General features: G+C 55.3%; 5 protein-coding genes and 1 long non-coding RNA gene across 25 annotated transcripts in view; 2 read left to right on the forward strand and 4 right to left on the reverse strand.

Annotated features, from left to right (window-relative positions):
• Positions 1 to 8,829: 8,829 nt before the first annotated feature.
• On the forward strand, positions 8,830 to 30,263 carry RAB3A (RAB3A, member RAS oncogene family). Of its 3 annotated transcripts, XM_073323676.2 has the most exons (6): positions 8,887 to 8,941; positions 9,465 to 9,588; positions 20,232 to 20,459; positions 24,381 to 24,499; positions 26,849 to 26,973; positions 28,544 to 30,263. In XM_073323676.2, exons 3-6 carry the CDS (start codon positions 20,232 to 20,234, stop codon positions 28,732 to 28,734), a joined length of 663 nt encoding a protein of 220 aa, XP_073179777.1. In that variant the 5' UTR covers positions 8,887 to 8,941; positions 9,465 to 9,588; the 3' UTR covers positions 28,735 to 30,263. The 3 variants fall into 3 exon arrangements, with proteins under 3 accessions (XP_073179776.1, XP_073179777.1, XP_073179778.1); XM_073323675.2 differs by lacking the exon at positions 9,465 to 9,588 and having other exon boundaries at positions 8,830 to 8,941; XM_073323677.2 differs by lacking the exons at positions 8,887 to 8,941; positions 9,465 to 9,588 and adding an exon at positions 13,030 to 13,097.
• A 461-nt stretch (positions 30,264 to 30,724) lies between these two features.
• Positions 30,725 to 34,637, reverse strand: MPV17L2 (MPV17 mitochondrial inner membrane protein like 2). 2 transcript variants are annotated; one of them, XM_073323678.1, is made up of 6 exons: positions 34,571 to 34,637; positions 33,451 to 33,685; positions 32,480 to 32,650; positions 31,665 to 31,741; positions 31,453 to 31,581; positions 30,725 to 31,316 (listed from the first exon to the last, which is right to left on the reverse strand). In XM_073323678.1, the coding sequence occupies exons 2-6, from the start codon at positions 33,635 to 33,637 to the stop codon at positions 31,236 to 31,238; spliced, it is 645 nt and encodes a 214-aa protein (XP_073179779.1). In that variant the 5' UTR covers positions 33,638 to 33,685; positions 34,571 to 34,637; the 3' UTR covers positions 30,725 to 31,235. The 2 variants fall into 2 exon arrangements, with proteins under 2 accessions (XP_073179779.1, XP_073179780.1); XM_073323679.2 differs by having other exon boundaries at positions 34,531 to 34,579.
• A 2,381-nt stretch (positions 34,638 to 37,018) lies between these two features.
• Positions 37,019 to 47,645, reverse strand: IFI30 (IFI30 lysosomal thiol reductase). Of its 4 annotated transcripts, XM_073324595.2 has the most exons (9): positions 47,565 to 47,645; positions 46,634 to 46,773; positions 45,472 to 45,606; positions 42,506 to 42,688; positions 42,208 to 42,282; positions 41,289 to 41,384; positions 40,535 to 40,687; positions 38,619 to 38,687; positions 37,019 to 38,209 (listed from the first exon to the last, which is right to left on the reverse strand). In XM_073324595.2, exons 2-9 carry the CDS (start codon positions 46,703 to 46,705, stop codon positions 38,156 to 38,158), a joined length of 837 nt encoding a protein of 278 aa, XP_073180696.1. In that variant the 5' UTR covers positions 46,706 to 46,773; positions 47,565 to 47,645; the 3' UTR covers positions 37,019 to 38,155. The 4 variants fall into 4 exon arrangements, with proteins under 4 accessions (XP_073180696.1, XP_073180697.1, XP_073180693.1 ...); XM_073324596.2 differs by lacking the exon at positions 46,634 to 46,773 and having other exon boundaries at positions 47,565 to 47,635; XM_073324592.2 differs by lacking the exon at positions 47,565 to 47,645 and having other exon boundaries at positions 46,634 to 46,813.
• Positions 47,646 to 47,719: 74 nt separating this feature from the next.
• On the reverse strand, positions 47,720 to 86,122 carry PIK3R2 (phosphoinositide-3-kinase regulatory subunit 2). 5 transcript variants are annotated; one of them, XM_073324589.2, is made up of 17 exons: positions 86,037 to 86,122; positions 76,540 to 76,755; positions 69,201 to 69,942; positions 62,313 to 62,405; positions 61,559 to 61,621; positions 60,230 to 60,361; positions 59,850 to 60,051; positions 58,990 to 59,075; positions 58,428 to 58,533; positions 58,078 to 58,176; positions 56,631 to 56,811; positions 55,636 to 55,761; positions 55,005 to 55,147; positions 54,519 to 54,695; positions 54,090 to 54,161; positions 53,176 to 53,346; positions 47,720 to 52,546 (listed from the first exon to the last, which is right to left on the reverse strand). In XM_073324589.2, exons 3-17 carry the CDS (start codon positions 69,538 to 69,540, stop codon positions 52,354 to 52,356), a joined length of 2,184 nt encoding a protein of 727 aa, XP_073180690.2. In that variant the 5' UTR covers positions 69,541 to 69,942; positions 76,540 to 76,755; positions 86,037 to 86,122; the 3' UTR covers positions 47,720 to 52,353. The 5 variants fall into 5 exon arrangements, with proteins under 5 accessions (XP_073180690.2, XP_073180689.2, XP_073180688.2 ...); XM_073324588.2 differs by lacking the exon at positions 76,540 to 76,755 and adding an exon at positions 82,456 to 82,527; XM_073324587.2 differs by lacking the exon at positions 76,540 to 76,755.
• Positions 86,123 to 88,017: 1,895 nt separating this feature from the next.
• LOC140903144 (uncharacterized) lies at positions 88,018 to 93,766 on the forward strand. The gene is made up of 3 exons (XR_012156162.2): positions 88,018 to 88,441; positions 91,239 to 91,362; positions 93,264 to 93,766. It is a non-coding gene; the product is annotated as an uncharacterized LOC140903144 (long non-coding RNA).
• A 4,116-nt stretch (positions 93,767 to 97,882) lies between these two features.
• Positions 97,883 to 137,788, reverse strand: part of MAST3 (microtubule associated serine/threonine kinase 3) — a 69,492-nt gene continuing 29,586 nt past the window's right edge. For 3 of the 10 annotated variants that reach the window (XM_073324482.2, XM_073324476.2, XM_073324481.2), the window contains 26 exons: positions 128,605 to 128,693; positions 127,879 to 127,951; positions 127,035 to 127,055; positions 123,829 to 123,907; positions 122,461 to 122,618; positions 119,874 to 119,949; positions 118,518 to 118,727; positions 118,314 to 118,436; positions 117,283 to 117,415; positions 115,202 to 115,269; positions 114,545 to 114,630; positions 113,613 to 113,821; positions 112,552 to 112,690; positions 112,131 to 112,263; positions 111,749 to 111,914; positions 110,204 to 110,305; positions 108,988 to 109,110; positions 107,571 to 107,680; positions 106,700 to 106,854; positions 105,765 to 105,997; positions 104,638 to 104,838; positions 103,817 to 104,043; positions 103,478 to 103,600; positions 101,504 to 101,640; positions 100,563 to 100,744; positions 97,883 to 99,813 (listed from right to left, as the gene is read on the reverse strand). In XM_073324482.2, the coding sequence (XP_073180583.1) occupies positions 98,585 to 99,813; positions 100,563 to 100,744; positions 101,504 to 101,640; positions 103,478 to 103,600; positions 103,817 to 104,043; positions 104,638 to 104,838; positions 105,765 to 105,997; positions 106,700 to 106,854; positions 107,571 to 107,680; positions 108,988 to 109,110; positions 110,204 to 110,305; positions 111,749 to 111,914; positions 112,131 to 112,263; positions 112,552 to 112,690; positions 113,613 to 113,821; positions 114,545 to 114,630; positions 115,202 to 115,269; positions 117,283 to 117,415; positions 118,314 to 118,436; positions 118,518 to 118,727; positions 119,874 to 119,949; positions 122,461 to 122,618; positions 123,829 to 123,907; positions 127,035 to 127,055; positions 127,879 to 127,951; positions 128,605 to 128,693 (4,585 nt within the window). In that variant the 3' untranslated portion in view covers positions 97,883 to 98,584. Of the gene's footprint in view, positions 99,814 to 100,562; positions 100,745 to 101,503; positions 101,641 to 103,477; positions 103,601 to 103,816; positions 104,044 to 104,637; positions 104,839 to 105,764; positions 105,998 to 106,699; positions 106,855 to 107,570; positions 107,681 to 108,987; positions 109,111 to 110,203; positions 110,306 to 111,748; positions 111,915 to 112,130; positions 112,264 to 112,551; positions 112,691 to 113,612; positions 113,822 to 114,544; positions 114,631 to 115,201; positions 115,270 to 117,282; positions 117,416 to 118,313; positions 118,437 to 118,517; positions 118,728 to 119,873; positions 119,950 to 121,212; positions 121,370 to 122,460; positions 122,619 to 123,828; positions 123,908 to 127,034; positions 127,056 to 127,878; positions 127,952 to 128,604; positions 128,694 to 137,788 lie in introns of those variants that run through there. The other 7 variants (XM_073324477.2, XM_073324480.2, XM_073324479.2 and 4 more) reach the window with 6 other exon arrangements.

Genomic DNA, 137,788 nt, shown 5'->3' on the forward strand with positions numbered 1-137,788 from the left:
TTCCAGCTTGTTGCTTTTAGTCCCGTCCCTGGGCCGCTGCTCCCTTGTCACAGTATAACCCCCCCATGCCCAGGCACGTTCCTCACCTAGTGCTATTCATAAAGCTGCTGCCCAAGAGGCGCCAGCCCGGGGCCCACTGTGCGACTGAACTAGCACTGGCAAACGCACTCAGTGACAGCCCCTGCCCGACACGGCCTAGCCTCCTCCCCCTCTGCATCCCCCCTGCCCGACACGGCCTAGCCTCCTCCCCCCTCTGCATCCCCCCTGCCCGACACGGCCTAGCCTCCTCCCCCTCTGCATCCCCCCTGCCCCACACGGCCTAGCCTCCTCCCCCCTCTGCATCCCCCCTGCCCGACACGGCCTAGCCTCCTCCCCCTCTGCATCCCCCCTGCCCCACACGGCCTAGCCTCCTCCCCCCTCTGCATCCCCCCTGCCCGACACGGCCTAGCCTCCTCCCCCTCTGCATCCCCCCTGCCCCACACGGCCTAGCCTCCTCCCCCCTCTGCATCCCCCCTGCCCGACACGGCCTAGCCTCCTCCCCCTCTGCATCCCCCCTGCCCGACACGGCCTAGCCTCCTCCCCCTCTGCATCCCCCCTGCCCGACACGGCCTAGCCTCCTCCCCCTCTGCATCCCCCCTGCCCGACACGGCCTAGCCTCCTCCCCCTCTGCATCCCCCCTGCCCGACACGGCCTAGCCTCCTCCCCCTCTGCATCCCCCCTGCCCGACACGGCCTAGCCTCCTCCCCCCTCTGCATCCCCCCTGCCCGACACGGCCTAGCCTCCTCCCCCTCTGCATCCCCCCTGCCCGACACGGCCTAGCCTCCTCCCCCTCTGCATCCCCCCTGCCCGACACGGCCTAGCCTCCTCCCCCTCTGCATCCCCCCTGCCCGACACGGCCTAGCCTCCTCCCCCTCTGCATCCCCCCTGCCCCACACGGCCTAGCCTCCTCCCCCTCTGCATCCCCCCTGCCCCACACGGCCTAGCCTCCTCCCCCTCTGCATCCCCCCTGCCCCACACGGCCTAGCCTCCTCCCCCTCTGCATCCCCCCTGCCCGACACGGCCTAGCCTCCTCCCCCTCTGCATCCCCCCTGCCCCACACGGCCTAGCCTCCTCCCCCTCTGCATCCCCCCTGCCCCACACGGCCTAGCCTCCTCCCCCCTCTGCATCCCCCCTGCCCGACAGGGCCTAGCCTCCTCCCCCCTCTCCTCTTACTCAAAAGCAGGACTTACTTATTTACCAGACTTCAGCCCTCTGCTCCTCCCGCCTCTGCGTCATTCTAGCTGTGTGCCTCCGAATCCCCCTCAGATTTCCCAGCCACTGTGCGGCCGAGGAGCCCAGAACCGAATGCAGGGGTCAAGGTCTGGGCATCCCTGGACCTGCCTAGAGAGGGCACCGGATGCCCTCCGGATCTGGGTATGGAGCATCTCTGCAGACAGAATTCACAAACCCGTGGTTCTGTATTCTTACATATGGCAATAGCACCTGGGGGCCCCCCAACAGCACCACTGTGCTAGGTGAGGCAGAGACCCAGGCCGGGCCAGGGGCAGTACCACCGCACATATGACTGAGGCCCTGCCTGAGGGAACTCGCAAGCTGGGATTGTGACAAGGTGCAAATGGGAGGGTGGGAGGAGGCTGCGGCCAGCTCTGCTCCACACCTGCCTGGTCGCTCTCAGACGGTTTATGCATGTTACTCTGTATAGCCCCGCTCCAGCGGTTTGGATTTGGGCAGGGTCTGATGGAGGGCAATTGGGTGGCATCTGGGGCTGGACAGTGAGTTTTCCCCACAGTGGTTGGCTGCCACTGAGAGCTGATCTGTCCCTGGAGTATTTGGCTGTCATGCCACAGCCCAGGGAGAGGGCCCCATGTCCTGAATGCAGGGTGCAGAGCTGGGCTCCCCCTGGGGCCTTGACAAATTTAACTGAAAGAAGCAGCCAGCTATAAACTCAGCTCCTAAAACTAATCTCTGCCCCAGAGCGACCTTAGCCAGCGCTGCCGACTAGCCAAGGGAGCCTGGGGCACCCAGAGTAGCTGTGTCCTTTCCCAGGGGTGACATGGCCAGCCCTGGCCCTGGGAGAATGACAAGCACTGGCTTCAAAGGCTCCTCTCACCCGTTGTCCAGCCAGGTGGCTGAGGAGCCGGGGATGCATGGGCAGGGCCGAGAGAGGAAAGGAACCGGCAGCTCGGGGCCCCCGAACTCCATGGCTTGGCTGGGAGGGAGCAGCGCAGAATGTGCCTGCCGAGTGTATTTTTAGAGGGCTCTGGAGTGCATCATCCCTGACTTCTGGGGGGCTGTTCATCCTCTCCCCGGGCCTCCGGTGACCGGGGAAGCCTGTGCTCTATGCGGATTGATGGGAAACAGGCCCAGGCAGAGGAAGTGCGTTGCATTCCCCAGGGGAGCCTCACAGGGAGAAAGCCAAACGCCCAGCCCAGCTGGGCACGTGCTCCAGCATGCCGCTTCACCATTGGCACTGTCCACCCACCTAGCCATCACTGGCTCCCCTAGCCACACCCAGGCTGCTCCCTGCACCGCACCTTGGCTTGAGTTAGTGCAGACCCAGGGCAGGGCATGGGGGGCAGGCTGTAGCTTTTGCTGGCTGCTGTGAGCTGCAGAGATTCATCCTAGCCACTGCTGCTAGGTGGGTATTTCCTCCCGCGCAGGCTGCCTGCCTGCGATGCCCCCAGTGCTATGGAGGCGAGTGGCCTAGGCCAGACTGGCTCTCCCCTGCCCGTGAGGGTCCGGGCGGTGCTGTGTCAGCAGGGTAAAGGACGCAGGCAATTTGCAAGCTGGGTGCAGCCCCCGACCCACCCAGGAATGGCACCTGCAGCTCTCCCTGGCCCTCTGGGGTCCCCTGAGCGGGTAGGGCCCTGGAGAGGTCCCCAACTCCCTGTAGCACTGAGCTGGGCAGCAGCAGCCACCACCTCCCATTGCAGGGCAGTGGATGGAGCTGAGGCCGGGGGGTGGAGCAGGGCTGAAGTGGGGGGCCGTGGAGTCCAGGGCAGGAGGCAGATTGGGAGCCCCTGGTGCCCTCCCGCCTGCGTGTGGCTGCCGGCTGTGAGACTCCCCTGGGAGGCGCCTGCTCAGCCCCCAGTGCCTTGCTGGGGCTGCCGGGCTCTGACTCTCATGCTGGTCGTGCCCGCAGGGCATCCGACCAGTCACCACGAGGGTCCCTTCTGGCCTTAAGGGCCCGGAACCAGATCGCACAGGGTGGGGCCGGCTACCCCCGGGGGCTGAGCACCCAGAGCAGGAGAAGCCACCTGTCCTTGCCCCCCACCTCCACGATGCTCCCAATAACGGTTCAATGGCACCACCCAGTGGCCAGATGAGTTAGCCAGAAGGACCCTGCAAGGGCTGGGGAGAGGTTTGCTGCCCTGCCTTTGCTGCCAGCCGGCTGGGGGATGGGATGGGGGCTCTCCCAGCCATGCCCGGTAGGTCAGTCACGTCGCCTCCATCACTGCCTCTGCCCAGGGCACGACGGGGCTTGAGGCCCAGGGTCCATCTCCTCCCTGGGGGCTGGGAAGGGGCAAAACATGTCACATACACCGTGCTCACCAGCTTGGGACTCCGCCCACCCCCTCACTCGGGCAGTGACATGTTTCCATCCCACTCGCCCTCCCTGCCCGCTCCCTACGCTCACTTGCCACAGCGTGGGGGAACGCCGTCAGTGTGCCAGACCCCTCACCGCCAACACTGCTGCTCTGAGCCACATTTCACCATCAACGGCAGCGATTAGAGACCAGAAAGGCCCCACCAGGTCTGGGGCAGCCCACGCTTTTGGGGTCTGTGCAGTGCTGTTCCCTACAACCTGCTTTCTGGGCATATTGCTGAGGGCTGCCCAGCCCGTGTTCTTTGGGGATTGTTCTTAGCTCCGGCTGATGCTTCAGCAACTGATGAAATTATCCTTGGATAGATTTGGTAGCTCAGGGCCGCCTTTCTGGTGGGTCGCTGTGACCGGCTGTTGGGCAGGTAAAGTGAGACGGGTTGTGCCCTCAGGGCTGCATGCAGGGGCTTTAACGCCTGAAGCCACTGTGGCTGAAAACAACAGCGCGTGTGCGACTGTGACATATGGTGCTTCCACCTAATCCCCCAAGCCAATCGCCTGAGCCCTTTGGGACAGGGCACTGGCCGGGCCCCAGGGACGCCAGACCTAGTTCCAGGCACTGCTGCTTGTTGGAGTAGGGGTCTCAGTGCTGCTGGGACGTCAGCGTGCAGCCTTCGCGCGAATAATGGCTCAGCGCCTTCCTTGGGCTCAGGTTCGTGTAAATGGAGGTGACTGGGGTTAGGGGCCATAGACCTCCCCAGGCTAGAGAGAGGGTTGGGGGTAGGGCTCCCTGGCTATGGGCAGGGTGGGGATGTGTGGGGCCCCCAGGGGTAGGATTAGGTTGCAGTCAGTGGAGCTCCCCTGGTTAGGGTTGGACCCCATAGAGCTCCCTGGGTTCAAGTTAGGGTTGGGGCTGGTAGAGCTCCCCAAGCTTGGGTGAGAGTTGGGGTGTCTCCCCAAGCCAGGGCGCAGGTGAGGCTTCCGGAGCTAAAGTTAGGGTTGAGGTTAGTAGAGCACCTGGGCCTGCACTTAGGATCGGGGCTGCTGAGACACCCAGGACTAGGGTGTGGGCTGAGTCTGGAAGGCTGCCAGGGCCAGGGTTAGGTGTGGGTCCCATAGGGCTGCCCAGGTTCGGGATAGCGCTGTAGGACTGCACAAGCTGGGGTGCAGGACAGGGCTGGGGAGGTTCCTTAGCTAGGGCAAGGATATGGGCCTGTTGGGCTCCCAGGCTAGCAGTAGGGTCATGGCCCATAGGCCTCCCTGGGGTAGGGTTGAGATTGGGGCTGGTGACTCTGGTTGGGCTCGATTTAGGCTTGGGGCGCTGGGGCTCCCCAGGCTGGGGTTAGGGTTCATCCCTAGCGATCGCTGGGATAATATGGATCAAGGCATCTTGGGCTCGCTGGGCTAGAATTTAATTTTGGGCTTCTAGGGCTTGGCAGCTGGGGTAGGGTTGCCAACTTTCTAATTGCACAAAACCTTCGTTTCAAGACAGAAACCCTGACCTGAGGCCCCGCCCCTGCAACAAGGCCCCGCCCCTTCTCCAAGGCCCCTTCCCTGCTCACGCCATCCCTCCTCCCTCCATCACTCACTCTCCCCCACCCTCACTCACTTTCACTGGGCTGGGGCAGGGGATTGGTATGTGGGAGGGGGTGAGAGCTCCGGCTGGGGGTGTGGGCTCTAGGGTGGATCCAGGGATAAGGGGTTTGGAGAACGAGAGAGGGCTCCGGGCAGGGACAGAGGGTTGGGGTGTGGGGAGGGGGGGTATGCGCTCTGGGCTGGGGGTGTGGGCTATGGATAGGGCCAGAAATGAGGAGTTTAGGGTGCAGGAGTGGGCTCTGGGCTAGGGCAGGGGGTTGGGGGGCAGGACAGACTCCAGCTGGGGGTGTGGGCTCTGGAGTGGGGCTGGGGATGAAGGGTTTGGGGTGCAGGATGGGGCTGGGGCAAGAGGCTGGGGGGGCTGCGGACTCCGGGAGGAAGTTTGGGTGCGGGAGGGGGCTCCGGGCTGGAGCTGGGAGTTGGGATGCAGAAGGGGGTTTGGGGTGCGGGGTCCCAGCAGTGCTTACCACGGCTCCTGGGAAACAGTGACTCCCTCACACCTGCAGGCGCCGCCCCCGCAGCTCCCATTGGTTGTCCTGGCCAATAAAAGCTGTGGAGCCGGCCCTCAGGGCGGGGGCAGTGAGCGGAGCCCCCTGGCTGCCCATGTGCCTAGGGGCCGCAGGGAACTGGCGGCTGCTTCCCGGGAGCCACACGGAGCCAGGGGCCTGCCTTAGCCCTGGGCTCCCACTGCGCCGCCCACCAGACCTTTAACGGCCCGGTTGGCAGCGTCAACCAGAGCCACCAGGCTCCCTTTTCGACCGGGCGCGGCCCCCGAAAACCGGTCATCGACATGGGGCCGGGGCGGCTCGTACCACCGACCCATGGGGGGTGACATGTGGGGCAGGGGAGCGGGCCGGGGTGGCTCGTACCACCGACCCATGGGGGGTGACGTGGGGCAGGGGAGAGGCCCAGGGCGGCTCGTACCACCGACCCATGGGGGGTGACATGTGGGGCAGGGGAGCGGACCGGGGCGACTAGTACTGCCGACCCATGGGCGGTGAAATGTCGGGACCGGGGAGATGGCCTGGAGTGGATCATACCACCGACCCATGGGGGGTGACATGTGGGGCAGGGGAGCAGGCCGGGGCGGCTCGTACCACTGACCCATGGGGGGTGAAATGTCGGGACCGGGGAGCGGGCCGGGGCGGCTCGTACCACTGACTCGGGGGGGGGGTGACATGTTGGGGCCGGGGAGATGGCCTGGAGTGGATTGTACCACCGACCCATGGGGGGTGACATATGGGGCAGGGGAGCGGGCTGGGGCAGCTCGTACCACCGACCCATGGGGGGTGACATGTGGGGCAGGGGAGCAGGCCGGGGCGGCTCGTACCACTGACCCATGGGGGGTGACATGTGGGGCAGGGGAGCAGGCCGGGGCGGCTCGTACCACCGACCCATGGGGGGTGACATGTGGGGCAGGGGAGCAGGCCGGGGCGGCTCGTACCACCGACCCATGGGGGGTGACATGTGGGGCAGGGGAGCAGGCCGGGGCGGCTCGTACCACTGACCCATGGGGGGTGAAATGTCGGGACCGGGGAGCGGGCCGGGGCGGCTCGTACCACCGACTCGGGGGGGTGAAATGTCGGGACCGGGGAGATGGCCTGGAGTGGATCGTACCACTGACCCATGGGGGGTGACATGTGGGGCAGGGGAGCGGGCTGGGGCAGCTCGTACCACCGACCCATGGGGGGTGACATGTGGGGCAGGGGAGCAGGCCGGGGCGGCTCGTACCACCGACCCATGGGGGGTGACATGTGGGGCAGGGGAGATGGCCTGGAGTGGATTGTACCACTGACCCATGGGGGTGACATGTGGGGCAGGGGAGCAGGCCGGGGCGGCTCGTACCACTGACCCATGGGGGGTGAAATGTCGGGACCGGGGAGCGGGCCGGGGCGGCTCGTACCACCGACTCGGGGGGGGTGACATGTTGGGGCCGGGGAGATGGCCTGGAGTGGATTGTACCACCGACCCATGGGGGGTGACATATGGGGCAGGGGAGCGGGCCGGGGCGGCTCGTACCACCGACTCGGGGGGGTGAAATGTCGGGACCGGGGAGATGGCCTGGAGTGGATCGTACCACTGACCCATGGGGGGTGACATGTGGGGCAGGGGAGCGGGCTGGGGCAGCTCGTACCACCGACCCATGGGGGGTGACATGTGGGGCAGGGGAGCAGGCCGGGGCGGCTCGTACCACCGACCCATGGGGGGTGACATGTGGGGCAGGGGAGCAGGCCGGGGCGGCTCGTACCACCGACCCATGGGGGGTGACATGTGGGGCAGGGGAGCAGGCCGGGGCGGCTCGTACCACTGACCCATGGGGGGTGAAATGTCGGGACCGGGGAGCGGGCCGGGGCGGCTCGTACCACCGACTCGGGGGGTGAAATGTCGGGACAGGGGAGATGGCCTGGAGTGGATCGTACCACTGACCCATGGGGGGTGACATGTGGGGCAGGGGAGCGGGCTGGGGCAGCTCGTACCACCGACCCATGGGGGGTGACATGTGGGGCAGGGGAGCAGGCCGGGGCGGCTCGTACCACCGACCCATGGGGGGTGACATGTGGGGCAGGGGAGCAGGCCGGGGCGGCTCGTACCACCGACCCATGGGGGGTGACATGTGGGGCAGGGGAGCAGGCCGGGGCGGCTCGTACCACTGACCCATGGGGGGTGAAATGTCGGGACCGGGGAGCGGGCCGGGGCGGCTCGTACCACCGACTCGGGGGGTGAAATGTCGGGACAGGGGAGATGGCCTGGAGTGGATCGTACCACTGACCCATGGGGGGTGACATGTGGGGCAGGGGAGCGGGCTGGGGCAGCTCGTACCACCGACCCATGGGGGGTGACATGTGGGGCAGGGGAGATGGCCTGGAGTGGATCGTACCACTGACCCATGGGGGTGACATGTGGGGCAGGGGAGCAGGCCGGGGCGGCTCGTACCACCGACTCGGGGGGGGTGACATGTTGGGGCCGGGGAGATGGCCTGGAGTGGATTGTACCACCGACCCATGGGGGGTGACATATGGGGCAGGGGAGCGGGCCGGGGCGGCTCGTACCACCGACTCGGGGGGTGAAATGTCGGGACCGGGGAGATGGCCTGGAGTGGATCGTACCACCGACCCATGGGGGGTGACATGTGGGGCAGGAAACTAGCATGCAGCAGCTCATACCACTAGCTCCTCTGGGGGCAGGTGGGAATTGTGACAGAGGAGGGGGCATATATGGTGGCTTGTACCACTATCCCTACTGGGGGGAAACCTGTTGTGACGGGGGAGATGACGTGTGCGGGCCCTTGTGCAGGATGGTGCCATGTCCTGACAGGGGAGAGGCGGAGATCCAGTTCATACCACTGTTTCCTGTGGGGGTGGCATATATCTTGGTAGTGTTGGCTCGTACCACTGCCCTACGGTGTGGAGGGGTGGCACGTCACGTGCCACTAACAGCCACTGCCTTGAGGGGGCTATGCCACCCCTGAGGGACCAGGCCAGCTGGCCGCCCTAAAGGAGGCTCGAGCTCGAGGCTGTCACTCAAAAGCTCACGAAAGCGTCGAATGGGTGGTGCTTTCATGCTGTCAATCATTAGCGCGAGCCTATCATCGCGCAAGATTGGGTAGAAGCCCGCCTCCTCCGGAGCCTGAGGGAATAGCTCAGAATGGATCGTCTCCGGCCTCCTGACGTCATATTCTCATCTGCATACCGGTCCCCGCCCCTTCGGAATGCTGGCGACGTCAGCCGGGCTCTGCAATTGCCGGGGCCGCGCGCGGTGCTGCTGCATTTGGTGCAAGAGAAGGCTGGGGAGCGCGATCTGGAGGTGAGCGCGCGCCCCCCCCCGGCCGCCCCCCCGGCCCCCTTGGCAGCCCCGCCCGGCCTCCCGCGTGCAGGGCGATAACCTTCATTTGACACCCGGGGGGATGATGATGCAGCGGGCGGGGCTCGTGGCTGCACGGGAGGGGGGGGCAAGCAGGGGGCTCGGTTCCTGCTGAAGGATGGAGGGAGGGGGGCTGTGTGCTTGGGGGGCGCCCCTCGCATGGCAGAGCAATGGGAGGCGGTGTGCACAAACCCCGCTGGGTGATGCATGCACACAGACCTGCTGGCGGGGGTGGGGGGTGCATGGGTCAGCGTTCTGCATCCATGTCCGTCTCTATCCGGCCTGGGGGGGAGAGCAAACGAGCTTCCGCTCCCCCCCCTTTTCCACCTACGCTGCCTGTCTGGCGGGGGGGATTGAGGGGAGCTGGGGTGCACGGGAGCTCCTTGGCCTCCTACCTGGAGTGGGGGTGATGGGGCATTTTAGGGATTTGTATAAAACATATTGAAGGGTCGTTTTTGGACCGAAGGCTGAATCCGTTCCAGTGATTTGCCAGGCTCTGCAAATGTGATTTCTCGGCTGGTAACGTGGGGAAACATGGAGGTTCAGGGGACCAAACAGGGTCACTGAATATTTCTCTCTCTCGGCCCCAGGTGAGACATTTCTCTTGGTTGGTGCCAGGTCAGAAGATTTGGCTGGGCCTCAAGAATAACATAGACGTGATGTTTGCTGTGCATGCAGCCTTTTCTGCCAGTGTTGGGGCGGGGGGGTGCTCACTGATGCAATCCAGAGAAAGCCTGTTAAATAAAAGAACACTGAGCTGGTTAAGGATGTTTTAATATGAATGATTGATAGCAGGGCGGGGACTCTGAGGGCTGAATGGTACAGACAACTGAATAGCTTGAAGCCATCTGCATCCACTCAACCCCTTGGTCTCTGAGTGACGATCATTTATTAACACATCCAACCAAGCATGCAGCTTAGTTGGTTCCTGCTGTACCATGCGGTGGTGTATAAGGTTACTGCTTTGCTCTCCTTTTGATGGGTGTTATAACTAACTTCACATGTGCCTAATGCTGCTCTTAAAACAGAGAGCAAAATGGATGTGGGGGCCTGAGTGATTGTTTGCCTTGGCATCTGTGCACTCAGTGACATTTGCATGGTGAAGGCAAACCAGTGACTGAGATGATCTGCCTACAATGATGGGTGTTTTGTGTTTCTTGGGTGATATTAAAGGATGAAATTTCCAGAAGAACACAGGAGAAGAGCGCCCATTGCTAGGGCAGAAGCTTTTGGTGCAGACATACCACGAACCCTTTTCAGTCCTGCTATCTCTACACTCCTCTCTACAGAGTAAAACTGCTCCCTCCCTCAGAAAAGCCCTAGCTAATGAAAGACACTCATTGCCCAGGTCCTAGGTACAGCCCCGCTTCATTGTTACCCTCTTCCTCACAACATGCCTTGCCTAGGTCAGTGTAATTATCTGACTTTACCAACCCAAATCTGCCTCCACACCAAGCTTTGCTCATTAGCGCAGGGTCACTAGTGTCCGTTACTTTACACCAGGACGCTGTGAGGTTACGAAGAATCTTGCCATAGACTCATGAAAAATAGAGGGCTCGGCCAGGCCAGGACTGGGCTGCCCTGTCCAAAGGCATTGCAGAAATGGAGCCCACCACCAGCCTGATCTGCACGGTCCCTTCTCTTATGTCCCTTACGGTGCGGCTTGGGTCATGTGTCTTAGTTGAGCGTTGGCAGAAGAGAGATGCCTTTACTTGGGTGGCAAACACTAAGTCGTGGGGCAGCAGGGCTAGTGGGGAATCGCCCTCCCTTTTGCTGGAGCGCTAGCTCATTGCTGGGGTCTCCATGTGCCTGTCAGAGGAGGTGTGTGTTCCTCGTTCAATGCAGATGCTTGGAGACAGTATACAGGAAAGCTGCCTGTAGGTATTAAGAGTACTGTAATTAAAATGCACTGGAGGAGTTAGCTCACTAAGTGGCTGGCTTAATGTAGCAATAAAATGTTTCTCTAAATATGAACTTGGTCCACAAGGGCCAAATGACTAATATTATGTTGAGACCCATTATTTGAGTTAAATTGCATATTGTTAAAATGGCCTAAGTGACTTGCTGGATTGTATAGTTCCCATTGGATCTGGATTGCTGGCAGATTAGCCATGTAAACAGGATTTATTCATGGTTTCAGAGTAACAGCCGTGTTAGTCTGTATTCGCAAAAAGAAAAGGAGGACTTGTGGCACCTTAGAGACTAACCAATTTATTTGAGCATAAGCTTTCGTGAGCTACAGCTCACTTCATCGGATGCATACTGTGGATGCATACTTATTAATCGGATACATACTTATTCATACACGTGTTCGGAGGTTTTCTTCTGTTTGGCTTTAGAGAAATGGAGCAGGGCTGATTTCTCAGAGGCTGAAAATTCTCTTGATTTTTTTTTCCCCCCAAACTCTGAATTGTGCAGCTTATTAGGAAATGGCGTTCGGCTCGGTGCACCGTTAAAGCTTCCTGACGGCATGTAATGGCATGACCATAACTGTACTGTCCAGTACGTCCGAGTGCTCCTTATTTGAGGTGCCTTTGGACTGGGGACAGCACTTGTAAAACAAAAACTCTCCTCCTCCTGGCTGTTTGTAAATTCAGTTTGATAAAGGGAAGCAGAAAGTGGCCATGTATTTCTGGGTGAGTTTTGCACTCAAAACTGAAGTTGTTCAACCTTTTGCCTTGTGCATCGTGCGTACACCGCCTTGCGTACACGCTTGCCTCGTGTACTCTGCCTGTCACCTTATTGCTTGAATATTAAGTGATCAGAGACTAAAACAAAGGTACAACAATTTTTCAGGAAGTGCGATTAGAGACTCAGAGTAGGAGTCTGCACAGTAGTGACTATGAATGAGGTTATAAGGTCGCATTTCCCGATATTATTTCACAGAAAGAGAAAAAAGTACTTTGTGGCTCGGGAGTCTCTGTTTCTCCTTTGCAAAGGGTGACCTTAGAACAGGGAAGATGCAGCTCACCCACCTTGCCAGCTTCAATTGGCGGTAAAGGGAGACAGCATACCCGGTGCAAGCAATATCCCACGTACTTAAATCTTGGAGCTAAAAGCTCATGCTACTGTGCACCCTGGTACAACTCAGATCAAGCCGAATCTAGTCTCTGTGCTTTATAAACAGGGCTCGGAAACGTCACCGGAGATTTGAAGCGATTAGCCGGGGCCAGCCTGCAAATCTGAGAAGGTGGGCGTCTGCAGGTTATGTGGGCAACTCCCTGGTGTGAAGCAGTAGCCAACCCCCATTCCCTCCCTGGCTCTGGGATTCTTACCAATGAGCTGCCCCTGGACCATGCTCAGGGCTCTTTCTCAGCTCTGGGTGGTAGGGATCTGATAAATGTCAAGCTGCTGGAAGGGAGAAGGATCTGCCTGTCTGAAGAACCTCCTGCCTATGGCAAGGAGAGGAGGTTTGTGCTGCTTCCCACAGCCATCTTGTTTTGTGCCTTCCCTACTGCAGATGACTGGAGCGCCCAACTTGAAGTTGACATGGTTCTTGAGTTTCCCTGAGGTGCTGAGACTAAATACTTGAAACTAATTTCATGCTGTTGCTGAAAAGAACTCTTTCCTGCAGCAGCAGAGGCAATGGAAAGGTCTGTCTGCAGATTCAGGAAGATGCTCCTGTATCCGTTCGTACTCTGCTCCAAGTTGCAAAGTTTATGGTTATCTTCTTCCCCTTTCCCCCCCAAAAAAGCTACTAAGGGTTACAGAGGGGTCAAGGGGTGGTCCCTGGTGAACCTTCTGAGACGTGGGGGTCTCCAATCAGCCTGTTAAGGCTTGCTGCAGGTTCTCCCTCTTAAGAAGCTCACAGCAGAGGGGAACAGCACCCTCCTAGGCCCTTCTGGCCTTGGAATCTACTGCAGACATCTAGTGTCTCCCTCTGTTGAAAATGGGCCCAGGACTTCCCCAGAATCATTCCCAGTAAATTATTTTAGCAAAACAGCCAATCTTGATCATCTGTTCTCTCCTCCCAGTCCTCCACAGATCTGCTACGGTGAGAGGAGCAGGGGTCCTGAGTGTGTGTGGGGAGCACAGGGGCCTAGGGCTGGGCAGCAGGGCGGGAGCTGTTCAGCCCAGGAGAGCGATTACTCCAGTGAAGGTAACTGTCTCTTGTCCTCCCACTGGGGTCTGGCGATCACATGTTTGAAGCTTAGCCGTGGCGACCACCAATTCTTAATGTCTGAATTTACAAATGGCCTCTCTGCTTCACTTTTGTATTGCAGGGCTTTTTGTCCTCTCTGTTGTGGTGTTTTGGGGGGAGGGATAGCTCAGTGGTTTGAGCATTGGCCTGCTAAACTCAGGATTATGAGTTCAATCCTTGAGGGGGCCATTTAGGGATCTGGGGCAAAAATTGGGGATTCGTCCCGCTTTGAGCAGGGGGTTGGACTAGATACCTCCTGAGGTCCCTTCCCACCCTGAGATTCTATGATTCTGTGACATTTACATTGCAATAGTCCCTCAAGGCCACAGCCAGGTTGGGTCCTGTTGTGGTAGGTGCTATTGCAAACGACAACCCCTGGAGAGTCGAGTTAAGCTTTGCAGTTTGGCTCTGCAGGAAAAAGAGAGAGTGAGACCACGTCTGCACTGGGGGGCGGCAGCCACGTAGCTGTGGCCCATAGCCGCAGAGCGTAGATGCAGAGGGGTAAGGTCTGCAGAGCCTGGTGAAAAGTGCGCACCCAGGAGTGCTGTAGCCATGTCAGCCTACATTTAAAGCGTAGCCCAGGCCTGAGTGTGAGAAGCTCAACTGGGAGGAGTGGTAGATACGCTGGAGGGCAGGGATAGGATACAGAAGGACCTAGACAAATTGGAGGATTGGGCCAAAAGAAATCTGATGAGGTTCAATAAGGATAAGTGCAGAGTCCTGCACTTAGGACGGAAAAACCCAATGCACCGCTACAGACTAGGGACCGAATGGCTAGGCAGCAGTTCTGCGGAAAAGGACCTAGGGGGTGACAGTGGACGAGAAGCTGGATATGAGTCAGCAGTGTGCCCTTGTTGCCAAGAAGGCCAATGGCATTTTGGGATGTATAAGTAGGGGCATAGCGAGCAGATCGAGGGATGTGATCGTTCCCCTCTATTCGACATTGGTGAGGCCTCATCTGGAGTACTGTGTCCAGTTTTGGGCCCCACACTTCAAGAAGGATGTGGATAAATTGGAGAGAGTCCAGCGAAGGGCAACAAAAATGATTAGGGGTCTGGAACACATGACTTATGAGGAGAGGCTGAGGGAACTGGGATTGTTTAGTCTGCAGAAGAGAAGAATGAGGGGGGATTTGATAGCTGCTTTCAACTACCTGAGAGGTGGTTCCAGAGAGGATGGTTCTAGACTATTCTCAGTGGTAGAAGAGGACAGGACAAGGAGTAATGGTCTCAAGTTGCAGTGGGGGAGGTTTAGGTTGGATATTAGGAAAAACGTTTTCACTAGGAGGGTGGTGAAACACTGGAATGCGTTACCTAGGGAGGTGGTAGAATCTCCTTCCTTAGAAGTTTTTAAGGTCAGGCTTGACAAAGCCCTGGCTGGGATGATTTAATTGGGGATTGGTCCTGCTTTGAGCAGGGGGTGGGACTAGATGACCTCCTGAGGTCCCTTCCAACCCTGATATTCTATGATTCTGTGAGGTGTGATGCAGCACACGCTGGCGTACCTGTGCTAACGTTAACTTAGCAAGCATGGCTGAAAATAGCAGTGAAGAAATGGCAGCCCGAGCTTCAGTGTGGGCCAGCTAATGCAAGCGTGTCCCCAGCGTGCATTGCACAGGTCGTGCCGAAGTCCTGCCGCTGCATTGTCATGGCTGTTGTAGCCAGCTGCGCTTGCTAGATTCAAGCTGGCATGGTCGTGCGGACCCGTGCTGCCATCGCACTGCCAGCTGCAGGGCAGACCTACCCTTGGTGGCTTTTCAACGAGAGCTTTGGGGTAATGTTTTCAGAAGCACCTAAGTCCTATTTCTGAAAGTTATTTAGTCCCTTGAGAGTTTAAGTCTCATTGGAAGCGAATGGAATTTAGGCTCCAAGTGCCTAAGTCACTTGAAAATAGGGCCTAGGCTCCTAAGCCACTTGGGCCCTTTTGACAATGTTGCCTTTGGTCTCTCGCTGACAAGTTGTGCTGCGCAGTGCTTGTTGGGGCTGATGATTCACAAGAGTGCCCGTGTTAAAAAATGTTTAACAGCTCTTCATGTTTGATCACAACCGAGTCATCTCAGACCTGGGGGTAGATCTCAGCTTGGAGAATCCGCTCCTTTTGTTACAAAGTGGCACAATAATAGACTTGATGAGCTTCAGTGAATGCCTTTGTTTTTAGGATGTCATAATTTGGGAGCTGCTTATCCAATTCAGGTAAACTGGGGGGGAAATTCTACCTTGGCTCTAACCCTAACCCACTAATATTGGGGCTGGTATGACTTTAGAAAAGGGGGTGTGTAGGAGGCACAGTTGGGTTTATAAGGGAAAAGGTACAGGGAAGGGCAACAAAAATGATCAGGGGGAGGGAACAGCTTCCCTATAAGGAGCGAGTAAAAAGACAGGCTCGTCAGTCTAGGAAAGAGACGACTAAGGGGGAATATGATAGAGGTCTGTAAAGTCCTGAATGGTGTGGAGCAGTGGCTCTCAACCTTTCCAAACAACTGTACCCCTTTCAGGGGTCTGATTTGTCTTGCGTACCCCAAGTGTCACCTCACTTTAAAAACGACTTGCTTACAAAATCAGACATGGAAATACAAAAGTCTCACAGCCCACTGTTACTGAACAGTGGCTGACTTTCTCATTTTTACCATATCGTTATAAAATAGAACAATTGGAATATAAATATTGTACTTACATTTCAGTGCATGGGATATAGAGCAGTATAAGCAAGTCATTTTCAGTATGAAATTTTAGTTTGTACTGACTTCACTAGTGTTTTTCATGCTGCTTGTTGTAAAACAAAGCAAATCTCTAGATGACTAGCTCAGTTCCTGGAGGATAGGTCCATCGGGGGGCTATTAGCCAAGATGGTCAAGGCGCAAACCCATGCTCCGGGTATCCCTAAACCTCTGACTGCCAGACACTGGGACTGGGTGACGGGATGGATCACTTGGTTAATTGCCCTCTTCCACTCATTCCCTCTGACCTGTCTTGTCCCAACCACTGTTAGAGGACACTGGGCTACATGGACAATTGGTCTGACCCAGTGTGGCCGTTCTTATGTTAAAACATCTTACTTTGTTTGCATGGTTTTGGCTGCTGCCAGCACCCAGGCCGGTGGGATGCACGTTAGACCCAGTAGTGGAGGCCTGGCTTTGTAGTGGTTCAGACCGAGTGCAGGAACATCACAGCTGCATGGATCAAAGGCCCGCACTGGCTGGCTGCCTCAAGAAGGAAATTGGAACCTTATCTATTCATGCAAGCTGTTCGCTTCAAGGGTTTCTTTTGAGGAAGCTTATATAATGGGAAAAACACCATGGTGCACTTGGACTGTTACTTCACAGGGAGCATTAATTTCTGGGGGGAAGGAGTTTGTCTCAGGACCTAGTAAATACAGACCTCCTGGATCTATTGCATTCAAAGCTCTTGGGACCTCCCAGAGCAACAGTGTTTGCTGGTGCTGTCTGCCCTGCTATGTCCCTGGAAAATCTAGAGGCACAGACCTGCCCTTAGTTCTCAGGAATTTTGCTCTGGGTTGTCCAGGGCGCTCTCACCCTGCTCCTTCAGCCACATGCCTCTCCACATTCGCGTAGCCTTGTGGGGAAGGCTCTAGACAGAGTCTTGAGATCTGGGCTTGGTTCCTTGCTCTGCCCCAGAGGTCCAGTGTCACTGGGGTAGGGCTGTCACAGGCAGCTGAGAGAGTTCAGGCACCCAGTTCCCATTGAAAACCCAGGAGAGTTGGCCACTGATAATCCTGCCCATAACCCCTCTGGGCACAGTTGCCAACCTGCAAAATGGGGATTGTATTCCCTTTCTCCCGCCATGTGCCTGTCTTGGGCAGGGACGGTCTCTGTGTCTTTGGGCACCACTGGTCTAGGAATAGCGATGCTGATGTTAGACCAATGGTCCATCTAACCCAATATCCGTCTCTCACGGTGGCCAGTACCAGGTGCTTCTGGCAGTTGGAGGTTGAGGGGTACCTGGAGCGTGGGGTTGCATCCCTGACAGTCCTGGCTAACAGCCATTGATGGGCCTGTCCTCCATGAAAGTATCTAACTCTCTAGTCCAGTTCTACTTTTGGCCTTCACAACGTTCCGGGCCATGACCATGGGTGGTTCCATGGCTTGACGGTGTGCCGTGTGAAGCGGTACGTCTGTTTGTTTGTTTTCAACACATGACCCCCTAGCTTGTGTGTGACGGGAACAGATAAATAACGCTTCCGTATTCACTTTCTCCACACCAGTCCTGTTTTCTTTGCTTCAATCATGTTCCCCCCTCAGGCGTCTCTTTTCCAAGCTGGACGGTCCCCGTCTTTTTAATCGCCCATGGAAGCTGTTCCATCCCTAGCAGTTTTTCTTGCCCTTCTCTGTACCTCTTCCCATTCTCATATATTTTTTTGAGATGGGGTGACCAGAACTGCACGCACTGTTCAAGGTGTGGGCGTGCCATGGATTTATAAGTGGCCTTGTGATGTTTTCTGTTTTATGATCTATCCCTTTCCTAATGGTTCCTACCATTCTGTTTGCTTTTTTGGCTGATTTTTCAGATTGAGCGGATGTTTTCAGAGAACTAGCCAGGATGATGCCAAGTTCTCTTCCTTGAGTGGTGACAGCTCATTTAGACCCTATCGTTTTGTATGTACAGTTGGGATCATGTTTTCCAATGTGCATGACTTTGCACTTAGACTGAGTCTCAAGGTGCCATTTTGTTGCCCAGCCACCAGGTCTGTGAGATCCCTCTGTAACTCTTCGCAGTCAGCTTTGGACTTAACGATCTTGAGTAATTTTATATTGTCTGCAAATTGTGCCAGCTCACTGTTCCCTCCCTTTTCCAGATCATTTATGAATATGTTGAACATTGTTGGTCCCCGTACAGATCCTTGGGGGGGCCATTTCCGTTAGAAGCCCCGAGGGGTCCTTGTTTTGGTTGACGCATGTGCTGGGGTAGTTCACAGCTACATTAGCAGTTGAGGAGTTTGTGGCAGAGACCTGAGTTTGCTTTGTGCTGAAGCTGGGTGGACTCTCAGCCGAGGAGTCTGGACTAGAGCTTGCCCTGGGTTAGCCCCTCCACGCTGGGGAGGAAGCAGGACTTGAGGCGCATGCTGAGTGTTGGCTGGTGCCTTGCTCCAGTTCACTCCAGCAGCTGGGAAGGAGGGAGACAAAGGTGGTGATGAGCAGAGGAAGCAGAGGCCCTTGTGCAGGCACGGCTGAGAGCAGCGTTCCAGGGAGGAACTGGCCACACGCGTGTGGCTTCCCCAGGCTGGTAGCCGTAAGGCTCCTGCGAGCTGGGCTCCTGCTCCATCTAGGACTCGGAGCGCAGCTATGGGGGCTGCAGAGAGCCGTCCCACCTCCAGTGTGAGCCACAGGGGCTCCATGCAAAGGGCTGCTGTTTGGGGGCCTGTCTGTCACACCTTCCATTTTCCCAATGGTCTCTTTCCTGCCCCACTGAACCTGGGGAGCAGAGTCGCCTCTTTCCACACCCAGAGGCTGTGCCCAGTGCTACGGACCTGGCATTCTCCACTCGCAGATGCTGCTTGCTGTGTCTCCAGCAGCTGTTCAGACCCTGAATATCCATCGCTTGCCAGCAACAGGCTTCAGAAACGTCATCATGGGTCTGGATCCCTGACGGCTCTGTGGGGCTCGGTCCTGTTTCCACTGGCACAGAACTGCTGCCACACCTGGAACGGACTGGCCCCCGTGCTGCCCATCCCCCCAAGGGCCCCGGCCTGAATGGGCTGTGGGGCTCGAACTCCCCTTAGCAGGGTTGGGGGTGCGGGGAATAGCGGACACCAGCTGCCCATGTCACTGGGTAATCAAAGGGCATCAGTCTTCAGGACTGTCCCCACACGGCACCTCTCATGAGCCCTGGCAGGGGCTGCAAGGATCACAGCAAGGGCAGCCTGAGCCTTTGGCCAAGTCAAAGGGGCGAGGGGGAAACGCAGTATTGTCTAGGCCCCTCGTACCGGCCCTTTGCAGACAAAGTGCAGGAAGGTCTGGGGAGAGCAGGGGCATTGCCTGGGGGGCTGGAGGGGCTGAGCTCTGAGGGGATCGGGAAGGAACTCTGCCTAGTTTGGCCAAGCAGCAGCAGCCCACGGGGTTCGATGGGGCGCTTTGCTGAGGGCAAGGCCAGAGGGACGGAATGAAGATGCAGAGACTCGAGGTGGGTAGCAGGAAGGCTTTAGGCCGTGATGGGGCTCTCCAGGGCGGGATGAGGGGAGCTGTGCCTGGAGTCATACAGCCTTGCTCTGGGTGCTGCCCTGGGGAGCAGGCTGTAGGAGCAGCTTTGTGCTGGCTGGGTGATGGGTTGGGTGGAATGGGCCTCTTCCCCCTTGTTGACTTCCGGGTGTAACGTACCCCGGGTATGTGCCGGGACAGAAAGCCCGGGCCTGTGGTCTGCTGGGCCTCGTGGCTTCCGGCTTGTGAACAGGGCAGGGAGATCCTGTAGAATAGCTAGGTCTGGGAGAGGCTGGATCAGAGAGCCCAGCTGGCTTGGGGCTGGTGTCCTCTGCCGGGTCCAACTTCCTGCATCAGCCGCATTGGTGGGTGGCATGTGCTGTGATCACCCCCAGCTGCCAGTGGGGAAACATGGGGCAGGGCCCAGGCTCAGGCAGGGCTGCGGTCTCAGGGTTATCCTAAAACAGCATGGCAGAGAGGAGCATGTTTAAAATCTGACCAATCCGTTCTGGGTATGCGTAGACCTGGATTCTGTTCCCAGCTCTCTGGTCACTCCGCCCTCGCTGAGAAACCTTGTACCTTCGTTCCAGGGTGCTGGACGCTGCAGTACTCCGTTGCGAATGACACCAGATATGACCCACCGGAAGGGCACCCCCATGAGCCTCCCCCCTCCCCATTGCAGGGCAGAAAGGGTGGGCATATCTGGGTGCCATTTCTGGTGCTTCACGGTGCCCGCCCATGTTACTGCACCCAGAGGGGTGATGGGCTGCGATACTGCATGACGTGGCCTCGCTCTGACCTCCCAGAAGCTGGTGGTGGGGTCTCTCTGGGTCTGAGCGGGGAGCAGCCACCCTGGTGACTCCATGGGGCCGAGCATGCCTGAATCCCCCAGGAAGCACGTACGCCCCCAGCCCAGCTCTGCCGTATGCTTCCCTTTGCAGATGGCTTCCGCTACCGACTCCCGCTATGGCCAGAAGGAATCCTCGGATCAGAACTTCGACTACATGTTCAAGATCCTGATCATCGGGAACAGCAGCGTGGGGAAGACCTCATTCCTGTTCCGGTACGCTGATGACTCCTTCACTCCCGCCTTCGTCAGCACCGTGGGCATCGACTTCAAAGTCAAAACCATCTACAGGAACGACAAGCGCATCAAGCTGCAGATCTGGGTAGGGGCTGTGGTCGCAGCAGGTGCTGGGGGTTGTGGGATGCAGTGAGGGGGGCTCTGTGCTGCTGTATGTCACAGGAGATGTGCACTGAAACCTCCCTGGCCCAGCCAGCTGCTCCAGGGCTGGGGTGATAACCCAGAGTCCTAGCCAGGCCTCAGTCCGGGGAGTCCTGTTCAGCCACCCTCAACTTCCCTGTGGCTTAGACTGGCCCTCCGGCCTTGGCTGCTGCATGGTGTGCCTGGTGTGTTCTCCCCAGGCCGTCAGTGGGCACCATGGGATCGGTGCTTGCTGGGGGAGATGTTCACGAAGTGATAACCAGCCCGGAGTGTTTTCCGAAGGTCGGACATCACATGGGTGATGCCGGTTCTGGTTTCTTTTACGCTCTTTCCCCCCAGGACACAGGTTGCTAACTAACCACTTCCACGAAGTGTGAGCATCCTGCATCTGCTGCTAGCCCCGCGGCGGCCTGGCAGAGTGGCCCTCAGAAGAGGGGTCCTGGTGTGCTGTGTACACCCTGGGACTGTGGTCCGCGTGGGACAGCGGCAGTGAGAAGAGGCTTGGACGGGTGGTGGCTGTGGCCATGCTGTCTCCTAGAACCTGAGCACCCCGCGTAGGCTCAGGGCTGTTCTAAAGCCCAGCTCTACAGCATGGCCTTTCCCAGCTCCTCCACCGAGCCGCTGCAGAGCAAGCCTGGGCTGCCCCTTGCTCTGCACCCAGGCTGTCAGCTCCACCTTGATTCACCTTGGCCCCCTCCACCCCCCCACTCTCACACACACACAGCCTCTGGAAGGAGCCATTAGCCCAAGGCCTTGGCTCCAGAACGCTCAGAGGTGGCCTCACGCTCCGCAGCGCCATGTGCTGACAGGCTCCCTGCCTCCCTGGGCACAAAGCGTCAACACAGAAGCGCCCAGAACAGTCTCAGCAGCAGAGATGAGGGAGTAGCCGGAGTGACAGATTTAGCTGCGGTGGCTTTGCCCTCGTTCCCGTGGGATGTAAATGCAGCTTCGTGGCTCTGAGCTGCCTGCCGCAGCGATGAAAGGCTCTGGGTGGTGGAACCAGAGAAGCGATGAGCCTGGTGACTCTTGGAGAGCGGGGAGGGGTCTCTTGGGCACACGTGCCAGTTCCCAGCCTAATGAAGCCACTGCCTGGGAGTGCAGAGTGGGGGTTAATTTTCAGGAGAGCCGAGTTCGGGGTTCTTTGCTGGGGCTGCGTTCAGCTCCCCCGGTAGCATTGAAGGCAGCAGAACGGTCCCTTGCTGGGAGGGGAGCCCCTGTCTGACACTGAACCGCTTCAGGGCGGCTGTCTGAACATTGGGGCACGCGGGGGGTGTTCCTGCCCCTGCCTGCTGGGCTTTGCCCTGTAAATTTTGTGGCTTCCTGTTTTCTTCCCTGGGCTCCTCTGGTCCGTCTGTCCTCTGTCAGGGTGCGTAGGGAGGGGCTTCTCCAGCCTTGCTTCAGGCTGCTCTTTGCAAACTCGGTGAGCTGGGCTGTTCACGCAGACATGTGGCTAATCGCCAGGCACCCCACTCCCACAGGCTCATCTGAAACGAAGGGCTCCCCCTTCCCATTCAACGGCAGGCGAATGAGAAGCTGGTGTGTCGGGAGTGCCTGGGCCTGCCTCTCCCTACAGGCCTCCCTGAGACAGGACAGTCCCAGCCCCTATTGGCCGCTCTGCAGCTGAGCCCTGCTTGGGTCCTGCTCCTCGGCATTGACATGATCCTGGCAAGGCAGCTGGCATCTGCTGTCAGTGCCTCCCAGCATGCCCTGCAGCCAGGGGTGGCCCAAAGGGAAAGGGTAGATCTGCAGAGAATTTGGAAATTCTTTGATTGGAAGAATCATAAAATAATTCAAATATAAAACCAGAGACATGGCGATTCCAGTGGGATCAGAGCGGAAATCGGGAACCGGTCTCTTGGCCAGGCTGAGACTCTTAGCGAATCCACCCCAAAGTCTCCCCCTTCATCTGCTTGAAACCCAGCCCTGGAGAGAGACGGGTTCCATTAACACACCTCTCCTCTCCTGAGCAGCGATGCCATGGCAGGTCTGCCAGTCCCCGTCTCTGCCTCATGTGCTTCAGCTGGTCCAGGGTTGCCCACTGGGGACGGGGAGCTCCTCCAACCCGAGAGACCCCTGGGTGGGGATGGCAAGTTACTTGGCACAGTAGCGCTGCAGTCGGCCAGCCACTGGGGTGGTTTTGTTATACAGTTAGTTACCTAGTAGTTAGAGTAGGGACTTACCCAGGAGTCCCTGGTTCTGTTCCCAGCCCTGCCACTCACTTGGCTCATGTGGCCTCTCTGACTCTGTTTCCCCATCTGTGAAATGGGCAGGAATCTTTCCCACCCCCACCGAGGAGTCGGGGCTGGTGATTGTCTGAAGTGCTTGGAGCTGCCCACGGGTGTCGCTTTACCGGCTGGTAAACATCTTGCTTCTACTGCCCTCAGTGCTCGGGGTGGATTTCTCCTCTCCATGGCCTGCCCTGCAGCACCTGTTCCGCAGGCCGACAGCCACGGGGGTTTCCAGGCCCTGCACTGCTCCGGAGCACTGGGTTGAACTGTCCAGGCAAATAAGCAGGGGCTTCTGCCAAGCTCCTGGGGCTTGTGGGTCCCAAATAACGGAGCGGAGCGATGACTAAACTCCCTGGATCCTGCCCTCCACCCCCGCCCCTACCAGCACTTGTGGGAGCTCTGGGTCAGATCTTGCTAGGAGGCAAAAAATGCCCAGGTAGGGCCACTCGGGACTCCTGCTGCCAGGAACCAGGGGGCCAAAGCCAGACTGTGAGGTGCTTCCCCACCTCTGCCTGTCCCTGCGGGGAGGTCTGGGGCAGGGCACCCTCCACATGGATCCCCAGGGCAGGGTCTGGCCAAATGTCTAGGGTGGGTGCTGTGGCTCGCAGCCCTGCTCAGACCCCGGGCTTCTTTCCTGGGCCCGGGGCCGGCCGGCTTCTTCCCAAACTGAGCACGCCGCTTTGGCCCTGAGCCAGACTCCTGCAGGTCGGAGCCACTGCGCCGGCTGCACCCCGCTCTGCTCGCCGCAGTGGCTGGAGGGAGTGCAGGAGCCGAAAGCATGTGCATGCAGGGGCGGGGCACTTTGGCAAGAGGCGTGTGCATGCGGGGGGAGCTGTGGCGTCCCGAAGCACACGTGTCTGGGATGCATCAGCAGTGGCTGGAGGCCTGGGGCAGGGTCGGTGGGGGTCCGTGGGGCCATGGAGGAGGTGTCTGCAGGCATCGCTCTGACACTGACCGGGCCCCAGCCCTGCCCTTGGTGCAGCCGCATGCAGGGCTGGGAAGGGAGGGCCTGGGCCCACCAGCTCTGGGTGCGAGAGCTGCCCGCAAGAGGCGGCAAACCACAGCCTGTCCCTGGAGCTGGGCGCACAGTGTGGGACCAAGGCTCCCTTTGGCACGGGGACAGGTTGCCATGGTGAATCGCAGGCAGCTCCACTGCAGGCCTGGCTGAGCCTCCCAGCTGTCCTGGGAAACCCCAGAGACAGGGAGTCGCGGTTCCTCTTCCCCCTGCTCCTTGGCAGGGCTCCCTGGAGGCCCCGTCCCCCTCCCCACCCCCATGGCACACGCAGGGTTGCTTGGGTGTGATCTCACTGCCAGGCTTGGGAGGGGATGTGTGGGAGAGGCGCTCTGCCGTGTCCCGCACTCTCCCAGCCCAGGAGACGCCGAATGGGGAAGGGGGGCGCACTGGCTTGGCCCCGTGCCCTAGATCATTCTGGGTGGGGGTCAGCAGCCCTGGGAGAAAGTTCCAGAGACTTGGCTAAACATTGGATTTTCCTTCTTTAAATCTCAGAGGCAGGATCCGTCTCCTCCCGTCTCGCAGTGCTGGAGCTCCGGGGCCCGGGCGGGGGGTGCACAGAAGTTAGGGTGAGTTCCCACATGCTTCCTGCTGCTCCCAAGTGACCCTGCTCTGGTCTCCCCAGGACACCGCGGGCCAGGAGAGGTACCGGACCATCACCACCGCCTACTACCGGGGGGCCATGGGCTTCATCCTGATGTACGACATCACCAACGAGGAGTCCTTCAACGCTGTGCAGGACTGGTGAGCGGGTGGCTCTGAGGGCACCGGGAAGGGAAAGCAACACTGAGCCTTGGCCAGTGCCAAGACGGGGCCAGCGTCTCGTTAGCAGAGCCAGTGAGGATGGGGGAGAGGGGGAGGGAGCCTCTCCATCGTGCAGAGCCAGCTTCTCACTGCCGTCACTTTAGCCATGCTGGGACCCGGCAACCAGGCCACTCAGCAGATGTCTAACTGCGCTTCTGCCCAGCCCCAGTCCCGAACTGGACTGTGTAGCCGGGACCCCTCCCCCAGGCCATGTCTGCATGCCCACGGACTGTGGTCCCGCTGGGAGCACTCCCTGCGTGTGACTCTCTCTGCCGCCAGCTGGTCACCAGGTGCCCTCTAGGGCCTGCTCCGCTGCAGAGCCGTGCTCCTAAGGGGCTGCTGTCTTCTCGAAGCTTGCCAAGATGTTCCCCCACTTACAGTCTTCCTCTGCTAAGGAAACTCCCCCCACACGCACATTTGGCGCCTGCACCCCCTGCCTCCTCCTAGGGCTGCAGCTTGGACTCTGCACAGCTGCTGCTGGCTGCTTTTCCGCTGCGGCCCCCACCCCATTTGAAGTGGGTGTTTCCTACATCTGGGTAAATACATCTCTGCGGGGTGGAGCTGGCCTGGCCTGCGATGCCCCCAGCTCTTGTCGCCCAGAGACAGGGCAAGGTTTGCTGCCTGGAGCTTCTCCCTCCTCTGTGCACTGCGATTCCTGGCCTCTGCCCAGGTTTGAGGGGACAGGGGCTGCTTGTAATGCAGCCAGCATGGCTCCCCCCACAGGGTGGTCCCCAGCCTTGAGTACTGTGCTGTCAGCAGCCTGGCTAATAACCCGCCCGCGTGGGCTGTCTCTGCACCTGAGCCAAACGAAGTGCAGCCCTTGCAGAAATTCTGGGCCAGGAGCCGCCTCCTCCCCCAGCCCACAGCAGCGAGATGAGTTCAGAGCCCCCAGGAACACTTCTGCAGCAGGCTGGGAGAGCTGCCCTGAGCCAGGTGCCAAGGTGCCCCAAGCAGCCACTGACGGGCCATGTCCGTGGAACTAGTCCAGGCTCCAAGTGCGAGAGCTGGAATCCGGGCTGGAACGTGTCCCGTTGGCACTGAGCCTGGCTGGCTGTTTGGGCCGCCCACTACCTCCCCAATGCAAGACCGAAACAGCCCCCGAGTGCGTTCAGAGAGGGTCCTGTCAGTCTAGCGTGGCCTGGTTCCCACTTCCCCAGGCTCTGCTTTCAGCCCTGGATCACTGGGAATCTCTCAGAAATTCACCCTAGTGCCCTCCCCTCCCCGATGTTGCCCAGACCTGCTGTGTAGCTGGAGAGTCCCACGTACATGCAGAGTTCCTGGCCTTTAACTGAGCCTGTGCTGGGCCCTGCCAGCCCGTTCCGTGCATCTCGCGCTGCTGGTGGTAGGCTGCCTGGCTCTGGCTGTTGGTGACGGCGTCCAGAGCTCTCCCCCTAGGAGGCTGGTTCCCGGATGGGCAGTGACCGAAATCCTTTCCTGGCACTTGGTTCAGAGAACAGGTGGCGTGTTTTCAGCACACTCGCACGCAGCCCCCCAGGCATGCCCCTCATGGCAGTCTCTGCAGAGAAGCTGAAGCCCTGGACACCCCAGCTGGGCACGCTAGGGCTGGGGGCAGGCAAGTCGCAGAGTGGTTTGTGGGAGGAGGGGAGCCCAGCTTGCTCTGTTGCTGTCTATTCTGTGCTAGCCATGGGGTGTCCAGGCTGCTCATCTGGCCCCTGCCCCAGCACTGGGGTTGAGCTTTTCCATCTCTGCTGTCCCCCTCTCCCCACTTCCTCTGCTCCCCTGTTCTCTGTGCACTGACCACCAATGCATCTTGCTACTGGTTTCTCTTCCCATTAGCTCTCTCTTTAGGTCTCTTCCTGCTTTGCTGGTTTCTTCACACTCTGTGGCTGCAGCTGTGGTGGATCTCTGACATGCCCTCTGGCAGTCTGGCTTTGATGGCTTGATTGAAATGGGGTGAAGGCGAAACTTCTCTGCTAAGAGGCTGGGGGGTGAAGGCCTCTTGCCACTGACCCAGAGAACCTGGCTTCAGTCTCTGGCTGGGATCTGGGACTTTTGGCCCAGAGTCTTTAAAAGTATTGATGTGTTGCTATGCTCAGCACTGCAATGCCTAACTGATTTAGGAGCCTAAATTGCATTACCTGTCAATGGGATTTTGGCTCCTAATGTGTGAATCACTTTTGAAAATGAGCTAAAGGCTCCTAAATCAAGTTAGGCATTGCAACGCTGAGCACAGCACCTTTGACAATCTGGGCCTTTGTCTATAACCAGCTGCCCACAGCCCTGCTGTCTGAATATTGTGATTATTTGTTCCCCTATTGCGGCTTTAAGGTCAACCCAGATCAAGACCTATTCCTGGGATAATGCACAGGTGCTACTGGTGGGTAACAAGTGCGACATGGAGGATGAGCGAGTTGTGGCGGCGGAGAGAGGGCGCCAGCTGGCGGAGCACCTGGGTAAGTGCTGGGTGCTGTGCACTGAGCCCCAGCCTAGGTAACGTGCCGACCCTGCAAGGTTCCGGTTGGCGCCGCTCGGGCCCTTTCAGGATTCAGTCTTATGTGAGCATCTGAGAGGGTTCCAGGCATTGCCGAGCTGTTGGGGCTTTGCGCTGCCTTGCACAAGAGCAGGTCAGAAGCACCGTGGGTAAGTCCTGGGCATGGGAAGGTTCTTTGGTCAGTTGAGCACCAGCATTTGCTGCCCCAAAAGGCATCTAGACGTCCTTGTGCTGAGAGATAGCCGTAACGGTGCCCTGCAGGCCTGGGCAGCATCTTTTAGGGGCCTGACAGGTGTGGGGAAGATGGGGGGTGCTGCACAGAGCTGTAACCCTGCAAGGGGACCTGTCTGTGCGAGTGCACACGCGCGTGTGGAGGCGGTGCGGTTGTGTGGCAGGCACAGGGGCTGTAACCCTGAGAGGGGACCTGTGTGTCTGTTTCTTTCCTGTAGAGTAATTTAATTGACTCATTGCACTTGCCATAATCCTGTCATTAAGTAGCAGCATGGCTTGTCTTCTAACAAAACTGTAATTGCCGAGCCAGCGCCAGTGTTTTCGACAACTGTTTCTATTATAATCTGTTATTATCACAACCGTATAAACCCTGCGTTTACTGCTGTAAAGTGGTTGGAAAACCAGTCGGCCTGGGTGGATTGAACAGCAGGTTGAACCCAGTTTAGAACGTGGGGCGAGTTTATGGATTTATAACTAAACCCTTTTCCCTGCAAAGTGTGCCATTAAAATTTAACAGCCCAGAGGAGGAGCTGTAAAACCCTTAAAAATTCAGAGACTTTCCATATTTATCATGCACATGACGAGAACTGTCTATAGCCAGCAGGAGCCTGAGTGGCCCCGGCCATGGACTCTGTCACCTACCTGGACGGGACTTGGGCAATCAATGTTAAGTTACCCCCACCCCACATCTTTAAACGGTCAGTCAAGACCCAACTGCTGATCAAAGAGGCGTGGGTATTTGCTGGGCTTTGTAAGGTGGGGTCCCTTGCATGTGGGTCTCACCTGGCTGCACAGAAAACACTCAGCTCTAGGGATGCTGAGCACTGATACTTGGTTCTAAGCTGGTGGAATCCCAGCCCCGGATCTCGGCTCTTGCCGTCAGAGATGCAAAGCTTGTAAAAATGCCTTCCCCTGACTGACCTAGTTAGCTTGAATCAGCAGCTCCTGTGATGGGGAGCAGGAGTCTGAGCTGAACATCCCGGGCCATTTAACAGAGCCGGGGGGTGACTTCGCTGGCCAGAGCGATGGTCCCCGGCTGCTGACGCTGCCTATGCAGCCCCTGCCTGCTGCTGAGGTTGCCTTGTTATTTTCCATGAACATTTGGGGCCATGTAAAAGTAATTACCTGGGACAGATTAATTTCCAGGGTCTTTAATTATCCCAGCTAAAAATACTTCCCAGGGCTTAGGAATCGTTTGGTAAGGTGCATTGCAGGGGCCCCTGTTGGTGAGCAAAGGCCCTGCCTTGCCCCAAGTCCCTCCCGGCTGCCAGTCTCACACTCTCCCATCTCTCTTTGGGCAGGTTTTGAGTTCTTCGAAGCCAGCGCAAAGGACAATATCAACGTCAAGCAGACATTCGAGCGGCTCGTCGACATTATCTGCGAGAAGATGTCCGAGTCCCTAGACACGGCAGACCCAGCAGTGACTGGTGCGAAACAAGGGCCGCAGCTGACTGACCAGCAAGCACCCCCCCACCAGGACTGTGCCTGTTAGAGACTGCAGGACGGCCCCCTCTGCCCGCGTAGGCCACATCACCCCTCCAAGTAACCAGTGCCCTAGTTACGCTCAGTTGTGCTCCCACTTGAACACCCCAATCACGAGGTCTGGTGGGATGGCCCATAGCGAGGAGTTGTCTGTCCACTCTCACCTGGCAGGATTTGAAAGGGCTCTGGCCACCCTCTCAGAGTCTGCAGGTTCTGTGGGGCGTCACCCTGCCCTCCCCGTGCCCTCCAGTTTTCCAACCTGGGATGGTAGGAGAAACTTTTTTGTTGTTTGCTTTTAACTATTTCCTGATTGTGCCCCCTTGTTTATAGATAATTGTCTATCTTGCTGGAAGGGGGGGAGGGGTTAATTGCAGAATCCTGCATTAACCAGCTGACTCAGCTTGGCCAATGTGTTCCTTACTTCCTTCCTTCCTTCCCAGCTGGATCCCTGCTGCTGGGTGGTGGGAGGAGCCCTGCTCAGGGGACAGCAGCTTAAAGGACTAGAGTCCACCTGGTCCTGAACAAACAGCCCTGCCCCATGGAACCAGAGACCTGCTCCCTTCGCTGTAGTGCTGCTGAGGGGGTGACACACTGGGGTTGCATCGGGGCAGATGTGGATTTTAACCTTGACAATTCAATCACTTCCTAAACGGTGCGTCTAGATCCCAGTAAGGCATTAGTGCAGGTGGTTTGTTCTTCATAGAGATGTGTTCCAGCCCTGTCTTTACACCTCCCCTTAACTTCTCCTTGCTAGCACAGAGGCCTTGGCCGATAACGCTGACTGGCTGAAGAGCCGCTTGACTTTCATTCCTCTGCTGCTCTGTTCTCCCCCACCAAGGATGGCTAGTTCCTGACTATTGTATAAATAGATGCTAATTTATGCTCCTGCTGTCTTCCTCCTTGTACATAAAAACAACCTTCCTGTAAATAGAAGTAGTGAGTGACCATGGTGTGACATGCTGTGCTGTGATTGTGCAGATGTATTTATTTTATCAGTGTGGTATGAACCTGCTTGTGAATATCACTTTTAAATCTATTATTTAAAAACAAAGCTGAGTAAGGGCCAAGGCACTCCTGTACCAAACTAGCCCCAGCCCGGTGGTGGATGACCAATGGAAACCTCATGCTAGAGGAAAAACTTTGATGGTTTGCCTCAAGCAAAGAAACAAGCCACCGAACTGCTGCCCCATTCCATGCTGGGGGTGGGGTTGACACCCCACCTGCCCCAGGATGTCGCACTAGCAGCTGAAGGGTGCTAGTTTGCTACAGGCCTCGCTGTTCCTTGTCTGTTACTATAGTAATGTGTTATTGTAGAGACTGTGAAGCAGTAGATCGAATTCTATCAATGCCCAAACCTGGTGCGTTGCTTCCCTCTATTTATTTTTCTTGGCGAACTCTCTCTATTTCGCAGGTACGCACATCCAGCCTCCTGTTTTTGTGATGTTTACTGTAAAAATGTCAAAAGTGTCAAAGTAAAATTTCCTAAAGATCACTGTATCCAAGAGCTGGTGTGAAGAAATAAATCAATGCTAATCACAAGTCCTTCAGGCTCATTTTCCGCAGCCCCATGGGGTGAGGGTCAGGAGCTAGTCCTAGAGCAGAGGTGCCCGAGCACCATACCACTGCACTAGTTCACCTGTCCTGGAACGTCCTTGCTCTGCGAGGCCTAACGGGGACTAGCCCACTCTAGTCTGTGGCGGGAAGGGACCCCATCTACTCCTTAAGCCTGGACTGGGGGCTCTTCCTACAAAGCTGGATCTGACTGATCCAGGGTCCCTTCTCAAGCCTGAGGCGTCTGATTGCCTTGCTGAGGCCAAGCTTAGATCAGTGTTTTCAGACACTCAACCTGGCTGCAAGGAAGACCAAATATCTGGTTTCTTAATTAACATTCACCAATCCCATGGTTCTAGTTTTAAGTGAGTAGCCTCCCCACCCCCCTTCCCAACGGGTGAGCTTTAAATTCCCACTGTGGGACACAGTTACTGTTTCAAAAGACAAGCTACATAATTAAGGTCTCATTTAATTATTTTTTTAAGTGACATTTTGGTACATCACGGTTTCTAGCAAAATACAGTTTTCAGACACAGTGAGAATAAATTAAGTTGGTTCCAAGTCATGGGATTATTTTAAGGATCTTGGCTCACTTAGGGATGCCTGGCACCTTGGTTTCAGGTGCAAAACAGTAATGTGCAGCACCTGCCCCACTTCCGCAGAAGTCAGTGGAAGAATAAGAAACTTAGTTATATTAGGCAGCCTGTTGACACATGATTCTTCGTTTTAAAAAGTCACTGGGTTTGCGGCTAGCGAGTTAAATGCTAACTCAGAGAGAGACCCCCTCATGTTTCTCTTCCACACCCATCAGGATAGGTCAGCCACATGACAACGGTAGTGATTTGTCTCCAGGAAGCATTTTGTTCACTTGATCAAGCTATTTTTTCTGGTCTGCATGGGAGCCAGCTCCCTCCCCCAGGAACAGATGGAAACAGAGCAGCCATCCTTGCAAACAGCTTGTCAGCCCACAGTTTTCACCCCAGTGCGGTGGGGCTGAGTACTGCTCTTCAGCTCAGCCTCAGCACCGAGTGGCTGCTTGTGCTACAGACGCAAGAGAAGAAATTGACTGAACCATGATTCATTAAATGTTTGTTGGAGCAGCAAAGGCTCCAGCACAAGGGGTTAGTGGCTGGGGAGCTGACAGCAGCCTGCAATGGCCTGTCTGGGTAATACTGACCCTGTGTTTGAGATAGGAAAGGTATGTGTCCCAGCCCAAGGTCAACACGTTCACATATATCACCCGATACTTGGGAGGAAGGAACAGGAAGTTAATCACCTGAGCTGCTGGCCAGATGCACCAGTCTGCCTGGGAAAGAGAATCAAGTATTAAGAAAGGGGAGAAAAGGCTGAGGGGGCAGGGAAGCTATCAGGGATTCGGAGCAGCCTTACCTTGTAAAATTCCCAGAACTTCTCTCTGAGCTCGTCCCAGCTTTCCTCCAGCCTCTGCCCCTCCAGTAACCCCATCCCTGTGCAAGGCACAATTGGTTGCCGGTGAGTGAGCGAGCAGCCCTGGCCCCCTGCTTTACTAGTGTACCTTTGTTCCTGTCCCCTAGTGGTCATCCCGAAAGTTGTAGCAACCGATGAAGTGAGCTGTAGCTCACGAAAGCTCATGCTCAAATAAATTGGTTAGTCTCTAAGGTGCCACAAGTACTCCTTTTCTTTTTGCAAATACAGACTAACACGGCTGTTACTCTGAAACCTGTCATTGAGCCAGGGAGTGTGATCTTTAGTCTCAGCAGGCCAGGGACTTTGCTGGCTCAGCTATATGGGGAGCTTAGTAAGGCAGGGAGAAAAGGCAGTGGCCGTGCTTTCATCTAGTATGGCAGCCACTAACCCATACCTGCTGTGAGCTCTCTGTGTTTATCAGGACAGAACATGCCTCCCAAGGGCTCTGTTCTCCCTCTCAGCTCCATGGGGCAGTACAACCCCCCCATGCCCCAGCAAACGGGAAAACAGGACTGGCTGGAGGAGAGTGAGCTCTCTGAGTCATTGCAAATGCAGCTGCTTAATGCACATGTTGGAATAGAGCCTGGGCACTACACCCACTCCCCAGCCAAGGCAGGGAAACACTTCAGGGGGAAGGAGCAGGCCTGCTTGGTGCAGAAGGGTTTCAATGCTCCCCGACTGATGACTGTTGGAGAGGGCACATGTTTGAATAGTCTATTAGTAACATTTACATGAGAAAGTGATATTAAAAGTTTTACCCAGAAAATACCAGATTCCAAAGGCCGGAGATGCTACTATCTGGTCAATGAAGACTTTCTTCAGGACAATTTTAATTCCTTTTAATCCACTTGCAGGAAATGCTCTGTCTAACCAGAGATACCAGTAATGCACTAACGGGCCCATGCTGCAGCCAATAGCAAACATCCGAACTGCAACAAAATGCCACCTTATTAATAAATACAAATGCCCAGCACAATGCCATCATGCATTATTGACACAGCTCTGTAAGAATATCTGTCCCTTTACAAAAGGTGCATGTACCCTGCCTCACACAAGGACACAGAGACGCATGGAGATGATGGCAGATTTCAGTCTAGAATATTCTGAATGTTGCTTTGACTCCCTGCAAAAATGGCCTTAAAAACAGAATGGTTAAAACCGCAGCAGTTCCCCAAGGGTCGGATGTTGTTGGGAAGTTTGGCCCCAGCAGATGACAGACAGCTGCCACGGTTCACGCACAGAAGGAAGACTGACCTAATAAGCACTAGGCAGAGAGTAGGTATGATCCCCAGATCTACCACTACTAAGCAATGCTGGGGAACTCACCTCATCCTCTCTGGGCCTCGGTGCCCATCTTCCTTTTCTGTCTGGCTGTGACCTCTTCAGGGCAGACATTCTCACTTGCTATGTGTATGCGGCTTTACCCAGCAGAGTGGAGCCCCTTCGCTACCACAATACACATAATAAATAACAGAGTAGACCCCACATGCTGTTTCCAGCCCCCTACTCCCACCCAATGCTGCTGGCAATACAGGCCAAACAGCAGGAGAACTCTCAGGCTGGGCAGAGCCAGGCATGAAGATGCCCCTCATTTCATTTAAATGGATCAGAGGCAGCTGGTGGGTCCTTTCCGGAGGCAGAGGGAGACACTAGAGCCCTGTGAGTGGTATGTGCCCACCCCTCCTGTGGCACAACAGCTGGCTGTCAAACAAGCACACAGCAAACACACCTGTGCGGCCCAGCTCCCGCTTCCGCTCCGGGTCCTTCCTCATTTGCCACGTCTGCTGGACGGTGTCGCCAGTCGCCAGGAGAGCCCCGCAGCTCAGAGTGTTTGTAACCAGGAGCAACCGGCCTCTGAAAAAAGGCTTCCAATACCCCGAGAAGCCAACGAACATCTGTCTGCCACGGGCCAGCATCCTTTGCTCAGCAACAAACCCTCAGCAACCAGGTTGCACCAGCTGTGCCTGCGCCAAAGCGAAACAAAACGTCGGGGTGCTTGGCACTGCGCCAAACCGCTGCCATTGCCCTGGGCAGCCTGGCCTGCTCGTCCCCAGCTCTGTGCCCCACACGCCCACCACGAGTCCCTGCACCCAGCTCCACACGAACCCCGGGGCGGGGGGCTCCCCTGATCTGCCGGGCCCCACCCGTCGCCCGCTCTGCACCCCAGAGCGCCAGCCTGCAGGGCCACACAGGCCTTGGGACGCCCCCTTCAGCCCGAAGTGCGTCTCCCCCTCCTCGCCACAGGCCCTCCCCCCACAAGTGTCCTGTACCCCTCTCCCCACAGCCCCGTGGCCCCCTCCTGCCACAAGTGTCCCGTGCCCCTCCCCCATAGCCCCTCCCCTCACAGCCTCTCCCACAAGTGTCCTGTACCCCTCTCCCCACAGCCCCGTGGCCCCCTCCTGCCTCAAGTGTCCCGTGCCCCTCCCCCAACAGCCCCATGGCCCCTCCCAAGTGTCCTGTACCCCTCTCCCCACAGCCCCCTCCTGCCACAAGTGTCCCGTGCCCCTCCCCCACAGCCCCTCCCCTCACAGCCCCATGCCGCCCCCACGTGTCCTGTACCCCCCGCCCCTCCCCCCGGTGTGTGAAACGTCTCCATTTCCACCAGGTGCGGAGTGCAGCCCGGGCGGGGAGTCGCGGGGCAAAAGGCAGCACCGCGGGGGGGGGGGGGGCGCCGCGGGGGGGGGCGGGTCGCTCAAAGCCGGATCCGGGCGGCTCCCGCGGCCCCGCCTCCGCCTCAGGGCCCTGGACGCCCCCCCGCCCCCGCCCCACCTCAGGGCCCTGGACGCCCCGCCCGCCCCCGCCCCCTGACCCCGGAGGGTCCCGTCTCCTGGGTCGGCTCCGCTCAGCACCTCGCTCCTGCCGGCTCCCGCCGCGCCCCGCGCCCCGTCACGTGACGGCGCTGCGCCTTCCGCTTCCGGGGCCCGGCGGCCGAGGCGGAAGTGCCCTGGGCCCGCGGCCGGTAACCCTAACGGCCCCCCCCGCCCCGCCCCCCCGCTTCCCGCCATTTCCCGCCTGTGGCACCGGCGCCGGAGCAGCCGCCGGGCAGCGCCGAGCACGGGGACGGTACCGGACCTGGCGGCGCAACTGGGCTCTCGGCCGCCCCCCGTCCCGGCTCCTGCCCCCCCCAGGGGCTCTGTGACCCCCCCGTCCCGGCTCCTGCTCCCCCCTCCCGGCTCCTGGCCTCCCCGCTCCCCCAGGAGCTCTGTGACCCCCCGTCCCGGCTCCTGGCCCCCCCAGGGGCTCTGTGACCCCCCCGTCCCGGCTCCTGCTCCCCCCTCCCGGCTCCTGGCCTCCCCGCTCCCCCAGGGGCTCTGTGACCCCCCCTCCCGGCTCCTGCCCCCCCAGGGGCTCTGTGACCCCCCGTCCCGGCTCCTGGCCCCCCCGCTCCCCCAGGGGCTCTGTGACCCCCCCTCCCGGCTCCTGCCCCCCCAGGGGCTCTGTGCTGCCCCCCGCTCCCAGCTCCTGCTCCCCCCTCCCGGCTCCTGGCCCCCCCGCTCCCCCAGGGGCTCTGTGACCCCCCCTCCCGGCTCCTGCCCCCCCAGGGGCTCTGTGACCCCCCGTCCCGGCTCCTGGCCCCCCCGCTCCCCCAGGGGCTCTGTGACCCCCCCTCCCGGCTCCTGCCCCCCCAGGGGCTCTGTGCTGCCCCCCGCTCCCAGCTCCTGCTCCCCCCTCCCGGCTCCTGGCCCCCCCACTCCCCCAGGGGCTCTGTGACCCCCCCTCCCGGCTCCTGCCCCCCCAGGGGCTCTGTGACCTCCCCTCCCGGCTCCTGCACCCCCCCCGCTCCCCCAGGGGCTCTGTGACCCCCCCTCCTGGCTCCTGCCCCCCCCCAGGAGCTCTGTGACTTCCCCTCCCGGCTCCTGCACCCCCCGGGTCCCCCAGGGGCTCTGTGACCCCCCCCGTCCCTGCTCCTGCCCCCCCCAGGGGCTCTGTGACCTCCCCTCCTGGCTCCTGCCCCCCTCTGCTCCCCCAGGGGCTCTGTGACCCCCCCATCCCAGTTCCTGACCCCCCCGGCTCCCCCAGGGGCTCTGTGACCCCCCCACTCCCAGCTCCTGACCCCCCTCGCTCCCCCAGGGGCTCTGTGACCCCCCTGTCCCGGCTCCTGCCCCCCCTCGCTCCCCAAGGAGCTCTGTGACCCCTCCTGGCTCCGCCCCCTCCCCGCCCACTCCCCCTCCACTGCGCTCAGACAGGGGTGCTAGGGGCCCCCAGCCCAGCAGGGCGTGGAGCCTGGGCAGCTGCCGTTGAGCGTTCTGGTGCCCGTGGGCTCACGGCCTGCCCATGCGGCTGGTTGGGTGCACACCAGGCCGTCTGCGAGGGAGTCAGCTTCGCCCCGCCAAGGGCGGTCACAGGACATCACCGCACTGCAGAAGAGATTGCGCTTCTTCCCACCCAAGCAGCCCATCCCGTGGGCCCTGTGCCCACACCCAGCCAGGCAAGGCACCTGACCATGCGGTTCAGCGGGTGCTTTGGAGTCACCAAGAAGTGCTCAGCTTTTCCTTCCAGGCTGTGCCATTTGAGTTGCCCTCTTGTAACCGTTTCCTGGGTTGCCGAGTGCCTTCTCCTCCCGGCCACCCCCTCTGGAACACTTCTCACTTCCCCTCCTGTGGCCCTGGATGGGGAAGCAAGGAGCCAAAGGGGTACCCGTGGGTCCCGCTCAGGAGGTGAAGGACATCCCCTCTGTCCTGGTGATCCTCCCAGCTAAGCTGGGCAGTGCAAGGGCCTCAGCCTGTCAGCAGCTTAACTGCAGTTTGCAAGACCTTGCAAAGAGCCCCGTAGAAGGCCATGGGCCCCTGCTGCCAGGACTGGGCTCAGCAGCTACCACATCAGGGGTTAGGCAAATGCAAGGCTACTGCAGTAAAACCACAGGGAACTCGTGACAACACTTAAATACACTGAGCGTTTCCTGAGCTCAGTCCAGTGGAAGTTCCCCAAGGCACAGAGAAGGCATCTGGCCCCCAGAGCTAGGTCTCTACCCCTCCCCCCAATTTGGTCCAGGCTTCCTACAGCACTGTTTGGCTATGGCACAGAGAAGAGCATCTCCCCAGGGGAGGAGCTTCCAAGAGCCCCTCTTTAGCTGAAAGCTAATGCCCATGTTTGAGATAACCGTGAGCAAGGTGCCATCCCTACCCAGTGGGTGAAGTGAGAGCAGCTGCACCAGAGGGACTGTTACATTTCCCCAGTGTAGACATGGCACCAACATCCCCACACCAGCCTTGCCCCTCACCCCTCCTCCCACCCCACCCCATCCTGGGCTCAGGGCTAGACGCAGGAGAGACCCAAAATGAGAGAGAACTAGGCCAGGCAGTTACTCAGTAGATTCATTTGCAGGAAGGGCATTCCTACTCTGAGTCCCAAAAATCTGCATTTGTGACATCAACACAATTAGAGCAAGTAGAAGGGAATGTACATCAGGCTTGGGAGGGTAAGGCACTGGTCTGTTTGCGTGGAAGGAGGATGGGGCTTAGCGACACAGAACCATTTCCTGGAGGGGCCAGTGGGTAGAGGACATGGAGATGTCGGCATTTGGAGGGGCCGGTGGAGCTAGTTCACATAAGGCATCAGTACGGGCAAAGGGTCAGGTGTCAGGCACCAAATCAGCAAAGCAAATGTAGCGTGTCCCCCAAGATTTGCTGTGCTTAAGGCTTGTCCCCCTCTGGTCACAGCACCCAGCAAGCTGCGCAGCATAAAGCAAGATCTTCAGCCAGTCTTGCTGGTGCCCAAGGCTGGGGCAAAGCAGGGCAGGTGTGGGGCCCCATTCCTGGTTTGGACTGTCTGCTGTGAGAGGCGCAGGTTCCAGCCCAGGGATGGGGCACCTCCTCGGAGAGTGAGCCGGAATGTACCCTCCCTTATGTCATCTCGACAGATCTGGAGAGGGAAGAGCCGAGGGGGTCAGGGAGTTCCCTGATGTGGATAGTTGCTCCTGCGCTTTCAATACGGTGTATTCGACACACACTGGCCGAGATATCTGGAAGCCCTTCCAGGCCCATGCTGCCCAGCTGCTGAGCCAGGCTGCCTACTGGAGTCAGGGTGACAAGATGCCTCTCTCCAGCAGAACCTGCTCTTTTAATCGACTCTCCAGCTGGTGCTGCTCCCTGACCTCTGCAGGGCTCCTGCTGCTGCTCTTCCTGATTAGAAGGCTGGGCTCTCCCTAGCACAGCTCCTGGTGCTAGACACCCTGCGTGAAGAGATGCTTCGAATTCCCATGTCCAAATTCAAACCATCTTGTGCCTTTTCTCCCATCAACCCCCCCTCACAACTGAACTGCCCCCACCTGCAGCAGAGTTTACTGGGCATGAGCCCAGAGCTGACATCATACCAGGCAAAAAGACATCCCCTGCTGCCTCTGGCTGTCTGGTCACCCCAATTGCAAGGCCAGGAGCTGGGGTGCAGGGAGCTGCCCTAGGCTGGGGGTTAATTCAGGCAGAGAGACTGGGTCTTCAGAGGAACTGGGACTCAGCCCCCCCGTCTTTGCAGGCATCTGGCTTTTCACCCTGCAAAGACACAGATCAGTCAGGGACCCTCACGACATTCCAGACACCGGGAGGGGCGTAGAGAGGAAATGGCTGCAGTCGCATTGCTGGAGCACTAAGCCTCGGCCCCTGCCCTTGCCTTGCTCCCCTCCCAGCCGGCCCTGGCCTTTAGCCCCAGCGGGCACCCTGCCAGGGAGGCAGGCAGGCTCGAGCTGCTTGTTCTTTGGGCAGGCAGGACAACAGCTATTCCAGCAGTTCCACCAGTAGAGGGGCGTCCCCGAATCTGGCTAGTGGGCATCCTTTGGGCATGAGCTGGCCAAGGTGCTACTGCAGCTCATTGCCCAGAGCCTGGGGAGCAGGGCGCTGTGAGCGTGGTGCACTGGGAACAGCTGCCCACACAGGGTTTCATGCATTGCCAGGGTCCACTCACCGTGTACATCTCACAAACCATCTTGAACAGAGCACTCTGCGCTCGCTCCTGGAGAGCGTCTGTGTGTTTCTGAGCAGGAGAGAGAGAGGACAAATCGGTGTCAGCAACTGGACAAGCCCATTCCAGGGCTCAGCCTCTGGCTGGAGAAGGCAGGCAGGTGCTCAGTAATTCCTCCAGGAATCTAGACATGCCTTTTGCTAGGGCTGCTGCCTGGAACACGAGCGACAGCTCTGCAGCGCTTTGCTCCGGACGCACAGGACGAGATGGAGTGAGATCGGATGGTGCTACCTGACTGCGTCAGTCGCTACCTGCATGGTGCCCTCAGCATTCACCGGGGTCCCTGTTTGAGCAGCTGCAGAATGGGTGTGTTTCTTGTCAGCACAAAACCAGGGCTTGTGTCTGAGCACAGCGCAGCCTCTTGGGGGCTATGGCTCGGGTACAGAACATGCAGCCCGCCAGGGAAAGTCAGTGTGAAATCCCCTTGCGGCCCAAGGCCCAAATCATTGCACCCATGGGGGACATCGGTCACACCTGGGCCAAGTGGGTACAATGTGTCACCTGAGCAGAGCAGCAGCATCAGGCCCCCACGTGGCCCAGGTGTAAGTGACGCGACGTGGTGTCAGGCAGGGGAGTGCCACGCCTCAAGCAGGACGGGCTCAAGGGGACACAGCAGAACTGCATGCAGGGAGCTCACACCGCACCTGGCTGGAGCCAGTCCCTTGGATTCAGTTTCCTGAGCAGATTCACCCCAAAGCAAGTGGATGTTCATAGAATCATAGAATATCAGGGTTGGAAGGGACCTCAGGAGGTCATCTAGTCCAACCCCCTGCTCAAAGCAGGACCAATCCCCAACTAAATCATCCCAGCCAGGGCTTTGTCAAGCCTGACCTTAAAAATATCTAAGGAAGGAGATTCCAACACCTCCCTAGGTAACGCATTCCAGTGTTTCTCCACCCTCCTAGTGAAAAAGTTTTTCCTAATATCCAGCCTAAACCTTCTCCACTGCAACTTGAGACCATTACTCCTCATTCTGTCATCTGCTACCACTGAGATCCATCCTCTTTGGAATCCCCTTTCAGGTAGTTGAAAGCAGCTATCAAATCCCCCCTCATTCTTCTCTTCCGCAGACTAAACTTCCCTCAGCCTCTCCTCATAAGTCATGTGTTCCAGTCCTCTAATCATTTTTGTTGCCCTCCGCTGGACTCTTTCCAATTTATCCACATCCTTCTTGTAGTGTGGGGCCTAAAACTGGACACAGTACTCCAGATCGAATAGAGGGGAACGATCACATCCCTTGATCTGTTGGCAATGCCCCTATGTTTCCTGCCCCTTTGTCTTCACTGCAGGGCAACCAAGGGCAGCCAGATGAGGCTCATGCAGCGGCAGGGCCTGGCTGCTGAGATAAAGCATTTCCTCAAAAACTCTGCAACAACTTTCACCCTTCGCTTCACCACAAAGACAGGCTCTGTGGGTGCTTCTGAGAGCCGTTCATTCTTCCCAAATCCCACAATGCATTGCACTCAAGTCACCTACCAGAGCTAGATACCAGGTGCATGGGCTCCATAGCATTAACAGGCATGTGCTTTGGGACGCCCCCCCGTATTTCACATGCTAGGTGGCTGGTGCTCCCATGCTGTAACACCTAGCTCTGTGTGGGACTGCAAGAGACTGACCCTCTGGCTACGAGACCCACCGACTGCCCTGCCTCAGTGTTCTCAAGGGCAATAGGCCTGGGTTTTGGAGCTGAAGGTCCCAGGTTCTAGCCCGTGCTTCCCATGCACGTCTATTATCTGCAGCACATGGACGCTGCACTGAACTTCTGGCTCTGGTTGCTGCCCACTGATTCACTGTGTGGCAATGCCCATGGGCCCTGCCAGCATTTCAGCAGGAAGGCCACAAGGCACCATGTCTCCTACCCCATTGACGAGGATCCATGGCACGTAGTTATGGGGTGGGTTGAGGGCATCTGTCAGTTGAGCATTGTGGTGCATCAGCTTGTTCCCCAGATCTCCTGTCACGCAGGCCGTGATCTCAGCCAGCTGGGTAGTTGGGGCATAGACCTGCAGGCACTGCGAGGAGAGGAGTAGTCAGAACCAGTGCAGAGAGCTGGTTACCCAACTCCCCACCACATAGGAAGGCTGAGGCCAGGGGCTCTTATCTGTTCTGAACTCATTAACTCATAGTGCAGGCTGGAAGCACAACGGGCCATGGGACTCAGCCAGTCCCAGGGGCAACCCCCGTGACTGCCTGCATAATGCTAGAGTCTCCAGAGCATGTCCCAGTTCACCTGCCACCTGGGCCTCACTCCTGCAGAGCACCTCTGGAGTGAGGGCAGGTGCCTGGTGGCAGCACGGAGGGGAAAGCGTCCTCGCAGTCCACATGGGATGGCTGAGGCGTGGCAAGAAATGGACATGGCCTTGTCCTTGTCACTAAGCTGCAAATGGCCAAGGCCGGATGTCCCACCAGGCACAGATTGGCAGGAAATGCCAGCCCTTCTGGGCGTTGGGTCAAGACACTTGATTGGACCTGGGCAGGGGAACAAGGGGCAAGTGGAAGGGGGGTTACTGTGGGGTGGGTGCAGAGACCAGCTGGCTGAGGCAGCTCCCCCCAGGACTTGATTGAACCAACGGAGTTTTATAGCTCTGGGCCCGCCCAGCACTGCCAACATACAGCTGCAAGATTCTCGACCACAGAGCCCGCCGATTCCATGCAGAAGATCACAGGGAAAGACTGATCAAAGTCCTTCAGCTGGTACATCAGGCAGGTCTGGAAGAGCAGGGCAAGCCACAGTGTTAGTGCCCTGAGCCCAGCGGGAACATACCCAGGAGCAGAAGCCCTGTCTGAAGAGCCCAGAGAGGCTGTGCCCCGGGGGTTCTCCAGCTGGCAGAGCCTAACATGACCAGCTTCTCCTCCTAGGGAGAGAGGAATGGCTGCAGGGGGAGCCCCACACTTCACTGTCAACTGGGAGAGTCCTATGGAGTCCTTTCCCCAAGGTGGGATGATGCTGAGAGGCCTATAATGAGGCAGCTGAGGGGCAACCCCCCCGAATCCGCTATCTGTGGAAGGCCCCGGGGAAGGTGTTGCTGCTCTCTGATGTTCACCCCGAGATGTCCTGGCTCACCCCCATAGATCACACCTGGGTCTGGCTCCCGATGCCAGCACAGCTGCCTGAGTGGTTCCTGGACTCTGCCCTGTGGGGCCAGGGGCCTCCTTGCTCCTTCCCTTGTGCCAGCAAGGATGTGAAACTCAGCAACTCGAGTGTCACATGGTGACTGTGCTGAGGCCACACGTGGGACAGGGCCTAATTCCACCCCAGGCTAGTCCCATAGCAGAGCCCTTGCGGCTCTCACCATGGGCCCCACCTCCGGGCCAGGGACGAGGGAGCCCTGCCCCCTCCTCCCCCACTCCAAGCACAGCTAGTGAGTCCAAGTCGCCCCTGGCTCAGTGACACAGGGGTGGGGCGGAGTGTGGGGGGTCCCATCACCTAACCAGGAGCCACTGTTTCCTTCCATCCCGCTGTCCTGCACATTCCACCGACAGCACACCCCCCCCCCCTCAATCCTAATGCCATGCCTGGGGCCAGCCCCACCTCAATCATGTTCCCCTTGCACTCTGGTTCGCCATGCTGGCATTCGAACTGCCACTTCCCGCTGACGTTCTTCTCCTGCAAAGGAAACCGAGTCAGAGCCTAAGATAACACTACCCCTCCCCCACACTTCCCCCTCGCCCCATAGCGTGTGCCCCACACGCCCTGCCAGGATCAGGGCAGTGGGGGGAGGGAAGACCAGGCTATGGGGACAGAACAGTCATGCAGTCCCTACCCTTGGCTCAAACTGGGGTGCAGGGCCCTTCCCCCCCCCTCTGCAGCCAGAGACTCTGCCGCTTACCTGGGCATTTCCGTACGGCACCAGTGTGATGTTCATGATGTCACTGAGCATCACCCAGGTGGGGAAGAGCTGGGTGACCAGGAAGCCGCGGCAGGCCGGGCACAGGCTCTCGTAATACAGGCTCAGCGACACAGGGTCGGCTGCCTGGGGGCGGCGGTAGAAGTTGGTGCATTGCTTCTCCACCTGCGGGCAGTGAAAGATACGGGGAGCGGGGATGAGCAGCAGGGTTGGGACCGGCAGAACCAGGACTGGCACAGACCCCATTGCCCCAAAGAGCGAGCTGGGACCCGGCCATCCTGAGCTCTGGTTCCGGCTCGGTCACAGGCAAACCGGGCGTGCACAAGGGAGTCATGAGCCTCTTGGGGCATGTGGAGGAGAAACCTGACCCTGCTGGGAGCCACCAGGGTGCTGCAGCAGCTGCTCTGCTCAACCCGTTTATGCAACAGCCAGCAAGGGGCCTGGGGACAAAGTCCCTTCCCCAGAGGCGCTTGACGGACAGGATGGGGGTGCCACCCGGAGTCGTGTTTAAATAGCAACCAAGTGAGCTGGTGCCGACAGGTGCACGGAGGGTCCCTGTCCTAGGACTGTGCTCTGCCTCCAGCCCAGCTCATTTGTATTTTAGAGGAAACAGCTGGGAGACCTGCCAGCCCTCCCCAAGAATCCAGGCCAGAAGGGAAGTGAAACAGGATGCCGGGGCTTTCAGTGGGGCTTTCTGGGGAGCTGCAGCCGAGCCTGCCACACACCAAACAGCTGCTGGGGCTTTCCAAGGGGATTTTCTCAATCCACTTGGTTCAAACGTGCACTTCAAACGCTTAGCGAAATGAGTCCACACCCCACGGAGGGATTGGGGGGTGGGGGAAACATCCAGGTCCAGAGCACTCAAGGGCTTTTTTCCTTCTGGTTCCGAGTGCACATCCGGGCCCCTAGACTCTCTCCTGCTTCAACGTCCCATCAGACCCAGTTCTGGCTTCTGTTCAATGGGCAGAATCCAACCCAGCAACTGGGGCATTAGCAGACAAGCCTGTAAGCAACACACGCAGCAGAGCCTGGCTCCCGTTGGCAGGCCGGGCCTGCGGGGCCCATGGGGCCAGAGCTCAGGGCTCTGGCTCCCATCGCCAGGCTGGACCTATGGGGACAGACCCTGGGGCTCTGGCTCACGTTGCTAGGCCAGGCCTGTGGGGCCCATGGGGACAGACCCCGGCCAGGGCTCTATCTCCCATCACCAGGCTGCGCCTGTGGGGTCCATGGGGACTAGGTGACCAGATGTCCTGATTTTATAGGCACAGTCCCGATATTCAGAACTTTGTCATATATAGGTGCCTATAACCCCCCACCACTGATTTTTTACACTTGCTGTCTGGTCACCCGAATGGGGACAGACCCCCGGGGCTCAGGCTCCTGTCGCCAGGCCGGGCCCGCGGGGACAGACCCCCGGGGCTCGGGCTCCTGTCGCCAGGCCGGGCCCGCGGGGTGGACTGAAGCTGAGAGTTTGGAGTAGCGCCTGGTCAGGGCTGCCAGTTTCTGAGCCCCGCACTCTGAAGCCCACGCAGTGGTTGTGCAGCTTCAGGCCCCGCTCCCGCTCCGCCATGGGAGGGTTATTAATGGCTGCTGTGCTCAGAGCGGCAGAAAAAGCAGAAGTATCACCAATACCCCCACACAGCTGGATGGGGCGAGGGCAGAGCAGGCTGGGCCGTGGCAAGGGTGCGGGGACGGAGGTCAGGAGCTGCACGGCAGCGCAGCTCTCCCATGGGGATGGCAAATGGACCAGGGCCCCAGCTGGCTCCCTCTTGAGCCAGGGACAGGGGCCAGCTTCCCCCTGCCCTGCAGGCTCTCTCCTGAGCCTGCCCACGTCAGGGAGGCCAGGGGCAGCTCTGAGCCACCAGGCGAGGCGCAGGGTCCGAATGGCGGGGCTCCCCCAGCCTGAGGCTTCTGCCAGCGCTGAAGGCCTGGGCTCGGCTCAGGGGGTGACTAAGGAACAGGGAGGTGTGGGGAGTTAGCCGGAGCTAGGAGGCTGTTCAGCACCATGAAGAGCTCAGGATCCAGGCGCTGCAGCGTGCTGCCCCTTTAGGCCTGGGGCCACGGCCACAGGCAGTCACTGGCACTGGGCACTGCTACCCCTGGATCATAGGGTAAAGAGCAGGAACCAGACGCTTGCTGGGTCCCATGTACAACCCCTGTGGGGGCGGGGGGGGGGGGAGGCACAGCGTTGTCTGCGCTGCTCCCAGTGAGGCACAGGAGATTACAATTAAGAGCTTGGAACCTGGTGCCTAGATATTGGGGTGATGGGCAAATTCTACGCTGGGCAGGCAGGAACTCAGGCTGGGGGAGTGGGGGGTTCTTTCTCCGCCTTGTGCTTATTTTTCCCAGCTCTGCCCCTATCCTGAAGCTCATGGGGATAGGGCTGCTGCTGCTGCAGTGGAGAGCTGAGGGGGGCTAGCCCCTAGAGGCAAACCTCTCTCCCTTCCCCACAGCGCCCGAGGAACGCCTCCTCTTATGGACACATCCACAGCCAGGAGCCCAGGGGCTTGTGGCCTGCGAGTCTGCTCGGGGCAGGCTGGGTGCCTGCTGAGTGGGTTGCAAGGCCCCAGCCCCAGGGGGAAGGAGTCAGCACTGTCTGCCTTTTACCCAGCCTTGCCCCTGCGAAAGCGAGGGGACAAGGGATGGGAAGGGATTTGCTGTGTCTCACAGGGGGCCCGTAGGCAACACTGGTGTTGGAGTATCAGTGAGTACATGTACTCCCCCCGAGTCTCCAGGGGTCTGAGCCGGTTTCTCTGCGGTCAGGGTCACTGAGGGGGAAGCTCAGCTCAGCCTTGTTGTGAAAGGACCAGGCAGGTTCTCCGCTTTCCCAAGACCAGAGAGGAAGCAGCTGCTGCCAAACCCACAGGACAGAGCAGGGCGAGATGCCAGCTCCCCAGCTCCTGCTTGGAGCTCCCCAAGGACAGGCTGCCCTGAGTCGTCCCCCTTACCTGGCAGGCCATGGCAATCTTCCAGGAGCTGCACAAGAGCCTGGGCGGGTAGTTACAGGCTGGCAGGGAGTCCCCACCGCTCACAGCCCAGAGGGCCAGGGCAGCCAGCAGCCAGCGGCTCATGGTGCGATCAGCCTGGAGGGGAGCCAGAGTGAGTAGAGCTGGGGAAGGAGCTGGGACTTTCAACGCTCTCTGGTCCCGCCTTCAGCTGCCTGCCTGCCTGCCCGCCCGCCCAACTCGGCCTGTTCTTCCTCCTCCTGTGCCTGCCCCACCTTCCAGCTCAGCCCCTGCTGACACCCGGAAGAGCAATCACATCTGGGCACCAGAGAGGGGGCAGGGGACAGTGGGACGGAACGAGCCGTGCACTGACCACCTCCTGCACACACCTTTCACTGTATGGGGGTAACACCCCCAAACCCCGGGGAGGGGTCAGGGTGCTAGGTGCTGTACAACCTCCCAAAGGGGCTCACAGTCTACATGCAGGACAAGGGGGAACAGGTGAGGCAGCGGTGGGATGGAGGTGAAGGCAGCAGGCTGGCAGGACAGGACAGTGGCGCTGCGGAGACCGAGAGAGAGGGTCTCCCTCTGTCCCAGGGCAGCATTGCTCGGAGCTGCCTGGCCCCCATTGTGCCTGTTGAAATCAGCAGCAGTCCCCCTGGAACGCACGGAGACCAGGAGGCTCCCAGGGCTGGGCTGGGGCCTGCTCCCTTCCCAGCAGTTCAATGGGGGATTTATTTGCACAGGAGGGTGAATCGGCCTGTAACCCACCCCCTGGGGAAAGGGCCCCTTGCTGCCCCCAGAGCCAAGGCTGCTTCCCAGGTGCCGTGGGGCAGGCAGGCTCAGAGGCAGCTCAGGGAATTAGTGCCCCGGAGGCTCTCAGCCCCCCCTGCTTCACATTGGGGGCAGGCTGGCAGGAGAGGGGTCTGCACAGCCATAGGCTCAACCCCTCCCAATTAGATGAGGGACAAGGGGCTACACATGCACAGCGCCCTCCCCAGCCCTCCCCACTGGCTGCCTGCTCCACCACGTCTGCGCACACACCATTCCTTGGGCCCCAGCAGACACTGAGCGAGCGCCACGCATGGCCTCCTGGCTGCTGGCAGGTCACACCACAGCCCTGCTGCTCCGACTGGCACGCCAGGGCAATGGCCTTGGGCATTACCTGGGGGAGGCCCTTTTGAACTGGTGAGAAGTCGAGAGGCTCAGGATGTTGCCTGGGCAGAACAGCTTGCATTGGCACCCTGGCCACAGGCTCCCTGTGCGACTTGTCCAGCCCCCAGGCGGGCGGGTGGCCAGCAGTTGCTGAGGGAAGAGTGGAAAGCACCATGCAAGCCCTGGGTGCAGGTCTATGCTGGGGTGAACATAGGACACCCTGTGGCATTCCCACGGCCGGTTCCATAGATAAAATGCTACAAGCTACTGTCCCCAATGGCCATGGGGAGACTTCTACACATGACCCCCACGCTGAGCCAACAGCCCCTATCCCCCTGCATTACCCTGAACAGTGCCCGAGGACACCAAGTCCCAGAAGTGCTGGCTACTTCCCATGGCACAAAAATCTGCTGGCCACACTGATGTGAGAGATTTGAGGAACTTCCCTTTTCTAGGGAAAAACAACATATGGCCACTTCCTGCCCTGTCAGGGGGTCAGCTTGTCACAAGCTTGTCTCCCCGGGGTCCACATCTCCCCCTGCTCAGTAGGGAGAGCCTGGGACACCAGCAGCCCCCAGTTAGGGATCCAGGGCCTAATGCGCATGAGATTCAGTGACTTTCTCTTGGACGCGATGGGAAATCCACCCCATCACAAGCTGGCTGGGCAAGAGAGCTTTCCACTGCCATGGGGGCCCAGAGTCACGTCTTACTGGGGTCACATGCTCCCTCCATGGGTCCCCCATGCACTGCAGCCTCCTGTGGGCAGGCCTGGAGCAGCGCAGTTGGACCCTGGTGGGAGGGTCTTTGTCTGGCAATTGACACCTTCTAAACAACTGGACAGGCCTCTCCCTGCCAGAGGCACCTGGAGCCCTGCAGAGGCGGTGGGTGCTGCCTGCCAGAGCGTGAGCGGTGGAGAACTCCCACACGGGGCCCAGTTTTACCTGCTGTTCTCTGCAGCACAGATAACCAGCCGGCTCCTGCTCCAGAGCTCCCCAGCGAGATAATTTAACCCTCTGGGGAAAAGGCAGAAGTCAGACAAAAAACACTCCTGAACTTACAAGAACATTTTAAAAGAATTAACCCCTCCCCTCATCCAGCAGCTTCATTCTTTCAGTTTATTTCTTCCTTTGTTTAAAGTACCGTACAAAAATGATCTGACAGTAACAAATCCTGGGCTTAGGTTAGTAAACGTACACAGAAAGAGCACAGAGAATGTCTTCTGCTAACAGACAGAAGACATGGCGATTAGAGTATTTATTATTGCATATCTCATAAGAGCTAAAACCTCAGGAGTGCTCACCAGCCAAGTTCCTCTCAGACTGAGTGCAAATCCCAGCATGTCAGCCCGCCCCCCAGCAGGCAGGGACCCATGCAAGGAATCAGGCTCTTGTCTGCTCACAACCCAAACGGGCTCTTTCCTCCAATGAAATTAGGCTGCAGGCTTAAAACAAACCACCTCTGACTAATGCAGCCCAGAGCTTCCTGCAGAACAAGCAGAATTTCAGCATCCTGCACAAAGCCACATGGTCCTGAGGCCAAGAGGGGGGTTCTAGACCAGGGCCTCCTTTGCTGTCCTCCCAACCAGGCGGTGACCCCGTGCATTTGGCATGTGTGCTCCTGCCCCGAGCTTCCGCGTGCTGCACAAACTACGATGGATGGAGCCGGGAAGCAGGAGTGGCTCAGGCCCCCCAAAGCAGCTTCCCCCCTCCCCTTGTGACACTGCCCATTCCCCACCCCCACATCTCCTCTGCCCTGATGCCAGGGGGAAGATTTGCACTTTCCCCCCTACCCAGTAACCCTGGCAGCGCAGTCACCAGGCCCATAGTGGATGGAGGAGTGGAGAGAAACAAGAAGGGAACTAGCAAAGGGCCTGGCCAGGAACTGGGCACTTGGTCTCAAATCAAAGCCCCATTTCAAGGATATTAGGTCAATTTCTTCCACCCCCACATGGCAGCCAAGACAAAAGGGGAAGGCTGGCTGGGTGCTATTTCATGTTGGGCAGCCTGGAGTTGTGCAAAGCAGAACGAGCCGACTCTCTGGCTTGCGGCTTTACGTTTGCCAGGTGGGACGAGGACACGCAGAAGATGGGCCTAGAATCACAAGAGGTTCTGGTTCACATCCTGACCGAGGGTGCAGATGAGATCACAGACAGCAGAGCACAACCAAGGCGATCCAAAGATAGTGTTCTCACGGATTAACCCAGAAGACGTAAACAGCAACAGCTAAAGCAAAGCCCAAATCACAACTGGCTTATTCCAAAGGAGTCATGTCATAAAAAAAAGAAAAAGAAAGAAAGAAAGATTCATTCAAGGGCCTTGTTCTTCCACTGGAGGAGGAGAAAAAGCCAAGTTTCTAAGAGCCAAGTCAGGCATCATCAGAGAAAGTCAGCTGGGGAGGCGAGGGGCGGGGGGGAACTCTTCATTGCGTACTGGATTGAGGAGAGCAGAGCCTTCCTTCTGCAACAGGCACAGGATGCAGCCACTGACCACATTTCCATCCTCAGCAGTGTTCTAGCCACTCTGAAAGGGCCGTGCTAGCAGATGCACAGAAGCAAAGCAACCACTGGTCAGAGCATTCACATGGAGCTGGCTCAGCTCCCAGGGAGCAAAGGGGGAATTTCAAATTCCCCTGAGGAGAAGCAGGCTTGGGTCAGGCAGCAACAGACCAGGCCAAGTGGGCAGAGGGCAAGTCTCCCCCAAGGAGCTAGAACCGTCCATGCAGGGAGAGGCGGGTGAGCCCACCAACGAGAGGAGGGTGAGGCTAGAAGCAGAGGGGAGAGGTTTTCCTAATCTCAGCAGGATCCCAACACACAATGCTGGCGGAGTTACCAAGGTGCTTCCAAACACAGGACGGCTGAGGAGCCGGAACACAGCATCCCCAGCCAGCTCCCTAGCTGTGCAATGGATGTAGTGTATGTAACACCTGCCAGCCCGTGTGCCCCAGGGACAGAGCAGCACCTCTACCCCCCGCCCAGGTGCTGTACCCTACCCCAACAATCCCGCTGTCTGGCAGCACAGACAGGCGCCGTGAGCCAAGTCGCCACACTGAGGTGTGGGGAAGGCCAGCGAGGAAGTAAGTGGCTAAGTATTAATACTAATATGTACAATAGAGGGGTCAGTTTTTATGGCTTAATTTCTCAAGGAGCAAGTCAGCTTTTGGGAGAGCAGGTAGGGTTGCCCCAGCTTCTCAGGGGGTCTCGTGTGCTTTGCTGTCTCCTGGCGCAGGGACATGGACTCCAACCAGCCAAAAGCTGGGGGTGATCTTCCTGACCAATCGAGTCACCATCTCCTAGGCCTCTCCCGAGGGAGCTTTACCTCCCTGAGCCTCCCACCTACTGACAGCTGCCACACTGGGCTAAACTCACTGGCTCTGCCCTTCATTGCCCAGAGATCCCCAAATCCAGTCCTCAGTGTCCCCCTGTGCCAAGGGGGTCGAAGGAGCAGCAGCCATCGTGGCTGCTGACCTCAGCCTGAAGCTAACTCCCTTCTTGCCCCACACATGCGGCTCACTTTGGCCAGCACGTGGCTGGACCCAGCCGCGAGTCCTCCAGCCACCTCGCTCCACTGGCTGACACTGGCGGAGTCCAGGGAGCTCAGACAGCCGAGCTCCACCCAGCGAGGAGACGCCAGCACTCGCTCGCTGAGCCCCGAGTCCGTTCCCACCAGTGCCGCAGGGCACGTGGACGGGGGGGAGAAGAGACACCCATGCTCACGCCGCCACGCGTAGGGCCACATCAGCTCCTGCAATTCCCAGTGCCACGAGAGCCCAGGGCAGGCCGCACTGGGCTCCACCCACACCATTTCCAGAGGAGCTAGAGAGGAAACCAGGCCCCAGCAGCAGGACATGAACAGCAGAGCTGATGGTGCAGGGGTGGGAAGGGTGCGGGGAGTAGCGTGGTCGTGGCAACGAAGCGCATCCAAAACTCTTCCCCGCCCCAGCGCGCCCACACACGGCATGCGCACGACGGGACGCACTCCCCGCCCCAGCAGATCTCACACATGCTCCCTACCCTGCCAGCTGAGGTCTCCCCCGCCCACCTCGCACCTAACCATGCCGCGACTGACACAGACCAAGCGTCTGCCTCCAGCTGGGACGGAGCATAAGGCCTTTGGAGACAGACCAAGGGGTGAGGAGCACCTCCCTAGAGCTGGGCAGGCTCAGTGCCAAGGGGAGAGTGCCATGGGATACCAAGCATCACCCCTCAACCCTCCTGGCACTGCCAGCCACGCTGGGGCAGAGGGGCAGGCACTGCAAGGGGCTGGTGCCTACTGAGGCCCGACATGGAGGGAGAGGTACCACATCCCACCCAGGAAGCTTCCCAAACCATTTTGCTCGGTCGAAGAGAACCCCCCGTCTCACCCAGTAGGTAACACTGGCCCCTGCCCCACAGCAGTCAGACCTATGCCCTGCACTGCTGCCTGGCTCAGGCATCATTAGGAAACACACAGCAATTCTCCTGCTCCCTCGTACTAAAACGGACACGATTGGAAATACTACAGAAATCCCCAGCTCCTTCCCCAGGGCTAAGCTCCATGCCCGCTCCCTACAGTACTCAGGATTAGAAGTGCTTCGGAAACAGTTGGCTTTGCATACATAGTTCTACCTCATGCATACACATTGCTCCCTGCTGAAGCCCCGGGCCGGAGGGGCACGGCCGAGTCCACACCTTTCCCTTGCAGGAGGGCCTCTCTTTGCATAGGGCTCGCAGCATCAGACATTCCAGGCACCTCTGACTTCACGTTCTCCCAGGGCCGGGGATGTGCTCGGTCTGTCGCTGCCCAGGGCTTGCATATCATAACAAGGGTTCTGCATACGAATGAGCACTAGCAAGCAGCTGATTATAAAATAACCGTATTCACATGGCTACAGTTCGCTGTGATCAGGGACACTGAGGAGACTTCCCAGAAGCAATGGACAAGCACAGCTGTGCATCCCCCAGGGGCAGCCAAGGGAAGCACTGGTACCAACATGGATTTCACAGCTTAGCTGGCACAACCAAGGCGAAACGGGGGGTTAGTAACAAACTAATCTAATGGGGCCCCCCCAGCAAGCCACACACAGAGGTTACATGGAATGTGCTGCCAACACCTGGCTTCTCCGCCAAGGAGCCAGCGTGCTATGCCCTCGCCAAGCCCTTCAATGATCAAGTGCCCCCTTTTCTAGCTCTCCCTGGGTGAGGCTGGTGCCCCGCAGACCAAAGGCCAGCGCTCACTCCAGTCCACAATATTACTGAAGTGGAGGGAAAGGCGAGAACGCTTTTAGCAACGACCACTCGGGGGTCAGGCAAGAGCGCTACCTGCCCCGTCCCCGCAGGGCTGGTCCCACCAGCGCTCTGGGACAGGGACAGCACCAGAGTTATACGCGAGACGGGGCCGCTGGGCTGGCGACCCCACGGTGCACCCCGGACCTAGGAACCGAGCTGTACAGCGACACACAGTGGGGGAGTGGGAACTGCGAAGGGAGAGACAAAGCCCCACACAGCAATTAGCCTGCGACTGGACTCCTCCTCAGCAAGGCTGAAGTCACGAGCGGCTTTTCCATCCCAAGCCGACGGCCCAGCGTTGCCTCCCCGTCGGCCAGCGTCCAGCTGGGTTTCTACTGCTGAGCGAGCGGGACACCAGGAGCAGGTCACAACATCCCACAGGCTCTGGAGGGGCAGGAGACTCATCTAGACAAGGGCCAGAGCCTGAGGAGGAGCCAGAGACAGCCATTGTGCTCTGCGTCAGTGGCTCATCTGGCAGGTGGCTGGGAGAGGACCGGGTAAGCCAGTGTGACATTCAGGGAGTCATTGTGCTGCACCAGGGACATGTGTTTGTAATGCAGAACCAGGTCCTTCAGGGATGCGTACAGGTTGTAGGGCTCGGCAAAGCCGTAGCCGGTCACCGTCTTGTAGATCACACAGTGCTTGGTGTCTCCATCCACCCTGCCGGGGAAGCAGAAACACACGAGTCACCGGGGCTGCCGTCAGGAGCCGGGGACCCCTCCCACAAGCCATGCAAGACGAGAGAGGCCCACCACTCCCCGCCTCCCAGGGGCGGCCCGCGGGGGACCGGGGGACGAGAGAGGCCCGCCACTCCCCGCCTCCCAGGGGCGGCCCGCGGGGGACGAGAGAGGCCCGCCACTCCCCGCCTCCCAGGGGCGGCCCGCGGGGGACGAGAGAGGCCCGCCACTCCCCGCCTCCCAGGGGCGGCCCGCGGGGGACGAGAGAGGCCCGCCACTCCCCGCCTCCCAGGGGCGGCCCGCGGGGGACGAGAGAGGCCCGCCACTCCCCGCCTCCCAGGGGCGGCCCGCGGGGGACGAGAGACCCCCACGTCCCTGCAGGAATCGACCAGCCTATCTGCGAACTTAGCAGAGAAGCTTCAGCCCTGCATGTCGGGAGCTGAGCCTGCTCCAGGCATCACGCCTGCGCCCAATCAGCCTGTTCTCCCCTGATGGGAGAGCCCAGCAGTCCCTTGCACACCCTGCTTCGGCCGGCCCGCCTTCCCCAGCCGGGCTGGGGCTGGCAGTTGGAGGGAGACCCACGGTGGCCCTGCAGAGGGGGAGGGAACTCACACCACGGAGCAGGCATAGCAGCCCTTCTGACTGCTCTCGCGGATCAGGAAGGTGCCGTCGCGCTTGCCACACAGCATCTCCTCCGCCTGCACACGGTTGATTTTCCCCACGTACCAGGTGCGCTCCTCATGGTGCGGCAGCTCCTCCTCATCGTCCATCATGGAGTACTGGCTGCAAGACAAGCCTGGGGCTGAGCAGACCCTTCCCCCACAGGGTATGCGCCCACTGCTGGGGGAGGCCAGGCCAGTTCCGCTCCCACACGCAGAGCTACGTTGCTATGCAGGAGACCCCAGCCTAGAGCAGTGCCTCCCCAGCTCCAGCACCTTCCCAAATACCCCCCGGGCCTTTGACCCTTCCCCATGGCTCAGTCCCCAGCCCCCTGCTCCACCAGGCACCCGAGGCACCCAGGGAGCTCTCACTGTAACCTGAGGGAGGCTGACAGCGTCAGGGCCTGGTACCAGCTTTGAGCCCGCAGTCCTCGGCCCCTGCAGCCCACAAGCCACCAGCACAGAGGCAACGTCAGTGCCGACAGAAGCCCCTGAAACACAGGCAGCTGCATCTCCCCCATGTCTCAACACCCCGTGAGGAGAAGCTCTACAGCCAGCCTGGTGAGAGCACAGGGCTGGGGACCGGGAGCTCCTGCTCCCAGCCCAGCCCAGCCCAGCCATCGTCGCGCTGCGTGAGTCCCTGCCCCGCTCTGCATCTCAGCTCCCCCCTCCGTAGCACGGGGCTGGGACCCGGCGCCGGGGGCTAGCCGTGTGTGCAGTGCTCTGCACTGCAGTAGCAGAGCGAGGCCTCGAGGGGGAAGCAATGCTCGGGCCACTCCTCCACTCAAAGCCAGGCCAGGCTGGAAGGGCTCTCCGAGCAGCCCGCAGTGCCCCATCGCGCTGGGCGCAGTGGGGAGGGACACTTACTCCTCCGTCTCATTCTTGATGCCCAGCCATTCATTGATTTTCTTCTGCCGGGCCCCCTTCTGCGTCAGCCACCTGGGGGAGGAAGACGAGAACTGAGCGATTTGCAGGGCGGGAGAGGAGCAGCTTTTCATTCCGGCCTCCTTCACAAACTGATCCACCAGGGGGCAGAATCCCCCACGGAATGAGCCAAGCAGGCAGGATTGGGCCCAGCTGCCCCTTGAGCTGAGCCCCACAGGGCACAAGGAGGGCGTACCGGGGCCAGAGCCCCAAACACGGCTGGACGCCCAGCCAGAAGCCAGCCGGGATCAGTGAGCAGCAAGGACAGATCACAACTGGGGCCACAGAAGGGCCCACGGGCTGCTTCTTCCCTCACTCCCAGGCCAGAGCCGGGAGCTGGGGCAGGGGGACGGGGCAGGCCGCGGCACCTACACCAGGTACTGGTCCCGAAGCTTGCGCAGCTGCATCAGGTCCGGCTTGAGGCTGTTCATGCGCTTGTCGATCTCCCGGTTCTCTGAGGCCTGTTTCTTCAGGTCCTGCTCCAGCTTCATCTTGCTGTCATGGATCTCAGTGACGCGGGACTTCAGCTTCTCGGAGTTCATCAGGATCCTGCCGGGGAGGGCACAGGAGTTACGAGCTGGGGAGGGGAACCTGGGCCTGATGCCGGAGCCAAAGGGGAAGGGCTGCCGGGCAGCTGGAGCTGGCTGGTGGAGGGGCAGGGGGGGGAAGGACTGGGAGCAGCTGCAGTGTGGTAGGGCTGCGGGGTGACAGGAAAATCAGGCAAGCAGTTTGCCTTGCAAAGGAACTAGCCCTGCTCCATTCAGGCTCCGCCCATCCCCGAGGCATCTGAGCACCCACAGCTAGGGCGGAGATTGCCCTGGGGCCTGTGCCCCTGGCAGCGCCAGGCTGGGCCCTCACCGCTGCACCTCCTTCTCATTGCCCTCCCGCCGGAAGCGCTCGATGTACTCCTTGCTGCACTTCTCCTGCGTCTGGCACTGCTCCTCGAAGATCTTGATGGTTTCGTTGAAGGCCTCGATCGCTGTCCTTTTCATCTGCAGCTCCTGGGGGGAGGGGGCACTCTGAGTGAGAGCCGAGAATCGGGGCCCAGCCCAGTCCCCTGCCTTCCCAGCAACGCCCCAACTGCACCCCACCCTGGGCTGCCCAGCAATGGTCTGATCCCCAGCCCAGCCCTCCCAGCCACGCCTCAGCCCCCAGCCGGAACCGTCTTCTGAGGTCCTACAGCCTCTCAGCGAGGCGACTCTGCCAATTCCTCCCCCTTCACCAGCAGGCTGGGTATCTGCACCCCAGCGCAGCTCCCCCAGGGCTCTCCAGGGCCCAGATCACCTACAGAGCAGGGCAAGCCAGCCAGAGCTCAGGCCCCACTGGCAGCGAGGAGCCGTGCAAGGTATTACACCCCTGTGCTGGCTGGAGTGCCAGGTAGAACAGCAGTGGAGGACGGGGCGTGCGTGGCCCCAGGGGACCCGCGAGGGAGCCGTGTGGCCCCGGGGGACCCGCGAGGGGAAGGGGGGGGCGCATGGCCCCGGGGTACCTGCGAGGTGCGTGTATACTCCTCGTACAGCAAGTCGTACTCCCGGCTCTTGTCCTGGTATTGCTGGTGATAGACCTTCAGCTGCTCCCCCACGGCCTCCACGCTGTCCTCCTTCACCAGCTGGTCCTGCCACACAGAAGGCCCCAGGGCACGTCAGAGCTTGGCACTGCCCTCCCACCCAACCCCACCAGCTATGCGGGCACCGCTGTACTCTCACTGCAGGACGTGGGGCTGGCCCACCATGCCAGCGCTGCCCAGGAGTGAGAGGGCCATAGGAAGGAGGTGGAGAGAGGCCTGGGGTAGGGCCAGGTTCGGGGGAGCTCCCAGGGCACCAGGAAGGATGAGACAGCAGGGCATTGTGGGGCCCTGTGCCTGCCTGCACCGAGCCCCGCCTCTTCCACCCGTGGACAGGACAGAATTACCTGGCAGCGGGAGGCACCCAGAGGCCCCATGGACAGCCCCGGAATATAGGGTCTGCCCACATATCCCTGCTTGCGCCCCTCAGCAGCCTGGCCCAGCCCCCTGCCCCTCCTGTCGCATGGACCCCACTGACAAGTGTCCCATTCTCCAGGCTGTGCTGTTGCCCAGGGGATGGTTTGGGCAGCCCCAGCTCCTCCACCCTGGCCACGGCCCCTTGGACATCAGCGTCAGGCTGGGGCCGAGTCCCCCATGGCTCAGGGGACGCAGCTGGGTCGGGAGGAGCGTGTCCCAGGACGCCATGCAAACGTGGCTTCCCTTTCCCCTTGCTGGCTCCCTGGCCAATGAGCGTCCCCTGGGCAGCCGGGCCTCGCACGCTCCAGGGAGGTGGGAGGATCTGCTGCCAGCTCCGCCAGGGACCTGGAATCCAGCATTTTCACAAGCCCTTGGCACGGCCACTTGCCATGGCTGGGCCCTATGCTCACATGGACGGCGCTCAGCGTGGGGAGCAGGGCTGGGGCAGCTCCTCCGTATCAGCACCAGCCGCGGGGCTCAGAACCCCCCAGCCCAGGCCTGACCTGCTGGTACTTGGAGATGGGGTACAGCAGCTTGCTGTCCAGCTTGGCGTTGTACTGGGCCAGCGACTCGTGCCGGTAATGGTTAATGAGCTCCACCACGGAGCTGAAGGTCAGGGGCTCCGAGAAGCCGTACTTCCCCTCCCGGTGGAAGATCTTGATCAGCTTGTTGTTGCCACCTTTCCTGCGGGGCGGAAGTGGGAGCAGGGAGCGAGCTCAGCGCCAGGCAGAGACCCACTTGTCACATCCCCAGGGGACCAGCTTGGCAGTGACCTGCCCCCGTGTGACGAAGTGGGACTGTTCTTAATATTTCCTCCGAATATTGTGGGGGTGCCTCAGTTTCCCCTATGCAGTTCTTAAGTATCTAGGTGGTGGGGTAAGGGTGTATGATCATTGCAGAGCCCTAGAGGGCAGGTGTGTGCAGAGGTCTGGACACAGAGAATGGCCAACACCCTGTTTCCTGGCAACTGATGGCCTGGGCCCTTCCCCCCCTGCAAGGTGAAAGCTGAAGGGTTGGAGAACAAAGGAATCAGGTAACCACCTGGCCCAGGAAAGGAACAAAGCCCAGAGGAGGAGGGGCTGGAGGGATTTTCAGTTTTGGGGCTGGCTGGGACATGGAGTGAAGGGCAGACGTGGTTGTCTGGCTCACTGCCCCCCAAAATGGACCCAGCTGAGGGTTCCTGTTCTCTGCACCTACAAGCTCTGTGTTAGACCATGTTCCTGTCATCTAATAAACCTCTGTTTTACTGGCTGGCTGAGAGTCACGTCTGACTGCGAAGTTGGGGTGCAGGACCCTCTGGCTTCCCCAGGAGCCCTGCCTGAGCGGACTCGCTGGGGGAAGCACACGGAGGGGCAGAGGATGCTGAATGCTCTGAGGTCAGACCCAGGGAGGTGGAAGCAGTGTGAGCTGTGTGTCCTGAAGACAGGCTGCTCACAGAAAGGCGATTGCCCCAGAGTCCTGACTGGCTTCATGGGGAGCAGTTCCAGAGCATCGCCCAGGGACTCCGTGACACCCCGTGCTCCGGCCATGGCAACCTTCACACTCACTGTGGGGCTCAGAGCACCCAGCACAAGCCTGGCCGACGGGCATCCCCTCAGTCCAGCATCAGGGAGTGATGGAGGCTGGGCACGGGACAAGGATAAGCCCCCCCACTGCCACCCCTTCTGCAGATGCCACACTCCTCCCCTCCCTCACTGCATCGTTCCCCCTAGCCCCTCACAGACACCCGGGGCAGCGGGGGAGCCTGTCTGGTCTGGAAGCCAGCAGGCTATCAGTGCTCTACAGCTCGGGGGTGCTGCAGCCCTGCCGCCACACTGGGGCTCAGAGCCCTAGTCCTGGGGCAGGGAACCGCCGCAAGCCAGGCACGCACAGTGGGCAGAGCCCGGCCAGTCAGGCGCGTACCTCGGCATACGGCTAGTGGCCCTGCCTAAGGGGCTTGGGCGCCCTTACCTCAGTGTGAGCGTGTACTCCCCCTGGATCTTACTGGAGGCATCGCGGACCAGGAAGGTGCCATCTGGTGTGTCGCGCAGCTTCTCGTTCACCTCCTCCCTGGGGAGGGGACAGGGCACGCGTGGTCACAGCCGCCAGGGCACGACCCACAGAACCCACCCTCGCCCGTGGGGGGCTGGAGTGTAGGGATTAGTCAGTCTCACCCTGCCCGGCCCCAGCCCCACACATCCCCAAACAGGGGGGCCCCACGCCTTTAGCGGCTCCTGAGGGTGTAATGGCTACCCAGGGGGCACGGGGGGTGCTCTCGCTGGCCCACTACCCAGAGGAACACGGTGTGAAGAGCCCGGTACCTGGAAATGTCGCCCCAGTACCACTCCGCCTCCTGCAGGGGCGCGCTGCTCCCATTGGCCAGGCTGGCTCCACCGGGCTTCGGCTTCGAGGGCTTCGGAGGCAGAGCTGCAAGAGAGCCAGGTGAGCACTGGAGCTGGGCTGCGCTCGGGCCCTGCTCCGGCCAGGATTTGCTCGCCACCAGCCCCAGCACCGTGCCACTTGCCCGGCTTGGGCTGCCCTGGCCCAGCTCCAAATGGGCGTCGAACCGCATTGGTGTTGGGGGTGCTGAAGGTGCCACCCCGAGAGCCCTGATGCAGCATCCTCCAGGCAGGACCCACTCCCTTGAGTGCCCCCCCCAACCGCCTCCCCGTGCACGGGAGAGACCATCTCTGCGCCCGTCCCAACTCGGGCCAGTTCAGCGAGTGCCCCGCTCAGTGCCCGTTCTGTGACGGGGGCCGACGGGAACGAACCAAACACACAGCCCTGGCGGAGGCTGAACAGCCTCCTCCTTCCCAAGTCACACAGGAAGTGAGCAGCAGCCCGGAAGGGCCCCAGGGTGCTGCAGCTTGTGGGGCTCAGTACCTGGCGGCACTTGTTCTGGCTCCGAGTCCTTCACCTGCAGAAGTGTTTCCAGGAAGAGTCCTGAGAAATCGGGGCTCAGCTCTGCACTGCAGGGAGACAGGGACTGGAAATCAGCACCCGGGAGAGATGCCAACAGATCCGGGAAGGAGGCATCGCGGCAGGTACTGAGCCAGAGGGGGATGGGGGTTCATTGCCCCAGCACCCCCCCCAGGCTCTAGGGTGCACGCTCAGATGAGCAGTGCAGCATGCTGCATTATCCGGACAGCCTGTAACCCCGGGGTGGGGGGTTGGGGGGATGGGACTTCATTCTACTGTCCCCAACTCACCAAGCTAGCAAGGTGCTCCTTGACAGACAGATGCAGGGTCTGCCCCACTTTCTAGTCCCAACTCTGCCTACAACCTGTGGCCCCAGCTCCCCACTCTAGGGTTGAACAGGTACTCAGCTGCGGGGTGGAGCTGCCAGAGGCCATGGGGAGGCACTGGCTGTTACAGTTGGGCTTTGCGCCCCTTGCTCATACCAGCAGTTTATTTCCGGCGGGGCTAAGTCAGGGTCTCTTTACAGACCACCAGCGAGGGGCCGACCCCATTTGTCTCCCCTTGATGCTGGTGCAGGAGGCAGCGTGATCTGGGTGTGACAGAGTAAGGTCAGGGGCCACTGTCTGCAAAGTGTCACCATGCAGGACGTCGAGTACAGGGCCCTCAGCCACACTCTGGGCTCCTGCACACCCCTAGCTCAGAGACCTGGCCCACGGCAGCGTGAGCTGAGCTGGCAGGCTGGCTCCCGGGGCAGAGCACCACCAGCCATGTCTTGCTCTCACCCATCTGCCCTCTGGTGAGACGCAAACCCCCAGCCCGCGTACCTGGTGCCAGGCAGCCGGAGCAGCAGAGGGCCGAAGATCTCGCCCAGGGCCCGAGGGTGGAGGCCGTTGCTCTCGGCCTGCTGGGACACCTTCCCCAGGTGGTGGAGCAGGAACTGCAAGGTGAGCAGGTTCTGGAGAGGGACCGCAGGAGACTCCAGCGCCAGCAGCAGCTGCTTCCTGCAGCTCTCTGTCTGTGGGATCTCTGGAGAGAAGCAAGAGACACGCTGGAAGGGCAGGGGCCAGGCCTGCCTCACTCCCCAGTGCTCCCAGTGCATACGGGCTGCTCTGTAATCCACCTGCCTCTGTGCACCAGGGTTATCACCAACTGTGCCCTGGAGCCCATCAATGCCCTTCCCCACCCCCTGCAGCACAGCCCTTACCCTGCAGGATGCACAGGATCTCGCCATGCACAGATGTCGGGACCACAGGAGCAGGCAGATCCTGCAGGAAGCCTCGCAGCGCCTCACCCAGGGAATGCACGTCGAATGGCTCCACGTCACCCAGCACCCAATCTGCACAGAGCAAACAGACCCTTCCAGCGAGTGCCGGGGCTCACACACGGCAGCCCCTGGCAGCTCTCTGGCCAGCTCAGCTTTGAAGGATGTATCTGGAGTTTCCCCAGCGTGGAACCTGGGGGCATGAGACACCCCAGAATCCACAACAGTGGCTGCTGCTGGGGCACAGCAAGGGGGTGGCATATGGGCGGGGTCCCTCAAGGCCCAGCACAGGGCAGAGCTGCCAAGGACAGACATGCTCTCTGATTCCCATCCCCAGGGACCTGCGGCATACAGGCCTCGCTGTGACGCAGACTGCAGCAGCCCCGCCCCAGCCCTGACAGGAGCTCTGCAAATCCCACGCGGCCCAGTGCAACTCCACTGGCATGAGCACAAAGGCTCGCTACTCTCCTCTCACACCAGAGGACCCTGGAGCTTGGTTTTGCTCGGCAGGGAGCGGGCGTCGGGCAGGCCAGAGACTCCCTGCCGCAGCTGGTTTAGGGCCTTTGCATTTTTAGACCTCTCCACAAGGAGGAGGATCGGGCAGCCCTGGGGCAACACAGCAGCAGCCACCTCCAGGTGGCTGCACCCCAGTCCGGCGGAGGGCAGGGAACTGTCTCCCTGAAACCAGGACTCCGAGGGCCCAGCCAAGAGGGCAGCCGGCACAGTGAGATCAGCTGCCATGGTAGCTGCACGTGCAGGAAGTGAGCAAACGCAAGTGACATGGCTGAGCTGATCTCTGGCTTATTCGTGGTTTGGGACAGCCTGGAGCTGAGGAAGCAGCATTTAGCCCTTTGCCAGGGGAGCGTGGGAGCATGGCCATCAACACGGAGTTGACTGGGGAGGGGACCGGGCTCACCACACTCAGTGTGTAGCAGGAGATCCAGGAGGAGCTGGCTTGCGACGTCAGCTCCATGCCCCACAACCAAAGAGCAGAACTCGTGTCCACGTTCCCTTGCACAAGACTCCTCCTCCTCCTGCCAAACTGCAGGAAAGTGCAACCGCCTCGGAAGCGACACTTGCTGGCTTCCCTTACGTGCAATGACACCAACACAGCAAGACGGGCCCGTCCTTCACCGGCTGCTGGGGAGTTACCACTTGCCGAGGACAGAAGACAAGCTTGGCCTGCATTTCATTACTGCTGGCACGGTCACGTCCACTAATCTCATCCATCTGACCCAGCTCGCCTCCCCTCCGTACAGAACTGGTTCTTACCGGTCTTCAGCGCTTGTCTCAACTCCGAGCCAGACGTCCTGTATAACATCTCACTGTCTAAGCCTGTGGGAAGTGCAGGACGGTTTATGTTAGCTCTGTGAATAGAGGCAGCCACTTCAGCAGTGCTGATAATCTCTGAGCTGCAGCCACAGCAGTTATTAACCCAAGGGAGCTACAGCCCTGCGGCAGGAACGCTAGCTCCATTCCCTGCCCACCAGCCATGTCCTGATCTGCAGACTCTGACTCACGTCAGCTGAACCGGGGCTAACCAGCCTTGGATCAGGCTGTTTTAACAGACTCCAGAGACAGAGCATTTGCTGTTTCCCCGAGGTGATGGCACAATCCGTTAGGAAACCCAGCCTAAGTCCTGGCCTCCAAACAACTAGCCACCTGCCAGCCTTGGACTAGCACAGGGTTCCTGGGCCAGCGGCCGCCAAGGTGGGCCAAGGGTCACTGCCTGAACTTGCTGCGTATAGCTAGTCCCATGGCGAGTTCATGCTGAGGTGGCACCAGCTGGGCTGACAGGACACAGACTAAACCCATCCTGATAACGAGAACTTGCCAGGCTGCCAGCGTGTCCGGCTTCACGGCTCCCTGCCGCCTGCCAGGCACTCCTGGCCCCGCTTTCCAGCGGCTCAGTGGAGTAGCTGTGCCCGGAGGGAGCCCTGGCAGAGAAGGGGTTAACAATGGATGCTGCCCCTTTGCTACCTCACACGGGGGCTCAGGACACCAGCCCCCTCCCCTCCCCTCTCACCTTTCTTCTCAATGGCTTCCACCAGCCTCAGCAGAAGCGGGGGCGCGACTTCAGGGGGGGTGAACTGCTCCGCCAGGTCCGGGAGGAGCCATGCTGATGGAGACAGCAGGGGAGAGCAGGCAGTTAGAGCCCATGTAGCACCTGACAGCCAGAGGCTGAGGCCACAGGACTGATTCTGACTGCCTGGCTCACTTCCAACCCACCGCACAGGCTTGCTGGGCCCGCAGCCAGGTTGCCTCCCCATTGGGGAGGGGCAGCCCCCACACTCCAGCACACAGGAGCAGGTCAGCAGCTGGCTCGTTCAGCAGGGACTCAGCAAGCCAAGGTACCACAGCCCACCCAGTGCCCTGGGGGCAAGCCCTTGGGTCAGGGAGCTTCTCCTCCTGCCTGTCCAGGACCTGGCGCAACCAGGCACTGATTCTGGCTGGCCTCATGCTAGCAGTGAGCCAAGGGCCTGGGAGGTGCCCCCGCCTGCCGATGGAGGGCTGGGGGAAGGATGGCAGGGAGGGCCCCCAGGGTGGGGCTGGTGCTCAGGGGAGGGCTAAGTTATTTTCCACTTAGGGCAGGCTGACTTGGGGCAGGGGGAGGAGAGAGGGGCCATGTGGAGCCAGAGCTGCTCCAGCCTCTTCCTGGCAGAGAGCAATGCTACAATTCTTTTGCAAGCAGGGATATAATTTCCTGAAGCTCAGGCGTTTAGGAAGCGGTGGCGAGGCACGTACGCACCCCGCGACAGAACCGGACTGGACCAGACACTCAGAGGAACCAGCCCCATTGTGTCGCCGACTAAGCACAGCCCAGGCTGGGTCTGGGTCAGACCCCAGGCCAGCTGATCCTCAGGGTGCGGTTTGCGTCTCTCCCGGTAGCCAGGGCTCACTGGTGGGAAGTTTTAATCTAGCAAAATTATGCAATGGCAGGAGGGAGGGGGACGTACTGGGGAAGGATAAAACCCTCCCCTACTTCACTCCTTAGAGCCACGCGCCCTGCGAGAATTAACCCAGTCCCAGCCAAGGGGGAGAGAAACTCGAACTCCTGCCAGACTGACCCAACCAGGCACAGGAAGGGTTAATGCAGCATCCAAACCTTCCAGGCCCAGATCTAGTGCCTGGCCCTGGCTGCTAAGGGGGGGCTTGGCGGATCTGGGGAGTGGGGGGGAGGAGCTGGCTGCAGGGAGCCAGGCTTAATCCTCAGATCCAGAGAGAATGCCATGTCAGCACATTCCTGCCCTTGATTGCTTGTTAAACATGGAAACTGGCCCTTTGCCTCCTGCAGGCAGGAGCTGCTACTCAGCACTCCCTGCAGAGACCCAGGCCCAGGTCCCCCCTCACCCTTCCCAGAGGCTGGAGGATCAGTCAGGAGACCCCCACCCCCCTGCCCTGACCGCAGATACCAATTGATCATACGACTGCTACACACACACCAAGGCCCTGCTTCAGGCCACGGCAGCACTGTAGGGTTCCAAGACTGTCCCTGCTTCTGCTTAGTGTCTGGACTGTAGCTAACAGGAGCCTGTCTCCACACACATGCTCAGCAGCGAGTCAGGAAACCCTGCTCCAGTGCTATGCTTGGGCACGTTAATCGCGATGTCTGCTGGGTACGCAGAGGGGTCACACCATGCCAATTTGCCAGCTCCCAGAGAACTGATGTCTGGAACCTCCCTCTTCAGTGTGGAAGCAGGCCACAGAGATTACAGGTCTCAGCGTGAAATCCCCAAGCATGCTGGGCCCTGCAGTGGTGCTGGACCGCCCGGCCACATCAGGGATGCAAGCAGAAGGCTGCTGAATTGCAGGCCCTGCAGCTGCGTGGCACAGCCATCCCAGGGCCAAACAGTGCGTTACCGTAGGGCTTCTTCCTTCACATAAGAAAAGGCCCCATGGGCAGGGCTCTGGGAACGAAGCTGGTTACAGATGAAGAACACAGTGACTATTTGGGAACATGCCCATCACAGTCACTGAGTCAGAACCTGGGTGTGTCAGGATGTTTGCCAGACCCGAACACACTTCCACAGGCTCCCAGCCCATCCAGACTATGGGGGCTAGTGCTTGGCTTCACCCAGTCTGTTACTGTTACGAGCTCCATGAACAGCTCTCAGAGCTCTCTGGCTCCTCACTCCTGGACCCGGGAAGCATCAGGGCTAGAAATGGGAGATTTAGACCCATGGGAAAGCTGGATTCTGCAAGATGTAGGGGCTTTAAGGCACTGCCCGCCTTCCCTCAGTGCACCCACATGCTGCTGGCGCCAAACCAGCCTCGGCCCCAGGGCCAGGGTTACTGGCAGTCCCAGACAAGCTATTGTGTTCTGTGCACGAATGCTAAGCCATGCCCATTAGTGTGCCATCCAGACTGCAACCTGGGGCTGCTGCAGAGACTCTCCCAGGGCAAGCCCTGCCCTCAGCTCCTGGCCTGTGAGATGCAGGCAGACCCAGCAACTCACCACATGTGAGAGAGACTCAAGGTTCCTGGCTACAAGCTCTCATGCTCAGGAGCTATGAATGCAGGGTCACAGTAGGGCTCGTCTCTCTGGCCCTCCTGGGCACCCAGGCTCCCTGCATTCAGCTGAAGCAGTCACCAGGTAGGTCCAGAGCTGCAGCGTCACCCCGAGCCCAAGCTACACAAGGCCCCTCCCTCTGGAGTCCTTCCAGGTGGTGGGTCCTGGCTGGCTGAGGACCCGCCTCCTGCGGCCATCAGCATTGCAGCAAGGGCGGAGGGGGCACTCCCACATACAGTCCCTAGCCAGAAACGCTCACTGCCCGCCAGGACATAGCCACACTGAGCCCTGGGCATTCACCTGGGGCAGGGCGGCTGCTTAGAGGATCCTGGGGTGGCCGCCACTTGTCACCTGGTTGCCCATTTCAGACACTGGTCCCTCGCCCCAGACCAGGAACTGCTTGTGACCCTTCATCTGGGCTCCTTGGCTAAGCTTTAAGGCCAGGAGGGGAGAGAGGGGCAGCCCCCAACCATGCCCGCTGTGTTCTCAGGAAAGAGGTCAGCGCAGCTCTCCAGTCGCTCAGTACTGTGTCTCTGCAGGGCTCTTTGTAAGGGGCTAGTTCAGTCCAGGAGGGCACTGCAGTCCTGCCAGCTGCCTACGACAGAACGTGGGACAGGCAGAGACCAAGTGCCCAGGCTGGGTGGCACTAAGTGGGCTCTGGGGTGGTGACCCCAGGGGGGGCTCTGCTCTGCAGCCCCACAACACCTGAACTCCTGCGACACGGACAGGTTACCCTCTGCACTCACAACGAGGATGCTGCCAATGGTGCCACTAGACCCGATACGCAGACTTCAGAGGCGTCTCCACCGTCATGCCCGTGCCGGAATCCTCTCAAGAGTCCAATGTGCCCCGGAGACGTTTGTTGGCACCTGACCGTTTCCAAAGCTGCTGTGAATCTTGCAGGGACCCCACTAATGTTACCGAGCCCACCACTCTGGGGCAGGCCTCAGGAGACAGGATGCAGTGCTCACATTCCAGTCCCTGACGCTCCCAATCCCAGATGTGAGGGTGAGTGAAAAGCAAGAAGGGAGAGTTGCAGTGGAGATCAGGCAACACAAAGGAGCCTTAAAGTGGGTACACACAGCTCCCCAAGGCCATCCCTGCGCAGGGATCTCCCCCAATTGCATGGAGAAGGTGCAGGGGTTCTGCTCCCAGCCCTCAGCATAGGGGGCATAGCCACAGTCTGCTGCATTGCAGCTTTCTCTGCTCCCCTAGGCGCTTATGGGCCGCAGAAAGCAGTGTAACTCAGAGCCCCCTCGGGGCTGCTCTACTGGGGGGGTCAGGCCTTGCACAGCCATAGAATACATGGAGCAAGTGAAAGGCAGGTTAAAGCCCCCATCCCCCACTGAAGTGCAGGGATGGCGTCACTGGGAATCACGCCCAGGGGCTATTAATCTCATCAAATGGCTTAAGAACAGGGCTGCATCACTGAGGGGCCTTCTGGAGGCGCTCTAAGGAGGAATGTGCATCAGGCTGCAGCACGGCTCAGGGCCGGAAGCCATCGGACTCTGGGGAGCTTGGCACAGCCCAGGCCGCTACCGGAGAGAGCCAGACCTAGAGCTGCTGGGGACTGCACAAGGCTCCCAGAGCGACTGGAAGGGCTCCAGAGGGCAACTGCAGAGACTCCCCACGTGGCCGGCCTGGAGTGTGCTGCTTCAGAAAGCAGCAGCCGCCAGCATCTCCAGGCTGGGGAGGGACCACGGCGGCTCACACGGCAGCAGCGGAAACATTCCCGAGGTACCCTTTCCGCACGCGCGCGCCTCACAGACCGCAAACACCGGCTAAGCCACCTCACTCCGGGGGCTGCCGCTCACACCAGATGCAGTGTGACGAAAACAGCCCCCTTATCTCCTTGCTACCACCAAAGCCCCTGTGCCCATGAGCGCCTTTCACCCCCAGTCACTTACCCTCTCCCCACAGGCACGCCTCACACAGGTGCAAGGAGGGGGGCGGGGGTAAGGGGCTTGTCCACCCTGAGCCAGTGGCAGAGCTGGAACAGAGCCCAGGAATCCCGGCTCCGAGCCCCCAGCTCCAGCCCCCCACAGTACAATTACCGAGATGGTTAATGAGCAGACGACGGGGCTCCGCAGTGATGCGACGCGTGCGACAGACCAATCCTACCACGGCCTCTTCCTAAAGACGGATTTCTCACAAGACGTTTGTCTCAATCTCCAACCATTTGCCCCGCCCTGCTGGGCATAAAGTGCCCTCGCAAGTCTGAAATGAGTCTCCCTCTGCAGAGCTGCTCACCAGGGGAGGAGGAGGAGGAGGAGATGAACGGCCCCTTTAGAGTGCATGAGGAATTTCAGAGCTGCTTCCCCGGACCTTCCTTCACCTTCCTGTTTCAACTCAAATACAGCCCCATGCTGAGATGTGGAGAGCAGCCAGAACTCCCTGGATCTGGGCGCACACGCTCTCTTCTGGCTACAGGCTGGGGCCAGCCCGAGGGGACGCGTCAGAGCGCCGGCCGAGTCCTGGTCCTCAAAGGGTCCAGCACTCCCCGGTCTGGAGGCACGGGCCGTATTTCTGGCCCCTTTTCCAGCCAGAATAGGCCAGGAGTTTGGTCCCGTACATTCCACCCCATCGCACAGCCCCAGCCAGCACCCCTGGGCTGACCTGCTCGTCCGGCGCGGAGCGCAAGGGCCATCTGGCCGAGCGCACCTCCGCCAGGCCTGCTGGGGACAGGGAGGCCGCGCTGCCTCACGAGGAGAGCGAGGCCTGCGGGCCAATGAGGCCAGCACACCCGATGTGGAACGAGCCCTGGGTTGGAGGGAAGCCCGTGGACCTGCAGCTTGTGAGCAGGAGTCATCGGGCCACGGATCTTTCTCCTGCCACCCAGAGCCGCACGGCCCCTGCCCACACAGGCGCTGCTGGCAGAACAGAAGCAGCTTCGCGGAACGGGGCAGCACCCAGCGCACGGAAAGGCAGCGCTCCGAGGGTCAGCGGGAACCTGAATTCCTGCTGCAGGGGGTGTTGTCCCCCATGCCCCTTGCTGCGCCCTCTCCCCAACGAGACATGCTCTGCTGCGCCATGGGGGCCCACAGCTGCTCTACTCCTTCCCCCACACCGGATCCCCGCCTTCCCCATCCTCCCCCCCCGCTGGACCCCCCACCTTCCCTGTCCTCCCCCCTCTACACTACCTTCCCCTCCACCTCCCCCCCCACCGGACCCCTGCCTTCCCCGTCCTCCTCCCCCCACGCGGGACCCCCACCTTCCCTGTCCTCCCCCCTCTACACTACCTTCCCCTCCACCTCCCCCCTCACCGGACCCCTGCCTTCCCTGTCGTCCTCCCCCGATACCGCCTTCCCCCCCGCTGGACCCGCACCTTCCCTGTCCTCCCCCCCGACCCCCGACACCACCTCCCCCCCCCCCGCAGGACCTCCATCTACCCCATCCTCCTCCCCCGACACCGCCTTCCCCACCCCCACAGTTGGGGCCTCGCCAGGATTAACAGAAAAACTTCCTTCTGTGCTCTTGGCTAGACACAGAGCAGCATGGTCAGGTCATACAGCCCTGCACGCCCGGGCAGGCACACTGTGCCCACGCCCGGAGTGTGCCATCACAGTCCTCGTGTGCAGGGCCCTCGCACACAGACAGCACCGCATGGGGCAGGACATGCTGCCTAGGGGCTCCAGGGGCTGGCCAACTGCCCTGCACTGGGTGGCTGGGGCACACTGCGGCTGACCAAGTTCAAACGCAGCTGAAAACCACGGGGGGGTGACTCACGACTGGCTGGGCAGCGTACTCAGGACAGCCTGGTCAGAGAGGCTATTTAGCACCTGCACAAGCTCAAGGCCGGGGGCTGGGTGCACACGACGGCTCCTGTGGCTGGCATGGGATGCAGGTGCAGCAGCACTGGGAGGGAGGGTGCTTCAGCAGGATGGAAATCCATCCCAGGACTTGCATCTGACACAGCCCCCCTTGGATGCCTGCATCTCTGGGCCTGTCTGGGATTAGAGGCCATGGGGTGAGGGAAAGAGCTCACATGATACCACCCAGCCTGAGCTGTGAGAGTAAAACCGCAGCTGAGCAACAGCGGCAGGGGGGGCCCAGCCCACACCTCCCCAGAGGTGGGGATTTTATCACGAATGCATCTACACGATCAGCACCTCCAGCAGGCTCCACACAAGCGGATTAACCCTCAGCAGCCCTGGAAGGCGCAGTCTCAATTTGCTAAGGAGGGGCGGGGCAGGGGGTTGAGCACATGAGGGCCTACAGCTGGGACTGGAACCCAGGAGTCCTGGCCCCCTGCCTGCTGCTCTAACCACTAGAGCACCCCACAGCATGTTCCACTCTCAACCTCACTGGAGAGGAGGAGCCTCTGCGGGCCAGGAGGAGGCAGAGAAGCCGTACTTCCTTATACCTTCACCTTAGTGAGACCCTGCTGTGCAGGGTAGGGCTTACCTTGCTCCAGCACCTCCTGCATGCGGGAGGTGCTGGCCCCAGGAGTCGCTGGCAGCGGTCTCTGCACCCTGGGTCTCTGGGAAGGGAGGGAGATTTTCACGGGCCCAATATACTCCACATAGGTGCCAGGGAAATCCCCTTTCTGCTTGGTGCGCTCATTGATGCCTGGGATCCACCCAATCTGGTTGGGCGTCTGCTCGTCTCCATCTTTGAAGCCCAGGGCCTGCAGGGCTCCTTTGCTCACCACCAGGACGTCCCCGGGGAGCAGGTCGATGTCCTCGTCACGCTCTTTGCAGTACTGGTAGAGTGCGCGGTACTGAAAGCCCTCGGTGCTGCCCATCTTCTCTGCTGCACAGGGCAGCTGGTGCCGGGGCCAGCTGCTCGGGACGTGGAGAGGCGGGGAGGGGGCTCAGGCACTGCTCTCGCCCTGCACCATTCTTTGTGGGTTTAACATCTTTGCACGAGCCAGGATGAGCAAAGCCTGGTGAGGACAGCCCCGCCCACGCACGCTGCAGTGCAGCCCCTTTTCCTTAACTTGAAGCCACGATTCAACCAAATGATGGAGCAGAGGGAGAATGCGACGAACATAATCCAGCACTCGTGACTGGGCATGCAGCAAAGAAAGGGGCAGCTCAGGGCTCTGCAGTCCTAGAAGGGGGCAGGTGTGTCAGGGTCCGTAGGGCGAGGGGACAGCGTGTTTCCAGCCAAGCATGGTGTGTGCTCCCGCTTCTCTTCCCAGAACCTGGAAGGGGGAAGAACGAGGGTCTGTTAGGTCACGGCCAAATGCTCCAGAGCATGGCCCTTCCTGTCATGCCCCCAACATCCAAACGGCTCCCGCCATGCTAACCACTTCAGTAAAACAAACTCCAGGCACTAGGCAATCAAGTCAGTCCTTTACTGACACCTGGATCCCAAGCACAGGAACATCAGAGCATGGGACTGACTTGCTCCATAAACTGCAAAAGCATGAGAGAAGCCCCTGCTCACTGCAGGATCACTCTGTTGCCTGGGACTTGCAACCCCAAGGTAACTGCAAGACAAAGAGAACACAGGGCCTTGTTTGCCTGTCTGCAGTTTGCTCTCTTTGATAGCACTTTGTGAAAAGTAATTCATTGTTTTCCTGTTTGCATGATCTTTTACACAGCAACGTTTACAAACAGATAAAGGAGCCCTCCAAGCCACCCAGAACCTGACACCAAATTTCCTTCTTGTGTCAAACGGAATACACGTTTCACAAATGTATGTTTTCCTGTGCACTAAGAAATCTCTGGAGATCACCACCACGAAGGCCTGGCCTACACAGAAAAGTTACATCGACATAGCCACAGCCGTAGCTATGCCAACCTAACCCCCAGTGCAGATGGGGTTGTATCAGCAGAACAATTCTTCCACCGAACACCTGGAAAGGTGGATCATCACCGGTGATGGAAAAACCCCTTTCATCACCGTCGGGCATCACCACGCTAGGGTGCTACACCAGTCCAGCTGCAGGGTCCAGAGCGTAGACGTGGCCTAAGTCTCTGCACCTGTAGTCTACAGGCTCAGCAAATGCCTGGCAGCTGCCACACAGAAGAGGTTCAAAGATTAGGTTGAAGCAAAACCACTTCTGCTGCTGGATACCTAGTGCGAGTGCCTGCGATGTGGGGGAGAGGAGATTTTTCTTGGACAGAGGGAGGTGAGGGGGGAGGGAGTTAGGAAGAAATGAATTGTTAACGCCCTCAACTCTACTCAAATTTGAGAGCCACCAGTTGCCTTTAAGTGATTCAAAAATACAAAGAGCAGAAGAACATGGGGCCTGCCTGACCCAGAAAGCAGCCAAAAGGAACAAACTTTTAACAGCATTTTAATTTGGAGAGAATAGATGTCAATCATTTGAGTCCAATGAGAAACGATGGCATGCCCACACACCCGTACAGCACTTCCAACCAGCTGTGCCCAAGCTTCCCATTTGACTCCGCTTCCCTCGGGGTAAGACGCGGCGTTTCTACAGGACATGCAGCTGAATCAAAACCGATAGTGGCACTAGAATGTCTGCAGCTACCGAGAGCAGTTCAAATCGGAATTCCTCCAGTCTTCAATGTCTTTGGGAATTCCAGATGCCATTCCTATTAGCTACTCAAGCTGCTTTTGAGAGGTCCATGCCAGAAGCCATCTGACACTAGCTCCATCTTCCTCTTGCAGCCACCCCCAGGAGCAGGTCGGGTTATCTGCATGCACACAACCTGGGCAGGGAGGTAAGCTCACGAAAGCTCATGCTCAAATAAATTGGTTAGTCTCTAAGGTGCCACAAGTACTCCTTTTCTTTTTACAGTGCTGTGTAACTCAGGGGTGTTCGTATTGGCCACGTTATTGAGCTACCTAAACAGGAAAGCAACACAACAGATCTAGATAAGCATCCTTCAGCACCCAACTGAAAGACAAAGGGGCAGCTGTTAGCATCAAGGATCCTGCCTCTGACAAGGCTGGTTTTGCCAAAGCTGGAAGCCTGGCACACAGAAGAACCCTAAAGGGTTAAAAGCCCCTCTCAGGCAAGGAAGGGGCCAGGCAACAGCTCCGTGTCCAGTCTGGTGGCTTCAAAATGCTTTGGTTCTAGCTAAGGACCGCTGTGCTTGGCCACCGTATGAACCACGGGCAGTGCTCCCGGTGGGAAGAGAGCTGCAGGGTCTCAGCCAGCGATCGCAGGGGACTGCAGCCCAGGCCCTGGCCAAGCATGGCAGAATTATGGGATCCCACCACAAAGGGGGTGTGCTCCAGGTGGGAGGGGACAGAGGGGCAGCTACCCAGTAAGTGGGATAACCACTTGAGTCCTTGCATCAATACGTTTCCTGGCACAAGCTAAATGAAGCTAGCCGGCACACGTTTAACTAATCTGGCTTTAAGCCGATCGTAAGATGTGTGTTAGAACAAAGCCTGCAGGACCCACATGCTCTCAGGATGCAGAGGGGAGGCAGGAGCAGCCTGGAGCCACCCACCTGCAGCCTGTTGGCATCTGACAGCTGCAAACATTTGCACTGCAGACCAGATATGCTGTGGCAGGGCACATGGGCTGCAGCCAGCAGCGTCCCCACAGCTAAAGCACATTTGGCCCTTTAATCGCCATGCTCCACTAGGTAGCTTTGGCCCCCAGCTACTGTGCTGGGGAAGGGACTAGCCCCCATTTATGGCTGCTGAGGTTTCTGCTTTTTGAATTAGCTAACCTGGAGAGGGAGGACTCCTAGCAGGGCCCATCCCCCCCCCCCCCACCGTAGTGCAGGCTCGCTCTATTCCTAGGGGCCGTCTTGAGCAGTCTGTGTCCCAAGTGACAGGGCTCCCTGCCTTCCCACGGGACATTACTGCATGGCTTCTGTTTCTGCATTACTTCTGGTTTCTGTTCCCTTTGCTGTTGTTCTTAGTTAGCTCCTCCAGCTGCTCACCATCTGCACTGAGTCCAGCTCCTGCCAGGGTTCCAGATTTCACTGGCCCTCCGACCCTGGCGTCGGACAAGTTCTCTTTGCAGGCAGAAGACGCGCACAAGCTTGGAAGCCAGCCACGGAGGGAGTGCAGAATGGCTACGGTGCTGGCCCAGGGCGTTCCGGGCAGGAACCATCTCCACACCCCCTTCACCCAGTGCCCAGCAGAATAGAGCCCTGACCCTGCCTGAACCTCCGGGTGCTACAGGAGCAGTGGAGACTGTGCGAGGTGCGCTCAGATGGCACATCCCCGTCTCTATGGAGTCACGCTGACAGCATTCGGAGCAGCACTTCTGAAGGTCACAGGAACCAGCCCGTTCGACAGCGGGCATCTGATTAGCCCCCAGCACGAACCCAGCTAGCAAAAGCCAGAGCTATTTTTAGGAGTAAACAAACGCTGCTGAGATGGAGGCACGAGGAGGCTCCGTCCCATAATTAGAAATGCATGGATGTTTTAAATTTGCCCTGTGAGAAAGCCATGTGTTTTTGCAGAGCCGCTACTGACCAAGAGAGATGGGTCTGTTTGGGGCTGGCCATTGGCCCCCAGCTGGGCTGGGTTAGTATGCAGGGACACCAAATGAATGATGTGGTAACATCAAAGTGTCTGTCAGTTACCAAGTTCCTGGTGAGAGCAGAAAGCTCATTCTGAACCCACAAGAGTCCCGCTCAGGGTCAGGATTTTGATCCCAGGAGCTCGTCAGACTGATGGGCCCAGTCAGACCTCACTGCGCCAGTCCCACGTCCAGCTCTTACCATTTCCCCTTCAGGGTTCTGTGCTCACTCATGTGGGACTTATCCAGACACCAGCTGCCTCCAGCTTCCCCAAGACAACTCAGCCTCTGCGCCCAACAGAGTATCCAAGTTACTGTCATGCGGCCGCAAGAGCACCCTGGATATCTGGTATCACTGGGGCAGGGGGGTGTTTACAGACACCTTTTTCCAAGCACCACACCCCATTTCCCCTTTGCTCTCAAAAGCAATGAGCTCCACTCCAGCCCCAGAACAGCATTAGCTCTCTGCCCAAATCCAAGCGCTTTCCTGACACAGGCTTTGGGAACCCTGGGAGAAAGAATGACAAACCACTCAGTTACTCACACCCAAAGGCTCCATGTTGGTACACAGACAAGACAGCTGTGTTACGTTCACCAGGACCCAGGACATCTCAAACCCTGAACATCCCCCCTCTGGACTCCGATGCCAGCCCCACTGAAAGCTGCTGGTGCTTTTGTTCTAATCCTGCGGGAACTGGCTTGAAGCCTTGGAGCACCCCTCTGTATGCGTGCAGGTCTCAGGGTGCTTTACAGACTGGGAGTTAACACAGCAGCTCACAGACGAGGACAGCTATAGAGAGGTTAACCAGCTTCCACAGACCCAAGAACAAGTGGGCATGCAGCTCAGAGACCCCATTTCTACCTTCTATAAGGCCCCCCCCACTTTGTATCATCAGACCTGTGGCGGCCAACAGGTTATGAAACAGACAGGGTTCTGACGCACAAGGAGGAGACACGGTGGGTAGGAAACAGCAAGGTGATGGCCATGAAAGACTCTGCAAATAAGGTGAGGGGGAGAATGTCTGTAACCATGAGTTCACTTGTCTGGCAGCGATCTGCACCCTCTTCCCGCTAAGCAAAGTGAAGGCTCCTCTCAGCCAGGAGCTGGGTACCTGCGAGTTCTGTTAGATTCAAAACCTGAACCAGGCTGACAAAGTGCCACCCTCCCCAGCGATAACCCCACTGCATCGCACCAAGTGCAGCTGGGGGAAGGAGACTGCCCCTGTCAAAACCTCCAACTCTCCCCCACATGGGAACCTGGGCGAATTCTTAATGTAGTTGGTGCAGAGCTGAGGCTCTGGGACCCTCGGGTCCTGACGTTCCCTTCCTTAACGTCTGGCCCCGAGACTCTTTCCCGGTCTGCATGGCACAGTCTAGGATTTCATGCCCCCAAAGCTCTGCCCTAGTCTGATGCCCCCAAAGGGGCCGATGATGTTCCATGCAAACCCCAGCCATACCATCGCCCAGGGGCAGGTCCTAGAAGGAGCCGGTTCTTCCCTAGCTGTTGAGTTCTGTGACTACAGGCTCATGATTCACCAGTGGCCAAAAGTCACGCAAAAGACACTCTGCATCTACAGCTGGCCTCACCAACCAGCAGCATCTGTCCCAGGACCCCAAACGAGGCTTCCACCACAGCCAGCCTCATCCTAACTGCAGCTAGGCCAGGTTCATGCCAGAACTGCAAGTTCTTCCTCTGGGATCGTTAGTTCCACCCAAGGGATGCTTGCTGGCACCGCCCATTCCTCTTCCCATTGTGACCCCTCACATGACAACCTGGTAAACCCGAGACACAGGGCCATGGGGTGGCATCCACAGCCCCCCCCGCCCCAGACATGGGGCGACAGGGCAATTCACAACACACTGTTTCATTACAAAGGAGCTTCCTCTTCCAAACGAGGGGGCCTTCCGATTGGTTGAGGCTGGCCCTCTAAGCCAATCAAACCACAGACTGTCACAGGACCGACACCTCTCACTCCAGAGGCGCTCTGGGTTTGCCCTCCTGGGTTTAATTCCCAACAGTGGCTCCTTGGCATGGGCGAAGTGGTAAGACAGCGTGCCCCTGCAGCGGCTGGCTCTCCTAAGGCCTCCTCAGCTCTGGCCTCACGGGCCACCCATTATACCCCATCCCTATGGGCATCTCCCGAGCGCCAAATGGTGGGGGATCCCTTGCTGCCATCAGCCTGGATGCGGGTAGTGACGGAGCCACGCAGACTGGCCTTACTGCAAGGCTCCCCGGTTCGTTTGGATCTGGGCTTGTGACTTTAACCAAGGCGCCAAGTCCTGCCAGAACTTTGGCTCCAAACCTAGGACCTGGGAGACTGTGCATGCAGGTGGTGTGGGAGGGGACAACCCACTGCAGGGAGGCACTTCCTCTGGAATCTCTCTGCTGATTAGGTGCCAGATTCACACCCAGGCCACCGGCACACCACGAAGCAGGCCATTTCCAGGACTGCATTTTAAGCACAGCCGCCCTGTGACACACCAGTGTGTTTCCACCCCGGCAGAAGGGGAAGAGAAGCTCCCTGGGGCGCCGTGGCAGGCAGAGGGAGAGCCCTTGTGAGTCCCCTGGGTGCAGGGTACGGAGCTGCACAGCAGCATTTCAGTGGAGGATACAGCGAACCTTTCCCTCCACTGGTTGACGTGCCTGCAGTCCCTATTCCCCTCTGGCCGGGGAGGCTGTCACACACCCAGAGCAGTTAAACAGCACACACAATATCCAAGTGCAGACTCCCTACCTGCTGCTTGAGGCCTCTGCAGAGTGAAGCCTGCAGTAATCCTGCAACTTTGCTGTCCCTGTGAAACAGCGTGAACAGAAAGCTCCCCTGCACAGGCAGCTTTGTGAGGTGAGCAGCAGGTCGTAATCTGCACAGACTGACCACGAGCTCTTTGGGCAGGACCATCCTGTACTATGTGTCTGAACAGCACCTGGCCCAACGAGGCCCCTATGGGGCTACTGCGATAAAAGTGCACCTTTAAAACACCAGAGTGAAATCCTCCTCTGAGCCCCGGCACTGGGGCGGTGAGGAAACTGCTGTCCAGCCCCACCTGACTCCCACTACAGCAGCATCTGAGCGCCTCACAATCTGCAAGGTATTTATCAGTGTCCTTATCCCCAGTGCTCCGAGCGGCTTTAGTCAAACAGGGAGTCTGGGGCAGAGCAAGGGCTGGAACCCAGGTCTCCCATGTCCTAGGGCATAAGCCCGAACCACGGCACCCTCCTTCCTCTCTGATTGAGGGGGCTACAGCAAACTGTTTAAAATTGCCCCACTTTGCAAGAAATCCTAAGCTATAGGATGGGAGCCACTTTGGAGCGCCACTGAGAACTGCAGAAGCTCTGACCTGTTTTGGATCCCAGAATCTCGATGCCAGAAGAACACGATGAATGTGAGCAAGCCGGTGGTACGGTGGAAGGAAAGGCACATCTCAAACCACAGTGCTGCGGCCCAGGCAAGGGCACCGCGAGTTCACGCTGTCCTGGCATGGCAGCCGCCGAGCGGAACAGAGCTCTCGCTTCCAGAACTCAGCCAGCTCCAGCCAGGAAAATATTACTTCATACTCCACAACATAAAGAAGGAGAGGATTAAATTCAGCTTTCTGCCCCTCGCCCCTCTGAACTCTGCCTGATGTGGGTGGACAGCCAAGAGTCAGCAAAGCGGTGGCAAGTGCCCCAGCAGCAGGGGGTCTGAGCAGCGCCGTGCAGCTGCTGCATGCCAGGAAGGGTGCAAGCTGCCAAGGAATGTGCCAGTTTCTCCTCTGCCGTGGAGGGTAAGTCCCAGCAGAGAACCCTGGAGCAGCATGGAGAACAGGCGCACTGGGGTTAGGGGAACAAAGCACCTACCACATCCCCGGGAATCCCAGCACAAAGCTTTAGGCACAACAAAGCACCTCTATGCTTGAGTCAGGATGGGGGAGGGAGAAACATGCCCCATTGGTTTTCGAAGGGGATGCAAGGAGGCAAACACCAACAGTGGTGCAAGGAGTCTCTCCGGACAGAGGATCCCACAGCTCCATGAGGGTAAGGCGTGGGGGTGCCGTTAACCAGATGACTTACCCTGACATCTTCCCTTCAGCCTGGGTGTCTGCTCTTCCACAGTGGTGCGCTATCTAAGTGCCCCCCCACAACACCCCCACACACACACACACTCGGAGGGAGACCACGTTCTATGCTGCCTCCCCTCCACAGAGCCTCCGACAACAACGCATTCGCTCGAATGCACAAGAGTAAAGCTCAACTGAATTCAGACATGTGCTAAAGCAACCCCCTTACCAGCCTGCTCTCCTGGCTCAGCCAACCCAGCCGTTTGTGCAGCAGGGGCCAGGTAAAGCCTATTCAAAGCAAACAAGCCCACATCTCCGGTGTCTGCACCTGTCCTCTGCAGGGGAAACAGTTGTTCTACATCCCGCCACACATCCAGGAAAGCAGCTTAACTGCGTGCGCGCAGCGGCAACCACAGATCAGGAAACCTTGGCGCCCAATGGAAAGCAGAGGACAGAATCTGTGCTAAGGGATGGGGCTTATGTGCCAAATCCCATAAACAGATATCTGGAGGGTACCAGCAGCTCCAACGCTTGGGAGTGAAGTCCCACAGCAGGGCAGTCAGCCAGGGATAGGGGCCATGCACATGCCTGTCCCAGGGGCATGCCCTCAGCATGGAGGTGGTTTAACATTGCGTAAAGACAGCGATTGTTTTCCCCGGCCCCCAAAAAACCCATAGTCCCTAGAATCCCCCACTGACTTGGAGGTGGAAGCCCGTTCTGAACACATGCACTGACTGCCTCCCTCACCACCAGGCTTCTCCTGGAGAGCACACAAGTAGCCACTCCGTGCCACAGCACAAAGGTCCCAAAGGTGAGGCCCTGCAAAAATTGCATGGGTTTTGGGTTTGTTTTTTTAATTCCTGGCAGTGTCCTGGGTGGACGTTTGAGTTTCATGTCAAGAGACATGCATGGCCAGTGAGCCCCCACCGCACTGCTGTGATTGTCCCATAGCAGGGAGGCTGACATGGGCATCCCCGCTTCTGCTGGGGTGGCTAGTGGGGTGATCCCAACCTGGAGGGGGCGGGCCAGGAAAGGGGCCTGACTCCTTCACAGTGAGCTGCAGCCCAGACTGCCCCTGCTGCTTCCTGTCCCGCCAGAGGGGTGGTGCAGACACCACAGTGATTAAGAGCCCAGCCACCACGGGCCCCAGGAGGCCAGGGGAGACACCGCAGCATCAGCTGTTGAAGAGCTGAGACCAGGATCCTCTGCTCGGAGAGGGTCTATCCCATCCTGCAACCACGACCACCAGGCCAGGGTCTCCTCACGCCCCAATCCCCTCACCTCCAGAATAGCCAGCCCCAAACCCCCAACAGCCGATGGAGCAACTCTGCTCTCCTGGCCGCCACACAGAGTATGGGCTCCCGGACCCGGGTACCAAAGCTCAACTTCCCATCATGCCCCCTCTTCACCAAGCCAGCCTACATACCCCAATCAGGAGCAGGCAAGCAGTCTCCAAAGCCCCAGGGCCCAAAGTCCCCACCCAAACCCCACACAGTGTGGGAGACTATAACACTAGATAAAACAAACATATTTGGATTTTTTTAATTTAAATCAGTTATGTAAACATGTTTCTTTTTAAAAATAAATCTGTTTACTGTTAAATTTGAAACTATGAAAACCTACGTTGAAGCCTAAACTTCCTATAATCTCCTAAAATCTTTTAAACAAAAACCAAGACTGCGCCAATGAGCTCTCTCTCCAGCTCTAAGGAGTTAAAGGGTGCTGCTGCTCTTTTAATTACAGAATTGCAGGAAAACATCTAGCTGTTGAAGTCAGCTCAAGCTAGATATCGTAAATGTGTCTCAATCTTAGAATCACAGAACTGGAAGGGACCTCGAGAGTCCAGTCCCCTGCACTCGTGGTAGCACAAAGTATTCTCTAGACCACTCCTGACAGGTGTTTGTCCAACCTGCTCTTAAAAACCCCCAGCGATGGAGATTCCACCACCTCCTTGGGCAATTTATTCCAGTGCTTAACCACCCTGACAGTTAGGAAGTTTTTCCTAATGTCCAACCTTAACCTCCCTTGCTGCAATTCAACCCCATTGCTTCTTGTCCTATCCTCAGAGGTTAATAAGAAAATTTTTTCTCCCTCCTCCTTTACAATCTTTTATGTACTTGAAAACTGTTATTATGTCCCCTCTCAGTCTTCTCTTTTCCAGACTAAACAAACCATTTTTTTTTCAATCTTCCCTCATAGGTCATGTTTTCTAGACCTTTAATCATTTTTATTGCTCTTCTCTGGACTTTCTCCAGTTTGTCCACATCTTTCCTGAAACGTGGCCCCCCAGAACTGGACACAATACTCCAGTTGAGCCCTTATCAGCGTGGAATAGAGTGGAAGAATTATTACTCATGTCTTGCTTACAACACTCCTGCTAATACATCCCAGAATGATGTTTGCTTTTCTTGCAACAGTGTTACACTGTTGACTCATAAGTAGCTTGTGATCCACTATGATCCCTAGATTGCTCTACCCTGGTACTCCTTCCTAGGCAGTCGTTTCCCATTTTGTATGTGTGCAACTGATTGTTTCTTCCTCAGTGGAGTACTTTGCATTTGTCCCTATTGAATTTCATCCTATTTATTTCAGACCATTTCTCCAGTTTGTCCAGATCATTTTGAATTTTAGTCCTATCCTCCAAAGCACTTGCAACTCTCCCAGCTTGGTATCATCCGCAAACTTTATAAGTGCACTCTCTCTGCCATTATCTAAATCAGCGATGAAGCTATTGAACAGAACCGGACCCAGAATTATGTCACGTGCCGCAGGACACATCTGTTTTATTTTCGGTCACTACAATAGCACGAGCGCTGGTATTTACATCTTCCCTTTGGGAGCACTTCCAGTTTGCTGTGTGGAAAAGCTTTTGCACCTCACTTCCTTTGGGAGTCAGGTTAGCTAGCAAGTGCCCTGAGAGCTGTGTCTTCAGCTGGACTAGTTCCTTCAAAGCTGGGAAACCAACGGGGAGCTGAAGCAGCAGGAGAGCTTGTTCCCCCCTTTATTCCAATCTAGGACTGAAAACTAAGTGGGAGAGTATTCATTCTAAACACTTGATGGTCATGGGGCCACGTTTTCAAAGGTCTTTAGGCACCAAAATCCCACCAGGCACCTAAGCAGACTAACTCCCATCACTCTTGGGACAGGGACCATCTTTTCATTGTGTCTGTACAGCACCTAGAATCAGAGCCCTGATGGGGGCCTACAGGTGTTACTGCAACACAGACAAACAATGACTGTCTTAATGATAACATACCAAACAGTACAGCGCTCCCATCCCCAGGCACTGGTTCAGTACTGACTCACAAGAGCACCACTCACAGACACCATTTCTGGATTTCCCTTGGCTGTCTCCCATCCAAGGTCTCCTATCTAAGTTCCAATCAGGTACAACCCTGCTTAGCTTGAGGCTGGATGAGATCACAGCATGAGGGTGAGGTTCCAGGGAGGCCTCACTGGAAAGAGCCCCTTTATAGGAGAGTTTGAGCAAGATGTGACATGACAGCAGGCAAGGCGAGAACTCTGGGATGGGCACAGCATGAGGGAGGGATTGACCTGAGTGAAAGTGAGAAACATTTACCTGGGGAGTATCTGCACAGTCAGACGGAAGCTGCAATACACTGAATTACTGGCTCTCACCACAGAAAAGAAGTGGGAACTGAAAGGTGAAAGTTGTTTGAGGTTCTCCAGTTTCTTGGCAGGTGACAGTCATGACCCTCCCAGGCATGCTGGGGGGCCTCCTTGGTCCCCCGTGACATGAAATACCCAGGTTCAGGATTAGTGGCCTTTGCAGTGAGTACTCCTTGCCAAGCACCACAAGCGCCTCTTCCTCTGGATGCCTTTGTTGTGTGTGGGCTGCAGTCCCGGCCCGCTGGCTGCTTTCACATAATCTCTCACCAGAGACTACGAGTATCTTCGCTGCAAAGAGTGGTGTGTACTTTGCTCGGGTTAAACTAGCAGTGTAGACCCAGCAACTCAGCTTTTAACTCAGATTAGCTGCTCGAATGAACTCAAGCTGCTAACCCGAGTTAGGAACACACCTTTCATTTGCAATGACGATATACTCATAGACAGAGTTTCCTGAACCTGGCTGCCTCCTCCTGCCAAGAGCATGGACGCAAAGGATCACGAGCGTCCTGTCCATGACTGTTACTCTGTGTGTATGCTAAGGGGAGGCTGCTTCCTGCTTGAACTTCTGCAGTGTTAATGCAGCATTCTGCAGTTGATTTGTTACTGAAGTCGTGGGCATGAAGGGGTATCTGAAATGTTTGGAAAGGAATAAAAAAAAAAGTGCCCCTGCTAGAACTGTCCCATTGCTCAGTTATCCCTTAATTTGGATCCCTGAGTAGCCAGAGTAAATCACCCCCATTTTAGAAGCATCTTCTTTGCATGTTTGGTTTCCTGGAATACCTAATTTCAGAAGTAAAAGGCTAACTGTATTTTGGATATGTCACTCATCACTTACAATTCCAAAGCCAATAAGAAAATCTTTCAAAAGCTTGTAGCCACTCTTTCAGCTGAGGCATTTGTTGGGAATAATGTTATCTGTTCCCTGAAATATTTGGAATTATGCACAAGTTACTGAGCTGAGGGAGCTAGAGTCTAACTCAGAGTTCATTTTTCCTTTCTCAGCTTATCTCCCATTACTCAAATCACATCGGCTTCAAGCAGCAGCCGCTCCAGATCCTCTCTCAGGAACTAAGGGAGCCTCCAATATGATAAATATTTTCCACTGGAAACATGCATCAATTCCTCAACGGAGGCACTGATGCAGCCAGGTCCATTCTTCATTGGATTCCTTTTGATTTGTGGCTTCTCTCACAACCCAGAGTTTTTGGTCCAACAAGAGTTGGCTGAGGGAGGCAGGATTTTTTCCCATTCTAAGAGCAAAGTTGATGAATGTTGTTCCGAGTTCAAAATAAGGGGTTTGGAGTAATTACCCTTAGAAGTACCCAAGATGCAAGTATCTTAAGAAATAAGAGATGGGGACACAGTAACGGCTACTTTGAATTCCGCAGCAGGATCTGAGAGCAAGTCCAACAGGTCAGAGTACAAATAGATAATCGCGAAAGAAACCAAACTATCACCGGACCTTTCCCACATCCTGGAGATATTAGTGACTGCAGCATGGGCTAACACACTACTTTACCCTCCCATGTTAAACTTGGAGGGGGGAGGGAGGGGGAAGAGTAGAAAAATTATTTAGGCTGTATTTACTCAGCTGTCTTCATTCTCTGCTCTTGCAGCGAGAGTCACAGAGTGAAATCCCTGGTGGTTCTGAGAACTGCCCTAAAAATAAAAGAAATAATGCTGTATATATTAACGGGGGAGCAAAGGAGGCCACTGTTCCATTCCTGTCACTAGAAAGGCTGCTTAGCATCCAAAGGAGACAGCGTCAGCATTAAAGGTAAGCAAGCAGCCATATCATTTCAGGGTCCTCACACCTTCTCACTTTGTGGGAGCTCATTTTGGGGCAGTTATAGAAGGGTCTCAGCTAGCCAAATCCCACGCAACTCCACAAGATTTTATTCCCCACCCCAGTGTTAAACATCAGCCTTGGAAGTCAGTGGACACAGAAGAAAGTTCCTCCCAAAGAGAATGAGAGTGTCCCTGCAATCTGATAAATAAAACTGCAAAATATACTATAAACAGGTCAGATTTGCTGCAGGTCTGCCCCTGTCTTTTAGAAGGCAGATATCTATGATGCATAGATTGGGACTTTGTAATGTTACATGGGGAAGAGGACTGCTTGGGTTTAGAGTAAGAGAAATTGCTACATTTCTCATCCCTTTGGATCAATCTTCCAGCTGCAATGAGTTTAAGAAGTGTTCATCAGTAGCCGTCCATATCAAAGCAATAATTCCTTCCACCAACTTCCTGGGTTCAGCTTTCATTTTACAAAATCATTTCAAGTTGGTCCCAGTACTTCTGGGTAGCACACGCAAAATGGCCCAGCTGCTAACACAAACAGATGGGGAGAGAGGCGCCCCTCTCCCAGCCCGGCCATTATTCCCATTTTTAAAAAATGTTAAACTTTCCAAACAGACATGACTGAGAAACCAAGCCAGGCAGTCGTTAATACACAGGAGGCCAGAATACAGCTGACAAGCCAAAGAAAGAGGCTTTCTGCCTGGAGACCCCCCAGAACGAGTGAATTCCTATCATCAGGCTCCAGGTATCTGCCATATGCAAAAAGGATGCCCACAATCCCCATTTATAGGCAGCTGCACTATCATGCCTGACACAAAGGGTTAAAGCCAGCCTCTAAAATGACAACAAAAGTCAGAGAGCTGCAAGCAGCAATCTCCATGTAGACTGCATGCAGAGGCCATTTAGCTCAACTAGGATCCCATCCTCCTCCCCAAACTAGGCCTCTGCAGGCAAATGTCACTGCCTGCTCCACCAACTTTCTCTCCAGAGCCACAATGGACCATGCCAAGTCTCCACCACACTCATTTGCTTGTCTGTTGGATCCCCATGCTCTGTTCAGTGCATTGGACACTAAGCCCCAGCAGGGTTTCTCTCTTTCCAAATCTGCACAGGGCCCAACCCAGTGGGGTCCAGATCCCAGTCGGGGCCTTTGGCACCGCTCACATCACCAACACGCACACCTCTCCTGGGCAGCGCTCCAAGTTCATTTCACAGCCATTTCAAATCCACTTTATGCTAAGGGCCGGCCTGTCCCCAGCCAGAGCCTGGAACAAGGCTTCAGAAACACCCTCCACATGCACTGCCTCTCAGGGCCAGGTTCCTGACTGCCAGGCTCAGTCAAGACCCACTCCATGGTTTCTGAGGAAGTAAAAAGCCAGGCAGATGGAGTCAACATGAGTTTGGGGTTTTACATTCAAAATCCCCCTGTAACCAGTCCAGCCTACCCTGTACCCGCAGCCAACTGACAGCAACGGGGAAGGTCCTGCAGCCCCCTCCTCAGGCAAACTGAGAATGGCCCCCGGAGGGAAGAGCATCATCATCCAAGACATCTTCCTCTGAGCACTGGGGGCTCTTGCACTCCTCTGGGATGGCTGCAACGCATACAGCACCCCCTTGCATCGGGAGCCCCTGCAGACAGCAGTCACTTTACACCCTCCCCCCACTCCAGGAGATGGGTTGGCATAATGCACGCACTATCTCCCTGAAGTGTAGTGGTACAACGTGCCCAGCCGTGATACAATGGACACGGCCTCTCCCCCCACTGTCCCACCCTGAGATGGGAGGTTGCAATGCACAGCTGCCACCTCGAGCTCGCCTTCCCCCACCTCCCCAGGGCGGGAGGGTGCAGTGCACATAGAGCCCCCCCCCAGCTCACCTCCCCCCACCTCCCCAGGGCGGGGGAGTGCAGTGCACATAGAGCCCCCCCCCCAGCTCGCCTCCCCCCACCTCCCCAGGGCGGGGGGGTGCAGTGCGCATAGCCCCCCCCCAGCTCGCCTCCCCCCACCTCCCCAGGGCGGGGGGGTGCAGTGCGCATAGCCCCCCCCAGCTCACCTCCCCCCACCTCCCCAGGGCGGGGGGGTGCAGTGCGCATAGCCCCCCCCAGCTCACCTCCCCCCACCTCCCCAGGGCGGGGGGGTGCAGTGCGCATAGAGGCCCCCCCCAGCTCACCTCCCCAGGGCGGGGGGGTGCAGTGCGCATAGAGGCCCCCCCCAGCTCACCTCCCCAGGGCGGGGGGGTGCAGTGCGCATAGAGGCCCCCCCCAGCTCACCTCCCCAGGGCGGGGGGGTGCAGTGCGCATAGAGGCCCCCCCCAGCTCACCTCCCCCCACCTCCCCAGGGCTGGGGGGTGGAGTGCGCATAGCCCCCCCCCCCAGCTCACCTCCCCAGGGCGGGGGGGGGCGCAGTACACATAGAGCCCCCCCCCCAGCTCGCCTTCCCCCACCTCCCCAGGGCGGGGGGGGGTGCAGTGCACATAGAGCCCCCCCCCCAGCTCGCCTTCCCCCACCTCCCCAGGGCGGGGGGGTGCAGTGCGCATAGCCCCCCCCAGCTCACCTCCCCAGGGCGGGGGGGGTGCAGTGCACATAGAGCCCCCCCAGCTCACCTCCCCCCACCTCCCCAGGGCGGGGGGGTGCAGTGCGCATAGCCCCCCCCAGCTCACCTCCCCCCACCTCCCCAGGGCGGGGGGGTGCAGTGCACATAGCCCCCCCCAGCTCGCCTTCCCCCACCTCCCCAGGGCGGGGGGGATGCAGTGCACATAGCCCCCCCCCCAGCTCACCTCCCCAGGGCGGGGGGGGGCGCAGTACACATAGAGGCCCCCCCCAGCTCACCTCCCCCCACCTCCCCAGGGCGGGGGGGTGCAGTGCGCATAGCCCCCCCCAGCTCACCTCCCCCCACCTCCCCAGGGCGGGGGGGTGCAGTGCACATAGAGCCCCCCCAGCTCACCTCCCCCCACCTCCCCAGGGCGGGGGGGTGCAGTGCGCATAGCCCCCTCCCAGCTCACCTCCCCAGGGCGGGGGGGGTGCGCAGTGCACATAGAGGCCCCCCCCAGCTCGCCTTCCCCCACCTCCCCAGGGCGGGGGGGTGCAGTGCGCATAGCCCCCCCCCCAGCTCACCTCCCCAGGGCGGGGGGGGCGCAGTGCACATAGAGGCCCCCCCCAGCTCACCTCCCCAGGGCGGGGGGGGCGCAGTGCACATAGAGGCCCCCCCCAGCTCACCTCCCCAGGGCGGGGGGGGTGCAGTGCACATAGCCCCCCCCCGCTCGCCTCCCCAGGGCGGGGGGTACAACGCACACAACCCCCCCGCGGCTGGGGGACGTGCCGCCTGCCCAGCCACGCTGCGACCGTCGCACAAACCGGGCCCGAGACCCACCGCTCCGCCGGCGCCAGCCCCGTCCGCCCCGCCGCAGCCCCACGTCCCGCCAGCCTCAGCCCGGCAGCGGCGAGCTCGCCCCGCCCCGCCCCGCCCCGCGCGGCGGAAACAGCCGAGGTGCCGCGGAACGACCCGAGCCCGCTCCCGAAAACCCGCGAGCGAAGGCGGAGACACCCGAAGCGAAAACCCCGCCCCCTTCCCGGAGCCAACGGCGAGTCCCGAGCAGGGGCGGAAACACCCGAGTCCGCCCGCCCCCGCCCCCGCCCCCGCCGTTACGTCACATCCATTTTTTTAAAGTGTCAGCGGGCGGCGGGAGCCGGGTTCGCCTGAACCCCGAAAAGAGCCCGGCGGCGCCGGGGACGGACACCCCGATCTGGGCACAAGCTTCCGGGGGTGAAACCCAGACCGGCGTGTCCGTCTGCGAGCGGCCGCCGCGCTCCCGCCCTTGGCAGGAGGGTGATTCGAGAGAACGGGCGGGGGCGGGGGCGGGGCGGGGTGGGTCCGGGTCCCCCCCCGGGGCAGGGTCCCCCGGGGCAGCGCCCCCCGCCCCCCAGCGACCCCCCCCCAGCGCACCTCCCCTCAGTGACCTCCCACCCCGCTCCTCAGAGTCCCCCGGCCACTCCCCTGTGACCCCCCCCCAGCACCCGCCGCCCCGCCCCGCCCCTCAGAGCCCCCCCGCCGCCCTGTGACCGCCCCCAGCGACCCCCCCCCCAGCGCACCTCCCCTCAGTGACCTCCCACCCCGCTCCTCAGAGTCCCCCGGCCACTCCCCTGTGACCCCCCCCAGCACCCGCCGCCCCGCCCCGCCCCTCAGAGCCCCCCCGCCGCCCTGTGACCGCCCCCAGCGACCCCCCCCCCAGCGCACCTCCCCTCAGTGACCTCCCACCCCGCTCCTCAGAGTCCCCCGGCCACTCCCCTGTGACCCCCCCCCAGCACCCGCCGCCCCGCCCCGCCCCTCAGAGCCCCCCCGCCGCCCTGTGACCGCCCCCAGCGACCCCCCCCCCAGCGCACCTCCCCTCAGTGACCTCCCACCCCGCTCCTCAGAGTCCCCCGGCCACTCCCCTGTGACCCCCCCCCAGCACCCGCCGCCCCGCCCCGCCCCTCAGAGCCCCCCCGCCGCCCTGTGACCGCCCCCAGCGACCCCCCCCCCAGCGCACCTCCCCTCAGTGACCTCCCACCCCGCTCCTCAGAGTCCCCCGGCCACTCCCCTGTGACCCCCCCCCAGCACCCGCCGCCCCGCCCCGCCCCTCAGAGCCCCCCCGCCGCCCTGTGACCGCCCCCAGCGACCCCCCCCCAGCGCACCTCCCCTCAGTGACCTCCCACCCCGCTCCTCAGAGTCCCCCGGCCACTCCCCTGTGACCCCCCCCAGCACCCGCCGCCCCGCCCCGCCCCTCAGAGCCCCCCCGGGCTCCCCTGTGACCCCCCCAGCACCCACCGCCCCGCCCCTCAGGGCTCCCCTGTGACCCCGCCGCCCCGCCCCCCTGTGACCCCCCCAGCGCCCGTCGCCCCGCCCCAGGCTCCCTTGTGACCCCCCCCCGCGCCCGTCGCCCCGACCTGCGTCTCAGAGTCCCCCCGCTCTCCTATGAGGCCCCCAGTGCCTGCCGTCCCACGCCTCAGAGCCCCCCCCGCCCCTCTGTGACCCCCCCCCGCGCCCGTCGCCCCACCCTGCGTCTCAGAGTCCCCCCGCTCTCCTATGAGGCCCCCAGTGCCTGCCGTCCCATGCCTCAGAGCCCCCCCGCGCCCACCGCCCTGTGTCTCAGAGCCCCCCCCAGCTGCACCCCTCAGTGACCCCCCCAGTGCCCACCACCCTGCGCCTCAGGGCCCCCCCATGGCCGATCCCCTCAGTGACCCCCCATAGCCCATCACACCCCTCAGAACCCTCCCTCCTGGCTGCTCCCCTGTGACCCCCCCACCGCCCCCCAGGCCGCTCCCCTCAGTGACCCCCTCAGCATCCGCACCTCCCCTCAGTGACCTCCCACCCCGCTCCTCAGAGTCCCCCAGCCACTCTCCTGTGACCCCCCCAGCACCCATCATGCATCACAGCCCCCCAGCTACTCCCCTCAGTGACCCCACCACCACTCCCCAGCACCTGTCACGCCTCTCAGAGCCCCTTTACCTCCCCAGGATCCTCCACGCCCCTCAGAGCCCCCCCCAGCTGCACCCCTCAGTGACCCCCCCAGCACCCATCATCTCCCTCTGAGACACCCCCCCTGTGCCCACCCTGCCTCTCTGTGATGTTGTTGTCATTGAGGGGCGCCATGGCTGCTCTCCAGCCTGCATCACACCCAGGCATCCAGAGAGCCAACAGGCCTGGGGCAGCTCGATGCTGACAGCTCCTCCTGTCCCCCGCAGGGAGTATGGACACACCAGCACCGAACCCGCACGTGTGGGACCCAAATTGTCATGGTGAGTTTTTTACAATCATGTGTGTTTGGTCTATCAGGTGCTGCCCTGCCCCTATCCCAAACTTACTGAGTAAGGGGGTTTGGTCCCTGCTGCAGGTGCTCTCTCCCCATCTCCTGCCCAGCTACTAATTCAGCCCCACCCATCCCCACTCCAGTTCAGCCCCCACCCCACTCCTCCTGGGGCTCACTCCCCTCCCCCACAGGGCTGCAGTGGCACCCCCCCATTCCTTCCTAGGTGTGTGGGGGAGAAATAGAGGACCCATCTGTGCCCCTTGTTTGCAGGAGGGGAAGGGAAAAGGCTCCTGAGCTGCTAGGCTTTTGGCCCCCCTCCTGCGAGAATGGCTTGGAGTTGATGAGGAGAGAGCGCTGCCTGTGGCAGCTTTAAGAGGTTTTTCTGTCCTAGAAAGCAGGCAAGTTGGACAAGACAGCCAACGAGGGGTCTTAAGCACCCTGGGAGCCTGGAACATCTCAGTGTGTCGGAGGCCTTGCTCCAGCCCCAAGCAAATCCCTTCACTGGTTAAAAAAAAAAAGCCACCAGCCCTGGCAGCACTGCACAGACACACACAGCTAGACACATTCAAACTTCCCACAGTACATGGGACCACTCACACTGCACTGGGGCCTGGCGGAATACAGCTTTTACTGGCTCAATTTTGGGCCTCAAGCATGCTCCACAAGGCTCACCCAAACAAGTCACTTTAAAGGGCAGAGTTAAAGATCCCATCTTCTTTCAGATCAGCAAACTAAAAGGCAGGGAAAGCCTTCTCAATATTCCCAGGTGGACAGAAGGCTCTTCCCTTTACCTGAATTTTTTGCATCTGTCTTCACGGCTGAGGATGTGAAGGAGATTCCCACAGCTGAGCCATTCTTTTTAGGTGACAAATCTGATAAACTGTCCCAGATTGAGGTGTCATTAGAGGACATTTTGGAACGAATTGATAAATTAAACAGTAATAAGTCACCAGGACCAGATGGAACCCAAGTGTTCTGAAGGAACTCAAATGTGAAATTGCAGAACTACTAACTGTAGACTGTAACCTATTATTTAAATCAGCTTCTGTACGAGATGACTGGAGGATAGCTAATGTGACGCCAATTTTTTAAAAGGGCTCCAGAGGTGATCCCAGCAATTACAGGCCAGTAAATCTGACTTCAGTACCGGGCAAACTGGTTGAAACTATAGTAAAGAACAAAATTGTCAGACACATAGATGGCCATAATTTGTTGGGGAAGAGTCAACATGGTTTTTGTAAAGGGAAATCATGCCTCATCAATCTACTATAATTCTTTGAGGGGATCAACAAGCTTGTGTACAAGGGGGACCCAGTGGATATAGTGTACTTAGATTTTCAGAAAGCCTTTGACAAGGTCCCTCACCAAAGGCTTTTAAACAAAGTAAGCTGTCATGGGATAAGAAGGAAGGTTCTCTCATGCACTGGTAACTGGTTAAAAGATAGGAAACAAAGGGTAGGAATAAATGGTCAGTTTTCAGAATGGAGAGAGGTAAATAGCGATGTCCCCCAGGAGTCTGTACTGGGACCAGGCCTATTCAACATATTCATAAATGACCTGGAAAAGGGGGTAAACAGTGAGGTGGCAGAATTTGCAGATGACACAAAACTAGTCAGGATAGTTAAGTCCCAGGCAGACTGCAAAGATGTACAAAAGGATCTCTCAAAACTGGGTGACTGGGCAACAAAATGGCTGATGAAATTAAGTGTTGATAAATGCAAAGTAATGCACATTGGAAAACCTACACATATAAAATGAAGGGGGCTAAATTAGCTGTTCCCATTCAAGAAAGAGATCTTGAAGTCATTGTGGACAGTTCTCTGAAAACATCCACTCAATGTGCACCGGCAGTCAAAAAAACAAAAGAATATTGGGCATCATTAAGAAAGGGATAGATAATAAGACAGAAAATATCATGGCCTCTATATAAATCTGTGATACACCCACATCTTGAATACTGCATGCAGATGTGATCGCCCCATCTCAAAAAATATATATTGGAATTGGAAAAGGTTCAGAAAAGGGCAACAAAAATGATTAGGGCCATGGAACAACTTCCATATGAGGAGAGATTAAAAAGACTGGAACTTTTCAGCCTAGAAAAGAGATGACTAAGGGGGGATATGATTGAGGTCTATAAAATCATGAATGGTGTGGAGAAAGTAAATAAGGAAGTGTTATTTACTCCTCATAACACAAGAACTAGGGGTCACCAAATGAAATTAATAGGCAGCAGGTTTAAAACAAATAAAAGTATTTCTTCACACAATGCACAGTCAACCTGTGGAACTCTTTGCCAGAGGATGTTGTGAAGTTGAACAGGGTTCAAAAAAGAACTAAATAAATTCATGGAGGACAGGTCCATCACTTATTATTAGCCGGGATGGGCAGGGATGGTGTCCCTACCTTCTGTTTGTCAGAAGCTGGGAATGGGCAACAGGGGATGGATCACTTGATGATTCCCTGTTCTGTTCATTCCCTCTGGGGCACCTGGCACTGGCCACTGTCAGAAGACAGGATACTGGGCTAGATGGACCTTTGATCTGACCCAGTCTGGCCGTTCTTATGTACTTGTCATCTTTGCCCAAGAGATACTGGGGCTCTTGTTTAGTCTGACCTCCTCCTTAATCTACTGAAGCTCAGCTCTGGCCTAATTCCAGCACTGATGCTTATGGCAGCAGGTCTTGCCATGCCCGGCTCAGCTACCATCCCAGAAGGCAGTGAGGAAAATAGAGAGACACACATGATTAGCTCCAAAAGGTTTAAGTAACATCTTTTCCCCGCAGAATGGAAGCTTTATGGTGGCAGTGGGAGCAGCCTGTCTTTTATTCTTTTGCTGTTGTACTGCAATCCATGCCAATGAGAGACAGGCAGCTGGAAGCGTGATTTTGTGCAGACACATCTCAGCTGGTAGGTGTCAGACAGGTAATTGTGTACATATGGAAGAGGAAGATTTGTCTTTCCAGTCTTGCACATTTTTGCTAGCTGATGACTCTTGCAGGGTGGGAAAGCAGAGCAGCTAGATTCAGCTAAAGCATATTTTAAATATTTTGTGAGAACAGGCCCAGTTCCATGTTTAAATGGGTGCTGATGAGATGCTGCTCACCTGCCAGCGAAGCACACTGGATTTGGCAACTGGCTGACATGGCTCACTGGAAATACATTTCAAAATGGAGACAGTTTTATTTTTGTCCAGGGTAAATACAGAATCCAATTTTCTGGCCCATGTTTAGTGAGCACTTTGTCATTTATGCAAGTTTCTGAGGATCCAGGGTGCTGCCAGAGTCAGTTTGTCCATGCTAAATTAATTTCAGATCAAAGGGTGACTCAGGCCTCCCACAGATGACAACCAGTCATAAACAGAGTAAGCTGGGAAGACAATGGCTCAAATATCTAGAGTGGAATGAATAGAGACCAGGCTTTCTGATTTGTCCAGGTGGTCAGTGCTGTCCCTGATGAGAGAAGCCAGAACGAAGTGGACAGAGGGCACAGATAGCATTCCCAAAGAGGTTTGAGAGGAAATGGGTAGGAGGCAGTAAAGGAAGGTTTTTTCCTTAGGTTTGGGGAAAAAGTGGTTGACAAGATCTCACACACTGAAGAAGGCTGGAGTAGCGCAGGTCCTCTGAACAAGGCAGGAGAGGACGGAAGTGACAGGGTCAGTGGTGTGGAGTTCAATAGGCTTGAGGTCACAGAACTGTGCAAGAGGAAGTGGAAGAGTGTGCCCAATTTTGAAAGAAATCAGAGAGTGGAGAAAGGGATTAAACTCTTTGGACAGGGACCATCTTCCTGTTTGCGCAGCACCTTGTGCCATGATCCCTGAGTGGGGCCTCTAGGCACAACGACACTACAAATAAATAAGGGAACAGAAATGAAAGGGGAGGAGATGGGAAAGAGAGAGCATGCAGTGCTTGAAGACCACGTCAAGTGAGTCACCAAGATTGTTAGTCAGTCCAGGCCATGATTGGGAGGCCTCATGCAGTTCAGCAGAGTAAAGGGAAAGACATCACATCAGAGAGGTTGGAGGATGGGGTGGGGGATATGGCAGCCACCCAGAGGAGGAGGACAAAAGAGTGAGGCAGGTTGATTGGGTTGTAGAAGATGCCACAGGACAATAGCTGGAAATGAAAGAAGCTGGACAGCAGTGATGCTGAGGGGAGCAAAGAGTCTGCGGTTGGAGGCAGAGAACTGGCTTTCAGAAAGCGTGAGGAGACAAAAGAAGTGAGATGGAGGTCAATGGGGCACAAACTGGGGAGGCATGCACAAGAGGTTGGAGGCGCACAGAAACGGGAATCCCGTGCATCCCACAGGACCCACTGCCATAATAGCGGGAGTGGAATAAAAAGAGTGGGTATTGCAGAGCAGGACAGGAGAGGGATTAAAAAAAAAAATAGTTCTCCCATACCGCAAACAATATGAATGCCCTGGCTGGCAGCAGCCACTCTCCAGCCGCCCAGCCCTGAAGGCAGCACGGGCGTCAGCAGGATTACTTCAGACTACAAGTGATGTGGGGGAGGGAGGGTGACCAATGGTAAAGGGGGCATGACTGGAAAAGTTTGCGCATCACTGATGTAGATCATGGGTTGCAGTGAACTTGTCACAGGCAGAGCAAAGGAAGGGAAGGAGGTCATGAATGAGAAATATTTGGTGGTCCCAGGTACTATACTTTAGCTCCTTGGGCTGGTCACTCTTGTGCATCCTTTTACTTGATTAGACCAGTTGTCAATGCCACAGATGCAATCCTGGTCTTGAGCCTGCTGGCTGAGTTGACAGCATCAGCTAGTGCTTCAGCTAATTTCAGGATTTTACTCTAGAATCTACTGGATGAAGCTGGGATGTGAACTGCCATTCAACAAGATCTTCACACCAAGGAACAAACTGACAGTGTAGTCACAGGCATGGAATTGCAAAATCTGGAAGGAACTGAAGCAGTTGTTACACTGCATGCCATTTACTTCGTGTTACACATCAGGAAGATTGGGTAGTGAACATGCAGGAGTAATAAGAAATCTATTTCCAAAATGTTCTTTCCAAGCTTCAGTATCAGCAGTTCTGCACTAAGTACTCCCCCCTTGAACAGAAGGCTATGAACTTCAGCTCCATCTCAAGGAACAATTTTATTACAACATGAAACTTTTTCTGAATAGATTCATACCAAGACCAGTGTTCAGTATAATACAGGAAGACAGAGTCCTGTTTACTTTTAAGACATTTTCCATAAAAATCCTTTTAATACAACTTCTGAAACAAGAGTTTTATTCTTAAATACTAGTTCAGCCACTGTCCTGTTGATCCCCTTTTACAGCTGGTCAGTGTAAAGGAGGTGTCCATTTTTAGTTTTTTTTCAAAACAACAATGCTAACTTCCTGAGTGGTTAATAGAGAAGGCAGAGGAAGCAAGCAGAAAGCCTATCCTAAATAAGAGAGATGCAAAAAAAATTAAAAAGTAAAAAAAATAAAATAAAAAGGAAACAAGTGATTCCGCAGAAACAGGATTACAACAGAGAGTAATTGTTGGCAACATCATTTCAGAAGCAAAAACACTTCATTCTGCATCATCTTCTAGCAAAGAACCATTTTGTTCACTAAACCCCAAGACCAGAAAGTGCTTCTGTGCCTCCACAGGCTGATGATGTGGAATTAATACATGCTCTTGGCCACCAACATGATTGTTTGCTTGTTTTCTGGGTAAACTACTACAAGGATTAACACAGGAGAAGCAGTCAATTTAAAACAGCCACACAAACGTAAAAAAACCAAATTCTGCTTAAATAAGCAATCAAAATAGAAAGCTAGCATCACCAGTTACTCTCAAGTCTGGGGTGGGAAAAGGAATCACTTTACGGTGGGATTGGTGCTACAAAATGGCATAGACATTAGCATTATACAAATAATAATAAAAAAATACCATTCTGACAGCTTTGCACACATGGTTAGGTATCATCGCCATACAAACTGTACAGGGAAGGATATAAATAAGTGTTTTGACATAAAAGCCCAATACTTGCACTGTGTCAGTTTCTGCAAACACTGCAGTTAGAAAAAACACACATGCATTATCAAATGTAAACATTTACATCATATAAAACCTTAGAAATGCTGGAAAATGCCAGAGGGACTCTTCATACAAAATCCACCAGCACAAGAGGGAAAGGGAATTCAGAAATTACAACTAAAGACAACTGAGACAACACAGTGTAGTTTATTACATTTTTAATAAAAAGGTAGAGCTCTAATTAAATGCTCCGTTCACTCAGAAGCCTCTGTGGAATGTCTGTATGTTCTGAAAGCACATCCTGGGGAAGGTTTTAGAAATTAGCTTTATGCAGAATACAGCAGAGAAACTGCAAATCACTGAAAATAAACAAAAACTCAATATTTGCATGAATATTCTGAAACCTGGCCCAGGGAAGGAGGGAAACAGATGGATAAATTCCAGTTGTGCTTTTCCTAACCAACTCTGTCTCATGTGGAACATCTCAGAAAAGAAGATCAAACTGATTAATTTATTTTGGCTCGGAAGTATTTAAATCTCTCTCTACAAGGAAAAAAAAGCATTAAACAGAAACAAAAACCCTCTATACGATTATAAAATTCAATCTTGTCTAAAACAAGCGGTCTGAAAAAAAGTTCCTCTCTCTCCCCCCACCCCCATTCTAAATAGTCACAAGTAATTAGTAACCCTTCAGCTAATTTTCATTTGGTTCAGACACACAGGTCCCTGAATGAGCTTTGAGGTCTGACAGATCTATCAAACCCCTAGCTTGCCTACTTATTACATCTTCACTGGCAATCCTATTGCTCACACAAAGCCTGAAAAAACAAATACTTTCAGAGGATAGGCATAGGCAGTACAGTGCTGTAGTTCTCATGCATGAGATACAAGATGGGGTGTTCACACAAACTCTTACAAACCTCTACAACTATCTAGGTTTTGCCTATATGTCTAAAAGTACAAATTGACCATCGCATGGACATTTAAAAGTGTGCCCAAGCTCAAACAGTCTTTGGAAGTCAGACCACGAGAATTCTACTTTTTCTTTTCCTTTAAAAAGTTTAATATTGGAAGTTATAAATATTCAAATGTTGAGATGCTGTTAATGTGGCAGGAATGCACAAGTGCCAGCGGAGCATCACTGAGTCCTTGAAAGCTCACATAATCTGCCCAGATGTCATAAAAAGAACCCCACACTAGAAACCCAGCATAACATGCAAAACCCCAACTAGTATTTTCTGTTTGAGGGCTGAGTTCCTGTTCTAGCCCCTGAACAAGGCTGACACAATAGAAACAGCCAGTGATACAGTCTATTTGTGTTTTGTTTATTAAAGAATATACACTTTCCAAATGAGTTAGAGCTTCAGTTTGGAAAAGCTAGGCTGGCAGGTGGTACTGCCCTACCCTACTCCTAGGAGCTGCCATGGAGAGCACGGTTATATGGGAGAGAGGAAAAGGACATACCTGGGGTAGAGAACACATTAAATAATTACATCATCTTTGTTGGTGACGAGGTTTGAATGAGGGATTGGGAGGAGAGATGTTCAAGTCTTTTTTTTAAATGGAAAAAATAGGCAAGTTCCTCTTAAGAAATCTCTTAATGTTCCCTCCATTCCTGGTTCTACTCATAGTAAAGATCTTAAGAAGGTGCTTCTTGTCAAGTCAAATTTATAGCCTTTCTTGTCTCCCTTTAACATGGGAGCACAATATGAATGGGACCAGGCTAGCCAAGAGCAGCTGGAAAACAGGAACAGTTAAACAAGGTTAGATATCTGGTGCCAAGAGGTAACCTGCACTTGGCTGCTTATTCAGCATGTAAAGCCAGTGGGCAGGGTTTGTAGGCTCACCCTTTACAACAGGGCCTTGAGCTGAACAATGACAGTCCTCACATGCTGCAGATTCAAGGAAAGGTAGAAAGCACCGAGGGACATCAGCCAGTCCAGACTTTCCTTGCCCATCACATCTAGTCCTCTGATTTGAACTAGAAGGTGCATGAAGACAGGGAACACAGGACCTAACAATGCGACAAGAGGAGGATAGATATTGCTCATAGACTAATCCCAGCTTTGTGGTTCTTTAGCTGTTGTCAAACTGCTTCTTAGGTGTCATCTTGATTCCAAAAGATGGAATCCTGGAGTGTCTTATAAACTGACACACTAAGACATATTCTAGCCCAATACATCACATATCTCTGTCACATGATTTAAAGGAGTCTAATCCCTTGGTGTATCCCCCCTTGCCAGCAGCACCTCAAGTGAAAATCCCTCAATTTCCTCAGCTGCTAAATAGCAATTTTGATCAATCACCAAATGCCAGGAGATCCCCAAGCGCCATCTCTTGCAACTAAGACTAACATGATTAAATCACTCCTGATGAGCCAGCCTGGTGATGCTCATTACCATGACAGGTTTCAGAGTAGCAGCCGTGTTAGTCTGTATCTGCAAAAAGAAAAGGAGGACTTGTGGCACCTTAGAGACTAACAAATTTATTTGAGCATAAGCTTTCATGAGCTAGAGCTCACTTCATCGGATCCACTGAATGCATCCGATGAAGAGAGCTGTAGCTCATGAAAGCTTATGCTCAAATAAATTTGTTAGTCTCTAAGGTGCCACAAGTCCTCCTTTTCTCATTTCCATGAGGCAGGCATGGTAAGATTCTCAGCAGAGTCTCTTGCTCTGTGGGGAGGAAACACAATTAGCACCTAGGAGGGAGCAGCTCACCTCACTCTGCAGAAACCCCTCTGGCTGAGCTAGCAGCGACACTGGAAGGCTCTGAATCTGTTATCACCCAAGAAAGATAACCGCAACATGGAAAGAACTGGAGGGAACTTCTGTAGGTTACTAAAACATTCATTTTCCACCCCAAACACCCTGGCTTATATGCAGCATCAATTAACATAGATGGGAACTGGCCACACACAGCAAGGGAGTTCTCACTCTCACTCTTAAAATCAGTCCCATCTTGACAAATGCGCACAGAGACCTTGCTGCCCTTTATCAGTACCACTGTGTCCTAGAATTGGCCAAGTCAACATGTCAAAGAAGAAGTAGTGGAAGAGTAATGATTCAGCGCACACACTAAAGAGGAGCTGGTGTTTGAGATGTATACACAACATTCTGGGGGAGAAATGTTCAATGCCAGTGACAGCACAAGGCCAGGATATGGAAACTGTTCAACAACGTTTGTCTGGGATTTGTAATACTTGATTTATACATTCCTGGTGGGCATCAATCACACGCGTGTCCCCTGCCCAGGAGCATCATAAAACACCAAAGCAAAAATTCTTCCCAAACAAACATATTGGGGAGAGGGAAATTTATGCCTAATTCTGAGACATCTGGCATTGGCAAGAGTAGGGTACTGGACTAGATGGACCATTGGTCTGTTCCAGAACACGAATCACATCATTATAAAGTTACTGCTTTTACCTTCAATGAAGACCAGCTCTTCCGGGAAGAATAAGACACCTGTATGAAGATCAAGGCACCAAGACATACCCTGCTGTGCATATCCCTACCAAAAACGGTATTTTAAAGCTTGGCTCTTAACTGTTTTCTTTGTGCCTTGCCTCTTGAAACTGACAATAACAAAAGGGGCAAAACTAATGGTTCTTAGAAATGATAGAACATATAGTGCATTTCAGAGGTGGGATTATAAACATTTACAAAATAGCGGTAATGCTTCCCCTAGCACAAAAGTCAGTTGAGATGCCCTCAGATGCCTCTTCTTAGCTTATAAAGGTAATAAATTAGTTAGAAGGATTCACGTCTAGTCCTTTCTATTTACAACGGTTTAGGTCCTACTGAGGAAACGCCATCACAACAGAGCAGCTTCCTTAGCTCTACAAAAATATTAACATCTTTCCAGTTAGTACAAAAACCTTTTGTAAGTAAATTCGTCAAATTATTCCCCACCCCTGCCAGGTCTGATGTTAAAAATGTTTCAGGTGCATTTACTCTCACAAAACGCAGGTATGTAATTTGAAGAGCACATCTCAGCAGCTGGATGGTGTGCCAGTCTCCAGCGCAGATTTGCTTTTTCTGGAAGCTGATCCCTTGTGGAGTTCATGCAGAGTTGAAGATGCCCTGTCACTGTGTTGACTGTTCACCTTTAGCAGTTCCTTTTGCTAAACGTGTGGCTATTACTCATCCTTGACTTTTTTACGAGCTTGATCATGCATCTTTTGTTGATTTGCGCTGGGCGTCTCAGTTTCTGTGCACTCATGCTCCTGCATTCCTGTGCTCCCCCACAACTTCAGCCTTGGAGGCGCTTTGCTCAGCTGGGGTGAGCCCACCATGCCCTTACCACAACATGTCCTATGCGGGGACCCAGAAGCTGGTGAGGGCTCTTGCCCCGCACAGAGCTCTCTCTGCCCCCGGTTCTCTCTACACTGGGAGGAGACACTCTTGTATTCCACTGCTGTAGTTCCATCCATTTGTTCAGTATAAACCCTGGCCATCAACTGGATAGGGTAGGACCCTTGGCATTCCCACTCAGCTGTGTTAGTCTCCTGTTCATCGCTCTCTGACCCTTGAACTGCTATCTGGGGCACCACAGTAGGCATCTGCTCTGGGTTTGGGGGCTCTGAAGAGCTACCAAATACTGAACTTGGTCTGGTCTCCACCCAGGAAGCTGCATGAGGGGAAAGTCTCCATGGCGCATGCTCCTTGTCCAGCTTGGCCTCTGTTTTCGTGCCATCCTCACTCACAGGCACCAGCTCTGGCTCATCGAAACTCACTTCTTGGACAGCTTCTTGCTTTTTAAAGGAGTCCCTGCGCTCTGACAGGTTCAACCTCCTCATGACAACAACCTCCTGGTCGCGGTCGTGCCTTTCCCCTGTCCAGTCTCTCATTCGGGGGGTCCCTGGGTAAGCCATAGCACAGAGCTCTCCCGCCTGGATAGGAGTCTCCCGCTCCCCGAGAGACTCCCCCATCCCGTCTCCTGGAGGCATTTCCAGTGTGAGCTTCCGACTGCTGATGGTTTTCTTTTCTGCTAGGTAGGTAGCTATTTTCTCAGCAGACTGGACTCGTTTTAGCAGAGGGGACCTGGGGCCTTCGGCACTCCTGGGCCGAGACACTTGCCTGACAATGGTGGGGGGAGACAGGGTCTTGCCCTGGAAGGAATGAACGTTTTTGGTGTAACTTGGTAGTGGCGATGGGGACCTCTGAGGAGAAGGTGGCTGTGGGACTGAAGAAGGAGTACATGCAAGGGGAGATGGGGGGATGCTGCTGGTGGACTTGCGGCGCCCCACCTTGTAACGCTGACCACTGAGCTTCGGCACTAGCCCATGAAGAGAGCTCGGTCTGATGTGTCCTGCAGGAGAGGTGGGGGTGCTAGAGGATGGGGAGGTGCTCTGTGGGGAGACAGAATCTGCCAGAGAGAGAGAGAGAGAGAGAGAGAGAGATCAACTCACCCAAGATGAATACTATGCTCACATTCCCTACACATCACAGGGCTCGGGCAAGGTCAGCATTTCCAGCATCAGTCTCACATATGGTGGGCCTGAATGAGATGTCCGCCAAATCAAGGCACTTCATGAATGATTTGGAACCTGGCTACTTTACTCTGAGCAGCACTGCAAGTTACAGGGGGACCCACAGGTTCCAATCACTGCATACGAACCCAGCTGCAACTGCAGCTGACCTAGTGCTCCCTCTTGTCATTCTACCCTGTGTTTTTATACACTGCGTTTCTCCGTCCTTGCCCCGTACTGTGAATTTACAGGGAAATGTTCATTTACTCTGGAAGATTATTCCCAAGAGCCACTATGATCCTCAACATGTCAAAATACCTTTTGAAAGGCAAGTTAGCAGTTGGGGCAGACAAGCCCTTTGGCACAAAGCACTGTTGCCATAAACGCATGAGTGACAGAGATACCCATCTGTACAAGTTATCATAGTGTTCTCCTTTGAGTGGAGCAGGCTTAGAGTGTCCACAAGCCCCCGAGTGAACCCTGGAGACACAGTCGCATTCCCAGCCTTGATCCTGTTGCAGGAACAGCCTGAGAGCACACGCTCTACAGCCACATACACCACCCATGGAATGGACAGAGCACAGGGCAAGCCACCTCACAAGTAGCAGAAGCCGTAGTTGGGTGAGTGATCAGAACTAACCCCTACCTAGTGGGAGGTCTGGAGCAGGGCTGCGGCAGGGAGTTGTAGGTCCAGGTGACAGACTGTGTGTGGGAGATCCTGGAAGGCTCTCGCTTGATGACAGGGAGTGATGGAGGCCAGATGAGAAGCTCCGGCTGGTGTGCAGTACAGTCGTTTGCTTGGAGATCTTTTTGAAAAGGCACTTTCTCCTTTGAGATGAAAAAAGCCCCAGGGGCAGGATTTACATGGAAGGGCCCATTAGAAACAAACTTCACAAAACCTCTTTGTATTCCCCTTGGGCATTAAAAAACAAGATTTCTCCCAAGTCTGTCTTCTAGGGAGGTCTACAACTCCAGGCTGAGTTTTCAGCCAAGAACTCAACACTTCAGGATTCTGCATGCTACGAACAATGGGGAAAGGAATTTACTGCATCACCATTTCAGACAAAAGATGCCTTATAAAAATATTCTATAGCAAGCTGCAAAGAGCCAGATCTGCCAACAAGCACATACAGGAACCTTACCATTAAAAGCTACTGCAGCCATTAACATCCATGGAATTTTTAAAGGAAAAATCTCTATTCTTTGCCCTTGATATCCACAGCCTGTTTCACTGAGCCTTCAACCTGTGTTCCCCAGGGCATGCTATAACATGGCACTACCAGGCATTGTGGCTTCAAGAAGCTGAGTAAATTCTCACCCCTTCTGTTTGTGTGAAGCAAGAGGATGCTGGCCCAAGAGTAAGTACAGAAGGCACTGGTCTCTTTGGCTAACACTAAGTAGCATTTGCTAGTTGGGAGAGCTTCTCCCTGGTGGAGGCAGCATTTAGACGTTTTCCTTCCCTATCTTAGGTGAATAAACTCAAAGCTCCCCAAGATACTTCAGGGCTCACACGCCAGCTTCTCTTCAGAACTACACAGAGATGCCCAGTAACAGAAGTCATCCGGTTCCCAGTCTATTTCTACTCACCGGTCCTGACTGTCCCTTTTCCTGCTTTTCTTACTCCTTCTGGCCATCCTGGTCTTGGAACTGTTTTTCCGAGCAGGACCAATTTTGATGGATGTGTTCTCTAGGGCGGTGGTTCGCAGCGCTACTTTGTTGCCACTCTGTGAAATGCACCAAGTGAGTTGTTGTGACGCATACGGCATGAGCCTGTTTACAGCAGATTCTAAGGCCAGAAGGGCCCATCAGAATCATCTTGTCTGACCTCCCGCGGAATAAGTGACCTGGTCCACCAAGCCGACAGCAGGAGTCACTGTCAGAGTTGGAATCAGGACTCAGGTAGTCTTGGCTCCCAGTCCACTGCTCAGACTGCTAGATCATGCCTCACTCATGGCATATGGTAGTAAGGAGGCTGAGCTTCCATTCCAGTGGCGCTCTCACACTGAAGCTTGAGTCTCCAGCTCAGCCTATGGAATGCACCACTGCCCTGAGGGTCCCCCCGTAATTAACCCTACTGAGGAAGGGTGTAAACCTCATTAAAAATAGATCGTCTGTGGGCCACTGTACGTACATATGCTTGTCTCACTGTCACTGAGTGAGGAGACAGGACTATAAGGGAGCGGACCCCCCTCTCTCCTCAGGGCCCAGTCTGTGGAACACAAAGGTCCCAACCACCCCAGGAGAATTGCCTTTTGAAAAGAGAGACATTTTGGGCTGCCAGCATCCACAGGGAGAACTGCACTTCCGCCATGTGGTCTCTAGGGCAAGGGGGTTCTCAAACTTCTTCACAGCGTTTCTAGATGGCACTGTGTTGGATATGCAGCTGTTCTGCAATAATGTATTAATGCTGTATGCTGACCTGGTCACTGGGATATTACTGTATACACATATTGGTCTAGATTAACAGGGGGCTGCAAGGAAAAAGAAGCAGGAAGTGGAAAAAATGGCTCAAGATAAGCCTCCCCTCAGCCAACACTTGCGGGCTATTATGGTTCCATTGGCTCTGAGGACTCAGGCTCAATATCCTGCTGAGCTTACAGGACTGGTTTTGTCCAGAAGGGTCAAAGCCCAAGAACATAGAACAACAAAAGGACTACAGAAGTTTAAAAGGGACACACTCCGAAGAGAAGGGTAGTTATTCTGGGGAACCAGACTTCAGACACCTGTTGGGTGTGTCTGAAGAAGCTAGTCCTGCCTACAGTACTGTTGGGCTGGTAAGCCACAGACATGCATGGATACTGTTTGTTGAATTAAAATCCTCTTTTCTGAAGAAGCTTTGTTCCTACTGTTAAAATAAGCAATAGGTTTAAGAAGGCTGTTTGGTCACACAGTCCTGAAGGAAAGAACCCGGGTGTCTGAATTCTACTGGACCTACTGGCTAAGCTTGGTCCGTACACAGGATACTACAGCCCGGGCCAAGTCTAAGAATGAGAGAAATGTGAAATTACACCCTGGGATAGGCAAAGTCATGAGGCCCCGACACCTGTGGGGAACAGCAAGCGACCAGAGGGGCCACCCCTTCGCAATCATGCAGCCCCACCCACCTCCCCTCCCATTTGGGATCTCATAAAATCCTTAAGCCAATTCCAACCATAGCTTACATGGGAGACTACATTCTGCTGGATTTTCAGCATCTTTTAATAGAATTTGGCAGTGGGAAGCAAGGAGGAGCAGCCAGGCCCCAGTGACTGGCCCGCTCTGTACATCCCATGTTTGAGAACTCTGCTTCAGGGGAGCAGACACAGCATGTGAGTCAGAGCCACACTGTCGTAGGGCAAAGCCAAGCCACAACAGAGAGGGGTTATCGCTGGACTCCTGCTGATTTGTGAATTCCCTCTCTCTCTCAGATAATTAAACAAAAAGTTTGCTGCTCAAAGTCTTGAACAGCAGCTCGCTCCCGGGGGCTCAGGAGGCATGTGCAGAGGGAGCAAAGTGTTAGAAGGAGCTCCACAAAGAGCAAAGCACCCGGTGGCACATTTACAACCAGAGCAAGCTGTTTACCTTCAGCAGCAGCTCCACAACATCCATGTGAACTAACCCTAGCACAGACTCTCCATTCACGTGTGTGATGAGATCCCCAGCTCTCAGCCCAGCTTCCTGGGCAGGGCTCCCATCTTCCACGCTCTGGAATTGAAGAACCAGGAAACATTACTTAAGCAGATCCTCAGGATTATTCACACAGCTTTTAGGCTTCATTGCCGGTTGGTGCCACCTCCCTCTCCTCTTCAGAGAACATTGGTCCCTTTACACCACTGATGCTCAGCATGCAGAGCACCGTGCCTTATGCAGCACAACACTGCTCCCTTCATGTGCAGACTCCCCAGCCAGTCAGTCACTTACCCACACCATGTGATGCACTGTGTACACATCGCTGTCCCCCATATACACACGAATGGCGCGCAGGGTGAAGCCATATTTCTTTCCAGAGCTGTGGATGATGATGGGTGGACGCAGGCTGGTGATGCTGAGGGAGGAATCCCGGCTTGGGGACGAGTCCCGAGAGGATGGGTTGGAAGAGAGAGAGTGTGGGGAGATGGGGCTCATGAGGGCTCCGCTGCCAGAGTCATCTACAAACAACAGACAGTGTCCGTTTCCCCTTGGATCCCACGTGCCTGCCAGCACTGCGCAGCGGGGAGTCAGTCCCCTCACACCAAAGAGTAATGGGGCTGCCAAACTCTGCTGTTATTAACAGGACTTGGCCTGGCAGACAACCATATGCAGAAACTTCTTTGTCCGAGTGAGGAGCACCTCAGTCCGCTCCACAAAGGAGCCTAAAAATCTCACTTCCTTACCACTGTCTGTACAGTTTGTCTCCCTTTGCTACTCTGAAGATTTGCCAGCTTCCCTCTCATCAAAAGCTAGTTCCATTTTCTGGCTCTTGTTCAGTGTTATCACTTACATGGGTCCCACTGCCGAGGGGCACAGAGGAACCCAAGAGGGCTTAACTGAGCAGGAACTGCCTGGGAAGCCTTCTTGGTAATGCTCAAGCTGTTGAAAGTGTAACAGAGACAATAAAAGCTACAAAGGGCTGCCATTGTGGGGCAGGGCAGCTGGGGCCAAGGTGCAGGAGTGCACGGTGGAGATGTTCCAGTCTGAAACATGCATTTGCTAATTACACAGCTAACGCTGGGCATCAGATTCACTAGCTGCTTCCCACTGACCTGAGGTGATGATCAGGGACAGGGCTGAGACAGAAGCAGATTTCGGCACTCTGCTTCCTGAAGACACTCTCTGCTTCTCTGGAGCGTTCTTCGGACTCCCCAGCCTGCGGCCCACCCCAGGCTCCAGGGCTCTCGGGGCGGAGTTCTTGGTGCCAGTGCTGTTGCTCCGCAGGCGGACGCGGTTCAGACTGACAATATCAGCTGGACAAAGAGGGAGGAAGGGGGTCAGCAAGCGGCTACTTCTTAGGCACAATAATGCCACTGCAGAGCCATTCTGCTGCTGGCCAGCTGGGGATGATCCTGAATCATTCACTGGAACAGTATCCAGTCTAAGAGCCACTGCCCTTACTGTCACTTCCCCCTGCTCATAGGTAACCTCCTTCCACAGGAACTGGCAAGGTTTAGACTCTGCTACTAAGCAAATGCCCAGCTAGGGCCATCTTGTTCCCAGTGGTTACTCCCACACATGGCTGTCTCCCCAGAAGCCCCATCCCCCATTTGGCTCCCTCTTCCAGCAATTGCTCCCTCCCTAGCCTGTCAGTGCCTATTCAAGGGCACATGTGGGGCATGGGTGTAGCACCCTCAGCACCCTCACAGACCACACACGCTGCCGCCACCCCCCCCAAAGGGGTAAAGGAGAGACGAGCAGCACACACCGGGGAAGCTATCACCGTCCCCTTGAGGCACGTGATGAGCCCCCTACCACCAAGTGATGCAAGCTTGAACGCCCAGCCATTCTGCACAGTGCAGGATGTTCAGAGCGTAACACACCTGCTCCGGAGGTCTCCAACTGTACTCATCAGGGAAATGATGGGGGAGACAGAAGAGCGTAGAGTCTGCATGCCGTGCCAACAGGGCATAAATACAGAGGGTCTTTCACCTGCCCTGGAACCTTGGGGAGTAACAGGGAACCCTAGAGCTAGAATTACCTGGAGGCTTCCCAATGGCCTGGGCCTCTACCAACCAATCCAGCGTAAATGCCCTGCACAATGTATACAGGCTGCTTCCCCAGCAGAAGGCCAGACACAACGCTGTGTCCCACACTTAGCACAGAGCTTTGCCAAATGGCAAAAGGTGACACTTGCAGTATCCTTAATACCCAGCTCCGCCATCCACAGCCCATGTACCTGATAACGCTGAGGACTTCGCCACTCCTCCTGCCCCTGCTTCAGGGTCCCCCAGCACAAACATTGGTCTCTCAGCCTTTACAGAGCCTGGGCAGGGGCTCTCCTCTTCGGAGGAGAAAGCAAACTTCGGCATGGTTTCCAGGCTGAAGGTGCTAGTGAGGGTGGCAGGGCTGCAGCTTCGCTCGTGCCGGGAGGAGTAGGCCGTTGAGCCACAGGACGTCCACGATCGGAGCCTATTGAGAGGAAAGAGATGGTCAGAGAGTGACCGAGGCTGGGGACAGACACAGCACCAGCACCATACCATAGGGTCCCCTTGGGCCACTTCTCCAACTTCAGGGCTAACTGGACTGCTAGCAGCCAAGGACCCTGCTATGGGGACTTCACCATCTCATTGGGGTTCCAAACCAGTCTTCTAGGAGCAGGACTCACCCACTGCTGGATCTCCTGCCGCCCCCTCAGCAAGGGGACTCCCCCACCCTCTGTCAGGCGACTGCTGGGAGCAAATCCCAGTGCCCAGGGCTGGCTGAGCTGCCAAGCCATAACAATGGTGTGAGGGTCCACACACTTTGCTCATCCCTGCTGCCTTCGGGAGTCCGCTTTCCCCTAGAGCGGGTGTTCTCAAACTGGGGGTCGGGACCCCTCAGGGGGTCGTGAGGTTATTACCTGGGGGGTCACGAGCTGTCAGCCTCCACCCCAAACCCTGCTTTGCCTCCAGCACTTATAATGGTGTTAACTATATTAAAAAGTGTTTTTAATTTATGGGGGGGGGGAGGGTCGCACTCAGGCTTGCTGTGTGAAAGGGATCACCAGTACAAACGTTTGAGAACCACTGCCCTAGAGGCACAGGAGGCTCGTGCTCCATGGAGGGAGATCTGGAGAGCATGCACCAGTGGAGGTTCAGCCAGGTCTCTGCAGCATCGTCCCACCCAGCTCACCTGGTCTCTGTGCCCGACAGCCGGCTCTTCTCTTCGTCTCCTGAGCTCCTGTCCCACCGCTCTGTTCTGTCCTCTTTGTCCTCACTCTGACTGCGCTCAGAGGATGAGAGGCTCAAGTTGGAGTGAGCTGCCAGGTACTCAGAGCTGCTATAAACCTGCAACAAAGAGGCCACATGTTAGAAGCCAGCAGAAGGTGGAGTTCAGCCAGGAACTTTACATATTACAGGCCAGCCTCTGCCGGCATGGCTCCACCAAAGTCACTTGAACTACTGAAGCAGAGACTCTGACTACATGTTTACAGGCATCACCCACCCACCAATGAAATGCAGCCACCTCTGAGGTCAAACAGCTACCACATCTCACAGCAACTCCACATAACAGTTCAGGACAGAGTGAAGAATAATAAATCCAGGAGCGTTCTAGGAAGCAACCAGCCAAATGGGACCTTGGTGAACACTCCAGGGTTAATTCTCCTACCCTGGGGCATGGTGCCATGGGATCCTTATCCCAGAAAAGTCAAGATCCAGACCTGAGCTGTCATGAAGGGCAGCACCTCTAGCAACATCTCCCTCCTTAGTACCAGGCTGGGGTGCTGGGTCAGTGCTCACTTGGAAGGAAGAGCACCCCCCCCGTGAATCACCAGCAGCCTTTCCCAGAGCATTCCCTGCAGAGCTTTCAATGGTGCTCCTGCAGCAGGTGAGCCGACTCCCTGGGCTTTCCCTTGCCTGAGAGCTCAGAAAGCCCCTCTCAGGTCACTAGTAAAACTTGTGTTCTGGCAGAGAGTGACAGCTGGGGGCTTTGGCCCTACCAGAGGGGGAAGGTCTCTCTAAACCCCCAAGCCCACTTGGTTCCACAGGGGCATTTCCAGTACCTTGCTGAAGCGGTGAGAGCATGATGAGAACTGGCCGATTTCCACAGATGATTCCTCATCATTAGTTTCCTCATCCTCGGAGCCCAAATGACGGTACCTTTCAGAGCGAGCTGAAAGCAAGAAGTGATAATGCAGCCAGGGCTGGTCCTCCCATGAGGGTGGGTCAATCCTCCAGGGAGCTACAATCCCAGCAACTTGGCCACACTCACTGTTTACAGAAAATAATAACATCTCTCCTACTGTCTGCCAGAGCCCCTCACCGCAGAAATAAAGGCTGAAGCAGGGATACCATCACTGTCACATGGGGACCAGTTCAGAGGGGCCCTGATGGCCAAATGGCACAGGGGTAGACCTCTTGCTTACCGTGCCAGAGGGCCAAGGTTTAAATCCCAGGGAAGCCCTGGCACAGAAGTGAAAGTTATTTTCTTTTGCTAATGCTAGGAAGTTTTGGAATAGATCTTAAAGCTCATGCTTCAGGGCTTACGCCAGTCTCTAGATAATAGGGATTAGGTTTCTTGCAGCTTCCTGTGAAGTGTCTGGTTCTGACCAACGACAGACAGACTCCTGGAGTACATGGACCATGGGTCTCATCTGGTCCAGCAAGTCCTATGTTTCTCAGCGTGTGAATAGAACAAACTTTAAACACACCAAATTTCTAAGTAATTAGGTCACCTATATCACAGCCTTGCAGGAGTGGGGGAATTAACCATGCATTTTACAACCCCCAAAGTGCTCCCCAGTGAGCCTCAGGTTACCGTGCACTCAGCCTTGCACACTCATTTAACTCCAGCTTTAACCCCTGATGCACCATTGGTCAGCTATGTGGGTACACAAGAAATCAATGCCTTCAGGCATGCAGGGCAGAGCAACAGGAGCTTTCCTCGAGACACATCGCTGAGGGCTGGGGTTTCCCTGCATGGATGTTTCTTTTCCACTTCCCAAAGCAGTTGAGGGGAGCAAAGCAAGGTGCAGCCGCAAGCCCCTTCACTGCTTGTTAGGAACTATCACCCTGGTGCCAGATTTTAGTTTTATCTGCAGCACCAGAGTCTGTATGCAAAATCCCACAAGTGAACTCTTCCGGCCACAGCCCTCTGCACTCAGTCTGATCTGCCAGTCCCTCCCGCTGTGCCTGGCAGGTAGCGCATCAAGGAGGTTCTTGAGCCAGGGGCACCATCAGCAAAGGGCTTATACGAGCAAATCGAAGGAGCTGGTGCACCTGGAGGCACGGCCACCTGCGGAATGACCAGGAGAATTTCACTTCACACAGCAATGACTTGATCATTCCTTTCTACAGCAAAGTCACTGTCAGAAATTTGCCCACAGCTTCCTGGAGAAAGTTTCTTTGTTCTGGGTAATTCTACCCAGACTCACTGCTGGGACAATGGAATCAAAGAGGAGAAGCAAGAATTGGCCTTACTGTCAAAGTAACTGGTATCATCCTCAGCCTCCAGCTGGGGAATGAATTCAGCCTTCTGCCGCAGCAGCCCATTCCAGTCCAGGTTGTGGAAGAAGGAATGATGCTTCACCTCATGGGCGCCACCTGGTGTCCAGCACAGAATCACGTAGGTTAGAGCAGGCATGACTTCAGGTCTTAGAGCTGTCCCCTCAGCCCAGGAAGCGCTCTCACTTTGGAAACAAGTTTATTTTTATCTGACCCCCAGTGCAGATGGCTTGGATAGACTGGAATCAGCCTGGATTTAGGTTCCCAAAGCCAATCCCAACAAAGTTCACAAGACCAAATTCTGGCCTTGGCATCCCCAGCACGTCTCCAACAACAGGACAGATTCTGCTCTTGGTTACACCAACAAAGAGAAATCCAGAGTAATCTTTTGACATTTACAGAGTTATGTGGCAGGAACAGAGATAGGATCTGGCCTACTGCCAAAATGTTTGTTGGCGCTTTCTCATTAGCCAAGCAGAGAACAACGAGCAATGGCTAGAGCAGGAAGAGGCAGCAGGACCCTAAAGCCGGAAACGGCAGTGGCACAGAACCATAGCTATGCCCTGGGCTGTATATACCAACAGAGAGGTAGCAACCGTGCTAAGCCGGCAAATGCAGGAGGCTGAAGGTGAAATGAAAGGCAAGCAAAAAGCTAGGTGGGAACCAGAAGGAGAACCAGGGCTCTTCAGGACAGAGCCACTAACATTTCAACACCTGCAGGAGCCAGGAGCAGGAGCCCTGGGTTATTAAGCACTGCTGTAGGTTTCCAACTGCAGGTGGCCACGGGGCATCAGGAGCATGCTTTAATCCCATCAAGTACCTATCCACATAGGGTGCCATCATGCAGTCAGCACTGCCCAGATTCTCCAGGGATGCGGACATCTGGAGTGGAGGGGAATGTTTCTACCCCAATGGCAGAATACAGTTTGTAGAAAAGCTATGCTCAAGGCTGAGATGAGCAGTACCACATGAGAGAGCAAAGCCCACAAGTCAGATACTAAAGAAGAGCTCTTATAAACATCCTAGGGACACTTCTAATTGCTTAAGGAAGCCATCTCAAAGGCGAGACAGACATCAATTGAACAGACAAATGCAAATCAGCCAGGAGCCACTCCAGCCATCTCACCGGTGACCATGCCCTGTGCTGCCTGGCAGATGTAAGCTGTAAAAGTAGGGTACAGTAAGCGCATACCGGTGCCTAAGCGTTCCAGTGGGCAGTGCCTTAGCAACCTCGTGATCAAATCCTGAGCATCAGCAGGAAGAGCTTCATCGCCTTCAGGCCACATAACGGCATCTGGAAGAAAATGGAAAATCATGAGGTGACCCCTTCCCTTGAGAGCAAAAGGCCATTTGCATAAGAACAGCCAGGGTCAAAAGCGGATCATGGAGACACCAGCTGGAGACTTGTAACTGTCCACTCCACAAGTGACTTGCACTATTGCCTGGGGCCCCCATAGCTTGTGGTCTGGGACTCCATCCAACAGGCACCCCAAAAGTGGCTGGGATTGGAGGGGGCAGGAAGCTGTAGGTTCATGCCCTATTTTTCTCATGATGAGCAGCTCTGACCTCAGGTCTCCTGCCTTTATGGCTTCAGGGAGCATCCCACTTGGGTCAGAATTAGGAGCGAGTTGAAGAAAGGTCATTATGACTTGTGGCCTTAAGGCAAAGTACCTTTGCTAGGGAAGTTATTTTTGCACAAGAAAAATGCCACAGAGTAACTGCAAAGCATATGCTAGTCACCTAACTCTGGGAAAGCGAAGAGTCCCATGTCCACACTCGGTGACTCTAAAGCTACATCATAGCTATCTTTCTGACTCACTAATCATAAGGTGAGGATGCTGCAAGACCTGGGTGATGCCCAACAACCTAATCAGAAGAGTTATTGTTAAAAGAAATATTAAGCAGCAATCAAAAGAGAAAAGTGAAATGACAGCTGTACAAGGACAGCCCTGCAAGCCACGCTTCCCCCAAAGCCTAGGAAGGAAGCGAAACCCAACTAGACATGGCCCATCTACACTTCGAGAACACTCATGTCTAAATCAGATGATGAAACACCCCTGTGGCCCAACCCTCATTCCAGGGAACAGCATTTGAGTGCAGGCAACAGTTAGGCTGCGCATTCTCCTAAGCCAGTTCCTAAACATCTCTCCTTTCTTCACCTTGTCCTGGGTACCCTTCACCTTGTCCTGGGTAAGGAATACATTGTCCTTCCTCCTTCGCCTGGAGTCAAACGGAGGCAGGAGTAAAAAGGAATCTGTTCATTTAGAGGATCCCAACCTCCTTGGGGTCACTGAATCAGTTCAAAAGACTAAACGCCTGGCCCAGTGCCTGCCACCTGCGAGCCAGCTGCGCACTCTAACCTGCCACAAAGCCAGGGCTGCGCCAACGCCCAGCCATAGTCGTGAGAGAAGCCCACGAACCCCTGCAGGCAAATGTTCATTGGTAAGCGTTTGTACAGCCCTTCGAGGACCACGGATAGAAGAGGCTAGAGAAGGGCAAAATCTCATCATTGTTAATACGCAGATGAGCTGTGCTCTGCGGCCTATAATAGGAAGCGGTGCCCGCATGGTTCAGAGTCTCAGTGTGCCAGAAGCACTAACCCGAATACCCAAACGCCCCAGACCTGGTGCTGATATAACCCAAGACAAAGAAGGGCTAGGAACTCTCAGACCCAGAAAGCCTCTGGAACGAAGACGAGAGGATGGACTCAGGGTATCGACCATTGCTAGAGACCTACCGCTGATCACCTGCCCAAAGAGCTCTTCTGGGGTGTCGCCGAAGAAGGGGACGCAGCCCACGAGGAACTCATATAGGATGATGCCCATGGCCCACCAGTCGACAGGCTTCCCGTAGCCTTGTATGAGGATCACTTCTGGCGCAATGTATTCGGGAGTGCCACACACCTGCATTCAAAGAGGTGTCGGTCATACTGGAACCTCTGCTCTCTATAGCAGCCCAGGTACTGCTGCAGCATGCCCAGAACTATGCTGGTTCCCTGAGATGGGGAGAGATGGATACAGGATTCCCACCCTCTCCCCAGGGACCAAGAGAGATGGTTTGAACCAATGGCCCCACCCACTACAGCGTGGGATCTGAGCCTACCAAGATCCTGAATGTACCTGCTTGTCCATGAACTCCCGAGTGTCCTTCTCAATGTGCCCTTCATACAAGTTTGTGGTCATGTTCATCAGCCCAATCTTTGACAGGCCGAAGTCTGTTAGCTTGATGTGGCCCATCGAAGTGATTAACAAACTGCAGGAGAGAAGATGTATGCGTAATCTCACTGGCTCACTCCCTAGCAGAGCCTGGTACAAAGCAGAGAGCAGAAGCAGGGCCCCGCTCTGAGAATTACATTGAAAAGGCTGGCTGCTTTCTGCTCATGCCATGGTCTTGACTTGGGATCACTCAGCCAGAAGCAACTCCCACCACTCTCAATGGGGAAAGGGGACACAAAGGAAACCCCTCCTTCCTTCCCCGCTTTAGAATCTGACAGCCTCTTGTCCATGCTCCTCCAACCCTGAGCCCCCTTTCTGTCCTTACTTGTCAGGCTTCAGGTCCCTGTGCACAATCCCATAGTTGTGAAGATATTCCAGAGCTAGGACAGTCTCTGCAAAGTACATCCGGGCCATGTCGACTGGCAGAGGACCCATGTTCTTCAGTAGCGTGGCACAGTCCCCACCTACAGAAACATACAAACTCTCCATGAGCCACAGGCAACTGTGCAGCATGCAGGACTGGGCTGAGAGCATCCTGAAGTATTTCAAGCAACCTCTTCTTAACAGGAATGTAGGCCTCCCTACACCAAATCAGACCCCTGAGCTGTCAAGTCCTGGATACTGCCTCAGAGTGGCCGCAACCCAATGCTATACCTGGCCAATTGCATATGGCAGAAAAGCGTTTCTTTCTGAACCTGGATGGCCACCCATCTGCCAGGCCCTGCTGCTGCTTCAGGTGGCACTTGGCTCTCCAATTTTGGGGATGTTGCATTGGTACAAGCTGAGAACAGCAGGTCTAAGACTGAGACATATCGGAGGGCACTCCAGCAAGGAGGGTCTGTTGCAGCTCAAAGACATCGATTACCTGGTGAATGCATATTTGTTACGTGTTTGGATGCAGATGAACAGGAGAGGTTGGCAGAGGGAACACACCAGAGACATTAACACACACAATCCTTGCTCCCCCCCGAGAGGAGGTATTAACCACCTAATTTTACAGAGAGGGAAACGGAGGCAGAGAGAGGGAAACACAAGGAGCACCTGTCTCCAAGTTGTGTGCACAGACCAAGCTCCTCTCTCAACGGGCAGCAGATGGTTTTTGAGTCTCTGCTCTGCGAAGGAAGGAGGATTTTCCATTCCTGCAGGAACAGGACAGGCACGGGGAGCAGAGGGCAGCGTGACGTGCTCGCACAGGACATCACACAGACATTCAGCACCGAGGGGCCTGATGGCCATGAGAGCTAAAAGCATTCTCAGGCCGCAACCTTCATGTTGGGGATCTTTGTTTTCCTACCCTAAGACAGCAGGTTAAGGTTTAAAAATCTGCTCTAACAACCACAGTGTAAAGTCACCATTCAGCCCTTGGGTGACCAGCTTGGCTCTCACCTTCCACGTATTCCATCACCATGCACAGGTGCCTTTTGGTTTCAAAGGAGCAAAACATGCTGACCACAAAGGGGTTCTCGGCAAAGGTGAGGATGTCCCTCTCCACAAACACCTGCTGGATCTGGTTCCGCAGAATGAGGTTTTGCTTGTTAATTTTTTTTATAGCAAAACGCTGCCTGGTCTCCCTGTGCCTCACCAGATACACGGCCCTAGGAGGGGAGAAAGCGATGAGACCACCCGCCAAGCTGCAGGCACCGCAGGGTTCATTACTGAGTGCATGGGGCTCCAGCAGCTGCTGTCAAGTTTATCGACCAGAAGAGCTGGTCTTGTTGCTTCAAAACACTTGTAAAGCACAGAAAACCCTGCATCTCCCACCACCTAGAGTAGTTCCCAGTGAGAGCGAGCATTCACTCAGGACTCTGGCATGGGGTTTCTGGAGGTTAGCCTCTAACCTGCCAAGCACTGTGCTCCCCATGTGCAAAGGGTGAATTTGACAAGTAGGTCAATTACAATGGGCCTTTCCAAGCAGGCTGCCAGCTGCATCTGTCTTACTGGACACTGGCCTTATTTACAACCCAAGCAGCGAGGCAGGCGCCGTTGTCAGACGTGGCAAGCAGCTCCTCGCCAGGAGGATTTGTGTGCAATAGCTGTAATGACACACTCAATGGAGTTGCGTTGGAGTGCCAAGACTGATATAGTAAGTGAGATACCTGGCCTGCTCTGTGTCTCTCTGCACTCGCCACCATTGTGCCTGCTTTCTAGGGGAGCTGGTCTTGCTCAGGCCAGGCCCAACACTAAGATGATTAGTTCACACTTAGATCGTTTGCAAAAAGAAGCCAATGTTTGCGGTCATAAGTGGATTGCTCAGCGCAGCCCCAAGCCTGTAAGCTCCTGAGCGCCCTGCACTGAAGCAGAGGCTCTCTCCAACTTACCCATAGGCCCCATTGCTGATCAGCTTGATGGTCTCAAAGTCACTCTCACAGGGTTTCCTCCGAGAAGTGGCAGCTGAGGCCCGGCTCTGCATGAGACATACACAAAGGGGTGTTTTGATCTTTCTTCACATCCCAGTGCTGTGACTGTAAATACTGCGTATGCTTCCCCTCCACAATTCACTAGCCCTGGGAAACACTCCTGCCCACCCTTCCCTACCCCTATGGTACCCATCACACGAAGGGACGCTTTCTTGCTACAAGGGGCTAGTCCGACCAGTAAAAGCAAACCTAGACCTACACTCAAAGGAGGCTGCTGTTGCTCAGCATCCTTAGAAGCCACCACATCAGAAATCAACTGCACTTTGCAAACTGTGAACTGTCAAGTCAAAACTGCCTCAAGCACATGCCCATTCCACATGTCCAGGTGCCAACTGGAGGGTCCATGTACAGGAATAGAGGTGTCCATGAGACATGTACCTTCAAAACTTCACACAGTTTCAGCAACCCTCCATGGATGGACAATTCAAACTCCAAGCTCCCTGGGAATGTAGACAGCCTCCTGGCATTGCCTTATATGGCATGCCAAGAGTTAATTTGCTAAGTGTCAGAGAAGCTGGTTGGGAAATGCGAATACTAACTCAGGCTGGATGGTCTTACCTCATGGGAGACGTCATTCTCTGGGGTCATGGTGTTCCCACTATCAAAATGATCCAGCTGAACCATTTCTGCAGAAAAACGGAAAGAGCTAGCCGTCAGGAATTCAACAGACCACAGAGACACGCTGCTGCTGTTTCAGAGGGAGGAGGAACTGAAACCCGTCTATCCTGGATTAAAGGAACTCCACTGAGATTTGCACACTGCTCCCTTCCGGGGAAGTTTTTTGTTAGAAAATTAACCACCTTTTCCAGACATAGGCTTGACCCTGCTGCCGCAGCTAGTATCAGGCTGGCAGAAGGTGCCGTCTACACACAAGATGCCTTGCACAAGTTCACTGAGCAACCTGCACTGGGTGCCAACTTCACCAGAAGCTGCAGAGATGCTTTTCCTGGCCTACTCCCACTACATTGTCTGGGTTTGCTGCACACACAATCCCTCTGCAGCCAATATTCTGACTGTTCAACGGGATGTGATGGGCTGCTATATATGTGGGATCAGCAAACTGGTCTGGATAAAGAAGAACAGATACAAAACTTCGCCCACATCGAGCCTCTGCCATCCTCAAGTGCTTGACTAACTTCTGGTCTCTCACCCATTCCTCTGCAAGTCCAGGATCAGTTCTTCCCAGAGCTGGGAGCACCAAAACACCACAAGGAAGCCCGCTGGCAGGCAGCGGGCAGCCTGACTCACAGATATCTGTCAGAATGGAAGCTTCAGGCTCTTTGAGGCCTTCATCACTAACAAAAACTAATGCTGAAAGTAGAAAGTGTCACCATCCATACCGCGCTCTGTGTTCAGATGTTTCTTTGATGTCTGCCTGCCTGGAGCCCACACAACGTCTGTATGTTTTTGTTTTAGCCATTATTGCTGGGAAATTCAGGGTCCTGGCGTCAAGGGGTTAAACATTTATACAATTCTATCTACTCTGCACCATCCTTTCAGTGTTCTTGAAGGATTATGATTCCCCCACAGGCCTTGGCTTCCCATGGATTAAGTGTTCTTGAAAGTAATATTTAATATGTAGCAAGCGATAATGAAGAAAAATTTGGTTCTGGCATAGAGAGACTTGGATACAGTCCTAGAATGCACATCTCACTCCACTACCACAGTCCAAGCATGGGTGGGTTTGGAAGCTGATGCACGTTTATCCCTGCACAGACTGCTTCAGTACTGTGCGCTAATCCTTGCAAAGGCAATCATGCCATCTGAACCCTTGCTACCACAGCATCTAGAGAGGTACATTTCCAACAACAACTTCAAGGCTAATTCCAATCAGTATCAGCCAGAACTTGCTGAAGAAAGAGTTACCTGTTGGTCTGAGAGATCTCCTGATTGGCCTCATAAGCATCTATTCCAATGCAATGTGTAAGGAACAGGAGGCAGAGTTAACGATGCTATCGGAACCTTAACACTTGGGCAATTAACATTTGGTGATGCAATGTTTATACACTTACCAAAGAGCAAGATCCATTGGGGAGAAATCACAAATCCCATCCTGCAGTAGTCACCTGCACTGCGGGACTGAGAGGGGGGTTACTGCCTTACGCACCTTCACCAGAGTTGAGGGGAAAGGGCCTCCCAGAGGATACACCAACAGCTACCTAGACCTGACCTGCTGACTGCATAGTGATTTCTGACAGTCCTGCCGCATCTGCTTTGGTTTCATTTCACAGTGCGGGTCCATCTCTGTCATTCTGCCCAGCAGCAAGGTGTGCTGGAGCGACAAGCTCTCGGTCTGTCTGTGGAGCACTTTCAGCACAGGCAGGGGCAGCACAAATCTCTCCACACCAGGCTGCCATGCCACCCCCCACCCCTTTGCCCTGGAGGGACCACCCTTAGAAGAGCCTGTTCAGTCCTTCTCCGTTGGCTGAGAATGTCAGCAAAGCTGACACTAGCATTAACTGCCGTGGTGACTTTTCGGATTTGGGCAGCTCCTAGCCTGGGAGTAGCAGAGACCTTCCAACACATGCTAACTCTGACTAACTGGCAGCAGCCATGTGCAAGAGGCTCCTTCTCCTGTTCCTGATCCCCTGCCTGATCACTCAGCGAGACACAGTCCAAGAGCTGTAAAATATCCCTACCCTCCAGAGGGTCCTTGGCAAGCCCCAGCTGGCTGATGATGTACCGCGGGATATCAGTTTTTATTCCTTGGCCTACTTTAGCATGTCCTTCCACGGCTTCCAGAAGATGATAGAATTCCTCAGGATCAAACTCCTAGCCAAAGGAGAATAAGTGCAGTCAAGAAGTGAGTTCTGCCTTTGTGTCTTTAAATAAAAGCACCTCCCCCACCACAACTCACAGGCATCACAGTACACAGGCATGTACATATTCTTAAACGGAATTAGAGTAACTATCGTAGATTGTAATGATAGGGCTCCCTTTAGCTCTGGAGTTACGGGATGCTACGTGGGCATCAGAATTCTGCAGGAGAACCATAGCTCCCCTGATCTTGGGTTTGTGTCTGCATTTCCAGTGTAATCCCCCCTGGTTGAAAAATCCAGCCATGTGCCCATGTCCCAGAATTCAGGGGGCAAGCTGGCTGTATGCCTGAGCTGGCATACCTACTATTCCTTCTGGCTGTAAATAATTCTCGGACTAGCCCTACTGAGAGAGATTTGGAAATACACCACTGAAAACTTTAGGTTTTCAAGGTGGATTAATAACCAAAGGAGAATGTGTGTTGGAGATTAAGTGTAACGGATAAAAGCTAGAGATGGACAAGAAAAGGAAAACAGATTAGACATTCCCACCTCACTGTAATTCCCATCCTGTACTGTAATATTCTTTAACACATGGATCTAAAGATCTGATTGTCTTCGTCGTCTCTCTCTGGTCCCTAACCAAGTTCCCTAACGGTGAGTCTGAAGCCCAGTGCCTGGGTTAGCGAGTACAGTGAAGCTTGTGTTAGGGTTACTCAGTTACTGCGTACGCGACAGAGGAGCTGCACTGCTGTTCAGTTGTTGGGTGCACGAACGTAGATCGAGCTGTTCTGTGCGAAGGGATTCTTTCCAATTTACTCCATGAGTAATGAGCACTTCCCTTTCCAAATGAGGCATACCCATGACAGACCTGCACGTGCAGACAGCCTGGCAGGCCACGCAGTACTCCTTACCAAGCACTCCAGAAGGCGGGCAGGGCGGGATATTATTAGCAGCAGCTTCCTGACCAGCTGGTCAATGAACCTCACTTCCTCACTCTCTGAACGCTCCTGGGCCTGCAGAGAATGAGACGAATGCTGAGGTCACCAAACAGCCATGGTCAGTGGGGAGCCAGGGTTGGGAGGAGCGGGGGATTGCGAGAACACCCAAACACTCACATCGTGGAGCATTTTCTCCAGTTTCTCCTGCAGCTCCATGAAGTAGCGTGAAGTGATGAGAGCTTGTTGGGACTTGGCCAGACAGTCTCGGGCCAGCTCAATGATCTGATGGTGGATGAACCCCAGCACGCCATCAGCAAGGGGCAGCATACTGCTCGACGAGCAGCTGGTGATGGTCCCCTGCAGGCGCTCCTCCATCTGCGCTGTGGCCTGCAGGGCAGAGCAGGAGATGACTACAGTGGGACTGAGACCTTGAGCCTACATCCGGGTGTTAGCCATCAGCACAGCTGACCCAGTGCAAACTCCTACTGCAAGTGCGCTGCCCTGGGGCAAGCCAGGACCTACACAAGTGCAGCATGTTTACACTAGGGGCTACGTCCTCAGCTGGAGTGAACTTGGAGCTATGGCAGTTTACACCAGCTGATGCTCTGGCCCTGGGGTTTACACACACATATTCCTGAACATCCTTCTGAAAAGATTGCAGAGTAGACCCTTGTGGTCCAAACACTCCTAGCTACAGGACAGGCGTTTCAGTATGACAGTGCATTCGAGATTGGTAATTTCCAAGTGATCTGGCACTCAGCACTTACCAGCTCTTTCTCCCGTAAACCTTTAAGTAGAAGCATGTGAAACCACAGGAAGGATGAAAACAGAGGGGCTTGTCACCCCTGGCAGGCCCGCAGCCAGGAAATTGCCAGCTGACAAAATGGAAAAACCTGCTGCCAGAAGCTATGAGCTGCTGTGCCCAGCAATGCAGCACATCAGCCTGGATCCCAGCTCGCACAGAACCGGAGCCTGGCACGCACTGGGCTGTCTTTTATGACTGCAGCATGCCAGCGGCATACAAAATAATTGTACTGATCCTCACATTAGAGATGTGCTGGAAAGAATGTTCCTCTTATGTATGCGACTTTGAGCTGTGTCATGGCACCCTAGGACCACTGCAGCTGTACAAACAGCCGGCACGAGAATTTCCCTGCTTTTGTGATATTATGTCTCACTATTTTAGACTGTGCTGTAACTGCACTGATATTGTTTCATTTGAAAATCTCAGCACCATATTCATGTGCTTACACGGACATTGTTTTAACCAAGAAGTGGTCTCCAGAGACTGTTAATGAGAGTTTTATGTTGCTGCAGTAACACATGCTCCACAGTGACCAGGAGAGGACATTATGAATCTTCAGCTCTTCCCCCAGTGAATTATCAGGTTTCCAGCCCCCTCACACACCTCCCCTGTAAGGTACACCTTTCGTCCCAGGATAAAGAACAGAAATGATTTTGCTGGAGACAAAATTGCTGAAAAGCCAAAGATACGTTATGTTTGAATAATCTTTCTGAGCTCTGGGCAGTTACCTTCGGGAATCGTTCCTTGTAGACGTGATTCATCATAACAATCTCATTATCAAAAGCTCCACTTGTTCGTCCAGGGCTGGGGGGAAAAACAGGTTTATCTTCAGAAAACCAAGTAATTATGGGTTTGTGCAGTCTTAAGTGCCTTTGGAGACTCATCACACTTTGTTTTCTATTCAACTGCTACGTTTCACAAGCCATTAAAGCACATTCACACCAAGCACTCAGCATCCTGACAGTTAGTGACTCTCCCAGGGCACCGTCACCCCCAAATACAGCTCCCCAATGCACCTCAATGGCTGCCTGCAGCTCCCCCACCACCCTACCCTCCCACCAACAGCAACACAACTCACTGCTGCCCTGAAGCATCCCCTCTGGAACTGCTCGTCATTCCTGACTCACAGAACATCCCCCACCACATTCCCAATCTGCACCCCTAGCTGTTAGTCTCCAGGAGGAGAGACTGGTCGACGGAAGAGACTGCCTGGCAGCTGTCTGAGCTGAATAATTGTCTGCAATAAGCTACTCCGACCTCCAGACTCATGGCATTTATAAACCAAGGTAGTTTTGAATCTAGATCTCCAGAGCTGAGAGACTAATGTGTCCATTAAAGAAAGGGCTTGTCCTTTTTCTTTCCCTCAGGGTTATAATTTCTGTCCCAGTCCCCACCCTAATGCCAGTATTACAGACAGCAAACTATAATGCCACTGGCGAGATGCCTAGACCACAGCCAACTGTGAGCAGGCCAGCATGCCTGACACCCAGGGCCTCTCGATCTGCTGATATAGTTGTCTTTTCACTACTGGCAGCAAAACAACTGATTTTTGTTCTTTGCAGGGCACAGAGAGATCTTCACATGAATTGTTTATCTTTTTTAGCCCACCAGTGAATTCAGCGGACCCTTCTTTCTCCCCTGGCCACAGCGCCACCACTGGAATCTTAATCCTGTTACACAAAGCCAGATACAGGGAGCAGCACCTACTTGTTAACCAAGATATAACAAATGCCAAGATCAAGACCAGTTTCAACTCTCCCCCCATTCTCATTTCAGTAACTAAGAAGTAAGCCACAGCTTAGCGAGGGACTCTTTGTATTTTCTAAGTACAAGTGATGGCAGTCATATAACTAGCATTTCTTTGGTAAAACATTCATCCACTTGTAAAGCCCTTGAGATAATTAATCTAATTTTAATGAAATTTCAGGCAACAAAGCCCAGGACCAATTACAGCTCTCGCCCTACTAATGAGGCCTCTAAACACATTCCACAACAGGAAAAAGTATTTAACTGAAATATTCCCTGTAAGGATGCACACTTGCTGCATTTGACAACTGGAGAACAAACCAATGAATGGAAACTCGACATTCCAATGCACAGCGAGTTTATGAAGGGGCACTGTCAAATTCAGGAGGTCTGCATGTTTAGTCTATTGTCAGTTGCAGAAGTTGAGGAGGAGTTGCCAGGCACTCTTGCTTGTACTTCTCTGCTCCACTCCCATGCTGGACCTTTCTTGTGAATTTCATGCAATGTGCCTATGTACAAGAAGGGAACAGACAGATGCAGCTACACACAAATACACTGCATGTCTGAAATCTCTGAGAATGCTGTACACCTGCTTGCGGCCCTGGGTCTGAAAAAGCAATGGTTGGGGAGAACAGGGGTGAGGGAAGAAAAAAGGCATTGCAAACAGATGTACTCAGAGCACCTAGCTTTTATTTAATATGCATAATGCTTCTAGATCCAGTTACATAAACAGATTTTTTTAAATCTTTCAAGGGTAAGTCTGATTCCTGGCCTCTTGACTTAGATCCCAACCTGCAGCAGGGTCTGCAACGACAGACTATCAGGTATGCCCTGATCTGATCTGAGGATCAGTTGAGAATTTACCTCTCAATCTGCTGTGACCCACCCAAGGATCAGCGTGAAGGCATGAGTCCCAACTGAAGGACACAAAAACAAACAACATAACAAGGCGCTTCAAACAAAGCTTCTGTAATCTCAGCCTCAAGAGCCTGCATTTCAGGCGTAAACAGTTTCCAGCAACAAAAGCCTCATGCTAGCAGACTTGTGTATGGCTTGTACTGCAAGTCCAGAGGAGAGCCCCCCGAGAGGCAGGGAGTGCCGACAGGATTAGCGTGAGATTTATTGCACTGTGCTTTGGAATTAAACTCCCGCCATTTTCCATTCGTGGAAGTGCTGCAGGGAAAGCAGTGGCATTTCTGTAGAACACGGTCTGTGTAGTAAAGCACAAGAAATACCAAGTTTCACACCCCCAGACTCTCACGGAGAGCAGAGAATCAGACTGGTGGTCAGCATTATTGGTACAGCCAAACTGTGACAGGGCTAGTCCATAACTGTCCACTAGGGGGCTTCCCGCACCTTCCGCTGAAGCGGCAAGCCAGCCTGCGTCAGACAGAGGATCCCAGGCTAGATGGGCCTGCTCCAGTCTGGCAATGCCTATGACAATGAAATGCCTCCTTCACCAGCATCTTTTACATGCATCAGACACACAACTTCATGCACGTGTGCACACATACATGTACGCACACACACACTGTGGAAAGCCCAGGGGCAGCCAGAGGCTTTGGATACCTTAGGCTCCTGGATCGTGGCCGCAGGCAGGGTGAACGGCGCCCCTCCTCGTCCGTGACGCTCTCTGTGCTGCGGAAATGTTTAGAGAGGAAATGCAGCTCATCAAGGGTGGGCTGGTATGGTAACTGGTGCAGACGCTCCTGAGAGGATGAAGACGACTGGATAGAACAACAAATGCAAGCAGTTACGAGACAGCTAAATTCCTCCATTGGAGCAGGATGGAAACAGTTCATTAGAAACAGCTGCCTCACACTCCTTTAATAGATTAGAAATCCTGACAGGCAACCTGGGGGCCTTGCTTTTTACAAACACTCCCAAATCCGCTGCACATAAGTGTGAAAAATGCATTGCATTAGCCCCCAAACACCATGAGATCAGGCACCGCCAGCTGCCCCAGACAACTCTGACCTGCAACTCCTCTGCTGTTCTAGCTCCCTACAGAACAACTCTGTAGCTGCTCCTCAGTCCCAGTCTGTAGCATCCTCTTCTGTTACAGCCCTGGGCTCCCCAAACAGCTCCACAGTACACCCCAACCCAGACATGCAGCCCCCAGTATTAATTTGCGACAAAAGAACCCGCCATCTACAAAGTGTTGCAGCTAACTCAGATGCACACTGTAAAAATAACATCTGAACAAAACATCTGGCCATGCAGAGAAGCCCCAGAGAATGCGATGTTGAGGAAGGGAAACTATGGAGCTCAGGGGAAATTTAAACCCCATGGGACATGGTGGCACTGGCCCCTTCAGAGGGAGGCAAGTCCAGAGCCTCTGATTCCCAATTAGGTTTAAAAGAGGCACCTGGGCCTGAGGAGACAGACTGGGTGAGTCAGGTGAAGGCAACAAGGACCAGGAGACTGGAGAAGGTCTCCGGGCTCATGAGGCCCTCCCGCGAAAGAGGGAGGAACGGTCAGGAAGCCAGTGGAGGGGGCCACCCAGCTCACCTTCCGGTGCCAGAGAACCAGAGCCGGGAAGCTGAGAAGACCAGATGGGGCTAGGCTGCTGATCTTCCCATGCCAAAGAAAGCAGGAGAGGGCTGCAGGCTCAGATGCCTGCTGGTTCTCTGGGCTATAGAGCTGAAGCCAGAGGACCTTAGAGAGGCTGCGGGACACTAGCACCATACCAGAGAGGAAAGCGTGGTGAGAGACGCTGAGGTTTCTCATGGATGGACTGTGGGGACTTGTGTTGTTACAGTTTGTGCACAAAGAGCTTTTGTTCATATTAAATTAATCCTCCAAGGGCTGTATTTATACTCAAGGAGCTTTTAGATTATTTCTGAGAACAACTGAAAGGGAAACTGAGGCAGGCACACCGGGCAGGCCACTATTTCAGATTTCCCTCTCCTGTTACAGACGGCTGGATAGCTTTACCGAGACAGTGGAACTGGGGGTGTTAGTCCCATAGCCAGACGAGGGTAGTGAAGCCAGTGACCACCTTCTGCCATCAGCCCTGCAACAGGAAACACAGGGATCACACAGAGAAAACTTTGTTTAAATGCAGACAAAGGAACAATGAATGTCGAAGTGCTGTGGGCAGGAACAGGCACCTCGCTCTGGCCCAGACAGCTGCAATCCAACGCCTCTTATGCCAAATGTATTTTGATACCACTTCATGTAAGTAAAAACGACTTTGTACAATTAATTTTATGGCTGAGAGGAATGTAATGCTAGAATCTTAGAAACTAGGCTCTGTCCCCTGCTGCAGCAGAGGGTCAAACTGGTGCACGTGTCCCTATGAACTGGTGCTGTTCTCAGTCAGTGAGCGGGGTGACAACTCGGAAGTGGCTGCAGCCATGTGACAGCTCTATCCTGGCTTCTTTCCAAGCTGCGCTCGAACGAATCCACTTAGGGAAGGGGAAAACCATTAGGGTGGGATTTTTAATGAGAGTCAAATTTGGGCCCCGGGGTTTTATTCTACAGAACAGCATGATTCCTTCGGGCGTATGAAAGTGAACACGCACAATGGACATGCCCCCACCCCACCCCTGCAATAAACAAGATGCCAGAAACTTAAAACCTAGAAGGATATTTTTGCTGGAAGTGTTTTCTAGTAGTCTAAGGGCCTAGGAGCCCAGCCCAGGGCTCTACATCCCTATGTTACTGACTCACTGTGTAGGTCACTTCACCTGTCTGGCCTCAGCTTCCCCATCTGCCTAACCCAGCTGTCATGGATCCACAGGACCGGTGCTATGCCCCAGCTTTTAAACCAGGAGTGGGCAAACTACAGCCCAGGGGCCACATCCGGCCCTTCAGACATTTTAATCTGGCCCTCGAGCTCCCGCTAGGGAGCAGGATCCGGGGCTTGCTCCGCTCCGGCACTCCAGGCAAGGAGCGGAGTTGGGGGCTTGCCCCGCTCCTTGCATACCGTGGCTCCGTGTGGCTCCCGGAACAATAGCACGACCCCTCTCCGGCTCCTACACATACGGGCAGCCAAGAGGCTCGGCACGCTGCCCCCACCCCAAGTGCTGCCCCCACAGTTCCCACTGGCTGGGAACCATGGCTAATGGGAGCTGCAGGGGCGGCATCTGTGCACGGGGCAGCGTGCAGAGCTGCCTGGCTGTACGTCCACATAGGAGCTGGAGAGGGGACATGCCACTGCTTCTGGGAGCTGCTGAGGTAAGTGCCACCTGAAGCCTGCACCCCAACCGCCTCCCATGCCCCAAGTCCCTGCACGAGCCCATATCCCTCTCCTGCCCTCCGAACCCCTTAATCCCAGCCGCACCCCAGAGCCCCACCCCACTGTTCCCTCTAAGCTGTGCGCGCGTGCACAGATCCTAAACCCCGCACACACGGCGAAACACCACGCTCACAAAAATTTACACAGAAGCACAACAATTTGCACAGAACACATTTTTTGTGCACACAGCCTGTCAAAAATGAGAGGGAACATTGCGCCCTCCCAACTGCCTGCCCAGGCCTGGAGCCCCCTCCCGCACACTGAACTCATTTCTGAACCTACCACAGAGCCCGCACCCCCCCCTCACCCCCTCCCACACCCCAACCCCCAATTTTGTGAGCATTCATGGCCCACCATACAATTTCCATACCCAGATGTGGCCCTTGGCGAAAAACTTGGCCCACCCCTGTTTTAACCAGTCTCTTGGAGAACCCTTCATAATGCAGACCCCCAAGGGCTCTCACTGTTCCTTCAGGAAAGGCCATGCAGCCCCACTGCCTTTGAGACTGAGCCTCTGGGCTTCAGCCAGCCTGCTTCGTGCTGTGACTTCTGCTCAGGGAGTCCAACTGAGAGACTCCTGCTTCCAGACTTGTACATGCCCCAGGGGGTGCGGCACTGCAGCCAGGATGTGCAGGACACCAAGCAGTGTTTTTCAAACAGAGTAGGGTTAATTAGTCAACTGGAATGCAGCACTGGGAGTCCTTAGATTAGCACAGAGAAACAAAGGTGAAAATAGTTCATTCCAGCCAAGCCAGAGCAATCCACCAGCCAAACTGCACTGAATTCCATTGCAGGCTCTGTCTCTCTCAGATTCCTTAGCCAGTCCCAGGTGAGAGCAGCCAGCTTCTTCCAGAAGCCTTTTCTTTACCCCTTGCTGGTCACCTCCCAGTCCTTTGTCTCCAGGCAGGGCCATGCTGTGTTCAGCCCCACCCCGTCCCAGAGCTTTGTTCAGTCCTTGGGGCTTCCATTGTCCTGCTGGACCCTCTGTTGATCTGGGTCAGTTTCAACCAGTTTCTTAAGGAGCCTATTCACTACAGCCCAGTCAGCAAGGGGACCTTGTGTCCTGCGCTGTCCCCAAGAGGAGACTTGACCCTTTTCCCTTCACAGGGTAGCAATGCAAAGTACACAGGGAAACTGAGGCACACATAGGATTCATGAAAATATTACAGAAAATTCCCGCTTTATCCCAGCAGCTCGCCGGGATAAGTTACGAGAATTGGCTAAGCCCCCACAGTAAGGCCTTTAGCAGTGCCAAGGACTCTCGCATCAGGAGCTGGTTCAACCTCGTAAGTTGCTTGCATTATCATTTTTCTGTTTTCCCATCATTAGCAGCTTGAGAATAAAGTGTCACTTGCTCCATCCTAGCTCTTTCCCATTTGGCAAACAAGGAGTTAACACTCCCCATTTTCCCTAATGATCCTTGAAATTAAACCTGACCTCCTGTTCATTTCTGCCTGCGTACACCAGGGAGGCTAACGGCATCAACCCAGCAGGGCCTGGAGAGCACTGTTCCCATCTCCACCCTGCACACGCATTGGCGATTTTTCCTGGTGACCTAGTTGTAGATTTCAGAGGAGCAGCTGTTTAGAATCCAGGACACTGTTTATAATCTGGTGAGAAGTGTGAAAGTGGGGCAGAATTTGGGCCTGAACTCCTGGCCAACTGCAGCATGAGGGGAACAGAGCCGTGTCTGTGCCTGGAGCCGCAGAGAATTATGGAGGCCAGTCACAGACTGATTAAATCCGGCACTGCCACAATGGGGGTTACGCTCAGGACAAGCGAGGTACGAACACACAGCGACAAGGGACATGTCAAAGTGGAGCAGGCATTACCCACTGAACACAGGCCCCCTCCATTCCGCACCTCTCTCTGGAAAGGCTTGGTTCCTTCTCGTAATTACCTGTCAGTCCGAGGAGCATGACTGCAGGGTGGTGGGAGATTATCAGCCAGGAAGAGGGAGCGAGACACAGTGGCAGAGGAAAGAGACAAACAGAAAGAAGGAAAAAAAGAACAAGACGGTAACCGAGAACAACACTCCCAGGCTTGCTGTCATTTCCTAGGCTCACGGGTTACCGTATTCTCTCTGTCCGTGGGAACACTGACAGCTCTAGCAGGCATCACAGCTCACCCAGTCTCCAAAGAGCTAAGAGGGAAAATCTGCACATAGCAGAACTCTGGGGACAAATGCTTCAGCTAACGAAGTGCTCTGAAGCCCTTTTGGGCTGTGCTCTAATTTATGAAGGGACTCAGGAAAGAGGGCCTCCTCTTCCTACCCAGCTGGGGCTGTCTCTAAACACCCACCCACAACCCGAAGTGAGTTTTCCTCTGTTATGTTAGTTCTGGCTTGAGTCAGGTGCAAACCAGGCAGGGTTTGCGCAGTGACTCTGCCATTGGACCTTCTCAGTCTAGGCCCTGCAAATCCCCCTGGCCCTTTTTCTCCAGCCATGGATAACTCTTGAACAGAGACTGATAATCACACTGAAATGTGACATGGATTAATTAAAGAACATGATGAAATCCCCAAGCACATTCTCACCCATGAGCACATGCACCATGTGGACACTGCTCTCTGGAGGTGAAAGGCAGCAGCCAGCAGTTACCCACTGCGCCACCTTTTGCCATGAAAACAATACTGTAAATGAGAGTGGATTCTTTCACTTCTCTCTCAGTCCAGCCCTGTCTGCTGGTATTTACTTTCTCTGTTGGGGGTAGGAGAGGGAAGGAGAAAGCAAGCCCCGGTTTACCTGCGAGCAAAGGGAAAGTTGACAGACGTGCTAGTGGAGAAGTTTCGTGGGCTATCCAAGGGGCTGCTCCCAGCTGCAGACAGAGAGAGAGAGAGAAATTAATGCAACTTCTGATCCAGCCCATTGGCTTGTTGTCTGGGATCTCACCTCTGACAGCAGAGGTTACTTAAGGTTAAAGAGTCACAAAGTAAATTGTGCTGTAAAGATTTGTTATATTCCTATTGGAAAATAAACCCATTCCATGAAGACAGGAGACATCCTGTGGGGAGATAACTGTCCCCGTCACTGTCACGACAACCGCAATTGCTACGAGGACAAAGTTAAAACATGGCCTCCCCCACTCCAATCTTTATTTATTAACCCATGTCTTGTGCAGCTGCCGCTCTGCAAACCCCAAGTCTAACACACACGCCCGTCCCAAGGGGCTGACGCTCGGCTTACTGCTAAAATAGAGAAATCAACACTTCTGGCCCACAGCATCTTCACACAGCACATACACCACTGAGAAGGGATTTCATAATAATCTGAATAAAAAAAAAACAAAACCCACAGGGGCAACCTGGTGTTGCCCCTCCAGTCCTTCCAACAAAGGATCCTGCAAGGGACTGAAGGTGTCAGCAAGCTGCCTTCAAGATACCTTAGGGCCACGCACTGCCCCTCCAAAGTAACCAGGATAAAACCACGGCAGGTGCATAGCCTGCTCCCCAGAGCTCAGACCTTCCCTACCTGTCGGCACAGAGAGCGGGGAGAGAGGCCGTGAGAGGGTTGGAGACGGCGTTCCCACCACCAGGCTTTTCCTGTTACTGCTCCGGCAGCTAGAAAGGGAAAACAGAGTGTCATTGTTGCATGGTTCCCAGAAGCCAAAGCAAAGGGGCGTGGAAGTTTATAAGGCTTCGGGATTTATAAACCATCTCAACACTCCAAGTGCTTTGCTTTACAACTGTAGCACCCCCAATTCATGCAGGAGAGCCCCACCGGAGTGCCAGCCCCAGAGCTCAGCACCTCTGGTATAACAGAACAGAGCATGAGGAGCCCAGCAAAAGGGAAGAGCGTGGCCTCTTGAATGCTTTTGAAGAGGGCTGGCATGATTTTATTTAACAGGAAACTGGTCTCGCCCAGGTCCGACTTCCAGTTCCAGCTGGACCTAGGGGAGGATGGAGCTCACAGACAGCCAATATCCAGCAAATAAGAATAGAAAAGAGCCAAAAGGACCTAAAAAAGTGGAAGCAAAGAAGAAACTGGCAAGTGGTTTCATGCCCATAAACGAGAGTTTGATGGAAAAGGCCCTCTGGTTCCTAAATTCACCGTCGTAACCAAATAATACAGTAAATCACTGTTGTTTATGGTCTAACTTTAAACCACTTTGCTCTGATACCTGTGAGCCCGAATGGACGAGCATGCCCTATTGCCACAGCTGCAGAGACACCACTGGTGAAACTGTGCTGGCTTTTGCTCCATAAAAGACAGCTGCAGGATCAGTTTCCCCTTTCAGCTGTGCTCCATGTCTGTATTCAAACACTAGGACTTTGGTGACTACCTCCCCGGCCAGAGGTTCAACCTGGAGAGCCTTCTTTAAACAAAGGATGTGGAAAACAGGAGCAAGAAACCAAGGGCGCAACAGGGCCAGGAAGGAGCAGAGAACCTTTTGCTAGCTGGAAAGCTATTTGAGAATCCAATCCAAGCAAAGGAATCACTGTGTTATAACCATGGATAACCCAATCTTCTGACTTATCCTAGATCAGCTGTTACAGCACAGAGGAGGGCATTGCAACCTGCAAACCGAGGAAGGCTCACTGCCTTGGAATCAGACCCATGGGCTCTGTCCCTGTGTGCTGGTACCCCCCCGTAAGTGCCCTTAGCAGAGAGTCTCCAACCCCAAATTTTCAAGAATCATGAGACTGTAACAAAATCTCATGTTTTTTTAAGCCATAGATGTGGGGATTCTTTTTGTTGTTGCTGTTTTTCTTTTTGAAAACTTTGCCACTGTTAGCCAGAGTGCTGGTCCCAGGCCTGGACAGAAGAGGAGGGTTCTGCAGTTAGGTTTGCGACCCCCTCAGCTAAAACTTTACTGCAACAGAAACAGTTAAATCAAAACCTGAGGACAGTGGGTGCAGAGGACACTCAAAACCCAAATCTGACAGAGCTCAGTGAAAGCCAAAAGGAACCTGAGATCTTGAGACATGGAATCCTAATGACCAAAGCTGTAACAAGTCTAGGCAGGTGGAATGTACATACTTTGTATGGTGCGGGAAAGCTGGCACAGGTTACATGAGAAATGAAAAAATACCATCTGATGATACTTGATGTAATAGTGGGACGAGATGGGCAGGGAGTGGGAAGATGATATCTGAAGGCGCTACAGCCGTCAACTCAGGAGGAGGAACACAGAAAAGAAGTGTAGGAATTATGCTGGACCACATCACAGTGAAAATCCTGCTGGCTTGGGAGCCAGTGAAAGACAGACTAACAACCAGGTTGAAACAAGACATGTCAAGGGAACATTAATCCAAGGATATGCACCAACAATGCACAGCAAGCAACAGTGAAAAGGATAGTCTACAAGCAGGTGCAGCAGTCCTGGGTGTCATGCCTAACCACAACATCAAGCTGATGACAGGCAAGACTTCCAAGCACAAAGTGGCAACAACTCTACTGGCTGGGAAGAAGTCATGGGCACAGTAGCAGAAGACATCCAAGATAATGGCAAATGGCTCTTGAATCTCTGTGGCACAAACCCCTTAAGAGGAGGCTGTCTTTTCCAGCACAATAGTACTCCCAGGCTCACAGGGAGACCACCAGACAATGTGACAGTCAATCAGATAGACCATGAGTGTATAACTAACAGATGGGCATCTTCTCTGAAAGATATCAGAATCAGCAGAAGAGCAGATGTTCGCTCAGATCATTATCTTTTAGTTGCCATGTTACAATGTATGCTCAAAAAGATCACAAAGATAGGCAACAGGAGTGTTACAGCAAGCGAGAAGTTCAAGGACAAAGAAACACAGATCAGATTGCATTTAGCAACCATTCCGGTGTTTTACAGGATCAGGCTGATGAAAACCTGGAAGACAGATGGTCAAACTGACAGAAGATGGTAGCTGAGACAGCAGAGGAAGTAATGGGCCACTGAAGGAGGCAGAAGGAAGACGCGTGGATTACATCTGGAACATGAACAGTGATTGACAAGGTTCTGAAGGCAAAAAAGGAACAGTGCAAGACAGGCAGAACTCTTAGAGGTGGATGCAAAAGACAGAGACAGGGATAAAGAAATAAAGGAGAGATGCAGGCAAGAGAGAAATGTTTGGGTTCAGGAGGTTGCAGAAGCACAGAAGGGAGACTTTCAAGCAGCTCTACAGAACAGTGAAAAACCTCTCAGGAAGCACCAGACCATCCCTTGTGATGCCCTTCAGGGACTCTCATGGACAGATGCTGAAAACATCTGAAGAAAAAGCCAAACAATGGAAAGAACATTAAACTGCTCAGAGCTGATGATTATGCACAAATAGAAGTAGGACCAGTAACACCCAATGAACTTGTAGCAGCTATCCAAGTCCTCAAACAGGTATAAGTTCCCGGGACTAACAGAATTCAAGTAGAAGTACTGAAGGCAGGAGGCAATATTCTGACTGAGCAGCTAACAAAAGTAACCAAACATGGGTGAAAGACAAAGTGCCACCAGACTGGAAAGATGGTATCATGGTGGCACTGCCAAAAAAGGGGGGGATCTTAGTGCATGAACAGGGGAGGTACTGTAAGGCTATCAATTCCAGGCAAAGTATCGGCTACCATCAGCTGAACAGAATGAAGACTACAGTGGATGCCATACTACAAGAGCAAGCTGGGTTCTGTCCAGGTAGATCATGTTGTGAACAGATATTCGCTCTTCAACAGATCACTGAAAAAGCTATTGCTTGGCAAAAGGCATCTTAATTAACTTCACTGACTTTAAGAAAGAGTTTGACAGTGTCCATAGAGAGACCCGTGAAATATTGCTAGAAGCTAGGGGATACCAGACAAGCTATCAACATAATAAGGAGTTTATATGATGGAAGCAAATATGCAGTAGGATCAGATACAGTCCTGGGTGAGTGTTTCGATATTGTGACTTGACTTAGACAAGGGTGTCTGTTATCAATTTGCCTTGTACTATCGACGGTCTGGGTGATAAAGCAGACAACAGGCATCGCTGAAGGGGTAAAATCGGTTAGCATAGATGAGTAGACTTTGCCAATGACACTGCTTTACAAAGCATGACGTTGAACAGAACGACTGCCCTTCCATCAGAGGGAGAACAGGAGCAAAAATTGGACTGAAAGTAAATGTAGAGAAAACCCAGATTATGAAGGCAGGAAACTGGAGAACAGATGCAAAGGTTAACATGTGTCAGAGACAGGGTTGTGGGTGGTCAGGCCTAGTGGTTCCCAGATCTGCTCTAGGAATTGTTTTGGGGCTGTTCTCTGACCTGTGTTATACAGGAGGTCAGACTAGATGATCACTGGGGTCTCCTCTGGAATCTATGATTAGCGTAGGAGTCGGAAGCAAGGAATAGGAATCCAGTGTCAGAGCCAGACTCAAAAGTCAAGAATCAGAGCAGAGGGTCAGAACTGGAGACAGGTCAGGAATCAGAGCCAACGGTCAGAGCCAGGTTACCTAAAGTGCAGCAAGAAAGGGGCAAGGCTGGGAACCAGCAGGCTAACACAGCCGAACTGCTGCTGCTTGGCTCAAGAGCTGGTATGCTGACCCTCCCACCAATCGGGTGGGGGACCAAATCCAGCTGCCTACTACAGGATAGCTGGGTGTGTTAGGTTGCCCAGAGACTAGCTCTGCTGCAGGCCCTGATTCCTGACAGAGTGGATGGAAATGAAATCCAACAGGTCCAAGTCCCTCTCTCTGTAGAGTGCGATGACATTTGGGATAAAGATATGCATCAGAGATCAGGAAAAGCAAACTTCTCTTTTGGAAGGATGAACGCCACCTGGCCAAGCAGAGGTGTCCACTCCAAACTAAAGGTCAGATTATACCATGTGACTGTGCTGAGCATGCTACTGGCCAAGGGCAGGCGCTAACAAGAAGAGACTAGAGGTGGCCCATCACAGATGGCTGAGGAAGACGCTACGTATTTCCTGGAAAGACAAAACAACAAAGGGAAGTCAGGGAGCTGCCAGAGCCAGACGTGTTAGAAAATATCATCAAAGAAAGTCGGCTCAGGACGTTGGGACACGTACCCCACATAGAAGATGGGAGACATGCTAAGCCAGCCTTGAATTGGGTGCCTGAGGGAGGAAAGAGAAAGGTCAGGGGAGAACTAGCAGAAGACAGTGCCAGAAGATATTGAAGACACTGGCATCATCTGGGAGGAAGTATCACAACCAGTGACTGACCGTAACCAGGGGAGGAACTGGACTGCAGCACAGGAGGAAGTAAGGTCTGAGGTCAGGTTTTTGAGTATTTAAGATACATGAGGTCACATTTTCATGCTTTTCTCTGTAAGGGCTAGAAATGTACTTGTTTAAAAAAATATATTTTTAATTTTACATGACTCTAGCAGCTGGGGTCTGAATGCCAATTATCACAAGATTCCTGATACAATTACTCACACTCATCCTGTCTGTGCCTACTAACAATCGACCAATGCATTCTATTTTTTTTAAAAAGTTGCGATATAAATTCTGCACAGTGCGATATAAAGCCATTCTCATAGCCTTAAGCATTTCTTGCAGTGTATAAGCTGTCAATTTTTTAAATTGAAATTCAGTTATAATTAGTGGTTCCTTCCAGGCCTCCCTCCATTTTGCTGAAAAGGGGCACATGAGACACCATCAGTGCTGGGCTGAACATCTGAGTGTATCAAGTACTGAGAGCAGGATAGTAAACACAGCAAGAGGGCTGGGCCTGTGAGGATCCATTTGCAGGATCTGGCTCAGTCTCCTCCTTCAGGATCTGCTGTAACAAATAACTTCCCTTTTCAGCAACAACAGGTGCCAGCCGCATGAGACTCCAGACTGCTGATTTTAATCTCACGTTTCCAATTATAATTCACAGTTTATCCTTGGTGCAATGTGCCTCTCGCTGCACAAACTGTTAAGATGCTCCTCTGAGCAAAGGACTTACAGGCCTCTGATCTTTGCAGATGTTCCCTTGCAAATAGCTTTTAATAAAAACCCAGTATAGTCTATTGCACACAGGAGAACGAGTTTCACCTTCAGCATCCGTAACTTCAAACGCCTCGCTGCGTCACAGACCTGCGTGGCCAGTATAAAAAGCTGCCTTTCAGTGCCTTGACAGAGATGCTTGATGTGACGAGTATATAATGAAACAGACTCGGCTGAAAAATTGTTCCAGTCTCCTCTCCCATTAAACGGAGTCAGTAAGTGCTTGGGGGCCAGGCCCGTGTCTGCTTGCTAGTGAGACTGCCTGCCATATTTCTGGACACACCGAATATTTATTATTTAACAATGAATAAAAAGTAGCAAACACTCAGAGCAGACCCCAGAAGCAGGAAAACACAATCTACAGAGTCACAAACTAAAATTAGGGGAGATTTCCATAGATGTCAGACCAAAGGCACATCTTCCATGAAAACAAGAATACACCCGAGAGCCAGATTTAAATAAAGTAAGTCAAACTATGTCTCCTGGATTGCTGTAATCCTAGACTGCTCAGTAAAAAGGCTGTGCAGAATTTCCATTCAAAGCTGGGAACAGAAACCCTTGCATGGGCACTAAAAATAACAACTCAGTTTACCATCATGAGGTACCCACATTAGCTCAGAGCTTCAAATCAAAGAAAAGAAAACCAAGGAGCCTGGGAAGACTCTCTGTGGGGTCTAATTATGAATTCAGAAAAGTTATTTGCACCAGGAGTAAGGCAATACAATGTTTTAGCTCCAGACAACCCCCACACAGACCCTCTATAACTGCTGTATGGATTCTCACTGCATCAGTGCACAACCTGCTACCGACTGCACTAAACGAACGTCAGCGGCTGACCCAGTCACCTCGTGGGCATTAGTCTGTCCTGCCACGCGGGGGCCCCAACACCCCCCTGGCAGGAGGAATGCCTGGCGTGGCTTCACACAGACACACAGTGTACCCACACAGCAGCGTGTGAACATTTTTCCATGCACATTCATTGTTTTCTGAATAGTCCCCTTTGCTGAGGGTGAGCCCGCACCTTGTGCTCATCAAGGGCATATTCATTAGCCACTGGAGGATGTCAGGAAGCTTCCACAGGCTCTAACCAATTTTCCTACTTCCCACACCTCTCCTCATTTCTCACCTGCAAATCCCTTGTGGTGCCTGCCATTCCTATCAGAGAAGTCGTTTACTTAGAGGCCATATTTTAATTACCCAGCTGATGGAACTGTGCAGCATAGAGAGGCAATGCTGCAGCACCAGCCGCGAAGGATGGAAGGAGGGAAATACTTTAAATCAAGGGTTAGATATGTGTCTTTAAGCATTTTCATCTTTACCCCGCGTGGGGCAACAGAAGCCTTTTCTCAGCTGCAGTTATGACTGGGCTTGCAGTCTCTCTGGTACCTACCCTGCTGGAGCTGTATCCCCAGTGCTCCCCATATTAATGCTGGCCTAGAAAGACAGTTGTTTCCTCTGGCTGCAAAGGCATTTTCCAGAGCCCACACAGAGCTCCAGGAGGCCAAGAGCTCAGCAGAATGCAAGAAAATGATTGGACCTTTGAGTGGATAACGAGAACATCCAGAGTTACAACAGTAAATACGGGTAAAATCGGACGTTTGGAATGGCTCTTCCGCTCTTGCTGCAAGACATGAGCGGACCTCTAATTAACAGGGGTAAAGAAAAAACCAGCCTTGGAGGAACCCTATACCACCAGGTGTGTTGCCCTTCCTCCAAAGCAGCTAGGGATTGCCACAGACTGGTACTCCAGAAGTTCCAGTCTTCCTCCACCATCATTTTTTCCTGGCCCACTCCAGTGGGTTTGTTTTGGTATTTGACTTTTTTTTTTTTTTTAAACAAGGTATAGCATCTACAGTAGCAAACCCCTCCCCTCTGACCCCCAAGCGTTTGAAATACTGACCCATGGACCGGTGAGGATTCACTTCTACTCTAATTCCATGTTAGCAAATTTCTAATGCTAATCTGTAGCTACACTGAGATGAAGATTGACTGACATACATAAGATACCCCAAGAATAATGAACAAACAAATTTGAATGGATGTTTTGCAGTGATTTTGATTAATAAACGAGCAAGCTCTCATATCACCTCGTTAACCCACGTCAAGAGGTCAGCTCTAGAGAAATGGTAAATAATTAACGACAGCGAACATGTGCAGAACACCACGGCCGTCTTCCATAGATTCATAGATCCCAGGATCAGAAGAGACCATTGTGACCCTCTAGTCAGACATCCTGTATTACACAGGCCATAGGACTTCCCCAAAATAATCTTTAGAACGGCAGCATGTAAAAATCTGAAGAGCTTGGTGCAGCTTACTGATTTCTGCAATACAATGCATCATTTTTTGTAGAGACACGACCACCCTGCACACTCCCCCTCAGGAGGTTTATTTTTAAAGTGAACACAAACGTTTGGCTAGGTTAGTTCCCGTAATCTCTATACAGACAGATTCTGATAATATTTCCTGTTCCTGCGCACTCCACCCTCGGTGCTACAGCTATCTCGCGCCATTTTAACCCTGCCCGATGCATCAGCTGCATCTGGCTCCCTTCCTCCAAAATAAGTAAGCCTTGTGCAAAAACGGCTGCTTACTCTCAAAGTTAGGAGTGAGGGGCACTAACCCAGCCCCCAGTGCTCTGGCTCTAATCCTACATTTGTAAGTTTTGCCAAAAATGGAGTGGAAACCAGCAGTCAGCAAAGATCAGGTTATTTACAGAAGAATGTGACAACGCACCCTCAGTGCGGCACATCTCCAAAGTCACCTTCCAGCAGCACCAGAGCAACCATCGCACCCTCAAGCACACGCTCACAGATCAGGGAACTGTTGCAGCAACTGTGACCCAAAAGCCCCTCACAACAACCTGTGACAGCACAAGAAAGCCTGCTACAGAAGACAGGAAGTAAACACCACAGCAGGCTGAGAACTGCATCATCTGACCTATCTCATTATCACAACCCCAGGCCATTCCACCTGGCAGCGGCTCACAGTATCAGTCTTAGGTTTATTTCATGAATATAAGCAAGGCAATCCCACCCCAGGCTGCCCCGCAAGAGAGACAGGAAGCAGAGTCTGAGAGCTAGAACACGTAGACAAGGCTTTTCGACCAAAGCGTTACCATCAGGGCACAATGCATTCAGGTGTCTTGTGCCTTTCCTACAGAACCAGGCCTAAGAAGGGGCCTATCACATTTCTCCATTAAATGTTTAGAGAAATAAGCATCTGGTTACAAACACCTTCCAGGGCACCACAAGGCCAGGCTGGCTCTGAGGAATGGGACACAGGCCCCTTTGCCTTGGACATGGGCTCAAATCAAAACCTGGTGACAAGGTGACCAGCTGTTATGAGCTGTCTGGTGGCCTATGGAAAATGACTGGATGGTCTAGCCCAGCTCCCCAGGGATCCAAGGAACCTACTTTCAAAACAGGCCCAGTCTGTCCAATAGCCTGGAAACAGAACTCCCGCACCGGTGGCCCTGCCAGGGCAGGATGAGGCAGAGAGCGAAGCTTGCACTGCGGCTGCCCAGTTTGACTCTGAGTGGAGGATTTCACCAGCATTCAATTCAACCCAAACATTTTTAGCTACAGTAAAAGGCACGCAAGGGGCCAAGCAAGTCCACTCAGACCCAAGTGCAGACTATGCAGGCACAGGGCACACTGTTGCTGGATGAGGACTGCAATGCAATCCCAGCTGCTTCCCTGCAATGCCCCCACCCTGATGAGCCCAATCTCCTCGCCCTCTGAGCGCCACAGAGG

The sequence above is a fragment of the Lepidochelys kempii genome, chromosome 25 (assembly GCF_965140285.1).
Source record: "Lepidochelys kempii isolate rLepKem1 chromosome 25, rLepKem1.hap1, whole genome shotgun sequence".
NCBI lineage: Eukaryota > Metazoa > Chordata > Testudines > Cheloniidae > Lepidochelys > Lepidochelys kempii.

Coding starts and splice junctions, on each gene's coding strand:
- MPV17L2 (XM_073323678.1), bottom strand. CDS start 33,637: ATGCTGGCCCGTGGCAGACAGATGTTCGTTGGCTTCTCGGGGTATTGG. Junction 31,742..32,479: donor TGGAATCTGGTATTTTCTGG/GTAAAACTTTTA, acceptor TGCCTTGCACAG/GGATGGGGTTACTGGAGGGG. Junction 31,582..31,664: donor AGTTCTGGGAATTTTACAAG/GTAAGGCTGCTC, acceptor TCTCTTTCCCAG/GCAGACTGGTGCATCTGGCC.
- IFI30 (XM_073324592.2), bottom strand. CDS start 46,798: ATGGTGCTTTCCACTCTTCCCTCAGCAACTGCTGGCCACCCGCCCGCC. Junction 42,689..45,471: donor AGATTGCCATGGCCTGCCAG/GTAAGGGGGACG, acceptor CACTGCCCGCAG/GTGGAGAAGCAATGCACCAA. Junction 41,385..42,207: donor GCAAGGGGAACATGATTGAG/GTGGGGCTGGCC, acceptor CTGCTCTTCCAG/ACCTGCCTGATGTACCAGCT.
- PIK3R2 (XM_073324587.2), bottom strand. CDS start 69,540: ATGGGCAGCACCGAGGGCTTTCAGTACCGCGCACTCTACCAGTACTGC. Junction 61,622..62,312: donor GGAAGCCATTGAGAAGAAAG/GTGAGAGGGGAG, acceptor CACTTCCCACAG/GCTTAGACAGTGAGATGTTA. Junction 59,076..59,849: donor CTCCGGCTGCCTGGCACCAG/GTACGCGGGCTG, acceptor GTCTCCCTGCAG/TGCAGAGCTGAGCCCCGATT.
- RAB3A (XM_073323675.2), top strand. CDS start 20,232: ATGGCTTCCGCTACCGACTCCCGCTATGGCCAGAAGGAATCCTCGGAT. Junction 20,460..24,380: donor GCATCAAGCTGCAGATCTGG/GTAGGGGCTGTG, acceptor TGGTCTCCCCAG/GACACCGCGGGCCAGGAGAG. Junction 24,500..26,848: donor TTCAACGCTGTGCAGGACTG/GTGAGCGGGTGG, acceptor TGCGGCTTTAAG/GTCAACCCAGATCAAGACCT.